Here is a 144,179-nt window from a genome sequence, read left to right as displayed (position 1 = left end):
TGCCATTAATACTATATTTATCCTTTATGTCACCTGAAATAGTGACTCCTAGATCCCTTTCCTCCTCAGTAGTTTCCAGTATAGTGTCATTAATACTATATTTATCCTTTATGTCACCTGAGATAGTGACTCCTAGATCCCTCTCCTCCTCAGTAGTTTCCAGTATAGTGCCATTATTACTATATTTATCCTTTATGTCACCTGAGATAGTGACTCCTAGATCCCTTTCCTCCTCAGTAGTTCCCAGTATAGTGCCATTAATACTATATTTATCCTTTATGTCACCTGAAATAGTGACTCCTAGATCCCTTTCCTCCTCAGTAGTTTCCAGTATAGTGCCATTAATACTATATTTATCCTTTATGTCACCTGAGATAGTGACTCCTAGATCCCTTTCCTCCTCAGTAGTTTCCAGTATAGTGCCATTAATACTATATTTATCCTTTATGTCACCTGAGATAGTGACTCCTAGATCCCTTTCCTCCTCAGTAGTTTCCAGTATAGTGCCATTAATACTATATTTATCCTTTATGTCACCTGAGATAGTGACTCCTAGATCCCTTTCCTCCTCAGTAGTCCCCAGTATAGTGCCATTATTACTATATTTATCCTTTATGTCACCTGAAATAGTGACTCCTAGATCCCTTTCCTCCTCAGTAGTTTCCAGTATAGTGCCATTAATACTATATTTATCCTTTATGTCACCTGAAATAGTGACTCCTAGATCCCTTTCCTCCTCAGTAGTTTCCAGTATAGTGTCATTAATACTATATTTATCCTTTATGTCACCTGAGATAGTGACTCCTAGATCCCTCTCCTCCTCAGTAGTTTCCAGTATAGTGCCATTATTACTATATTTATCCTTTATGTCCCCTGAAATAGTGACTCCTAGATCCCTTTCCTCCTCAGTAGTTCCCAGTATAGTGCCATTAATACTATATTTATCCTTTATGTCACCTGAAATAGTGACTCCTAGATCCCTTTCCTCCTCAGTAGTTTCCAGTATAGTGCCATTAATACTATATTTATCCTTTATGTCACCTGAGATAGTGACTCCTAGATCCCTTTCCTCCTCAGTAGTTTCCAGTATAGTGCCATTAATACTATATTTATCCTTTATGTCACCTGAAATAGTGACTCCTAGATCCCTTTCCTCCTCAGTAGTTTCCAGTATAGTGCCATTATTACTATATTTATCCTTTATGTCACCTGAAATAGTGACTCCTAGATCCCTTTCCTCCTCAGTAGTTTCCAGTATAGCGCCATTAATACTATTTTTATCCCTTATGTCACCTGAAATAGTGACTCCTAGATCCCTTTCCTCCTCAGTAGTTTCCAGTATAGTGCCATTATTACTATATTTATCCTTTATGTCACCTGAAATAGTGACTCCTAGATCCCTTTCCTCCTCAGTAGTTTCCAGTATAGTGCCATTATTACTATATTTATCCTTTATGTCACCTGAAATAGTGACTCCTAGATCCCTTTCCTCCTCAGTAGTTTCCAGTATAGCGCCATTAATACTATTTTTATCCCTTATGTCACCTGAAATAGTGACTCCTAGATCCCTTTCCTCCTCAGTAGTTTCCAGTATAGTGCCATTAATACTATATTTATCCTTTATGTCACCTGAAATAGTGACTCCTAGATCCCTTTCCTCCTCAGTAGTTTCCAGTATAGTGTCATTAATACTATATTTATCCTTTATGTCACCTGAGATAGTGACTCCTAGATCCCTCTCCTCCTCAGTAGTTTCCAGTATAGTGCCATTATTACTATATTTATCCTTTATGTCACCTGAGATAGTGACTCCTAGATCCCTTTCCTCCTCAGTAGTTCCCAGTATAGTGCCATTAATACTATATTTATCCTTTATGTCACCTGAAATAGTGACTCCTAGATCCCTTTCCTCCTCAGTAGTTTCCAGTATAGTGCCATTAATACTATATTTATCCTTTATGTCACCTGAGATAGTGACTCCTAGATCCCTTTCCTCCTCAGTAGTTTCCAGTATAGTGCCATTAATACTATATTTATCCTTTATGTCACCTGAAATAGTGACTCCTAGATCCCTTTCCTCCTCAGTAGTTTCCAGTATAGTGCCATTAATACTATATTTATCCTTTATGTCACCTGAAATAGTGACTCCTAGATCCCTTTCCTCCTCAGTAGTTTCCAGTATAGTGCCATTAATACTATATTTATCCTTTATGTCACCTGAGATAGTGACTCCTAGATCCCTTTCCTCCTCAGTAGTTTCCAGTATAGTGCCATTAATACTATATTTATCCTTTATTTATGTCACCTGAGATAGTGACTCCTAGATCCCTTTCCTCCTCAGTAGTCCCCAGTATAGTGCCATTAATACTATATTTATCCTTTATGTCACCTGAAATAGTGACTCCTAGATCCCTTTCCTCCTCAGTAGTTTCCAGTATAGTGTCATTAATACTATATTTATCCTTTATGTCACCTGAGATAGTGACTCCTAGATCCCTCTCCTCCTCAGTAGTTTCCAGTATAGTGCCATTATTACTATATTTATCCTTTATGTCACCTGAGATAGTGACTCCTAGATCCCTTTCCTCCTCAGTAGTTCCCAGTATAGTGCCATTAATACTATATTTATCCTTTATGTCACCTGAAATAGTGACTCCTAGATCCCTTTCCTCCTCAGTAGTTTCCAGTATAGTGCCATTAATACTATATTTATCCTTTATGTCACCTGAGATAGTGACTCCTAGATCCCTTTCCTCCTCAGTAGTTTCCAGTATAGTGCCATTAATACTATATTTATCCTTTATGTCACCTGAAATAGTGACTCCTAGATCCCTTTCCTCCTCAGTAGTTTCCAGTATAGTGCCATTAATACTATATTTATCCTTTATGTCACCTGAAATAGTGACTCCTAGATCCCTTTCCTCCTCAGTAGTTTCCAGTATAGTGCCATTAATACTATATTTATCCTTTATGTCACCTGAGGTAGTGACTCCTAGATCCCTTTCCTCCTCAGTAGTTTCCAGTATAGTGCCATTAATACTATATTTATCCTTTATTTATGTCACCTGAGATAGTGACTCCTAGATCCCTTTCCTCCTCCGTAGTTTCCAGTATAGTGCCATTATTACTATATTTATCCTTTATGTCACCTGTAATAGTGACTCCTAGATCCCTTTCCTCCTCAGTAGTTTCCAGTATAGCGCCATTAATACTATATGTATCCTTTGTCACCTGAAATAGTGACTCCTAGATCCCTTTCCTCCTCAGCAGTCCCCAGTATAGTGCCATTATTACTATATTTATCCTTTATGTCACCTGAGATAGTGACTCCTAGATCCCTTTCCTACTCAGTAGTTTCCAGTATAGTGCCATTAATACTATATTTACCCTTTGTCACCTGAAATAGTGACTCCTAGATCCCTTTCCTCCTCCGTAGTTTCCAGTATAGTGCCATTATTACTATATTTATCCTTTATGTCACCTGTAATAGTGACTCCTAGATCCCTTTCCTCCTCAGTAGTTTCCAGTATAGTGCCATTAATACTATATTTATCCTTTATGTCACCTGAGATAGTGACTCCTAGATCCCTTTCCTCCTCAGTAGTTTCCAGTATAGTGCCATTAATACTATATTTATCCTTTATGTCACCTGAGATAGTGACTCCTAGATCCCTTTCCTCCTCAGTAGTTTCCAGTATAGTGCCATTAATACTATATTTATCCTTTATGTCACCTGAAATAGTGACTCCTAGATCCCTTTCCTCCTCAGTAGTCCCCAGTATAGTGCCATTATTACTATATTTATCATTTATGTCACCTGAGATAGTGACTCCTAGATCCCTTTCCTCCTCAGTAGTTTCCAGTATAGTGCCATTAATACTATATTTATCCTTTATGTCACCTGAGATAGTGACTCCTAGATCCCTTTCCTCCTCAGTAGTTTCCAGTATAGTGCCATTAATACTATATTTATCCTTTATGTCACCTGAGATAGTGACTCCTAGATCCCTTTCCTCCTCAGTAGTCCCCAGTATAGTGCCATTATTACTATATTTATCCTTTATGTCACCTGAAATAGAGACTCCTAGATCCCTTTCCTCCTCAGTAGTTTCCAGTATAGTGCCATTAATACTATATTTATCCTTTATGTCACCTGAAATAGTGACTCCTAGATCCCTTTCCTCCTCAGTAGTCCCCAGTATAGTGCCATTATTACTATATTTATCATTTATGTCACCTGAGATAGTGACTCCTAGATCCCTTTCCTCCTCAGTAGTTTCCAGTATAGTGCCATTAATACTATATTTATCCTTTATGTCACCTGAGATAGTGACTCCTAGATCCCTTTCCTCCTCAGTAGTTTCCAGTATAGTGCCATTAATACTATATTTATCCTTTATGTCACCTGAGATAGTGACTCCTAGATCCCTTTCCTCCTCAGTAGTCCCCAGTATAGTGCCATTATTACTATATTTATCCTTTATGTCACCTGAAATAGTGACTCCTAGATCCCTTTCCTCCTCAGTAGTTTCCAGTATAGTGCCATTAATACTATATTTATCCTTTATGTCACCTGAAATAGTGACTCCTAGATCCCTTTCCTCCTCAGTAGTTTCCAGTATAGTGTCATTAATACTATATTTATCCTTTATGTCACCTGAGATAGTGACTCCTAGATCCCTTTCCTCCTCAGTAGTTTCCAGTATAGTGCCATTAATACTATTTTTATCCCTTATGTCACCTGAAATAGTGACTCCTAGATCCCTTTCCTCCTCAGTAGTTTCCAGTATAGTGCCATTAATACTATATTTATCCTTTATGTCACCTGAAATAGTGACTCCTAGATCCCTTTCCTCCTCAGTAGTTTCCAGTATAGTGTCATTAATACTATATTTATCCTTTATGTCACCTGAGATAGTGACTCCTAGATCCCTCTCCTCCTCAGTAGTTTCCAGTATAGTGCCATTATTACTATATTTATCCTTTATGTCACCTGAGATAGTGACTCCTAGATCCCTTTCCTCCTCAGTAGTTCCCAGTATAGTGCCATTAATACTATATTTATCCTTTATGTCACCTGAAATAGTGACTCCTAGATCCCTTTCCTCCTCAGTAGTTTCCAGTATAGTGCCATTAATACTATATTTATCCTTTATGTCACCTGAGATAGTGACTCCTAGATCCCTTTCCTCCTCAGTAGTCCCCAGTATAGTGCCATTATTACTATATTTATCCTTTATGTCACCTGAAATAGTGACTCCTAGATCCCTTTCCTCCTCAGTAGTTTCCAGTATAGTGCCATTAATACTATATTTATCCTTTATGTCACCTGAAATAGTGACTCCTAGATCCCTTTCCTCCTCAGTAGTTTCCAGTATAGTGCCATTAATACTATATTTATCCTTTATGTCACCTGAGATAGTGACTCCTAGATCCCTTTCCTCCTCAGTAGTTTCCAGTATAGTGCCATTAATACTATATTTATCCTTTATGTCACCTGAAATAGTGACTCCTAGATCCCTTTCCTCCTCAGTAGTTTCCAGTATAGTGCCATTATTACTATATTTATCCTTTATGTCAGCTGAAATAGTGACTCCTAGATCCCTTTCCTCCTCAGTAGTTTCCAGTATAGCGCCATTAATACTATTTTTATCCCTTATGTCACCTGAAATAGTGACTCCTAGATCCCTTTCCTCCTCAGTAGTTTCCAGTATAGTGCCATTATTACTATATTTATCCTTTATGTCACCTGAAATAGTGACTCCTAGATCCCTTTCCTCCTCAGTAGTTTCCAGTATAGTGCCATTATTACTATATTTATCCTTTATGTCACCTGAAATAGTGACTCCTAGATCCCTTTCCTCCTCAGTAGTTTCCAGTATAGCGCCATTAATACTATTTTTATCCCTTATGTCACCTGAAATAGTGACTCCTAGATCCCTTTCCTCCTCAGTAGTTTCCAGTATAGTGCCATTAATACTATATTTATCCTTTATGTCACCTGAAATAGTGACTCCTAGATCCCTTTCCTCCTCAGTAGTTTCCAGTATAGTGTCATTAATACTATATTTATCCTTTATGTCACCTGAGATAGTGACTCCTAGATCCCTCTCCTCCTCAGTAGTTTCCAGTATAGTGCCATTAATACTATATTTATCCTTTATGTCACCTGAAATAGTGACTCCTAGATCCCTTTCCTCCTCAGTAGTTTCCAGTATAGTGCCATTAATACTATATTTATCCTTTATGTCACCTGAAATAGTGACTCCTAGATCCCTTTCCTCCTCAGTAGTTTCCAGTATAGTGCCATTAATACTATATTTATCCTTTATGTCACCTGAGATAGTGACTCCTAGATCCCTTTCCTCCTCAGTAGTTTCCAGTATAGTGCCATTAATACTATATTTATCCTTTATTTATGTCACCTGAGATAGTGACTCCTAGATCCCTTTCCTCCTCAGTAGTCCCCAGTATAGTGCCATTAATACTATATTTATCCTTTATGTCACCTGAAATAGTGACTCCTAGATCCCTTTCCTCCTCAGTAGTTTCCAGTATAGTGTCATTAATACTATATTTATCCTTTATGTCACCTGAGATAGTGACTCCTAGATCCCTCTCCTCCTCAGTAGTTTCCAGTATAGTGCCATTATTACTATATTTATCCTTTATGTCACCTGAGATAGTGACTCCTAGATCCCTTTCCTCCTCAGTAGTTCCCAGTATAGTGCCATTAATACTATATTTATCCTTTATGTCACCTGAAATAGTGACTCCTAGATCCCTTTCCTCCTCAGTAGTTTCCAGTATAGTGCCATTAATACTATATTTATCCTTTATGTCACCTGAGATAGTGACTCCTAGATCCCTTTCCTCCTCAGTAGTTTCCAGTATAGTGCCATTAATACTATATTTATCCTTTATGTCACCTGAAATAGTGACTCCTAGATCCCTTTCCTCCTCAGTAGTTTCCAGTATAGTGCCATTAATACTATATTTATCCTTTATGTCACCTGAAATAGTGACTCCTAGATCCCTTTCCTCCTCAGTAGTTTCCAGTATAGTGCCATTAATACTATATTTATCCTTTATGTCACCTGAGATAGTGACTCCTAGATCCCTTTCCTCCTCAGTAGTTTCCAGTATAGTGCCATTAATACTATATTTATCCTTTATTTATGTCACCTGAGATAGTGACTCCTAGATCCCTTTCCTCCTCAGTAGTTCCAGTATAGTGACATTAATACTATATTTATCCTTTATGTCACCTGAAATAGTGACTCCTAGATCCCTTTCCTCCTCAGTAGTCTCCAGTATAGTGCCATTAATACTATATTTATCCTTTATGTCACCTGAAATAGTGACTCCTAGATCCCTTTCCTCCTCAGTAGTTTCCAGTATAGTGTCATTAATACTATATTTATCCTTTATGTCACCTGAGATAGTGACTCCTAGATCCCTCTCCTCCTCAGTAGTTTCCAGTATAGTGCCATTATTACTATATTTATCCTTTATGTCACCTGAGATAGTGACTCCTAGATCCCTTTCCTCCTCAGTAGTTCCCAGTATAGTGCCATTAATACTATATTTATCCTTTATGTCACCTGAAATAGTGACTCCTAGATCCCTTTCCTCCTCAGTAGTTTCCAGTATAGTGCCATTAATACTATATTTATCCTTTATGTCACCTGAGATAGTGACTCCTAGATCCCTTTCCTCCTCAGTAGTTTCCAGTATAGTGCCATTAATACTATATTTATCCTTTATGTCACCTGAAATAGTGACTCCTAGATCCCTTTCCTCCTCAGTAGTTTCCAGTATAGTGCCATTAATACTATATTTATCCTTTATGTCACCTGAAATAGTGACTCCTAGATCCCTTTCCTCCTCAGTAGTTTCCAGTATAGTGCCATTAATACTATATGTATCCTTTATGTCACCTGAGATAGTGACTCCTAGATCCCTTTCCTCCTCAGTAGTTTCCAGTATAGTGACATTAATACTATATTTATCCTTTATTTATGTCACCTGAGATAGTGACTCCTAGATCCCTTTCCTCCTCAGTAGTTCCAGTATAGTGACATTAATACTATATTTATCCTTTATGTCACCTGAAATAGTGACTCCTAGATCCCTTTCCTCCTCAGTAGTCTCCAGTATAGCGCCATTAATACTATATTTATCCTTTGTCACCTGAAATAGTGACTCCTAGATCCCTTTCCTCCTCAGTAGTTTCCAGTATAGTGCCATTAATACTATATTTATCCTTTATGTCACCTGAAATAGTGACTCCTAGATCCCTTTCCTCCTCAGTAGTTTCCAGTATAGTGCCATTAATACTATATTTATCCTTTATGTCACCTGAGATAGTGACTCCTAGATCCCTTTCCTCCTCAGTAGTTTCCAGTATAGTGCCATTAATACTATATTTATCCTTTATTTATGTCACCTGAGATAGTGACTCCTAGATCCCTTTCCTCCTCAGTAGTTCCAGTATAGTGACATTAATACTATATTTATCCTTTATGTCACCTGAAATAGTGACTCCTAGATCTCTTTCCTCCTCAGTAGTTTCCAGTATAGTGCCATTAGTACTATATTTATCCTTTATGTCACCTGAAATAGTGACTCCTAGATCCCTTTCCTCCTCAGTAGTTCCCAGTATAGTGCCATTAATACTATATTTATCCTTTATGTCACCTGAAATAGGGACTCCTAGATCCCTTTCCTCCTCAGTAGTTACCAGTATAGTGCCATTAATACTATATTTATCCTTTATGTCACCTGAAATAGTGACTCCTAGATCCCTTTCCTCCTCAGTAGTTACCAGTATAGTGCCATTAATACTATATTTATCCTTTATGTCACCTGAAATAGTGACTCCTAGATCTCTTTCCTCCTCAGTAGTTTCCAGTATAGTGTCATTAATACTATATTTATCCTTTATGTCACCTGAGATAGTGACTTCTAGATCCCTTTCCTCCTCAGTAGTTTCTAGTATAGCGCCATTAATACTATATTTATCCTTTATGTCACCTGAGATAGTGACTCCTAGATCCCTTTCCTCCTCAGTAGTTTCCAGTATAGTGCCATTAATACTATATTTATCCTTTATGTCACCTGAGATAGTGACTCCTAGATCCCTTTCCTCCTCAGTAGCTGCCAGTATAGTGCCATTATACTATATTTATCATTTATGTCACATGAAATAGTGACTCCTAGATCCCTTTCCTCCTCAGTAGTTTCCAGTATAGTGTCATTAATACTATATTTATCCTTTATGTCACCTGAAATAGTGACTCCTAGATCCCTTTCCTCCTCAGTGGTTTCCAGTATAGTGCCATTAATACTATATATTTATCCTTTATGTCACCTGAAATAGTGACTCCTAGATCCCTTTCCTCCTCAGTAGTCCCCAGTATAGTGCCATTAATACTATATTTATCCTTTATGTCACCTGAAATAGTGACTCCTAGATCCCTTTCCTCCTCAGTAGTTTCCAGTATAGTGTCATTAATACTATATTTATCCTTTATGTCACCTGAGATAGTGACTCCTAGATCCCTCTCCTCCTCAGTAGTTTCCAGTATAGTGCCATTATTACTATATTTATCCTTTATGTCACCTGAGATAGTGACTCCTAGATCCCTTTCCTCCTCAGTAGTTCCCAGTATAGTGCCATTAATACTATATTTATCCTTTATGTCACCTGAAATAGTGACTCCTAGATCCCTTTCCTCCTCAGTAGTTTCCAGTATAGTGCCATTAATACTATATTTATCCTTTATGTCACCTGAGATAGTGACTCCTAGATCCCTTTCCTCCTCAGTAGTTTCCAGTATAGTGCCATTAATACTATATTTATCCTTTATGTCACCTGAAATAGTGACTCCTAGATCCCTTTCCTCCTCAGTAGTTTCCAGTATAGTGCCATTAATACTATATTTATCCTTTATGTCACCTGAAATAGTGACTCCTAGATCCCTTTCCTCCTCAGTAGTTTCCAGTATAGTGCCATTAATACTATATTTATCCTTTATGTCACCTGAGATAGTGACTCCTAGATCCCTTTCCTCCTCAGTAGTTTCCAGTATAGTGCCATTAATACTATATTTATCCTTTATTTATGTCACCTGAGATAGTGACTCCTAGATCCCTTTCCTCCTCAGTAGTTCCAGTATAGTGACATTAATACTATATTTATCCTTTATGTCACCTGAAATAGTGACTCCTAGATCCCTTTCCTCCTCAGTAGTCTCCAGTATAGCGCCATTAATACTATATTTATCCTTTGTCACCTGAAATAGTGACTCCTAGATCCCTTTCCTCCTCAGTAGTTTCCAGTATAGTGCCATTAATACTATATTTATCCTTTATGTCACCTGAAATAGTGACTCCTAGATCCCTTTCCTCCTCAGTAGTTTCCAGTATAGTGCCATTAATACTATATTTATCCTTTATGTCACCTGAGATAGTGACTCCTAGATCCCTTTCCTCCTCAGTAGTTTCCAGTATAGTGCCATTAATACTATATTTATCCTTTATTTATGTCACCTGAGATAGTGACTCCTAGATCCCTTTCCTCCTCAGTAGTTCCAGTATAGTGACATTAATACTATATTTATCCTTTATGTCACCTGAAATAGTGACTCCTAGATCTCTTTCCTCCTCAGTAGTTTCCAGTATAGTGCCATTAGTACTATATTTATCCTTTATGTCACCTGAAATAGTGACTCCTAGATCCCTTTCCTCCTCAGTAGTTCCCAGTATAGCGCCATTAACACTATATTTATCCTTTATGTCACCTGAAATAGTGACTCCTAGATCCCTTTCCTCCTCAGTAGTCCCCAGTATAGCGCCATTAATACTATATTTATCCTTTATGTCATATGAAATAGTGACTCCTAGATCCCTTTCCTCCTCAGTAGTTTCCAGTATAGTGCAATTAATACTATATATTTATCCTTTATGTCACCTGAAATAGTGACTCCTAGATCCCTTTGCTCCTCAGTAGTTCCCAGCATAGCGCCATTTATACTATATTTATCCTATGTCACCTGAAATAGTGACTCCTAGATCCCTTTCCTCCTCAGTAGTTTCCAGTATAGTGCCATTATTACTATATTTATCCTTTATGTCACCTGAAATAGTGACTCCTAGATCCCTTTCCTCCTCAGTAGTTTCCAGTATAGTGCCATTAATACTATATTTATCCTTTGTGTCACCTGAAATAGTGACTCCTAGATCTCTTTCCTCCTCAGTAGTTTCCAATATAGTGCCATTAATGCTATATTTATCCTTTATGTCACCTGAAATAGTGACTCCTAGATCTCTTTCCTCCTCAGTAGTTTCCAGTATAGTGCCATTAATACTATATTTATCCTTTATGTCACCTGAGATAGTGACTCCTAGATCCCTTTCCTCCTCAGTAGTTTCCAGTATAGCGCCATTAATACTATATTTATCCTTTATGTCACCTGAAATAGTGACTCATAGATCCCTTTCCTCCTCAGTAGTTTCCAGTATAGTGCCATTAATACTATATTTATCCTTTATGTCACCTGAGATAGTGACTCCTAGATCCCTTTCCTCCTCAGTAGTTCCCAGTATAGTGCCATTAATACTATATTTATCCTTTATGTTGATAAAGCTAAATATTTATCGTATATAAAACACTTTAAGAGGTCTAAGAACACTGTACGCTATCTACGTAAGAAGTACCGTAAGGGTACGCAAGTTGTGTAGCGATCGCTCAACCGTAGTCGAGACGCTCAAGCGTCACGTTCGCTTACGGCCCAGTGATCACAGGCAGGGACGCTATTGGCTGCCGACTAACGTAATGATTCGCTATAGCGTAGCGTACGCTCGGGACCACGAGGAGATCACCAGCGGTGCAGACGCTTACAACGTTTAAACCTTTATATCTATACCTTTAACGATGAGATACACAGTATACCTTAGTGTAGAGACAGAGTGTAAGTGCAACCTGGTGTAACCTGATTAACTACAAAGCTGCTTGAGCGTCACCGACGCTCAGAGAATACTTAACACTATAAAGAATACACAGATACCTGGGCTTAGGGTCCGAAACCTATTATATGTATTATAACTATTATACTTGCAAAAAGAATCACAGTACAAAGCATACACTACAATATAACATAAACCAACTAACCAGATAAACTACACAGGAAATACAATACAATACAATTAAAGGAAAATACGATAGAAAGAGTAGAGAGAGAGAGAGATGGAGAGAGAGAGAGATGGCTCACAGTAAGACAATATGATTACGGAGAAAACTTACGCACAAGGGGAACGATCGCATGCGCCTCGATATCCAGCTCCCGATTATCAGCAATGAGAACCGTTGAAGAGAGAGAACTGGATACGGTCGGCCTGCCTATTTATGCCCCACACACAATACCATTCAATGGTCCCTACAATCTCATTGTTCATTGGACATAGGAATTCGGCTTCGTATTATAACAAAAGGTCATAGGTTGATTCATACAGGTGGGCTGTGACTATTTCCAACTGCTCAGGTGGGAGGGAAACTGGGTTTCCCGCCGCATGGGTAATAAAGTGCAAATAAAGTAAATGTTCATAAACTTCTTATGTCCATAACTATTCGCACGAGCGATTGATCTGCTTCAAACCAACACCGGAATATTTCTAATTAAATATTCTTCCGATGGATACTAAACACCACTGTATTACTCCTGTCTGACCCTTCGTATCAAACAAAGAGGGATTCCTCTGTTCATAAACATTCTATATTAACCAAACTTTCAGAATCTATCAAAGGGACCATGATCTACAAAATACATTATTAGTGAAAATATGTAATGATTGAGTCGCACGCTACGATCGCATAAACTCTACCGTAAATACGCATACCATGCGCCTGCGGGTGCCCGCGACTGTGAGTATGCGCACGTACGGGAGAGCGTACGCATGCGCAACACGGACCTGTGTGAGGTGCAAATATGGTAGTGTGCATAGAGATATTTTTCTGACTTTGACAGTCCACCCTTTGGCAGTCAATAATAACTGCCACTTCCTGAAAACATTTCAAAAGGAGAAAAATATATGTTAGGGGTTAATTCATTTACATGGTTGGGTAAGGGAGGAGAGAGGAGTAGGTGTGAAGAGGGTATGACCTAGTGAGATAGCAGAAGCATGTGTGTATGAATCCGTGTTTGGGGGGTCATGTATCATCGTGCCGTACGTGTTGTAAATCAAGCTTCGAGGTATTGCGAAGTATACATTTGAATTCCTTCTTATCCCGTGGTACGGGTCTGTGGATGGGCTGTCAAACTTTACCGAGCTCTTTTCGGATTTTGAACAAAATGGGGAGCACATTTTAGTTGATGATACATGAATGGGGGAATATGTGATTGCTGATATCTGTGCCTGTATTCCCTATACTATGTGTGTCATTACCTGAGGGTTGTAGAAATGAAGAAAAGACATAATTACGGTAAATACGGTGGTATTCTATGTCAGGTTAATGTACATCTGTCGGTTGAAGTTTTGTTCGGTATCAGTTGAAAGTCGTCTTCTTTGCGCTGTGTTGCCCATTAGGTGTGAGCAAAAAGCTTTGTCAATGCCATTAGATTTACAAAAAATGTTGGGCTAGCGTAAGTTTAAGAATTCTAGGGAAACTGGGGATCCATGGCAAAGTTCATCAAGTGTCCATATCTCAAGTGGTCAAAACTTCTTCTTTGGTCTATCTGTTGTCTGTATAGCGTCTCGTCGACTTCCTCGTCCAAGGGGGTCTTTTTATCTTGGAGAAAAGCAGAAAAACAGGAGAAAGAAACGGACCGTAGAAATCGCATTTTCATCACATCATTGTTTCTATCATTGGGTCATAAATCAAATCCAGGTTAATTACAGTTTCCTCACTCCTCAAACTCATTACCTTAGTACGACGATTGCACCTCATTAAAGCCTGACCGCATCTAAATATCAAACCGATCGTTATGATAACACCTAAGATACATAGGAGAAACTTCCCAACATCCATTATGACTCCTTGAGCCCAGTCTCCCAAACCGGAGAACCAATTTCGCGGGTTCAACCATGACACCCAACCAGTCAGCTCATTACCTACAGCAGCAAGAGTGAGATTGTGTTTTCGGCGAAATTCCCACTTCAATTGGAGAATATCGTCCATCTTTTGGTCTATGACCTCGACCGGATCCTCGGTGCTATTCGTGATATACGTGCAACACTTCACGCCGTACTGTGTTGCTAATGTAACACAATATCCGCCTGTCACTGCTGTGAGGTAATTAAGAACCATTCTATGCTGCACCAGTTCTGTTTTATAAGCTTGAAGTTCCCTTCCAGTATATCTAAACGTGTCATCATACATTTCAGTGATATTATCTAACAAATTTGCGAGCGCCGATATGTATTTATAATTTAGCACTCCTCTAGCGGTGCGGGTGAAATCTAACGCGATTAAGAATTGAATCCCGGTGGATTCACTTATCAGATCAGAGGCCGGATGCTCTGTCTTCTCTATCAGGTGCCTTTTAACGACGTGCTCGTAATGGGTGTGAGTATAAGGAGCTTGGGCACCACGATGTATGTCTTTCATTTTATCATGTGTTACAGTCATTACTTCAGGCAATACTTTTCCAATATAACACAATCCTTCAGAGTTTGGGGCAAGCCACTTGTACGCCTTTCTCCCGCATATGAAATATGCATCATCGGGGAGAACATATGGGACGGAGAAGGACATAACCATATTACACACCTTCCAGGTGAAATCTCCTAACCCTAATTCTTCCATCTGCTTAATACACGTATCAGGTTGTACGATATGTGCACAGTATCCTGGTGATACTTCTCCAACTCTCGTAATCCTATTTCCTAAGGTGTACCTATACCGGAAAGATTTTCCTCTACTGGCTATGTGGCGTACAAGCTCTGTATCTGTAGGCATTCTATCTGCTCTATGCGAAAAGGTCATGGTGTGGTTACTCCATGACACTTCCCAATTTCCCGGCTTTCTGGGATTGGAGATGTTGAAACATAATAGGGACCTATCCACATGGTATTGGTGGAGCTTCAAACTAGGAGGGCTGGAGATATTAAACCTCCTGTCCACCGGTCTCCCACCATTTAACTCAAGTACCTCCCCTATCGTTAAAGGAAATGGCACTAGCCCTGATTTGCTATGACCTTGAGGTACTTGAGAGCATACCCAACAATCTGTTTTGTTTAACACATTACCCACTAAGGAGTGATAGTCACTCAATGGATGCCGGTCCATATGGATATTAAAACTGGATTGGCATTTCTTAATGCACCCATCTTCAATGACATTGTTACAGAGCCTACAGATACAGTTTTCTTCAGCTAACAATCCGTCACAATTTCTTCTATGGTCAATGCTATCGGATCGTTTTCTGATACTCGCCTTTGCTTGTTGGTTAGGTTGATCTTGGAAAACTACGCCTCCATCTTTATCATCAGAACCCATTCCAGAACCTCTATCGACCTCCATGGTACTCTCGCCGGAACAGACTGCTCTGGTCAACATCATGGTCAACAGGAAAATCCGGATCACAGTCTCTTGGGGCAAGTCCATCTTATAGGAGGAAATGGAGAAGAATGAGAAGGAGGAAAAAGAAATTTGAGGGAGAGGGGATGGGAAGTGGAGAAAAACAATAAAAGGGAGTGGGGAGTCGACAACAGCTCTCGGTCTTCAAGGCTCAGGTGCCGCCTCAGTCCTCCTGGAACAGACACTCCAGTGATACAACCTCTACCGTCTGTTCCTTATCACGGGACTTCTCTGGATCAGCAACCTTCTTGCAGTGGGATGAATGGACCCAAGTCTCTCTCTCAGCAACCTTCAATGCCGTAGTGCTAGTCAATAAGACCTGGTATGGTCCTTCCCATCTGTCAATAAGGCAACCTGAGCGTAGAAAATTCCGTATCATTACATAATCCCCAGGTTCAATGTCATGACAATTACTATCAGGTAGATCAGGAATCACCAACTTCAGACTATCATTTTGATTCCTTAACTGTTTACTCATGTTAATCAAGTACTTTACAGTCACTTCATTGTTACATTTCAAATCATCTTGAGGGTTAATCATGACATGCGGTTGTCGACCAAACAAGATTTCAAAAGGGGACAGATTAAGAGGGGACCTGGGAGTGGTTCTGATACTGTACAGTACAATGGGTAAAGCTTCTGGCCATGTCAATCCTGTCTCTGCCATCACTTTACTCAATTTATTTTTAATAGTGCTGTTCACTCTTTCGACCTTCGCACTCGCCTGTGGACGGTACGGAGTGTGCAGCTTGCTATCAATTCCCATCAACTTACACATTCCTTGAAAGACATCACCTGTAAAATGGGTACCCCTATCACTTTCGATTATTCTAGGGATACCATATCTACATACAAATTCCTGCACAATTTTCTTAGCAGTAAACATAGCGGTATTTGTAGCTGCAGGAAATGCTTCGACCCAATTTGAGAAAACATCTATACAAACAAGTACATATTTCAAATTCCGACAAGGGGGTAATTGTATAAAATCAATTTGTATTACCTGGAAAGGGCCGCCGGCAGGTGGGATATGGGATGGTTCTGTAGGTATTGCCTTTCCAATATTCTTTCTCAAACAGGTAAGGCATGACATTGCTCTTTTACTCGCATGAGAGGAGAATCCTGGGGCGCACCAATAGGCTCTTACCAATTTGCACATCCCTTCCTTGCCTAGATGAGTCAGCCCGTGAGCTGCTTCAGCCAGACATGGAAGATATGCTCTGGGGGCCACTGGTTTACCATGTCCATCCGTCCAGAGTCCTGAGGACTCCTGGCCACATCCCTTTGCCTTCCAGACTGCCTTTTCCTGTGTGGAACACAAATTTTGCATTTCACACAACTTCTGTGTGTTAATGGTATTAAATACCATTAATTGTGTGGTGTCTGTCTGTATGGGGGTAGCAGCTGCTAACTTAGCAGCTTCGTCTGCTCGGCTGTTACCAAGTGATACCGGGTCTTGGCTATATGTGTGTGCTTTACATTTGATAACAGCCACTCTGTCGGGTTCCTGTATCGCTGTTAGAAGCCTTTTTATGTGAGCTGCATGCGCTACCGGTGTACCAGCTGCCGTCATGAAATTTCTGAGGCGCCATAGGGCTCCGAAATCATGGACTACCCCGAATGCGTATCTAGAATCGGTGTAGATATTGGCTGACTTACCCTTAGCCAATTCACATGCTCTGGTTAGGGCGACCAGTTCAGCAACCTGGGCTGAGTGAGGTGGGCCTAGCGGTTCCGCTTCTATGGTGTCTTGGTCATCTACGACTGCGTATCCAGTACACAAGTCTCCCGAGTCTGACTGTCTATGGCAACTACCGTCCGTGTAGAACGTGAGTTCTGCATCTTCCAGTGGGTTGTCACTGATGTCAGGCCTTGCGGTAAAATTTTGGGTCAAATATTCCATACAATCATGTGTATCTTCCTTTGTATTAAATCCTCCTTCCCCATCACTCTCACCTTCCACCCTTTGTGCCTGACCAGGCACACCTGGGAGATACGTTGCAGGATTTAATGCACTGCATCTCCTTATGGTGATGTTTACGGGGGCCATTAGTGCCAATTCCCATCTTGTAAATCTCGCTGATGAGACGTGTCTGGTTTGGGCAGAATTCAATAAGGCTGATACTGCATGTGGCGTATGGATTGTGAGGTTGTGGCCTAGCACGACGTCTTCGCTTTTTGTCACTAGCAATGCTATCGCGCAACGCTTCGCAAGCATGTGGGGAGGGATCGCGCTACCGTGTCTAGCTGAGCGCTGTAGTATGCAACTGGCCTGCTGGCATCACCGTGTTTTTGGGTTAGTACACCTGCCGCGCAACCAGCACTTTCTGTTCCGTATAGTTCAAAGGGTTTCCCATAGTCTGGCATACCTAGTGCTGGTGCCTGCGTTAGGCACTGTTTGAGTCTCTCAAATGCTGTTTCGGACTCGTCTGTATGCGAAATCCTATCAGGTTTGTTTGAGGAGACCATTTCCTGCAAAGGTAACGCCAAAATGGAAAACCCTGGGATCCAATTACGGCAATACCCACACATTCCTAAAAACGTTCTGATCTGTTGCTGGGTTTGTGGCAGAGTCATGTCTCTAATTGCTTGGATTCTATCAGCGGTCAGGTGTCTCAGTCCTTGTGTTAGACAGTGTCCCAAATATTTTACCTTAGTTTGGCATAATTGTAACTTGTCTTTGGACACCTTGTGTCCGGTGTCTGAAAGATGAAACAGGAGCTGTTTCGTATCCTTCAGAGATGCTTCCAGTGAATCTGAACACAGTAATAAATCGTCCACATACTGTATCAATACTGATCCACTGTCTGGTTGGAAAGACTGTAAACAATCATGCAAAGCCTGAGAAAATATACTTGGACTATCTATGAAACCTTGGGGTAATCGAGTCCACGTGTATTGGACTCCTCTGTATGTGAATGCAAACAAATATTGGCTGTCAGGGTGCAGAGGTACCGAAAAGAAAGCGGAGCAGAGGTCAATAACAGTGAAAAATTTGGCAGTGGGAGGGATTTGCATTAGGATGACAGCTGGATTTGGCACTACGGGGAACTGACTCTCAACTATTTTGTTAATCCCCCTTAGATCCTGCACTAGTCTGTAACCCCTCCCCCCACTCTTTTTAACAGGGAAGATGGGACTATTGGCAGTGCTGGACGTTCTTACCAGAATGCCCTGTTGTAGCAAGCGCTCTATTACTGGGTAAACTCCTAACTCCACCTCTGGCTTCAGAGGGTACTGTGGGATTTTTTGAGCTATCCTACCATCTTTTACTTGTACAACTACTGGAGCTACGTTTGCCATTAATCCAGTGTCTTGTCCGTCTTTTGTCCAAAGTGACTCTGGTATCTGAGATGTCATCTCTTCTATTTGGGATGGATTCCTATTTGTCATAATGGTATGTGACATTAATTTTGATGGGGAGTCTAACATGTCTCGCACTTCCTGAGCGTGTTTCTCAGGTATGTCCAAGAATACACCTTCAGGAGTACAATAAATGACGCACCCCATTTTACACAGTAAGTCTCTTCCCAGGAGATTAGTTGGTGCCGATGCAGCCAGCAAAAAGGAATGCTTGGTATGCAAAGGCCCTATTGTAATCTCGGCTGGTTTGCTAACAGGGTAGTGCTGGACTACTCCTGTTACTCCCATGGCTGGAATTGTCCTACCAGTGGTTCTCATGCCCACTGTCGAATTTATCACTGACTTGGCCGCCCTTGTGTCTACAAGAAAGTTTAAAGTTTTACCAGCTACATTAATTGCGATCTCGGGTTCACTTCCAAGATTGGCAATTAATTTTACTGGCTGCAGATTACAGGTATGGCCACACCCCTATTGGGTATGGTGACCTCCCTGAATCCCGCTGGCAGCAACTACTTGTGAGGGAGATAGTTGGGAACTACCAGAGGCATGCCAGTCTCTGTTTGGGGGATATCTTTTTGTTTCCCCTGTATGTGGCTCATAACTCCGTTTCTGCGGACCTTGCTCCCAATGTCGTGTGTCGTGTCGTTGTCTAGGGGTTTGGTATGAGTTTCGTAGATTCTTTACTCTACAATCTCGTGCCATGTGTCCCTGTTTGTGACAAGAATAACAAGTAACCATACTTGACTTACCCACAGGATTTGGTGATACAAACAAAGGCTGCCTTGTGGTCAGAGCCTGTATACTTACTGACATTAATTTGTCACCTTGTTGTTCCCTGTGTCTGGTGATGTTTCTGTCGTGATCAATAGCAGCCTCTCTCAAAGTAGCCACAGACAGACCTCGCCAACATGGTTGTGTGGTCTGTACCCTAGTCTTCAATGACTCTTTTAAACCATCCATCAGTACCGATACTGCTACTTCCCGATGGTTTGTGTCTGTTTTAATGTCCTCTATGCCTGTGTATTTTGCCATTTCTAATAATGCTCTGTGAAAATACTCTGCAGCTGTCTCTGACTCCTTCTGTTTAATGGAGAATATCTTATTCCATTTAGCTACTGCTGGGAAATACTCTTTTAGCTGCAAGTTTATTCTTTTCACATTATCTTGGTTGTACACATCTGTAAGAGGTACATCATGATCTAGTCCGCAATCAGCTAAAAATTGAGTTGCGTCGACATTTGAGGGTAAACATGCTCTCAGCAATATCTGCCAGTCTTTATTGTTGGGCTCTGTAGTGTTACCTAAGTCTCTGATGTATTTTTGACTGGCAACTAAGTCTTTTCTAGGGTCAGGAAATTCAGACACTATGGTCCTTAATTCCATTCGGGAAAATGGAGTGTACATGGCAATGTTCCTAATGGGAGTGGCTCCTGATGCGTCTGTTTTCCCATTTGGCACTGCTATTACTCTAACAGGTGTAATTCTAACAACCTCATTCTGTGTAGATTCTACAGGCTGTGGTGAAATAGTTTCAGCATAATGCATGGTGCCGTACTTACCAGTTGATACGACCTCACCTATCCCTCCGCTAGGGGCCTTTACTAATCTCGTGGGTGGAGCTGTGCCTACTGTGGTCTCTGCTATGGTGGCTGCTAGAGAGAGCGCTGAAATCGTTGCCGATTCGTCCTCTTGATCACACTCCTGAGGAAAGTTCAAAACAGGGTACAACTTGCACGGGTTAATACTTGCATGGGTTAATGGGTTAACATTATCATTAACATTTACACAATTACTAAGTGATTTTGTGTTACACCTTAGTGCGTCTTTCTCCGCAATCAACTTCTCTCCTGATATGTATGGTGGCGGCGGGGCCGTGGCAATCAGTTTTCTGTTAGAGCCAGATCCCGCCGCCTGAGCCAAACCTCTCTGTATCTCACCTTCCTGTTGCCACAACTGTAAATAATCATAATGCTGGATTCGTCTCTTTGTTGATTTTATGAGACATATCCTCCTCCTTAAATTTTGTAACACTTCTGAGCTGAAGCTCCCTATTCTTGGGAATTTCTCCCCGTCATGTACAGTCATTCTCTCCCATTCATCACATAAAGTTTCTGTGTGACTTCCATATTTCTCACACATTATATACCTGGCCGACCCAATTGGTCGGACCACTGAATCAACCCGAACCGAGGTTGATCGCCCCCTACCTGAACAAGTGGCCCCCATAGTTCGAAAGTGTTGCTTTATTTAGCCAACCCTTACGAAAAACCAAATGCCAACAATAGGCTGACGGTGGCGGTTTACCGAGTACCCCACTCACTCGCCCACGCCGACCAATACGACCTGATCACACCGATATGGTGCTGGCGTACTCGACCTAGGGCCCCTGCGACCTGAACCTCTATTTACTGGAACCTGCGAGGGTTATCCGAAGAACACTTACTCTTTCCAGTAACTATTGGTTGCTGGATAGATCCTGAGTGAGCAGCGAACTTCCCTTAAAATAAAAAAATTACACAAATCACGTTAGAGTGTACAGATAGCGTTTGTGACCCCTTTACTCTAATGGTATTAGGTCAGATTACTAACTACTGCACACACTTACGTGCGGTCCAGTCGTTCAGTACACAAACAACTAAGCTTATGTACGGAAAGACCAATGGAATCGAAACTTACGACTGCGAATTCCTTCAGCCAGAGCTTATATGGCCTATATGGGTGCTGCACCAACCCTTTTCGGTGTTGTGCCTGTGAACTGTATAGCGGACTTCCTTGTCGGCTGTACCTGGACCTCCTGGTCTGTTATGACCTCCTGGTCTTGTTACAGTATGACCTCCTGGTCTTGTTACAGTATGACCTCCTGGTCTGCTATACTCTAATGCTCAAAATTGTATATTTAACCAGAGATGCCTCCCTAGCCACCGTGCACGTCACTTACACGCATGTACCTCACGAGTACTCGACTTTTCTTGTGGTTCAACCTTTAAAAATTGTAAAAACACTCACTCATCACATGTACACTTTTGTTTCTATTTCTATTTCTGCGCAGAAATTTTTCTTCAGATCAGGTGTGTTACCAATTAGGAGCAGGATCTGTTAATTAAATTTCGGACACCCAAAAATAGACTTGCGTTATTTCTCGCCTCGCGTTATTTATCGCTTTGCGTTATTTATCGCTTTGCGTTAAAAATCAACTTATCGTGACTTGAGCTACGTGGGCGTAACCGGACGCTCCGTTGCGTAACGTACGCTGCGTGCGTCGGCCTTTGGATTGCGTACGCAAGTCTTTGTTAGAGACACGTATACGCAAAGCAAAGATCCACCGTAACACAAATTTATACTTTTATCAATGTAGATGATCCTTGATCATCTACCACACAACACACTGACTTCGCCTTATCTCTCAGGCAAAACTGTGTGTTTGTCTATCTTTTAACTATATTACCTTTAAACTATGAAATAACGGCAACTCTCTTTTAGCACTTCTATCAACTATAAAAACTGGCAGACAGGAGAGTGATATACGAAAATGAAAAAGAAAAAGAAATGCAGATATATATATGTGTGCGTGCGTGTGTACGCAAGACAGAAAAATAAACAGTTTTAAAAGACACTAGCGTTTTGTTCTTACCTCCGGTTCCCGGATTCCTTCAGCACTCTTTACTTAAGTGAAGCAGACGCTTATCCTGTCAGCACTACGAGGGATACAACCTCCCGCCCTTTGCTGAGGGATAATGTCTGCTGATCTACCTAGTGCAGATATGTGAAGGACGGGCGAGCCGCCAATTGATAAAGCTAAATATTTATCGTATATAAAACACTTTAAGAGGTCTAAGAACACTGTACGCTATCTACGTAAGAAGTACCGTAAGGGTACGCAAGTTGTGTAGCGATCGCTCAACCGTAGTCGAGACGCTCAAGCGTCACGTTCGCTTACGGCCCAGTGATCACAGGCAGGGACGCTATTGGCTGCCGACTAACGTAATGATTCGCTATAGCGTAGCGTACGCTCGGGACCACGAGGAGATCACCAGCGGTGCAGACGCTTACAACGTTTAAACCTTTATATCTATACCTTTAACGATGAGATACACAGTATACCTTAGTGTAGAGACAGAGTGTAAGTGCAACCTGGTGTAACCTGATTAACTACAAAGCTGCTTGAGCGTCACCGACGCTCAGAGAATACTTAACACTATAAAGAATACACAGATACCTGGGCTTAGGGTCCGAAACCTATTATATGTATTATAACTATTATACTTGCAAAAAGAATCACAGTACAAAGCATACACTACAATATAACATAAACCAACTAACCAGATAAACTACACAGGAAATACAATACAATACAATTAAAGGAAAATACGATAGAAAGAGTAGAGAGAGAGAGAGAGAGATGGAGAGAGAGAGAGATGGCTCACAGTAAGACAATATGATTACGGAGAAAACTTACGCACAAGGGGAACGATCGCATGCGCCTCGATATCCAGCTCCCGATTATCAGCAATGAGAACCGTTGAAGAGAGAGAACTGGATACGGTCGGCCTGCCTATTTATGCCCCACACACAATACCATTCAATGGTCCCTACAATCTCATTGTTCATTGGACATAGGAATTCGGCTTCGTATTATAACAAAAGGTCATAGGTTGATTCATACAGGTGGGCTGTGACTATTTCCAACTGCTCAGGTGGGAGGGAAACTGGGTTTCCCGCCGCATGGGTAATAAAGTGCAAATAAAGTAAATGTTCATAAACTTCTTATGTCCATAACTATTCGCACGAGCGATTGATCTGCTTCAAACCAACACCGGAATATTTCTAATTAAACATTCTTCCGATGGATACTAAACACCACTGTATTACTCCTGTCTGACCCTTCGTATCAAACAAAGAGGGATTCCTCTGTTCATAAACATTCTATATTAACCAAACTTTCAGAATCTATCAAAGGGACCATGATCTACAAAATACATTATTAGTGAAAATATGTAATGATTGAGTCGCACGCTACGATCGCATAAACTCTACCGTAAATACGCATACCATGCGCCTGCGGGTGCCCGCGACTGTGAGTATGCGCACGTACGGGAGAGCGTACGCATGCGCAACACGGACCTGTGTGAGGTGCAAATATGGTAGTGTGCATAGAGATATTTTTCTGACTTTGACAATGTCACCTGAGATAGTGACTCCTAGATCCCTTTCCTCCTCAGTAGTTTCCAGTATAGTGCCATTAATACTATATTTATCCTTTATGTCACCTGAAATAGTGACTCCTAGATCCCTTTCCTCCTCAGTAGTTTCCAGTATAGTGCCATTATTACTATATTTATCCTTTATGTCACCTGAAATAGTGACACCTAGATCCCTTTCCTCCTCAGTAGTTTCCAGTATAGTGCCATTAATACTATATTTATCCTTTATGTCACCTGAAATAGTGACTCCTAGATCCCTTTCCTCCTCAGTAGTTTCCAGTATAGTGCCATTAATACTATATTTATCCTTTATGTCACCTGAGATAGTGACTCCTAGATCCCTTTCCTCCTCAGTAGTTTCCAGTATAGTGCCATTAATACTATATTTATCCTTTGTCACCTGTAATAGTGACTCCTAGATCCCTTTCCTCCTCAGTAGTTTTTAGTATAGTGCCATTAATACTATATTTATCCTTTATGTCACCTGAGATAGTGACTCCTAGATCCCTTTCCTCCTCAGTAGTTCCCAGTATAGCGCATATATTTATCCTTTATGTCACCTGAAATAGTGACTCCTAGATCCCTTTCCTCCTCAATAGTTTCTAGTATAGTGCAATTAATACTATATTTTTCCTGTATGTCACCTGAAATAGTGACTCCTAGATCCCTTTCTTCCTCAGTAGTTTCTAGTATAGTGCCATTAATACTATATTTATCCTTTATGTCACCTGAGATAGTGACTCCTAGATCCCTTTCCTCCTCAGTAGTTCCCAGTATAGTGCCATTAATACTATATTTATCCTTTATGTCACCTGAGATAGTGACTCCTAGATCCCTTTCCTCCTCAGTAGTTTCCAGTATAGTGCCATTAATACTATATGTATCCTTTATGACACCTGAAATAGTGACTCCTAGATCCCTTTCCTCCTCAGTAGTTTCTAGTATAGTGCCATTAATACTATATTTATCCTTTATGTCACCTGAGATAGTGACTCCTAGATCCCTTTCCTCCTCAGTAGTTCCCAGTATAGCGCATATATTTATCCTTTATGTCACCTGAAATAGTGACTCCTAGATCCCTTTCCTCCTCCGTAGTTTCCAGTATAGTGCCATTATTACTATATTTATCCTTTATGTCACCTGAAATAGTGACTCCTAGATCCCTTTCCTCCTCAGTAGTTCCCAGTATAGTGCCATTAATACTATATTTATCCTTTATGTCACCTGAGATAGTGACTCCTAGATCCCTTTCCTCCTCAGTAGTTTCAGTATAGTACCATTAATACTATATTTATCCTTTGTCACCTGAAATAGTGACTCCTAGATCCCTTTCCTCCTCAGTAGTCTCCAGTATAGTGCCATTAATACTATATTTTTCCTGTATGTCACCTGAAATAGTGACTCCTAGATCCCTTTCCTCCTCAGTAGTTCCCAGTATAGCGCCATTAATACTATATTTATCCTTTATGTCACCTGAGATAGTGACTCCTAGATCCCTTTCCTCCTCAGTAGTTTCCAGTATAGTGCCATTAATACTATATTTATCCTTTATGTCACCTGAAATAGTGACTCCTAGATCCCTTTCCTCCTCAGTAGTTTCCAGTATAGTGCCATTAATACTATATTTATCCTTTATGTCACCTGAGATAGTGACTCCTAGATCCCTTTCCTCCTCAGTAGTTTCCAGTATAGTGCCATTAATGCTATAGTTATCCTTTAGGTCACCTGAAATAGTGACTCCTAGATCCCTTTCCTCCTCAGTAGTTTCCAGTATAGTGCCATTAATACTATATTTATCCTTTATGTCACCTGAAATAGTGACTCCTAGATCCCTTTCCTCCTCAGTAGTTTCCAGTATAGAGCCATTAATACTATATTTATCCTATGTCACCTGAAATAGTGACTCCTAGATCCCTTTCCTCCTCAGTAGTTTCCAGTATAGTGCCATTAATACTATATTTATCCTTTATGTCACCTGAGATAGTGACTCCTAGATCTCTTTCCTCCTCAGTAGTTCCCAGTATAGTGCCATTAATGCTATATTTATCCTTTATGTCACCTGAGATAGTGACTCCTAGATCCCTTTCCTCCTCAGTAGTTTCCAGTATAGTGCCATTAATACTATATTTATCCCTTATGTCACCTGAAATAGTGATTACTAGATCCCTTTCCTCCTCAGTAGTTTCCAGTATAGCGCCATTAATACTATATTTATCCTTTATGACACCTGAAATAGTGACTCCTAGATCCCTTTCCTCCTCAGTAGTTTCCAGTATAGTGCCATTAATACTATATTTTTCCTGTATGTCACCTGAAATAGTGACTCCTAGATCCCTTTCCTCCTCAGTAGTTTCCAGTATAGTGCCACTAATACTATATTTATCCTTTATGTCACCTGAAATAGTGACTCCTAGATCCCTTTCCTCCTCAGTAGTTTCCAGTATAGTGCCATTAATACTATATTTATCCTTTATGTCACCTGAGATAGTGACTCCTAGATCCCTTTCCTCCTCAGTAGTTTCCAGTATAGTGCCATTAATACTATATTTATCCTTTATGTCACCTGAAATAGTGACTCCTAGATCCCTTTACTCCTCAGTAGTTTCCAGTATAGTGCCATTAATACTATATTTTTCCTGTATGTCACCTGAAATAGTGACTCCTAGATCCCTTTCCTCCTCAGTAGTTTCCAGTATAGTGCCATTAATACTATATTTATCCTTTATGTCACCTGAGATAGTGACTCCTAGATCCCTTTCCTCCTCAGTAGTTTCCAGTATAGTGCCATTAATACTATATTTATCCTTTATGTCACCTGAAATAGTGACTCCTAGATCCCTTTCCTCCTCAGTAGTTTCCAGTATAGTGCCATTAATACTATATTTTTCCTGTATGTCACCTGAAATAGTGACTCCTAGATCCCTTTCCTCCTCAGTAGTTTCCAGTATAGTGCCATTAATACTATATTTATCCTTTATGTCACCTGAGATAGTGACTCCTAGATCCCTTTCCTCCTCAGTAGTTTCCAGTATAGCGCCATTAATACTATATTTATCCTTTATGTCACCTGAGATAGTGACTCCTAGATCCCTTTCCTCCTCAGTAGTTTCCAGTATAGTGCCATTAATACTATATTTATCCTTTATGTCACCTGAAATAGTGACTCCTACATCCCTTTCCTCCTCAGTAGTTTCCAGTATAGTGCCATTAATACTATATTTATCCTTTGTCACCTGAGATAGTGACTCCTAGATCCCTTTCCTCCTCAGTAGTTTCCAGTATAGTGCCATTAATACTATATTTATCCTTTATGTCACCTGAGATAGTGACTCCTAGATCCCTTTCCTCCTCAGTAGTTTCCAGTATAGTGCCATTAATACTATTTCTCTAACGTCCTAAGTGGATGCTGGGGACTCCGTAAGGACCATGGGGAATAGCGGCTCCGCAGGAGACTGGGCACATCTAAAGAAAGCTTTAGGACTATCTGGTGTGCACTGGCTCCTCCCCCTATGACCCTCCTCCAAGCCTCAGTTAGATCTCTGTGCCCGAACGAGAAGGGTGCACACTAGGGGCTCTCCTGAGCTTCTTAGTGAAAGTTTTAGTTTAGGTTTTTTATTTTCAGTGAGACCTGCTGGCAACAGGCTCACTGCATCGAGGGACTAAGGGGAGAAGAAGCGAACTCACCTGCGTGCAGAGTGGATTGGGCTTCTTAGGCTACTGGACATTAGCTCCAGAGGGACGATCACAGGCCCAGCTTGGATGGGTCCCAGAGCCGCGCCGCCGGCCCCCTTACAGAGCCAGAAGGCAGAAGAGGTCCGGAAAATCGACGGCAGAAGACGTCCTGTCTTCAACAAGGTAGCGCACAGCACTGCAGCTGTGTGCCATTGCTCTCAGCACACTTCACACTCCGGTCACTGAGGGTGCAGGGCGCTGGGGGGGGCGCCCTGAGACGCAATAATAAACACCTTGGATGGCAAAAAATGCATCACATATAGCTCCTGGGCTATATGGATGCATTTAACCCCTGCCAAAATACATAAAAAAACGGGAGATAAGGCCGCCGATAAGGGGGCGGAGCCTATCTCCTCAGCACACTGGCGCCATTTTCCCTCACAGCTCCGTTGGAGGGAAGCTCCCTGGCTCTCCCCTGCAGTCACTACACTACAGAATGGGTTAAAAAAGAGAGGGGGGCACAAATTAGGCGCAGTATTAACTATACAGCAGCTATAAGGGGAAAAACACTTATATAAGGTTATCCCTGTATATATATATAGCGCTCTGGTGTGTGCTGGCAAACTCTCCCTCTGTCTCCCCAAAGGGCTAGTGGGGTCCTGTCCTCTATCAGAGCATTCCCTGTGTGTGTGCTGTATGTCGGTACTTTTGTGTCGACATGTATGAGGAGAAAAATTATGTGGAGACGGAGCAGATTGCCTGTAATAGTGATGTCACCCCCTAGGGGGTCGACACCTGATTGGATGAACTGTTGGAAGGAATTACGTGACAGTGTCAGCTCTGTATAAAAGACAGTGGTTGACATGAGACAGCCGGCTACTCAGCTTGTGCCTGTCTAGACGTCTCATAGGCCGTCAGGGGCTCTAAAGCGCCCGTTACCTCAGATGGCAGATATAGACGCCGACACGGATACTGACTCCAGTGTCGACGGTGAAGAGACAAATGTGACTTCCAGTAGGGCCACACGTTACATGATTGAGGCAATGAAAAATGTTTTACACATTTCTGATAATACGAGTACCACCAAAAAGGGGTATTATGTTCGGTGAGGAAAAACTACCTGTAGTTTTCCTGAATCTGAGAAATTAAATGAGGTGTGTGATGATGCGTGGGTTTCCCCCGATAACAACTGATAATTTCTAAAATGTTATTGGCATTATATCCTTTCCCGCCAGAGGTTAGGGTGCGTTGGGAAACACCCCCTAGGGTGGATAAAGCGCTCACACGCTTGTAAGGGCTCTATCCTCTCCTGAGATGGCCGCCCTTAAGGATCCTGCTGATAGAAAGCAGGAGGGTATCCTAAAATGTATTTACACACATACTGGTGTTATACTGCGACCAGCAATCGCCTCAGCCTGGATGTGCAGTGCTGTGTTGGCGTGGTCGGATTCCCTGACTGAAAATATTGATACCCTAGATAGGGACAGTATATTTTTGCCTATAGAGCATTTGAAAGATGCATTTCTATATATGCGTGATGCACAGCGGAATATTTGCCGACTGGCATCAAGTCTAAGTGCGTTGTCCATTTCTACCAGTAGAGGGTTATGGACACGTCAGTGGTCAGGTGATGCGTATTCCAAACGGCAATTGGAAGTATTGCCTTATTAAGGGGAGGAGTTATTTGGGGTCGGTCTTTCAGACCTGGTGGCCACGGCAACAGCTGGGAAATCCACGTTTGTACCCCAGGTCGCCTCTCAACATGAGAAGACGCCGTATTATCAGGCGCAGTCTTTTCGTGGATAAGCGGGCAAAAGGTTTCTCATTTCTGCCCCGTGACAGAGGGAGAGGAAAAAGGCTGCAGAAATCAGCCAGTTCCCAGGAACAGAAACCCTCTCCCGCCTCTACCAAGCCCTCAGTATACGCTGGGGCTTTACAAGCAGAATCAGGCACGGTGGGGGGCCCGTCTCAATGAATTTCAGCGCGCAGTGGGCTCACTCGCAAGTAGACCCCTGGATCCTTCAGGTGATATCTCAGGGGTACAAATTAGAATTCGAGACGTCTCCCCCTCGCCGTTTTCCTAAAGTCGGCTTTACCGATGTCTCCTTCTGACAGGGAGACAGTTTTGGAAGCCATTCACAAGCTGTATTCCCAGCAGGTGATAATCAAGATACCCCTCCTGCAACAGGGAACGGGGTATTATTCCACACTGTTGTGGTACCGAAGCCGGACGGCTCGGTGAGACCGATTCTAAATCTAAAATCTTTGAACACTGTCTCGGGACATCAAGGATGCTTACCTTCATGTCAAAATTTACCCTTCTCACCAAGGGTACCTCAGGTTTATGGTACAGAACTGTCACTATCAGTTCAGACGCTGCCGTATGGATGGTCCACGGCACCCCGGGTCTTTACCAAGGTAATGGCCGAAATGATGATATTCCTTCAAAGGAAGGGAATTTTAGTTATCCCTTACTTGGACGATTCCCTGATAAGGGTAAGATCCAGGGAACAGTTGGAGGTCGGTGTAGCACTATCTCAGGTAGTGTTGCTGCAGCACGGTTGGATTCTCAATATTCCAAAATCGCAGCTGGTTCCGACGACTTGTCTTCTGTTCCTAGGGATGATCCTGGACACAGTCCAGAAAAAGGTGTTTCTCCCGGAGGAGAAAGCCAGGGAGTTATCCGAGCTAGTCAGGAACCTCCTAAAACCGAGCCAAGTCTCAGTGCATCAATGCACAAGGGTTCTGGGTAAAATGGTGGCTTCCTACGAAGCAATCCCATTCGGCAGATTCCACGCAAGAACTTTCCAGTGGGACCTGCTGGAAAAATGGTCCGGGTCGCATCTTCAGATGCATCAGCGGATAACCCTGTCACCAAGGACAAGGGTGTCCCTCCTGTGGTGGTTGCAGAGTGCTCATCTTCTAGAGGGCCGCAGATTCGGCATTCAGGACTGGGTCCTGGTAACCACGGATGCCAGCCTGCGAGGCTGGGGAGCAGTCACACAGGGAAGGAATATCCAGGACTTATGGTCAAGCCTGGAGACATCACTTCACATAAATATCCTGAAGCTAAGGGACATTTTCAATGCTCTAAGCTTAGCAAGACCTCTGCTTCGAGGTCAGCCGGTGTTGATCCAGTCGGACAACATCACGGCAGTCACCCACGTAAACAGACAGGGTGGCACAAGAAGCAGGAGGGCAATGGCAGAAGCTGCAAGGATTCTTCGCTGGGCGGAAAATCATGTGATAGCACTGTCAGCAGTATTCATTCCGGGAGTGGACAACTGGGAAGCAGACTTTCTCAGCACGACCTCCACCCGGGAGAGTGGGGACTTCACCCAGAAGTCTTCCACATGATTATAAACTGTTGGGAAAAACTCGACAGGTATTGCGCCAGGTCCAGGGACCCTCAGGCAATAGTTGTAGACGCTCTGGTAACACCGTGGGTGTACCAGTCAGGGTATGTGTTCCTTCCTCTGCCTCTCATACCCAAGGTACTGAGATTGATAAGATGGAGAGGAGTAAGCACTATATTCGTGGCTCCGGATTGGCCAAGAAGGATTTGGTAACCGGAACTTCAAGAGATGCTCACGGAGGATCCGTGGCCTCTACCTCTAAGAAGGGACCTGCTCCAGCAAGGACCCTGTCTGTTCCAAGACTTACCGCGGCTGCGTTTGACGGCATGGCGGTTGAACGCCGGATCCTGAAGGAAAAAAGGCATTCCGGATGAAGTCATCCCTATCCTGATCAAAGCCAGGAAGGATGTAACCGCAAAAACATTATCACCGCAATTGGCGAAAATATGTTGCGTGGTGCGAGGCCAGTAAGGCCCGACGGTGGAAATTCAACTGGGTCGATTCCTACATTTCCTGCAAACAGGAGTGTCTATGGGCCTGAAATTGGGGTCCATTAAGGTTCAAATTTCGGCCCTGTCAATTTTCTTCCAAAAAAGAACTAGCTTCAGTCCCTGAAGTTCAGACGTTTGTAAAAGGGGTACTGCATATACAGCCTCCTTTTGTGCCTCCAGTGGCACTTTGGGATCTCAATGTAGTTTTGGGTTCCAAAAGTCACATTGGTTTGAACCACTTAAATCTGTGGAGTTAAAATATCTCACATGGAAAGTGGTCATGCTGTTGGCCCTGGCCTGGGCCAGGCGCGTGTCAGAATTGGCGGCTTTATCCTGAAAAAGCCCTTATTTGATGTTCCATTCGGACGGGGCGGAATTGAGGACTCGTCCTCAGTTTCTCCCTAAGGTGGTTTCAGCGTTTCACCTGAACCAACCTATTTGTGGTGCCTGCGGCTACTAGGGACTTGGAGGACTCCAAGTTCCTAGACGTTGTCAGGGCCCTGAAAATATATGTTTCCAGGAGGGCTGGAGTCAGGAAATCTGACTCGCTGTTTATCCTGTATGCACGGCCGGTGCAAGGTATCTCGGCACCCTAGGCAAAACTTCAGCCCCCCCCACGAAAAAAAACACAAAACATTTGCTCTCCTTGGTGTCTGAATGCCTGTGTCTCTCACCTTTACTTACTCCTCGCATTTTGCCTGCTACCCATTCGGCTCCTTCTTCCCTCTCAACCCCTGCTCCCCCCTCCCCCCCTCATTCCCCGCACCTTTCATTGCTTGTTTCACTCCCTGCCTGCATCCTTGCCCCACTGCCTACCTGATTCCTTCTCTCAGCCCCACACCTCTCACTAGCTTTCTTTTCTTTAACCCCTAGCCCCTCTCCCCAATGCGATTTCTCATCCAATGCAGCTCCTTTCCCAACATAGACATCTCAAATCAGGAGCACCACGGCAGATATGGTGGCAATTTAAACTTAGCACAGTCACTCACACAGGAGTCGCCCACTGTCGCACACATTCACACACAGCAGTCACCCAATGTCACCCACACACAGCAGTCACACAATGTCACCCACACACAGCAGTCATTCACTGGCACCCATATACAGCATTCACTCAATGTAACCCACAATGTCACCCACACACAAACAATGCACCCAGTAGTGCTCACCTAGTGCCACCTTGCACTGCGCAGCTGGCTGGGAGGAACCCGGGAGGCAGCTGTCATCCGCAGCCGCTATGTGTTTAGCCAGATAACTGGAAAAGTGTGGTACAGTAGCTGCAGCTGGTGTGACAGCTGTTCAGCGGCTCAGGGCAGCTCAGCTCCGCTCAATGGGGGTAATTCCAAGTTGATCGCAGCAGGATTTTTGATAGCAATTGGGCAAAACCATGTGCACTGCAGGGGAGGCAGATATAACATGTGCAGAGAGAGTTAGATTTGGGTGGGTTATTTTATTTCTGTGCAGGGTAAATACTGGCTGCTTTATTTTTACACTGCAAATTAGATTGCAGATTGAATACACCCCACCCAAATCTAACTCTCTCTGCACATGTTATATCTGCCTCCCCTGCAGTGCACATGGTTTTGCCCAATTGCTAACAAAAATCCTGCTGCGATCAACTTGGAATTACCCCCAATGTCAGGATCAGCCACACAGCAGCAACAGGAAGGGCGCATGGTCATTGAGAATGTACCGGGTCCTAATGCTGTTGTGTTTTTAGTGCAAAGGGGAGGTCTTGACCCTCCTCAGCCTGGCAGCCCTGGATGGTAACAAGATGCAGGAGGTGGGGAGGCAGCGGGTAACATTTGGGAGCACAATCGCGGGAGGGGGGGGGGGGCTGGTAATGATGCGGAGAGGAGCAAGTAACATTCAGGAGCACAATTGCGCGGGGGGGGGGGGGGGGGGAGATCGCGGTGAGCGAAAAAAACTTGTGGGTCCCAGGGACCCATTACTTAAAAAAAATGGGGGTCCTATTCCACTGTTTCTGGGTCCCATCACACATTATAGGGGGTGAGGCAGGAGGAAGTTGGTTAGAGCTGGAGGTAGAGGGGCTAAGGACAGACAGTGCTGGGGTGGGAGTGGGTAAGTGCAGACAACAGTTGGGGCAGAACTAGGGGTAGGGAAGGGGGTAAGTGTAGACAGCAGTTGGGATTGTGCTGAGAGGGGAGGAAGGGGGTAAAGGCAGGCAGTGCTGGGGGTAGTGAGTGGCTAAGGGTAGATAGTTGGGATAGTACTGGGGTGTAAGGAGGGGGTTAGGGGCAGGCAGTACTAGGAGTAAGGGGGGGCAAGGGTGGGTAGCAGCTGGGGCAGTACTTGGGGGTAAGGAAGAGGAAAGGGTAGGTAGCCATACTATAACAGCACAAAGCTGTACAAATGAGGGGCAGCCTACATAGTGACGTGACGGGGAATGAATGTTATGTGTAACACCATCATAGCACTTAGTGGGTAACAGACAACTTGGATTGTCCTAACGCACTCCACTGACCACCAGACCAGCGCCACCGACACCGCTCGCAAGCACAGTATGCAGCACATTAACAAGAGGCAGCAGGGATCCCGGCACACTGTGCACAGAGTAAGCATGCAGCACTGAGCAGTGTGAGCACACGCAGCAGCACACCCTGATCCTGTCCCCAATCACGTCCCTGATCCTGTCCCCAATCACTTCCTGTTTGTTCCTGTCCCCAATCACTCCCTGATCCTGTCCCCAATCACTTCCATGATCCTGTCCCCAATCACTCCCTGATCCTGTCCCCAATCACTCCCTGCTCCTGTCCCCAATCACTCCCTGCTCCTGTCCCCAATCACTCCCTGCTCCTGTCCCCAATCACTCCCTGCTCCTGTCCCCAATCACTCCCTGCTCCTGTCCCCAATCACTCCCTGCTCCTGTCCCCAATCACTCCCTGCTCCTGTCCCCAATCACTCCCTGCTCCTGTCCCAATCACTCCCTGCTCCTGAGTCCATGCGCTCTAATCTTATTTTTACCACATTTTAGTATTGGTACATCGCTGTGTGTGTGTGCAGCCTACACGTCACACAGTTTAAGCAGGGGTAGTTTAAGAGAGGAGAGGGTCCGTAAGCATGCTCTGTGTGGGCCCCTTCCTCTTTGGTAGCACAGTTTCTCTGACATGCGGGGGGACGCCCAGCGCAGGGCTAGTCCTCCCCGCATGTCAGGTTCCCCCTCGCACGGGTACAAAAGCATCGTATGGCGGCAATGCTTTTGCACCAGCCAAGTAGCTCCCTACCTGCGCAGCCAGTGCGTTGTGGGTCACAGTGGCTGCGTGTGACGTCACGCAGTTGCCACGTCCCGCCCCTGCAACGGTACGGACCACGCCTGTGTTGTCCGGACTGTGCCCCACCAACTGCATTCTAAACGCCATTGGTACGCCCCCTCCTGCTCTGTGACCGCATCTCCCTGTCAATCAGGCAGAGGCGAACGCACCAGTGAGATGTTTTCGAACCTCACTGGGTGCGTACGCTGCGCGTGCACACAATCAAAAGGGCTTCAGGCTGCGATCGCTGTTGTAGCAGCGATCGGGTCTGAATTAGGCCCATTGCACCTACACCATCTCTATATACCGCACCTACACCATCTCTATATACCACACCTACACCATCTCTATATACCACACCTACACCATCTCTATTACCGCACCTACAACCATCTCTATATGCCGCACCTTCACCATCTCTATATACCACACCTACACCTTCTCTATATACCGCACCTACACCATCTCTATATACCACACCTACACCATCTCTATATACCACACCTACACCATCTCTATATGCCGCACCTACACCATCTCTATATACCACACCTACACCATCTCTATATACCACACCTACACCATCTCTATATACCGCACCTACACCATCTCTATATACCACACCTACACCATCTCTATATGCCGCACCTACACCATCTCTATATACCACACCTACACCATCTCTATATACCACACCTACACCATCTCTATATACCGCACCTACACCATCTCTATATACCGACACCTACACCATCTCTATATACACACCTACACCATCTCTATATACCGCACCTACACCATCTCTATATACCACACCTACACCATCTCTATATACCACACCTACACCATCTCTATATACCGCACCTACACCATCTCTATATACCGCACCTACACCATCTCTATATACCACACCTACACCATCTCTATATACCACACCTACACCATCTCTATATACCGCACCTACACCATCTCTATATACCACACCTACACCTTCTCTATATACCGCACCTACACCATCTCTATATACCGCACCTACACCTCTCTATACACACCTACACCATCTCTATCTACCACACCTACACCATCTCTATATGCCGCCACCTCACACCATCTCTATACCACACCTACACCATCTCTAATACCGCACCTACACCATCTCTATATACCGCACCTACACCATCTCTATATACCGCACCTACACCATCTCTATATACCGCACCTACACCATCTCTATATACCACACCTACACCTTCTCTATATACCGCACCTACACCATCTCTATATACCGCACCTACACCATCTCTATATACCACACCTACACCATCTCTATATACCGCACCTACACCATCTCTATATACCGCACCTACACCATCTCTATATACCGCACCTACACCATCTCTATATACCACACCTACACCATCTCTATATACCACACCTACACCATCTCTATATACCACACCTACACCATCTCTATATACCACACCTACACCATCTCTATATACCCACACCTACACCATCTCTATATACCACACCTACACCATCTCTATATACCACACCTACACCATCTCTATATACCACACCTACACCATCTCTATATACAACCTAACCATCTCTATTACACACCTACACCATCTCTATATACCACCACCTACACCATCTCTATATACCACACCTACACCATCTCTATATACCACACCTACACCATCTCTATATACCGCACCTACACCATCTCTATATACCGACCTACACCATCTCTATATACCGCACCTACACCATCTCTATATACCGCACCTACACCATCTCTATATACCACACCTACACCATCTCTATATACCACACCTACACCATCTCTATATACCACACCTACACCTTCTCTATATACCGCACCTACACCATCTCTATATACCGCACCTACACCATCTCTATATACCACCTACACCATTCTATATACCACACCTACACCATCTCTATATACCACACCTACACCATCTCTATATACCACACCTACACCATCTCTATATACCAGCACCTACACCATCTCTATATACCGCACCCTACACCATCTCTATATACCACACCTACACCATCTCTATATACCACCACACCATCTCTATATACCACCTACACCATCTCTATATACCGCACCTACACCATCTCTATATACCACACCTACACGATCTCTATATACACACTACACCATCTCTATATACCAGCACCGTACACCATCTCTATATACCACACCTACACCATCTCTATATACCACACCTACACCATCTCTATAACCACCCTACACCATCTCTATATACCACACCTACACCATCTCTATATACCACACCTACACCATCTCTATATACCACACCTACACCATCTCTATATACACACCTACACCATCTCTATATACCACACCTACACCATCTCTATATACCACACCTACACCATCTCTATATACCACACCTACACCATCTCTATATACCACCTACACCATCTCTATATACCACACCTACACCATCTCTAATATACCACACCTACACCATCTCTATATACACACCGTACACATCTCTATATACCACACCTCCACCACTCTATACCACACCTACACCATCTCTATATACCACACCTACACCATCTCTATATACCTCACGTACACCATCTCTATATACCACACCTACACCATCTCTATATACACACCTACACATTCTATATACCACACCTACACCATCTCTAATACCTCACCTACACCATCTCTATATACCACACCTACACCATCTCTACTATACCACACTACACATCTCTATATACCACACCTACACCATCTCTATATACCGCACCTACACCATCTCTATATACCGCACCTACACCATCTCTATATACCACACCTACACCATCTCTATATACCACACCTACACCATCTCTATATACCGCACCTACACCATCTCTATATACCGCACCTACACCATCTCTATATACCACACCTACACCATCTCTATATACCACACCTACACCATCTCTATATACCGCACGTACACCATCTCTATATACCACACCTACACCATCTCTATATACCACACCTACACCATCTCTATATACCACACCTACACCATCTCTATATACCACACCTACACCATCTCTATATACCACACCTACACCATCTCTATATACCACACCTACACCATCTCTATATACCACACCTACACCATCTCTATATACCACACCTACACCTTCTCTATATACCGCACCTACACCATCTCTATATACCGCACCTACACCATCTCTATATACCACACCTACACCATCTCTATATACCACACCTACACCATCTCTATATACCGCACCTACACCTTCTCTATATACCGCACCTACACCATCTCTATATACCGCACCTACACCATCTCTATATACCACACCTACACCATCTCTATATACCACACCTACACCATCTCTATATACCACACCTACACCATCTCTATATACCACACCTACACCATCTCTATATACCGCACCTACACCATCTCTATATACCGCACCTACACCATCTCTATATACCACACCTACACCATCTCTATATACCACACCTACACCATCTCTATATACCACACCTACACCATCTCTATATACCACACCTACACCATCTCTATATACCGCACGTACACCTTCTCTATATACCGCACCTACACCATCTCTATATACCACACCTACACCTTCTCTATATACCACACCTACACCATCTCTATATACCACACCTACACCATCTCTATATACCGCACCTACACCATCTCTATATACCGCACCTACACCATCTCTATATACCACACCTACACCATCTCTATATACCACACCTACACCATCTCTATATACCGCACGTACACCTTCTCTATATACCGCACCTACACCATCTCTATATACCACACCTACACCTTCTCTATATACCACACCTACACCATCTCTATATACCACACCTACACCTTCTCTATATACCGCACCTACACCATCTCTATATACCGCACCTACACCATCTCTATATACCACACCTACACCATCTCTATATACCACACCTACACCATCTCTATATACCGCACGTACACCTTCTCTATATACCACACCTACACCATCTCTATATACCACACCTACACCATCTCTATATACCACACCTACACCATCTCTATATACCACACCTACACCATCTCTATATACCGCACCTACACCTTCTCTATATACCACACCTACACCATCTCTATATACCACACCTACACCATCTCTATATACCACACCTACACCATCTCTATATACCACACCTACACCTTCTCTATATACCACACCTACACCATCTCTATATACCACACCTACACCTTCTCTATATACCGCACCTACACCATCTCTATATACCGCACCTACACCTTCTCTATATACCGCACCTACACCATCTCTATATACCGCACCTACACCATCTCTATATACCGCACCTACACCTTCTCTATATACCACACCTACACCTTCTCTATATACAGCACCTACACCATCTCTATATACCGCACCTACACCTTCTCTATATACCACACCTACACCATCTCTATATACCACACCTACACCATCTCTATATACCACACCTACACCTTCTCTATATACCACACCTACACCATCTCTATATACCACACCTACACCATCTCTATATACCGCACCTACACCTTCTCTATATACCACACCTACACCATCTCTATATACCACACCTACACCATCTCTATATACCACACCTACACCATCTCTATATGCCACACCTACACCTTCTCTATATACAGCACCTACACCATCTCTATATGCCGCACCTACACCTTCTCTATATACCGCACCTACACCTTCTCTATATACCGCACCTACACCATCTCTATATACCGCACCTACACCTTCTCTATATACCGCACCTACACCATCTCTATATGCCGCACCTTCACCATCTCTATATACCACACCTACACCTTCTCTATATACCACACCTACACCATCTCTATATACCACACCTACACCATCTCTATATACCGCACCTACACCATCTCTATATACCGCACCTACACCTTCTCTATATACCGCACCTACACCATCTCTATATACCACACCTACACCATCTCTATATACCGCACCTACACCATCTCTATATACCGCACCTACACCATCTCTATATACCGCACCTACACCTTCTCTATATACCACACCTACACCATCTCTATATACCACACCTACACCATCTCTATATACCACACCTACACCATCTCTATATGCCGCACCTACACCTTCTCTATATACCGCACCTACACCATCTCTATATGCCGCACCTACACCTTCTCTATATACCGCACCTACACCTTCTCTATATACCGCACCTACACCATCTCTATATACCGCACCTACACCTTCTCTATATACCGCACCTACACCATCTCTATATGCCGCACCTTCACCATCTCTATATACCACACCTACACCTTCTCTATATACCACACCTACACCATCTCTATATACCACACCTACACCATCTCTATATACCGCACCTACACCATCTCTATATACCGCACCTACACCTTCTCTATATACCGCACCTACACCATCTCTATATACCACACCTACACCATCTCTATATACCACACCTACACCATCTCTATATGCCGCACCTACACCTTCTCTATATACCGCACCTACACCATCTCTATATGCCGCACCTACACCTTCTCTATATACCGCACCTACACCTTCTCTATATACCGCACCTACACCATCTCTATATACCGCACCTACACCTTCTCTATATACCGCACCTACACCATCTCTATATGCCGCACCTTCACCATCTCTATATACCACACCTACACCTTCTCTATATACCACACCTACACCTTCTCTATATACAGCACCTACACCATCTCTATATACCACACCTACACCATCTCTATATACCGCACCTACACCATCTCTATATACCGCACCTACACCTTCTCTATATACCACACCTACACCATCTCTATATACCACACCTACACCATCTCTATATACCGCACCTACACCATCTCTATATACCGCACCTACACCTTCTCTATATACCACACCTACACCATCTCTATATACCACACCTACACCATCTCTATATACCACACCTACACCATCTCTATATGCCGCACCTACACCTTCTCTATATACCGCACCTACACCATCTCTATATGCCGCACCTACACCTTCTCTATATACCGCACCTACACCATCTCTATATACCGCACCTACACCTTCTCTATATACCGCACCTACACCATCTCTATATACCACACCTACACCATCTCTATATGCCGCACCTTCACCATCTCTATATACCACACCTACACCTTCTCTATATACCACACCTACACCTTCTCTATATACAGCACCTACACCATCTCTATATACCACACCTTCACCTTCTCTATATACCACACCTACACCATCTCTATATACCGCACCTACACCATCTCTATATGCCGCACCTTCACCATCTCTATATACCACACCTACACCTTCTCTATATACCGCACCTACACCTTCTCTATATACAGCACCTACACCATCTCTATATACCACACCTTCACCATCTCTATATACCGCACCTTCACCATCTCTATATACCACACCTACACCATCTCTATATGCCGCACCTACACCTTCTCTATATACCGCACCTACACCATCTCTATATGCCGCACCTACACCTTCTCTATATACCGCACCTACACCATCTCTATATACCGCACCTACACCTTCTCTATATACCGCACCTACACCATCTCTATATACCGCACCTACACCATCTCTATATACCACACCTACACCATCTCTATATGCCGCACCTACACCTTCTCTATATACCGCACCTACACCATCTCTATATACCACACCTACACCATCTCTATATACCACACCTTCACCATCTCTATATACCGCACCTTCACCATCTCTATATACCGCTCCTACACCATCTCTATATACCACACCTACACCATCTCTATATACCACACCTACACCATCTCTATATACCACACCTACACCATCTCTATATACCACACCTACACCATCTCTATATACCACACCTACACCATCTCTATATGCCGCACCTACACCTTCTCTATATACCGCACCTACACCATCTCTATATGCCGCACCTACACCTTCTCTATATACCGCACCTACACCTTCTCTATATACCGCACCTACACCATCTCTATATACCGCACCTACACCATCTCTATATACCGCACCTACACCATCTCTATATGCCGCACCTACACCTTCTCTATATACCGCACCTACACCATCTCTATATACCACACCTACACCATCTCTATATACCACACCTTCACCATCTCTATATACCGCACCTTCACCATCTCTATATACCGCTCCTACACCATCTCTATATACCACACCTACACCATCTCTATATACCACACCTACACCATCTCTATATACCACACCTACACCATCTCTATATGCCGCACCTACACCTTCTCTATATACCGCACCTACACCTTCTCTATATACCACACCTACACCATCTCTATATACCACACCTACACCATCTCTATATACCACACCTACACCATCTCTATATACCACACCTACACCATCTCTATATACCACACCTACACCATCTCTATATACCACACCTACACCATCTCTATATACCACACCTACACCATCTCTATATGCCGCACCTACACCTTCTCTATATACCGCACCTACACCATCTCTATATGCCGCACCTACACCTTCTCTATATACCGCACCTACACCTTCTCTATATACCACACCTACACCATCTCTATATACCGCACCTACACCATCTCTATATACCACACCTACACCATCTCTATATGCCGCACCTACACCTTCTCTATATACCGCACCTACACCATCTCTATATACCACACCTACACCATCTCTATATACCACACCTTCACCATCTCTATATACCGCACCTTCACCATCTCTATATACCGCTCCTACACCATCTCTATATACCACACCTACACCATCTCTATATACCACACCTACACCATCTCTATATACCACACCTACACCATCTCTATATGCCGCACCTACACCTTCTCTATATACCGCACCTACACCTTCTCTATATACCACACCTACACCATCTCTATATGCCGCACCTACACCTTCTCTATATACCGCACCTACACCATCTCTATATACCGCACCTACACCATCTCTATATACCACACCTACACCATCTCTATATGCCGCACCTACACCTTCTCTATATACCGCACCTACACCTTCTCTATATACCGCACCTACACCATCTCTATATACCGCACCTTCACCATCTCTATATACCGCACCTTCACCATCTCTATATACCGCTCCTACACCTTCTCTATATGCCGCACCTACACCTTCTCTATATACCGCACCTACACCTTCTCTATATACCGCACCTACACCATCTCTATATACCGCACCTACACCATCTCTATATACCGCTCCTACACCATCCCTATGTACCGCACCTACACCTTCTCTATATACCGCACCTACACCATCTCGATATGCCGCACCTACACCATCTCTATATACTACACCTACACCATCCCTATATACCGCACCTACACCATCCCTATATACCGCACCTACACCATCCCTATATACCGCACCTACACCATCTCTATATACCGCACCTACACCATCTCTATATACCGCACCTACACCTTCTCTATATACCGCTCCTACACCATCCCTATGTACCGCACCTACACCTTCTCTATATACCGCACCTACACCTTCTCTATATACCGCTCCTACACCATCCCTATGTACCGCACCTACACCTTCTCTATATACCGCTCCTACACCATCTCTATATACCGCACCTACACCTTCTCTATATACCGCACCTACACCATCCCTATATACCGCACCTACACCTTCTCTATATACCGCACCTACACCTTCTCTATATACAGCACCTACACCATCTCTATATACCACACCTATACCTTCTCTATATACCGCACCTACACCATCCCTATATACCGCACCTACACCATCTCTATATACCGCACGTACACCTTCTCTATATACCGCACGTACACCTTCTCTATATACCGCACCTACACCATCTCTATATACCGCACCTACACCATCTCTATATACCGCACCTACACCTTCTCTATATACCGCTCCTACACCATCCCTATGTACCGCACCTACACCTTCTCTATATACCGCACCTACACCTTCTCTATATACCGCTCCTACACCATCCCTATGTACCGCACCTACACCTTCTCTATATACCGCTCCTACACCATCTCTATATACCGCACCTACACCTTCTCTATATACCGCACCTACACCATCCCTATATACCGCACCTACACCTTCTCTATATACCGCACCTACACCTTCTCTATATACAGCACCTACACCATCTCTATATACCACACCTATACCTTCTCTATATACCGCACCTACACCATCCCTATATACCGCACCTACACCATCTCTATATACCGCACGTACACCTTCTCTATATACCGCACGTACACCATCTCTATATACCACACCTACACCATCTCTATATACCGCACCTACACCTTCTCTATATACCGCACCTACACCATCCCTATATACCGCACCTATACCTTCTCTATATACCGCACCTACACCTTCTCTATATACCGCACCTACACCATCCCTATATACCGCACCTACACCATCCCTATATACCGCACCTACACCTTCTCTATATACCGCACCTACACCTTCTCTATATACCGCACCTACACCATCTCTATATACCGCACCTACACCTTCTCTATATACCGCACCTACACCATCCCTATATACCGCACCTACACCATCCCTATATACCGCACCTATACCTTCTGTGCATGATGCTCCTGAAGAGAACTTTCTGTGTATTGTGATTGAACCTTTCTAAACCAATAGCAGAAACCAGAACTACATGGCTGAAGTTTCTCTGCAAATTGAGATTGTCCTGGGGGATAAGGAGTTAACAGTCACAGATTCCCATGTAGGGGTGGGGGGGCAGTGTAGCACATTCCAAGAAGCTGTGGCAGACACTAGTGTGTATGTATTGCTTCAGTCAGTGTTTCTGTGCACGTGCAGCAGGGAGCAGTGACCGGTCAGCCGGAGCTGGAGACAGAGCGCTGCAGTGCCTGGTGCTTCAGCCTGAATGTGTATGTCACAACAGAACAGACAGAGCCAGTGTGAGTTACCTTACATCGTTCTGCACTGCACATTTCCTCTGTGTGCTGTACTGGAACAGTATCGTAGGTAACCACTGTTGGAGGGTGATGTGAAAAACGTCGGCGCTGTTGTTCCTTAGTTCCGGGGGAGGAAGGAAGAGAGAGGGAGGGAGGGCTGTACAAACTCCCCTGGGACGCGCGGCACTGATATTGGTTTATTTTAATGATTGCTGTCCCCCTCGCAGGCTGGCTCCACCTCCACTTCTGCAGCCGGGCGAGGGGGACATCAATCATTAAAACAAACCAATATCTGTGCCAGGGGACCCAACCACCCTAGCGCGTATTTGCGAACACTGGAGGTAACATTCGGGGGGGGAGGGGGGCGGGGGGATGATGACCCACTCACGTTGAACTAATGTTGAACAATTGTCAGCAATTGGGCACCCACGATATCCATGGCTGCTCCTCGTCTCTTAAAGAAGAGAAGGAGCTTGGCTGAGCTGAGCTGAGGCGAGGTGAGGCAGGGTCAGGGCTAGGGTGTTCGGCGCCCTCCTGCAAACTATACATTTTGAGCCTTTCTACAAACACAGATGTGGCCGATCTCATCCTACCCGCAAGTGACCGCATCGCGTTTATGACTAGCTGTGGCCAGTTCGCGGGAGCGTACACACCATGCAATTGTATGGAATGGTGGGTGACAGGGAAGGGTGGCAGGAGAGAGAGGTGATGGGGAGAGGAGTGGGTGACAGGGAGAGGTGATGGGGAGAGAGGTGGGTGACAGGGAGAGGGTGGCAGGAGAGAGAGGTGATGGGGAGAGAAGTGGGTAACAGGCAGGGCCGGACCTAGCTTATTTTTTTGGTAAGCAAAAATCAATTTTGGTGCCTCTTGATGGTGGCGCACACCACAAAATGGGTGTGGTCTTACAAGAAGGGGTGTGGCTACACAATTGTACCCCCAGGGGTACAGGGCCGGGGTGACAGGGAGATGGGTATGACTGAGGCAGGGGTGACAGGGAAATAGCGAGTGACTGAGGCAGGGTTGACATGGACATAACGGGTGACTGAGGCAGGGGTGACAGGGATATAGCGGATGACTGAGGCAGGGTCGACAGGGAGATAGCGGGTGACAAGGAGATAGCGGGTGACTGAGGCAGGGTCGACAGGGAGATAGCGGGTTACAGGGAGATAGCGGGTGACTGAGGCATGGGTGACAGGGAGATAGCGTGTGACTGAGGCAGAGGTGACAGGAAGATAGTGGGTAACTGAGGCAGGGGTGACAGGGAGATATTGACAGGGAGCAGGGGCACACTGACACACACATACACACACATTGTGCAGGGACAGCTGGCAGCCATGCAGAGACACATACCTTTTCACCTCTGTCATGGGGCTGCTACAGCTCCCTGCTGTCACCACATGATGCACTGTTCCATCTCCCTGTTTCCGGGCATCAGGGGAGGGCTGGGTGCCGGGAGAGGGCTGCGGTGCATGGAGAACCGTGTACAGAAAGGGCGGGCGTCCACGGCGTTATAGAGAGTGAGTCACAATGACTCACTGTCTGCAGCAGCGTCCTCTACTGTCTGGCGCTCTATGCGGCTGCATAACCCGGGTATGCGTCGGGACGGCCCTGGTGACAGGGAGAGAGTGACAAGAGAGTATGAGAGTGAGTGGGTGACCAGAGAGAGAGGTGATGGCCAGGGAGAGGCAGCAGGTGATAGGCAATGTTCCAATAGCTTAGTCTTTAATGACTTACCTTCCGCAGTGCTGCCTCTCCTCCGATTCTATTTTTCTTCTACAGCGTCACAGAGAGATCTTCCAGGGACCGACTGGGCACAGGACAGGTACATACTACCCCTGCACCCCCTACCCCCATTGCCCTGATGATCCCTCCCCACACACTACACTACCGCCGCTACCCTGCACCCCACACACTACATTGCCGCTACCCTCCACCTCTCTCCCTACACAAACTACACTATAATACACTTGCCTTCTCTGGCTGGCTTCTTTCCCTTCTCTGGCTGGCTTCTTTCTTCACGCAGGAGGTGGACCAACGGTCAGAGGATGCAGCAGCCGGGAACAGATAACAGCAGACCACCGGAGCAGGTGAGTATTCCCTTTTATATTTTTTTGTGCTTGCACCACTGGGTTTTCAAAGCAGAATAGCCAGCGTGCAGAACATATTTTTAATATATGCCACGTACCCTCCCTCCCCAGTACACCTTGTTTATATGCCACTTTCACCCCTCCTCAGCACACATTAATATGACACTTCCCCCCCTTCCTCAGCGCACATTAAAATGACACCCCCCCTCCCCATAACAGACATGTCCCCCCTCTCCAGCACACATTACTATGACCCTCCTCCCCAGTCAGCACACATTAATATGAACCCCCCCCCCACCCAGCACACATTAATATGGCCCCCCTCCCCAGCCAGCACACATTAATATGACCCCCCCGTCCCCAGCCAGCACACATTAATATGACCGCCCCCCTCCCAAGCCAGCACACATTAATATGACCGCCCCCCTCCCCAGCCAGCACACATTAATATGACCCCCCCGTCCCCAGCCAGCACACATTAATATGACCACCCCCCTCCCCAGCCAGCACACATTAATATGACCCCCCCCTCCCCAGCCAGCACGCATTAATATGACCCCCCCAGCCAGCACACATTAATATGACCCCCCCTCCCCAGCCAGCACGCATTAATATGACCCCCCCAGCCAGCACACATTAATATGACCCCCCCTCCCCAGCCAGCACACATTAATATGACCCCCCCCTCCCCAGCCAGCACACATTAATATGACCCCCCCCCCTCCCCAGCCAGCACACATTAATATGACCCCCCCTCCCCAGCCAGCACATAATAAGAATTTACTTACCGATAATTCTATTTCTCGTAGTCCGTAGTGGATGCTGGGGACTCCGTCAGGACCATGGGGATTAGCGGCTCCGCAGGAGACAGGGCACAAAAGTAAAAGCTTTAGGATCAGGTGGTGTGCACTGGCTCCTCCCCCTATGACCCTCCTCCAAGCCTCAGTTAGGATACTGTGCCCGGACGAGCGTACACAATAAGGAAGGATTTTGAATCCCGGGTAAGACTCATACCAGCCACACCAATCACACTGTACAACCTGTGATCTGAACCCAGTTAACAGCATGATAACAGCGGAGCATCTGAAAAGATGGCTCACAACAATAATAACCCGATTTTTGTAACAATAACTATGTACAAGTATTGCAGACAATCCGCACTTGGGATGGGCGCCCAGCATCCACTACGGACTACGAGAAATAGAATTATCGGTAAGTAAATTCTTATTTTCTCTGACGTCCTAAGTGGATGCTGGGGACTCCGTCAGGACCATGGGGATTATACCAAAGCTCCCAAACGGGCGGGAGAGTGCGGATGACTCTGCAGCACCGAATGAGAGAACTCCAGGTCCTCCTCAGTCAGGGTGTGCCCCTGACCAAGTATCAGCTCGGCAAAGTTGTAAAGCCGAGACCCTCGGGCAGCCGCCCAAGATGAGCCCACCTTCCTTGTGGAATGGGCATTTACATATTTTGGCTGTGGCAGGCCTGCCACAGAATGTGCAAGCTGAATTGTACTACACATCCAACTAGCAATCGTCTGCTTAGAAGCAAGAGCACCCAGTTTGTTGGGTGCATACAGGATAACAGCAAGTCAGTTTTCCTGACTCCAGCCGTCCTGGAAACTATATTTTCAGGGCCCTGACAACATCTAGCAACTTGGAGTCCTCCAAGTCCCTAGTAGCCGCAGGTACCACAATAAGCTGGTTCGGGTGAAACACTGACACCACCTTAGGGAGAAACTGGGGATGAGTCCGCAGCTCTGCCCTGTCCGAATGGACAATCAGATATGGGCTTTTTTGAGACAAACGCCGCCAATTCTGACACTCGCCTGGCCGAGGCCAGGGCCAACAGCATGGTCACTTTCCCTGTGAGATATTTCAAATCCACAGATTTGAGCGGTTTAAACCAATGTGATTTTAGGAATCCCAGAACTACGTTGAGATCCCACAGTGCCACTGGAGGCACAAAAGGGGGTTGTATATGCAGTACTCCCTTGACAAACTTCTGGACTTCAGGAACTGAATCCAATTCTTTCTGGAAGAAAATCGACAGGGCCGAAATTTGAACCTTAATGGACCCCAATTTGAGGCCCATAGACACTCCTGTTTGCAGGAAAAGCAGGAAACGACCGAGTTGAAATTTCTTCATGGGGCCTTCCTGGCCTCACACCACGCAACATATTTTCGCCACATGTGGTGATAATGTTGTGCGGTCACCTCCTTCCTGGCTTTGACCAGGGTAGGAATGACCTCTTCCGGAATGCCTTTTTCCCTTAGGATCCGGCGTTCAACCGCCATGCCGTCAAACGCAGCCGCGGTAAGTCTTGGAACAGACATGGTACTTGCTGAAGCAAGTCCCTTCTTAGCGGCAGAGGCCATGAGTCCTCTGTGAGCATCTCTTGAAGTTCCGGGTACCAAGTCCTTCTTGGCCAATCCGGAGCCACGAGTATAGTTCTTACTCCTCTACGTCTTGTAATTCTCAAAACCTTGGGTATGAGAAGCAGAGGAGGGAAGACATACACCGACTGGTACACCCACGGTGTTACCAGAACGTCCACAGCTATTGCCTGAGGGTCTTTTGACCTGGCGCAATACTTGTCCAGTTTTCTGTTCAGGCGGGACGCCATCATGTCCACCTTTGGTCTTTTCCAACGGTGCACAATCATGTGGAAGACTTCCCGATGAAGTCCCCACTCTCCCGGGTGGAGGTTGTGCCTGCTGAGGAAGTCTGCTTCCCAGTTGTCCACTCCCGGAATGAACACTGCTGACAGTGCTATCACATGATTTTCCGCCCAGCGAAAAATCCTTGCAGTTTCTGCCATTGCCCTCCTGCTTCTTGTGCCGCCCTGTCTGTTTACGTGGGCGACTGCCGTGATGTTGTCCCACTGGATCAATACCGGCTGACCTTGAAGCAGAGGTCTTGCTAAGCTTAGAGCATTGTAAATTGCTCTTAGCTCCAGTATATTTATGTGGAGAAAAATCTCCAGACTTGATCACACTCCCTGGAAATTTTTTCCCTGTGTGACTGCTCCCCAGCCTCTCAGGCTGGCCTCCGTGGTCACCAGCATCCAATCCTGAATGCCGAATCTGCGGCCCTCTAGAAGATGAGCACTCTGTAACCACCACAGGAGAGACACCCTTGTCCTTGGAGATAGGGTTATCCGCTGATGCATCTGAAAATGCGATCCGGACCATTTGTCCAGCAGATCCCACTGAAAAGTTCTTGCGTGGAATCTGCCGAATGGAATCGCTTCGTAATAAGCCACCATTTTTCCCAGGACTCTTGTGCAATGATGCACTGACACTTTTCCTGGTTTTAGGAGGTTCCTGACTAGCTCGGATAACTCCCTGGCTTTCTCCTCCGGGAGAAACACCTTTTTCTGGACTGTGTCCAGAACCATCCCTAGGAACAGCAGACGTGTCGTCGGAAACGGCTGCGATTTTGGATATTTAGAATCCACCCGTGCTGTCGTAGAACTACTTGAGATAGTGCTACTCCGACTTCCAACTGTTCTCTGGACCTTGCCCTTATCAGGAGATCGTCCAAGTAAGGGATAATTAAGACGCCTTTTCTTTGAAGAAGAATCATCATTTCGGCCATTACTTTGGTAAAGACCCGGGGTGCCGTGGACAATCCAAACGGCAGCGTCTGAAACTGATAGTGACAGTTCCGTACCACGAACCTGAGGTACCCTTGGTGAGAAGGGCAATTTGGGACATGGAGGTAAGCATCCTTGATGTCCAGGGACACCATATAGTCCCCTTCTTCCTGGTTCGCTATCACTGCTCTGAGTGACTCCATCTTGATTTGAACCTTTGTATGTAAGTGTTCAAAGATTTCCCATTTAGAATAGGTCTCACCGAGCCGTCTGGCTTCAGTACCACAATATAGTGTGGAATAATACCCCTTTCCTTGTTGTAGGAGGGGTACTTTGATTATCACCTGCTGGGAATACAGCTTGTGAATTGTTTCCAATACTGCCTCCCTGTCGGAGGAAGACGTTGGTAAAGCAGACATCAGGAGCCTGCGAGGGGGAGACGTCTCGAATCTCCAGTCTGTACCCCTGGGATACTACTTGTAGGATCCAGGGGTCCACTTGCGAGTGAGCCCACTACGCGCTGAAACTCTTGAGACGACCCCCCACCGCACTTGAGTCCGCTTGTACGGCCCCAGCGTCATGCTGAGGACTTGGCAGAAGCTGTGGAGGGCTTCTGTTCCTGGGAATGGGCTGCCTGCTGCAGTCTTCTTCCCTTTCCTCTATCCCTGGGCAGATATGGCTGGCCTTTTGCCCGCTTGCCCTTATGGGGACGAAAGGACTGAGGCTGAAAAGACGGTGTCTTTTTCTGCTGAGATGTGATTTGGGGTAAAAAAGGTGGATTTTCCAGCTGTTGCCGAGGCCACCAGGTCCGATGGACCGACCCCAAATAACTCCTCCCCTTTATACGGCAATACTTCCATGTGCCGTTTGGAATCTGCATCACCTGACCACTGTCGTGTCCATAAACATCTTCTGGCAGATATGGACATCGCACTTCTCGCATATATAGAAATGCATCCTTTAAATGCTCTATAGTCAATAAAATACTGTCCCTGTCAAGGGTATCAATATTTTCAGTCAGGGAATCCGACCAAGCCACCCCAGCGCTGCACATCCAGGCTGAGGCGATCGCTGGTCGCAGTATAACACCAGTATGTGTGTATATACCTTTTAAGGATATTTTCCAGCCTCTCAGCTGGCTCCTTGAGGGCGGCCCTATCTGGAGACGGTACCGCCACTTGTTTTGATAAGCGTGTGAGCGCCTTATCCACCCTAAAGGGTGTTTCCCAACGCCTCCTTGGCGGGAAAGGGTATACCGCCAATAATTTTCTATCGGGGGAAACCCACGCATCATCACACACTTCATTTAATTTATCTGATTCAGGAAAAACTACAGGTAGTTTTTTCACACCCCACATAATACCCTTCTTGTGGTACTTGTAGTATCAGAAATATGTAACACCTCCTTCATTGCCCTTAACATGTAACGTGTGGCCCTAAAGGAAAATACGTTTGTTTCTTCACCGTCGACACTGAAGTCAGTGTCCGGTAAATGAGCGTTTTACAGCCCCTGACGGTGTTTGAGACGCCTGGACAGGTACTAATTTGTTTGCCAGCCGTCTCATGTCGTCAACCGACCTTGCAGCGTGTTGACATTATCACGTAATTCCTTAAATAAGCCATCCATTCCGGTGTCGACTCCCTAGAGAGTGACATCACCATTTCAGGCAATTGCTCCGCCTCCTCACCAACATCGTCCTCATACATGTCGACACACACGTACCGACACACAGCACACACACAGGGAATGCTCTGATAGAGGACAGGACCCCACTAGCCCTTTGGGGAGACAGAGGGAGAGTTTGCCAGCACACACCAAAAACGCTATAATTATACAGGGACAACCTTTATATAAGTGTTTTTCCCTTATAGCATTTTAATATATATATACATATCGCCAAATAAGTGCCCCCCCTCTCTGTTTTAACCCTGTTTCTGTAGTGCAGTGCAGGGGAGAGCCTGGGAGCCTTCCCACCAGCATTTCTGTGAGGGAAAATGGCGCTGTGTGCTGAGGAGAATAGGCCCCGCCCCCTTTTCAGCGGGCTTCTTCTCCCGTTTTTCTGAGACCTGGCAGGGGTTAAATACATCCATATAGCCCCCAGGGGCTATATGTGATGTATTTTTAGCCAGAATAAGGTACTATCATTGCTGCCCAGGGCGCCCCCCCCCCAGCGCCCTGCACCCTCAGTGACCGCTGCTATGAAGTGTGCTGACAACAATGGCGCACAGCTGCAGTGCTGTGCGCTACCTTATGAAGACTGAAGAGTCTTCTGCCGCCGTTTCTGGACCTTCACTTTTCGGCATCTGCAAGGGAGGTCGGCGGCGCGGCTCCGGGACGAACCCCAGGGTGAGACCTGTGTTCCGACTCCCTCTGGAGCTAATGGTGTCCAGTAGCCTAAGAAGCCAATCCATCCTGCACGCAGGTGAGTTCACTTCTCTCCCCTAAGTCCCTCGTAGCAGTGAGCCTGTTGCCAGCAGGACTCACTGAAAATAAAAAACCTAACAAACTTTTACTCTAAGCAGCTCTTTAGGAGAGCCACCTAGATTGCACCCTTCTCGGCCGGGCACAAAAATCTAACTGAGGCTTGGAGGAGGGTCATAGGGGGAGGAGCCAGTGCACACCACCTGATCCTAAAGCTTTTACTTTTGTGCCCTGTCTCCTTCGGAGCCGCTAATCCCCATGGTCCTGACGGAGTCCCCAGCATCCACTTAGGACGTCAGAGAAATTAATATGAAACCCCCCCTCTCCAGCCAGCACATATTAATATGAAACCCCCCCTCTCCAGCCAGCACACATTAACATGACAGTTTTTCTTCCCCTCCCCACCTCTCATCTGCAGCAAATTGTACCTGAGCCTCCTCTGTGTGCAGCCCTGTGGTGTGTGGCTGCTCCTCGTACTCTTGTGCAGGCTCCTCCACCACTGCACAGTGCACACAGGAAAGTGCACCACGTGACTTCCTGTGTTTTGGTGAATGAATCCACGGAGGGGAGAGGGGGTGGGTCTGAAGACTGCTGTCTGTGTCTTCAGAGTCAGGGGGCGGGAACAGGGGAGGATAGGGACGCTGCTGTCTGTCTCCAGCTCGACGTGCAATGGGAGGAGCAAGGAGGAGAGGGAAGGGTCCTGACACAGCAAATCTCCACACTGAAGAGCGGCTGCCGGCGCTGCTGCTGCCTGTCAGTGTGACAACACTGCGCATCAGCAAGTCTGCAGAGCGGGGAGAGCGCCTCTCTGGACCAGCGCCTCCCTGCTTTGCAGACCTTGCTGAGCGGGTAGCGCCGGCACTGGGCAGGGTGATAAAGATAGCGTTCTCTGATTCATTCAGTGTGCAGTGCCGCCCTCCAGTGGTCGCCGCCCATAGGCAGCTGCCTAAAGCTGCCTAGTGGTAGCGCCGGCCCTGCCTGTATGCACCCAACAAGCTGGGTGCTCCTGCTTCTAAGCAGACTATTGCTCGTTGGATTTGTAGTACAATTCAGCTTGCACATTCTGTGGCAGGCCTGCCACAGCCAAAAATCTGTAAATGCCCACTCCACAAGGAAGGTGGGCTCATCTTGGGCGGCTGCCCGAGGGGTCTCGGCTTTACAACTTTGCCGAGCAGCTACTTTGTCAGGAGCAAATACGTTTGTAAAATTATACAAAATTGATATCCTGGCTGAGGAGGACCTGGAGTTCTCTCATTCGGTGCTGCAGAGTCATCCGCACTCTCCCGCCCGTTTGGGAGCTTTGGTATAATCCCCATGGTCCTTACGGAGTCCCCAGCATCCACTTAGGACGTTAGAGAAAATAAGAATTTACTTACCGATAATTCTATTTCTCATAGTCCGTAGTGGATGCTGGGCGCCCATCCCAAGTGCGGATTGTCTGAAATACTTGTACATAGTTATTGTTACAAAAATCGGGTTATTATTGTTGTGAGCCATCTTTCAGAGGCTCCTCTGTTATCATGCTGTTAACTGGGTTCAGATCACAGGTTATACGGTGTGATTGGTGTGGCTGGTATGAGTCTTACCCGGGATTCAAAATCCTTCCTTATTGTGTACGCTCGTCCGGGCACAGTATCCTAACTGAGGCTTGGAGGAGGGTCATAGGGGGAGGAGCCAGTGCACACCAGATAGTCCTAAAGCTTTCTTTAGATGTGCCCAGTCTCCTGCGGAGCCGCTATTCCCCATGGTCCTTACGGAGTCCCCAGCATCCACTACGGACTATGAGAAATAGAATTATCGGTAAGTAAATTCTTATTATTTATCCTTTATGTCACCTGAAATAGTGACTCCTAGATCCCTTTCCTCCTCAGTAGTTTCCAGTATAGTGCCATTAATACTATATTTATCCTTTATGTCACCTGAGATAGTGACTCCTAGATCCCTTTCCTCCTCAGTAGTTTCCAGTATAGTGCCATTAATACTATATTTATCCCTTATGTCACCTGAAATAGTGACTCCTAGATCCCTTTCCTCCTCAGTAGTTCTCAGTATAGTGCCATTAATACTATATTTATCCTTTATGTCACCTGAAACAGTGACTCCTAGATCCCTTTCCTCCTCAATAGTTTCTAGTATAGTGCCATTAATACTATATTTTTCCTGTATGTCACCTGAAATAGTGACTCCTAGATCCCTTTCCTCCTCAGTAGTTCCCAGTATAGCGCCATTAATACTATATTTATCCTTTATGTCACCTGAGATAGGGACTCCTAGATCCCTTTCCTCCTCAGTAGTTTTCAGTATAGTGCCATTAATACTATATTTATCCTTTGTCACCTGAAATAGTGACTCCTAGATCCCTTTCCTCCTCAGTAGTTTCCAGTATAGTGCCATTAATACTATATTTATCCTTTATGTCACCTGAGATAGTGACTCCTAGATCTCTTTCCTCCTCAGTAGTTCCCAGTATAGTGCCATTAATGCTATATTTATCCTTTATGTCACCTGAGATAGTGACTCCTAGATCCCTTTCCTCCTCAGTAGTTTCCAGTATAGTGCCATTAATACTATATTTATCCCTTATGTCACCTGAAATAGTGACTCCTAGATCCCTTTCCTCCTCAGTAGTTTCCCGTATAGCGCCATTAATACTATATTTATCCTTTATGACACCTGAAATAGTGACTCCTAGATCCCTTTCCTCCTCAGTAGTTTCCAGTATAGTGCCATTAATACTATATTTTTCCTGTATGTCACCTGAAATAGTGACTCCTAGATCCCTTTCCTCCTCAGTAGTTTCCAGTATAGTGCCATTAATACTATATTTATTCTGTATGTCACCTGAGATAGTGACTCCTAGATCCCTTTCCTCCTCAGTAGTTTCCAGTATAGTGCCATTAATACTATATTTATCCTTTATGTCACCTGAAATAGTGACTCCTAGATCCCTTTCCTCCTCAGTAGTTTCCAGTATAGTGCCATTAATACTATATTTATCCTTTATGTCACCTGAGATAGTGACTCCTAGATCCCTTTCCTCCTCAGTAGTTTCCAGTATAGTGCCATTAATACTATATTTATCCTTTATGTCACCTGAGATAGTGACTCCTAGATCCCTTTCCTCCTCAGTAGTTTCCAGTATAGTGCCATTAATACTATATTTTTCCTGCATGTCACCTGATATAGTGACTCCTAGATCCCTTTCCTCCTCAGTAGTTTCCAGTATAGTGCCATTAATACTATATTTATCCTTTATGTCACCTGAGATAGTGACTCCTAGATCCCTTTCCTCCTCAGTAGTTCCCAGTATAGTGCCATTAATACTATATTTATCCTTTATGTCACCTGAGATAGTGACTCCTAGATCCCTTTCCTCCTCAGTAGTTTCCAGTATAGTGCCATTAATGCTATATTTGTCCTTTGTCACCTGAAATAGTGACTCCTAGATCCCTTTCCTCCTCAGTAGTTCCCAGTATAGTGCCATTAACACTAGATTTATCCTTTATGTCACCTGAAATAGTGACTCCTAGATCCCTTTCCTCCTCAGTAGTTCCCAGTATAGTGCCATTAATACTATATTTATCCTTTTATGTCACCTGAAATAGTGACTCCTAGATCCCTTTCCTCCTCTAGTTCCTAGTATAGTGCCATTAATACTATATTTATCCTTTATGTCACCTGAAATAGTGACTCCTAGATCCCTTTCCTCCTCAGTAGTTCCCAGTATAGTGCCATTAATACTATATTTATCCCTGTCACCTGAAATAGTGACTCCTAGATCCCTTTCCTCCTCAGTATTTTCCAGTATAGTGCCATTAATACTATATTTATCCTTTTTGTCACCTGAAATAGTGACTCCTAGATCCCTTTCCTCCTCAGTAGTTTCCAGTATAGTGTCATTAATACTATATTTATCCTTTATGTCACCTGAAATAGTGACACCTAGATCCCTTTCCTCCTCAGTAGTTCTCAGTATAGTGCCATTAATACTATATTTATCCTTTATGTCACCTGAAATAGTGACTCTTAGATCCCTTTCCTCCTTAGTAGTTTCCAGTATAGTGCCATTAATACTATATTTATCCTTTGTCACCTGATATAGTGACTCCTAGATCCCTTTCCTCCTCAGAAGTTCCCAGTATAGTGCCACTAATACTATATTTATCCTTTGTCACCTGAAATAGTGACTCCTAGATCCCTTTCCTCCTCAGTAGTTCCCAGTATAGTGCCATTAATACTATATATTTATCCTTTATGTCACCTGAAATAGTGACTCCTAGATCCCTTTCCTCCTCAGTAGTTTCCAGTATAGTGGCATTAATACTATATTTATCCTTTATGTCACCTGAAATAGTGACTCCTAGATCCCTTTCCTCCTCAGTAGTTTCCAGTATAGTGCCATTAATACTATATTTATCCTTTATGTCACCTGAAATAGTGACTCCTAGATCCTTTTCCTCCTCAGTAGTTTCTAGTATAGCGCCATTAATACTATTTTTATCCTTTATGTCACCCGAGATAGTGACTCCTAGATCCCTTTCCTCCTCAGTAGTTCCAGTATAGTGCCATTAATACTACATGTATCCTTTATATCACCTGAAATAGTGATTCCTAGATCCCTTTCCTCCTCAGTAGTTCCCAGTATAGTGCCATTAATACTATATTTATCCTTTTATGTCACCTGAAATAGTGACTCCTAAATCCTTTTCCTCCTCTAGTTCTCAGTATAGTGCCATTAATACTATATTTATCCTTTATGTCACCTGAAATAGTGACTCCTAGATCCCTTTCCTCCTCAGTTGTTTCCAGTATAGTGCCATTAATACTATATTTATCCTGTCACCTGAAAGAGTGACTCCTAGATCTCTTTCCTCCTCAATAGTTTCCAGTATAGTGCCATTAATACTATATTTATCCTTTTTGTCACCTGAAATAGTGACTCCTAGATCCCTTTCCTCCTCAGTAGTCCCCAGTATAGTGCCATTAATACTATATTTATCCTTTATATCACCTGAAATAGTGACTCCTAGATCCCTTTCCTCCTCAGTAGTTTCCAGTATAGTGCCATTAATACTATATTTATCCTTTATGTCACCTGAAATAGTGACTCCTAGATCCCTTTCCTCCTCAGTAGTTCTCAGTATAGTGCCATTAATACTATATTAATCCTTTATGTCACCTGAAATAGTGACTCTTAGATCCCTTTCCTCCTCAGTAGTTTCTAGTATAGCGCCATTAATACTATATTTATCCTTTGTCACCTGAGATAGTGACTCCTAGATCCCTTTCCTCCTCAGTAGTTTCTATTATAGTGCCATTAATACTATATTTATCCTTTATGTCACCTGAGATAGTGACTCCTAGATCCCTTTCCTCCTCAGTAGTTCCAGTATAGTGCCATTAATACTACATGTATCCTTTATATCACCTGAAATAGTGACTCCTAGATCCCTTTCCTCCTCAGTAGTTTCCAGTATAGTGTCATTAATACTATATTTATCCTTTATGTCACCTGAGATAGTGACTCCTAGATCCCTTTCCTCCTCAGTAGTTTCTAGTATAGCGCCATTAATACTATATTTATCCTTTATGTCACCTGAAATAGTGACTCCTAGATCCCTTTCCTCCTCAGTAGTTTCCAGTATAGCGCCATTAATACTATATTTATCCTTTATGTCACCTGAAATAGTGACTCCTAGATCCCTTTCCTCCTCAGTAGTCCCCAGTATAGAGCCATTAATGATATATTTATCCTTTGTCACCTGAAATAGTGACTCCTAGATCCCTTTCCTCCTCAGTAGTTTCCAGTATAGTGCCATTAATACTATATTTATCCTTTATGTCACCTGAAATAGTGACTCTTAGATCCCTTTCCTCCTCAGTAGTTTCCAGTATAGTGCCATTAATACTATATTTATCCTTTATGTCACCTGATATAGTGACTCCTAGATCCCTTTCCTCCTCAGTAGTTTCTAGTATAGCGCCATTAATACTATATTTATCCTTTATGTCACCTGAAATAGTGACTCCTAGATCCCTTTCCTCCTCAGTTGTTTCCAGTATACTGCCATTAATACTATATTTATCCTGTCACCTGAAATAGTGACTCCTAGATCCATTTCTTCCTCAGTAGTTTCCAGTATAGTGCCATTAATACTATATTTATCCTGTCACCTGAAACAGTGACTCCTAGATCCCTTTCCTCCTCAGTAGTTTCCAGTATAGTGCCATTAATACTATATTTATCCTTTATGTCACCTGAAATAGTGACTCCTAGATCCCTTTCCTCCTCAATAGTTCCCAGTATAGAGCCATTAATACTATATTTATCCTTTATGTCACCTGAAATAGTGACTCTTAGATCCCTTTCCTCCTCAGTTGTTTCCAGTATAGTGCCATTAATACTATATTTATCCTTTGTCACCTGAAATAGTGACTCCTAGATCCCTTTCCTCCTCAATAGTTCCCAGTATAGAGCCATTAATACTATATTTATCCTTTATGTCACCTGATATAGTGACTCCTAGATCCCTTTCCTCCTCAGTAGTTCCCAGTATAGTGCCATTAATACTATATATTTATCCTTTATGTCACCTGAGATAGTGACTCCTAGATCCCTTTCCTCCCAAGTATTTTCCAGTATAGTGCCATTAATACTATATATTTATCCTTTATGACACCTGAGATAGTGACTCCTAGATCCCTTTCCTCCTCAGTAGTTCCAGTATAGTGCCATTAATACTACATGTATCCTTTATATCACCTGAAATAGTGACTCCTAGATCCTTTTCATCCTCAGTAGTTTCCAGTATATTGCCATTAATGCTATATTTGTCCTTTGTCACCTGAAATAGTGACTCCTAGATCCCTTTCCTCCTCAGTAGTTCCCAGTATAGTGCCATTAACACTAGATTTATCCTTTATGTCACCTGAAATAGTGACTCCTAGATCCCTTTCCTCCTCAGTAGTTCCCAGTATAGTGCCATTAATACTATATTTATCCTTTGTCACCTTAGATAGTGACTCCTAGATCCCTTTCCACCTCAGTAGTTTCTAGTATAGCGCCATTAATACTATATTTATCCTTTATGTCACCTGAAATAGTGACTCCTAGATCCCTTTCCTCCTCAGTAGTCCCCAGTATAGTGCCATTAATACTATATTTATCCTTTATGTCACCTGAAATAGTGACTCTTAGATCCCTTTCCTCCTCAGTAGTCCCCAGTATAGAGCCATTAATGCTATATTTATCCTTTATGTCACCTGATATAGTGACTCCTAGATCCCTTTCCTCCTCAGTAGTTCCCAGTATAGTGCCATTAATGCTATATTTATCCTTTGTCACCTGAAATAGTGACTCCTAGATCCCTTTCCTCCTCAGTAGTTCCCAGTATAGTGCCATTAATACTATATTTATCCTTTATGTCACCTGAAATAGTGACTCCTAGATCCCTTTCCTCCTCAATAGTTCCCAGTATAGAGCCATTAATACTATATTTATCCTTTATGTCACCTGATATAGTGACTCCTAGATCCCTTTCCTCCTCAGTAGTTCCCAGTATAGTGCCATTAATACTATATATTTATCCTTTATGTCACCTGAGATAGTGACTCCTAGATCCCTTTCCTCCCAAGTATTTTCCAGTATAGTGCCATTAATACTATATATTTATCCTTTATGACACCTGAGATAGTGACTCCTAGATCCCTTTCCTCCTCAGTATTTTCCAGTATAGTGCCATTAATACTATATTTATCCTTTATGTCACCTGAAATAGTGACTCCTAGATCTCTTTCCTCCTCAGTAGTTTCCAGTATAGTGTCATTAATACTATATTTATCCTTTATGTCACCCGAGATAGTGACTCCTAGATCCCTTTCCTCCTCAGTAGTTCCCAGTATAGCACCATTAATACTATATTTATCCTTTATGTCACCTGAAATAGTGACTCCTAGATCCCTTTCCTCCTCAGTAGTTTCCAGTATAGTGCCATTAATGCTATATTTGTCCTTTGTCACCTGAAATAGTGACTCCTAGATCCCTTTCCTCCTCAGTAGTTTCCAGTATAGTGCCATTAATACTATATTTATCCTTTTATGTCACCTGAAATAGTGACTCCTAGATCCCTTTCCTCCTCTAGTTCCCAGTATAGTGCCATTAATACTATATTTATCCTTTGTCACCTGAAATAGTGACTCCTAGATCTCTTTCCTCCTCAGTAGTTTCCAGTATAGTGTCATTAATACTATATTTATCCTGTCACCTGAGATAGTGACTCCTAGATCCCTTTCCTCTTCAGTAGTTTCTAGTATAGCGCCATTAATACTATATTTATCCTTTATGTCACCTGAAATAGTGACTCCTAGATCCCTTTCCTCCTCAGTAGTTTCCAGTATAGTGCCATTAATACTATATTTATCCTGTCACCTGAAATAGTGACTCCTAGATCCCTTTCCTCCTCAGTATTTTCCAGTATAGTGCCATTAATACTCTATTTATCCATTTTATCACCTGAAATAGAGACTCCTAGATCCCTTTCCTCCTCAGTAGTTCCCAGTATAGTGCCATTAATACTATATTTATCCTTTATGTCACCTGAAATAGTGACTCCTAGATCCCTTTCCTCCTCAATAGTTCCCAGTATAGAGCCATTAATACTATATTTATCCTTTATGTCACCTGATATAGTGACTCCTAGATCCCTTTCCTCCTCAGTAGTTCCCAGTATAGTGCCATTAATACTATATTTATCCTTTGTCACCTGAGATAGTGACTCCTAGATCCCTTTCCTCCTCAGTAGTTCCCAGTATAGTGCCATTAATACTATATTTATCCTGTCACCTGAAAGAGTGACTCCTAGATCTCTTTCCTCCTCAATAGTTTCCAGTATAGTGCCATTAATACTATATTTATCCTTTTTGTCACCTGAAATAGTGACTCCTAGATCCCTTTCCTCCTCAGTAGTCCCCAGTATAGTGCCATTAATACTATATTTATCCTTTATATCACCTGAAATAGTGACTCCTAGATCCCTTTCCTCCTCAGTAGTTTCCAGTATAGTGCCATTAATACTATATTTATCCTTTATGTCACCTGAAATAGTGACTCCTAGATCCCTTTCCTCCTCAGTAGTTCTCAGTATAGTGCCATTAATACTATATTAATCCTTTATGTCACCTGAAATAGAGACTCTTAGATCCCTTTCCTCCTCAGTAGTTTCTAGTATAGCGCCATTAATACTATATTTATCCTTTGTCACCTGAGATAGTGACTCCTAGATCCCTTTCCTCCTCAGTAGTTTCTACTATATTGCCATTAATACTATATTTATCCTTTATGTCACCTGAGATAGTGACTCCTAGATCCCTTTCCTCCTCAGTAGTTCCAGTATAGTGCCATTAATACGACATGTATCCTTTTATATCACCTGAAATAGTGACTCCTAGATCCCTTTCCTCCTCAGTAGTTTCCAGTATAGTGTCATTAATACTATATTTATCCTTTATGTCACCTGAGATAGTGACTCCTAGATCCCTTTCCTCCTCAGTAGTTTCTAGTATAGCGCCATTAATACTATATTTATCCTTTATGTCACCTGAAATAGTGACTCCTAGATCCCTTTCCTCCTCAGTAGTTTCCAGTATAGTGCCATTAATACTATATTTATCCTTTATGTCACCTGAAATAGTGACTCTTAGATCCCTTTCCTCCTCAGTAGTTTCCAGTATAGTGCCATTAATACTATATTTATCCTTTGTCACCTGATATAGTGACTCCTAGATCCCTTTCCTCCTCAGTAGTTTCTAGTATAGCGCCATTAATACTATATTTATCCTTTGTCACCTGAAATAGTGACTCCTAGATCCCTTTCCTCCTCAGTTGTTTCCAGTATACTGCCATTAATACTATATTTATCCTGTCACCTGAAATAGTGACTCCTAGATCCATTTCTTCCTCAGTAGTTTCCAGTATAGTGCCATTAATACTATATTTATCCTGTCACCTGAAACAGTGACTCCTAGATCCCTTTCCTCCTCAGTAGTTTCCAGTATAGTGCCATTAATACTATATTTATCCTTTATGTCACCTGAAATAGTGACTCCTAGATCCCTTTCCTCCTCAATAGTTCCCAGTATAGAGCCATTAATACTATATTTATCCTTTATGTCACCTGAAATAGTGACTCTTAGATCCCTTTCCTCCTCAGTTGTTTCCAGTATAGTGCCATTAATACTATATTTATCCTTTGTCACCTGAAATAGTGACTCCTAGATCCCTTTCCTCCTCAATAGTTCCCAGTATAGAGCCATTAATACTATATTTATCCTTTATGTCACCTGATATAGTGACTCCTAGATCCCTTTCCTCCTCAGTAGTTCCCAGTATAGTGCCATTAATACTATATATTTATCCTTTATGTCACCTGAGATAGTGACTCCTAGATCCCTTTCCTCCCAAGTATTTTCCAGTATAGTGCCATTAATACTATATATTTATCCTTTATGACACCTGAGATAGTGACTCCTAGATCCCTTTCCTCCTCAGTAGTTCCAGTATAGTGCCATTAATACTACATGTATCCTTTATATCACCTGAAATAGTGACTCCTAGATCCTTTTCCTCCTCAGTAGTTTCCAGTATATTGCCATTAATGCTATATTTGTCCTTTGTCACCTGAAATAGTGACTCCTAGATCCCTTTCCTCCTCAGTAGTTCCCAGTATAGTGCCATTAACACTAGATTTATCCTTTATGTCACCTGAAATAGTGACTCCTAGATCCCTTTCCTCCTCAGTAGTTCCCAGTATAGTGCCATTAATACTATATTTATCCTTTGTCACCTGAGATAGTGACTCCTAGATCCCTTTCCACCTCAGTAGTTTCTAGTATAGCGCCATTAATACTATATTTATCCTTTATGTCACCTGAAATAGTGACTCCTAGATCCCTTTCCTCCTCAGTAGTCCCCAGTATAGTGCCATTAATACTATATTTATCCTTTATGTCACCTGAAATAGTGACTCTTAGATCCCTTTCCTCCTCAGTAGTCCCCAGTATAGAGCCATTAATGCTATATTTATCCTTTATGTCACCTGATATAGTGACTCCTAGATCCCTTTCCTCCTCAGTAGTTCCCAGTATAGTGCCATTAATGCTATATTTATCCTTTATGTCACCTGAAATAGTGACTCCTAGATCCCTTTCCTCCTCAGTAGTTCCCAGTATAGTGCCATTAATACTATATTTATCCTTTATGTCACCTGAATTAGTGACTCCTAGATCCCTTTCCTCCTCAATAGTTCCCAGTATAGAGCCATTAATACTATATTTATCCTTTATGTCACCTGATATAGTGACTCCTAGATCCCTTTCCTCCTCAGTAGTTCCCAGTATAGTGCCATTAATACTATATATTTATCCTTTATGTCACCTGAGATAGTGACTCCTAGATCCCTTTCCTCCCAAGTATTTTCCAGTATAGTGCCATTAATACTATATATTTATCCTTTATGACACCTGAGATAGTGACTCCTAGATCCCTTTCCTCCTCAGTATTTTCCAGTATAGTGCCATTAATACTATATTTATCCTTTATGTCACCTGAAATAGTGACTCCTAGATCTCTTTCCTCCTCAGTAGTTTCCAGTATAGTGTCATTAATACTATATTTATCCTTTATGTCACCCGAGATAGTGACTCCTAGATCCCTTTCCTCCTCAGTAGTTCCCAGTATAGCACCATTAATACTATATTTATCCTTTATGTCACCTGAAATAGTGACTCCTAGATCCCTTTCCTCCTCAGTAGTTTCCAGTATAGTGCCATTAATGCTATATTTGTCCTTTGTCACCTGAAATAGTGACTCCTAGATCCCTTTCCTCCTCAGTAGTTTCCAGTATAGTGCCATTAATACTATATTTATCCTTTTATGTCACCTGAAATAGTGACTCCTAGATCCCTTTCCTCCTCTAGTTCCCAGTATAGTGCCATTAATACTATATTTATCCTTTGTCACCTGAAATAGTGACTCCTAGATCTCTTTCCTCCTCAGTAGTTTCCAGTATAGTGTCATTAATACTATATTTATCCTGTCACCTGAGATAGTGACTCCTAGATCCCTTTCCTCTTCAGTAGTTTCTAGTATAGCGCCATTAATACTATATTTATCCTTTATGTCACCTGAAATAGTGACTCCTAGATCCCTTTCCTCCTCAGTAGTTTCCAGTATAGTGCCATTAATACTATATTTATCCTGTCACCTGAAATAGTGACTCCTAGATCCCTTTCCTCCTCAGTATTTTCCAGTATAGTGCCATTAATACTCTATTTATCCATTTTATCACCTGAAATAGAGACTCCTAGATCCCTTTCCTCCTCAGTAGTTCCCAGTATAGTGCCATTAATACTAAATTTATCCTTTATGTCACCTGAAATAGTGACTCCTAGATCCCTTTCCTCCTCAATAGTTCCCAGTATAGAGCCATTAATACTATATTTATCCTTTATGTCACCTGATATAGTGACTCCTAGATCCCTTTCCTCCTCAGTAGTTCCCAGTATAGTGCCATTAATACTATATTTATCCTTTGTCACCTGAGATAGTGACTCCTAGATCCCTTTCCTCCCCAGTATTTTCCAGTATAGTGCCATTAATACTATATATTTATCCTTTATGTCACCTGAGATAGTGACTCCTAGATCCCTTTCCTCAGTAGTTTCCAGTATAGTGCCATTAATAATATATTTATCCTTTATGTCACCTGAAATAGTGACTCCTAGATCTCTTTCCTCCTCAGTAGTTTCCAGTATAGTGTCATTAATACTATATTTATCCTTTATGTCACCCGAGATAGTGACTCCTAGATCCCTTTCCTCCTCAGTAGTTCCCAGTATAGCACCATTAATACTATATTTATCCTTTGTCACCTGAAATAGTGACTCCTAGATCCCTTTCCTCCTCAGTAGTTTCCAGTATAGTGCCATTAATGCTATATTTGTCCTTTGTCACCTGAAATAGTGACTCCTAGATCCCTTTCCTCCTCAGTAGTTCCCAGTATAGTGCCATTAACACTAGATTTATCCTTTATGTCACCTGAAATAGTGACTCCTAGATCCCTTTCCTCCTCAGTAGTTCCCAGTATAGTGCCATTAATGCTATATTTATCCTTTTATGTCACCTGAAATAGTGACTCCTAGATCCCTTTCCTCCTCTAGTTCCCAGTATAGTGCCATTAATACTATATTTATCCTGTCACCTGAAATAGTGACTCCTAGATCTCTTTCCTCCTCAGTAGTTTCCAGTATAGTGTCATTAATACTATATTTATCCTTTGTCACCTGAAATAGTGACTACTAGATCCCTTTCCTCCTCAGTTGTTTCCAGTATACTGCCATTAATACTATATTTATCCTGTCACCTGAAATAGTGACTCCTAGATCCCTTTCCTCCTCAGTATTTTCCAGTATAGTGCCATTAATACTATATTTATCCTTTTTGTCACTTGAAATAGTGACACCTAGATCCCTTTCCTCCTCAGTAGTTCTCAGTATAGTGCCATTAATACTATATTTATCCTTTATGTCACCTAAAACAGTGACTCCTAGATCCCTTTCCTCCTCAGTAGTTTCCAGTATAGTGCCATTAATACTATATTTATCCTTTATGTCACCTGAAATAGTGACTCCTAGATCCCTTTCCTCCTCAGTAGTTCCCAGTATAGTGCCATTAATACTATATTTATCCTTTATGTCACCTGAGATAGTGACTCCTAGATCCCTTTCCTCCTCAGTAGTTTCTAGTATAGTGCCATTAATACTATATTTATCCTTTATGTCACCTGAAATAGTAACTCCTAGATCCCTTTCCTCTTCAGTAGTTTCCAGTATAGTGCCATTAATACTATATTTATCCTTTATGTCACCTGAAATAGTGACTCCTAGATCTCTTTCCTCCTCAGTAGTTTCCAGTATAGTGTCATTAATACTATATTTATCCTTTATGTCACCTGAGATAGTGACTTCTAGATCCCTTTCCTCCTCAGTAGTTTCTAGTATAGCGCCATTAATACTATATTTATCCTTTATGTCACCTGAGATATTGACTCCTAGATCCCTTTCCTCCTCAGTAGTTTCCAGTATAGTGCCATTAATACTATATTTATCCTTTATGTCACCTGAAATAGTGACTCCTAGATCCTTTTCCTCCTCAGTAGTTTCTAGTATAGCGCCATTAATACTATATTTATCCTTTATGTCACCCGAGATAGTGACTCCTAGATCCATTTCCTCCTCAGTAGTTCCAGTATAGTGCCATTAATACTACATGTATCCTTTATATCACCTGAAATAGTGACTCCTAGATCCCTTTCCTCCTCAGTAGTTCCCAGTATAGTGCCATTAATACTATATTTATCCTTTTATGTCACCTGAAATAGTGACTCCTAGATCCCTTTCCTGCTCTAGTTCCCAGTATAGTGCCATTAATACTATATTTATCCTTTGTCACCTGAAATAGTGACTCCTAGATCCCTTTCCTCCTCAGTAGTTTCCAGTATAGTGCCATTAATATTATATTTATCCTTTATGTCACCTGAAATAGTGACACCTAGATCCCTTTCCTCCTCAGTAGTTCTCAGTATAGTGCCATTAATACTATATTTATCCTTTATGTCACCTGAAATAGTGACTACTAGATCCCTTTCCTCCTCAGTTGTTTCCAGTATACTGCCATTAATACTATATTTATCCTGTCACCTGAAATAGTGACTCCTAGATCCATTTCCTCCTCAGTAGTTTCCAGTATAGTGCCATTAATACTATATTTATCCTGTCACCTGAAATAGTGACTCCTAGATCCCTTTCCTCCTCAGTATTTTCCAGTATAGTGCCATTAATACTATATTTATCCTTTTTGTCACCTGAAATAGTGACACCTAGATCCCTTTCCTCCTCAGTAGTTCTCAGTATAGTGCCATTAATACTATATTTATCCTTTATGTCACCTGAAACAGTGACTCCTAGATCCCTTTCCTCCTCAGTAGTTTCCAGTATAGTGCCATTAATACTATATTTATCCTTTGTCACCTGAAATAGTGACTCCTAGATCCCTTTCCTCCTCAGTAGTTCCCAGTATAGTGCCACTAATACTATATTTATCCTTTATGTCACCTGAAACAGTGACTCCTAGATCCCTTTCCTCCACAGTAGTTCCCAGTATAGTGCCATTAATACTATATATTTATCCTTTATGTCACCTGAGATAGTGACTCCTAGATCCCTTTCCTCCCAAGTATTTTCCAGTATAGTGCCATTAATACTATATATTTATCCTTTATGACACCTGAGATAGTGACTCCTAGATCCCTTTCCTCCTCAGTATTTTCCAGTATAGTGCCATTAATACTATATTTATCCTTTATGTCACCTGAAATAGTGACTCCTAGATCCCTTTCCTCCTCAGTAGTTCCCAGTATAGCACCATTAATACTATATTTATCCTTTATGTCACCTGAAATAGTGACTCCTAGATCCCTTTCCTCCTCAGTAGTTTCCAGTATAGTGCCATTAATACTACATGTATCCTTTATATCACCTGAAATAGTGACACCTAGATCCCTTTCCTCCTCAGTAGTTCTCAGTATAGTGCCATTAATACTATATTTATCCTTTATGTCACCTGAAACAGTGACTCCTAGATCCCTTTCCTCCTCAGTAGTTTCCAGTATAGTGCCATTAATACTATATTTATCCTTTGTCACCTGAAATAGTGACTCCTAGATCCCTTTCCTCCTCAGTAGTTCCCAGTATAGTGCCACTAATACTATATTTATCCTTTATGTCACCTGAAACAGTGACTCCTAGATCCCTTTCCTCCACAGTAGTTCCCAGTATAGTGCCATTAATACTATATATTTATCCTTTGTCACCTGAGATAGTGACTCCTAGATCCCTTTCCTCCCCTGTATTTTCCAGTATAGTGCCATTAATACTATATTTATCCTTTGTCACCTGAGATAGTGACTCCTAGATACCTTTCCTCCTCAGTAGTTTCTAGTATAGTGCCATTAATACTATATTTATCCTTTTATGTCACCTGAAATAGTGACTCCTAGATCTCTTTCCTCCTCAGTAGTTTCCAGTATAGTGCCATTAATACTATATTTCTCTATCGTCCTAGTGGATGCTGGGGTTCCTGAAAGGACCATGGGGAATAGCGGCTCCGCAGGAGACAGGGCACAAAAAGTAAAGCTTTATGATCAGGTGGTGTGTACTGGCTCCTCCCCCCATGACCCTCCTCCAAGCCTCAGTTAGGTTTTTGTGCCCGTCCGAGAAGGGTGCAATCTAGGTGGCTCTCCTAAAGAGCTGCTTAGAAAAGTTTAGCTTAGGTTTTTTATTTTACAGTGAGTCCTGCTGGCAACAGGATCACTGCAACGAGGGACTTAGGGGAGAAGAAGTGAACTCACCTGCGTGCAGGATGGATTGGCTTCTTTGGCTACTGGACATTAGCTCCAGAGTGACGATCACAGGTACAGCCTGGATGGTCACCGGAGCCTCGCCGCCGGCCCCCTTGCAGATGCTGAAAAGAGAAGAAGGTCCAGAATCGGCGGCAGAAGACTCCTCAGTCTTCTTAAGGTAGCGCACAGCACTGCAGCTGTGCGCCATTGCTCTCAGCACACTTCATACGGCAGTCACTGAGGGTGCAGGGCGCTGGGGGGGGGGCGCCCTGGGAAGCAATGTAAACCTATTTTTTGGCATAAAATACCTCACATATAGCCTCCGGGGGCTATATGGAGATATTTAACCCCTGCCAGAATCCGTTAAAGAGCGGGAGACGAGCCCGCCGAAAAAGGGGCGGGGCCTATCTCCTCGGCACACAGCGCCATTTTCCTCACACAGCTCCGCTGGTCAGGAAGGCTCCCAGGCTCTCCCCTGCACTGCACTACAGAAACAGGGTAAAACAAGAGAGGGGGGGCAAAATTGTGGCAAAATTATATATATTAAAGCAGCTATATAGGGAGCACTTATTATAAGGCTATCCCTGTCATATATAGCGCTTTTGGTGTGTGCTGGCAAACTCTCCCTCTGTCTCCCCAAAGGGCTAGTGGGGTACTGTCTTCTTTAAGAGCATTCCCTGTGTGTCTGCTGTGTGTCGGTACGTGTGTGTCGACATGTATGAGGACGATATTGGTGTGGAGGCGGAGCAATTGCCAAATATGGGGATGTCACCCCCTAGGGAGTCGACACCAGAATGGATGGCTTTATTTATGGAATTACGGGAAAGTGTCAACACGCTAAAGCAGTCGTTTGACGACATGAGACGGCCGGACAATCAATCAGCACCTATCCAGGCGCCTCAAACACCGTCAGGGGCTGTAAAACGCCCGTTACCTCAGTCGGTCGACACGGACCCAGACACAGGCACTGATTCCAGTGGCGACGGTGACGAATCAACCGTATTTTCCAGTAGGGCCACACGTTATATGATTATTGGCAATGAAGGAGGCGTTACATATTGCTGATACTACAGGTACCACAAAACAGGGTATTATGTGGGGTGTGAAAAAACTACCTATAGTTTTTCCTGAATCAGATGAATTAAATGAGGTGTGTGATGAAGCGTGGGTTGCCCCCGATAAAAAACTGCTAATTTCAAAGAAGTTATTGGCTTTATACCCTTTCCCGCCAGAGGTTAGGGCGCGCTGGGAAACACCTCCTAGGGTGGACAAGGCGCTCACACGCTTATCAAAACAAGTGGCGTTACCCTCTCCTGAGACGGCCGCACTTAAAGATCCAGCAGATAGGAGGATGGAAAATATCCAAAAAAGTATATACACACATACAGGTGTTATACTACGACCAGCTATAGCGACAGCCTGGATGTGCAGTGCTGGGGTAGCTTGGTCAGAGTCCCTGATTGAAAATATTGATACCCTGGATAGGGACAATGTTTTACTGTCTTTAGAGCAAATAAAGGATGCGTTTCTTTATATGCGTGATGCACAGAGGGATATTTGCACACTGGCATCACGGGTAAGTGCTATGTCCATTTCGGCCAGAAGAAATTTATGGACGCGACAGTGGTCAGGTGATGCGGACTCAAAACGGCATATGGAAGTTTTGCCGTATAAAGGGGAGGAGTTATTTGGTGTTGGTCTATCGGATTTGGTGGCCACGGCTACAGCCGGGAAATCCACCTTTTTACCTCAAGTCACTCCCCAACAGAAAAAGACACCGACTTTTCAGCCGCAGCCCTTTCGTTCCTTTAAAAACAAGAGAGCAAAGGGATATTCATATCTGCCACGAGGCAGAGGAAAGGGGAAGAGACTGCAACAGGCAGCTCCTTCCCAGGAACAGAAGCCCTCCCCCGCTTCTACAAAAGCCTCAGCATGACGCTGGGGCTTCTCAAGCGGACTCGGGGGCGGTGGGGGGTCGTCTCAAGAATTTCAGCGCGCAGTGGGCTCACTCGCAGGTGGATCCCTGGATCCTGCAGATAATATCTCAGGGTTACAGGTTGGAACTAGAGACGTCTCCACCTCGCCGTTTCCTGAAGTCTGCTTTACCAACGTCCCCCTCCGACAGGGTGACGGTCTTGGAAGCCATTCACAAGCTGTACTCTCAGCAGGTGATAGTCAAGGTACCCCTTTTACAACAAGGAAAGGGGTATTATTCCACTCTATTTGTGGTACCGAAGCCGGATGGCTCGGTAAGACCTATTCTAAATCTGAAATCCTTGAACCTGTACATAAAAAAGTTCAAGTTCAAGATGGAGTCACTCAGAGCGGTGATAGCGAACCTGGAAGAAGGGGACTTTATGGTATCCTTGGACATCAAGGATGCGTATCTCCACGTTCCAATTTACCCCTCACACCAGGGGTACCTCAGGTTCGTCGTACAGAACTGTCACTATCAGTTTCAGACGCTGCCGTTTGGATTGTCCACGGCACCTCGGGTCTTTACCAAGGTAATGGCCGAGATGATGATTCTTCTTCGAAGAAACGGCGTATTAATTATCCCATACTTGGACGATCTCCTAATAAGGGCAAGGTCCAGAGAACAGCTAGAGATGGGACTAGCACTGTCTCAAGAAGTGCTAAAGCAGCACGGGTGGATTCTGAATATTCCAAAATCCCAGTTAATTCCGACAACACGTCTGCTGTTCTTAGGGATGATTCTGGACACGGTTCAGAAAAAGGTTTTTCTCCCGGAGGAAAAAGCCAAGGAGTTATCCGAACTTGTCAGGAACCTCCTAAAACCAGGAAAGGTGTCTGTACATCAATGCACAAGAGTCCTGGGAAAAATGGTGGCTTCTTACGAAGCAATTCCATTCGGCAGATTCCACGCAAGAGTTTTCCAGAGGGATCTGCTGGACAAATGGTCAGGGTCGCATCTTCAGATGCACCAGCGGATAACCCTGTCTCCAAGGACAAGGGTATCTCTTCTGTGGTGGTTGCAGAGTGCTCATCTATTGGAGGGCCGCAGATTCGGCATACAGGATTGGATCCTGGTGACCACGGACGCCAGCCTGAGAGGCTGGGGAGCAGTCACACAAGGAAGAAACTTCCAGGGCGTGTGGTCGAGCCTGGAAACGTCTCTTCACATAAACATTCTGGAACTAAGAGCAATCTACAATGCTCTAAGCCAGGCAGAACCTCTGCTTCAAGGAAAACCGGTGTTGATCCAGTCGGACAACATCACGGCAGTCGCCCATGTAAACAGACAGGGCGGCACAAGAAGCAGGAGTGCAATGGCACAAGCTGCAAGGATTCTTCGCTGGGCGGAGAATCATGTGATAGCACTGTCAGCAGTGTTCATCCCGGGAGTGGACAACTGGGAAGCAGACTTCCTCAGCAGACACGACCTTCACCCGGGAGAGTGGGGACTTCATCCAGAAGTTTTCCACATGCTTGTAACCCGTTGGGAAAGACCAATGGTGGACATGATGGCGTCTCGCCTCAACAAAAAACTGGACAGGTATTGCGCCAGGTCAAGAGATCCGCAGGCAATAGCTGTGGACGCGCTGGTAACGCCTTGGGTGTACCAGTCGGTGTATGTGTTTCCTCCTCTGCCTCTCATACCAAAAGTATTGAGAATTATACGGCAAAGAGGCGTAAGAACGATACTAGTGGCTCCGGATTGGCCAAGAAGGACTTGGTACCCGGAACTTCAAGAGATGATCACGGAGGATCCGTGGCCTCTACCTCTGAGAAGGGACCTGCTTCAGCAGGGTCCCTGTCTGTTTCAAGACTTACCGCGGCTGCGTTTGACGGCATGGCGGTTGAACGCCGGATCCTAAAGGGAAAAGGCATTCCGGAAGAAGTCATTCCTACCTTGATTAAAGCAAGGAAGGAAGTAACCGCGCAACATTATCACCGCATTTGGCGAAAATATGTTGCGTGGTGCGAGGATCGGAGTGCTCCGACGGAGGAATTTCAACTGGGTCGATTCCTACATTTCCTGCAATCAGGATTGTCTATGGGTCTCAAATTGGGATCTATTAAGGTTCAAATTTCGGCCCTGTCGATTTTCTTCCAGAAAGAATTGGCTTCAGTTCCTGAAGTCCAGACCTTTGTTAAGGGAGTACTGCATATACAGCCCCCTGTGGTGCCTCCAGTGGCACCGTGGGATCTCAATGTTGTTTTGGACTTTCTCAAATCTCATTGGTTTGAACCACTAAAAAATGTGGATTTGAAATATCTCACATGGAAAGTGACCATGCTACTAGCCCTGGCTTCGGCCAGGAGAGTGTCAGAACTGGCAGCTTTATCTTACAAAAGCCCATATCTGATTTTCCATTCGGACAGGGCAGAACTGCGGACTCGTCCGCATTTTCTCCCTAAGGTGGTGTCAGCATTTCATCTGAACCAGCCTTTTGTAGTGCCTGCGGCTACAAGCGACTTGGAGGACTCCAAGTTGTTGGACGTTGTCAGAGCTTTAAAAATATACATTTCAAGGACAGATGGAGTCAGGAAATCTGACTCACTGTTTATACTATATGCTCCCAACAAGTTGGGCGCTCCTGCGTCTAAGCAGACTATTGCGCGCTGGATTTGTAGTACGATTCAGCTTGCACATTCTGTGGCAGGCCTGCCACAGCCAAAATCGGTAAATGCCCACTCCACAAGGAAGGTGGGTTCTTCTTGGGCGGCTGCCCGAGGGGTCTCGGCATTACAACTCTGCCGAGCGGCTACGTGGTCGGGGGAGAACACGTTTGTAAAATCTACAAATTTGATACCCTGGCTAAGGAGGACCTGGAGTTCTCTCATTCGGTGCTGCAGAGTCATCCGCACTCTCCCGCCCGTTTGGGAGCTTTGGTATAATCCCCATGGTCCTTTCAGGAACCCCAGCATCCACTAGGACGATAGAGAAAATAAGAATTTACTTACCGATAATTCTATTTCTCGGAGTCCGTAGTGGATGCTGGGCGCCCATCCCAAGTGCGGATTATCTGCAATAATTGTACATAATTATTGTTACCTAAATCGGGTTATTGTTGCAGGGAGCCATCTTTCAGAGGCTCCTCTGTTATCATACTGTTAACGGGGTTTAGATCACAGGTTGTACGGTGTGATTGGTGTGGCTGGTATGAGTCTTACCCGGGATTCATAAATCCTTCCTTATTGTGTACGCTCGTCCGGGCACAGTATCCTAACTGAGGCTTGGAGGAGGGTCATGGGGGGAGGAGCCAGTACACACCACCTGATCATAAAGCTTTACTTTTTGTGCCCTGTCTCCTGCGGAGCCGCTATTCCCCATGGTCCTTTCAGGAACCCCAGCATCCACTACGGACTCCGAGAAATAGAATTATCGGTAAGTAAATTCTTATTTTATCCTTTATGTCACCTGAAATAGTGACTCCTAGATCTCTTTCCTCCTCAGTAGTTTCCAGTATAGTGTCATTAATACTATATTTATCCTTTATGTCACCTGAGATAGTGACTTCTAGATCCCTTTTCTCCTCAGTAGTTTCTAGTATAGCGCCATTAATACTATATTTATCCTTTATGTCACCTGAGATAGTGACTCCTAGATCCCTTTCCTCCTCAGTAGTTTCCAGTATAGTGCCATTAATACTATATTTATCCTTTATGTCACCTGAAATAGTGACTCCTAGATCCTTTTCCTCCTCAGTAGTTTCTAGTATAGCGCCATTAATACTATATTTATCCTTTATGTCACCCGAGATAGTGACTCCTAGATCCATTTCCTCCTCAGTAGTTCCCAGTATAGTGCCATTAATACTACATGTATCCTTTATATCACCTGAAATAGTGACTCCTAGATCCCTTTCCTCCTCAGTAGTTTCCAGTATAGTGCCATTAATACTACATGTATCCTTTATATCACCTGAAATAGTGACTCCTAGATCCCTTTCCTCCTCAGTAGTTCCCAGTATAGTGCCATTAATACTATATTTATCCTTTTATGTCACCTGAAATAGTGACTCCTAGATCCCTTTCCTGCTCTAGTTCCCAGTATAGTGCCATTAATACTATATTTCTCTGACGTCCTAGTGGATGCTGGGACTCCGTAAGGACCATGGGGATATAGCGGCTCCGCAGGAGACAGGGCATAATAATAAAAGCTTTAGGATCAGGTGGTGTGCACTGGCTCCTCCCCCTATGACCCTCCTCCAAGCCTCAGTTAGATTTTTGTGCCCGACGAGAAGGGTGCAATCTAGGTGGCTCTCCTGAGCTGCTTAGAATAAAAGTTTAAGTTAGGTTTTTTATTTTCAGTGAGTCCTGCTGGCAACAGGCTCACTGCTACGAGGGACTTAGGGGAGAGAAGTAAACTCACCTGCGTGCAGGATGGATTTGCTTCTTAGGCTACTGGACACCATTAGCTCCAGAGGGATCGAACACAGGTCCAGCCATGGAGTCCGGTCCCGGAGCCGTGCCGCCGACCCCCCTTGCAGATGCCGAAGTTGAAGAGGTCCAGAGGTCCAGAAACAGGCGGCAGAAGACTTTCAGTCTTCATAAGGTAGCGCACAGCACTGCAGCTGTGCGCCATTGTTGTCAGCACACTTCACCAACAGTCACCAACTGTCACTGAGGGTGCAGGGCGCTGGGGGGGGCGCCCTGGGCAGCAATGTATAATACCTTTTTATGGCTAAAATACATCACATATAGCCCTTGAGGCTATATGGATGTATTTAACCCCTACCAGATCTCACAAACTCCGGGAGAAGAGCCCGCCGAAAAGGGGGCGGGGCCTATTCTCCTCAGCACACGGCGCCATTTTCCTGCTCAGCTCTGCTGTGAGGAAGGCTCCCAGGCTCTCCCCTGCACTGCACTACAGAAACAGGGTTAAAACAGAGAGGGGGGGCACTTATTTGGCGATATGATTACATATATAAAAATGCTATAAGGGAAAACACTTGTATAAGGGGTTGTCCCTGTATAATTATAGCGTTTTTGGTGTGTGCTGGCAAACTCTCCCTCTGTCTCCCCAAAGGGCTAGTGGGGTCCTGTCCTCTATCAGAGCATTCCCTGTGTGTGTGATGTGTGTCGGTACGTGTGTGTCGACATGTAGGAGGACGATGTTGGTGAGGAGGCGGAGCAAATTGCCTGTATTGGTGATGTCACTCTCTAGGGAGTCGACACTGGAATGGATGGCTTATTTAGGAATTACGTGATAATGTCAACACGCTGCAAGGTCGGTTGACGACATGAGACGGCCGGCAAACAAATTAGTACCTGTCCAGGCGTCTCAGACACCGTCAGGGGCTTGTAAAAACGCCCATTTACCTCAGTCGGTCGACACAGACACGGACACTGACTCCAGTGTCGACGGTGAAGAAACAAACGTATTTTCCTTTAGGGCCACACGTTTCATGTTAAGGGCAATGAAGGAGGTGTTACATATTTCTGATACTACAAGTACCACAAATAAGGGTATTATGTAGGGTGTGAATAAACTACTTGTAGTTTTTCCTGAATCAGATAAATTAAATGAAGTGTGTGATGATACGTGGGTTTCCTCCGATAGAAAATTATTGGCGGTATACCCTTTCCCGCCAGAAGTTAGGGCGAGTTGGGAAACACACCTTAGGGTGGATAAGGCGCTCACACGCTTATAAAAACAAGGGGCGTTACCGTCTCCAGATACGGCAGCCCTCAAGGAGCCAGCTGATAGGAAGCTGAAAAATATCCTAAAAGTATATACACACATACTGGTGTTATACTACGACCAGCAATCGCCTCAGCCTGGATGTGCAGCGCTGAGGGGGCTTGGTCGTATTTCCTGACTGAAAATATTGATATCCTTGACAGGGACAAGATTTTATTGACTATAGATGCATTTCTATATATGCGAGATGCGCAGAGGGATATTTGCATTCTGGCATCAAGAGTAAATGTGATGTCCATATCTGCCAGACGAAGACACGACAGTGGTCAGGTGATGCAGATTCCAGACGGCACATGGAAGTATTGCCGTATAAAGGGGCGGTCCATCGGACCTGGTGGCCATGGCAACTGCTGAAAAATCCACCTTTTGTTACCCCAAGTCACATCTCAGCAGAAAAGGACACAGTCTTTTCAGTCTCAGTCCTTTCGTCCCCATAAGGGCAGGCGGGCAAAAGGGCCAGTCATATCTGCCCAGGGGTAGAGGAAAGGGAAGAAGACTGCAGCAGGCAGCCCATTCCCAGGAACAGAAGCCCTCCACAGCTTCTGCCAAGTCCGCAGCATGACGCTGGGGCCGTACAAGCGGACTCAGGTGCGGTAGGGGGTCATCTCAAGAGTTTCAGCAAGGTCGGAGTAGCACTATCTTAAGTAGTTCTACGACAGCACGAGTGGATTCTAAATATTCCAAAATCACAGTTTTTTCCGACGACACGTCTACTGTTCCTAGGGATGATTCTGGACACAGTCCAGAAAAGGATGTTTTCTCCCGGAGAAGAAAGCCAGGGAGTTATCCGAGCTAGTCAGGAACCTCCTAAAACCAGGAAAAGTATCAGTGCATCATTGCACAAGGATCCTGTGAAAAATGGTGGTTTCTTACAAAGCGATCCCATTCGGTAGATTTCACGCAAGAACCTTTCCGTGGGATCTGCTGGAAAAATGGTCCGGATCGCATCTTCAGATGCATCAGCGGATAACCCTGTCTCCAAGGACAAGGGTGTTTCTTCTGCGGTGGCTGCAGAGTGCTCATCTATGAAAGGGCCGCAGATTCGGCATTCAGGACTGGGTCCTGGTGACCACGGATGCCAGCCTGAGTGGCTGGGGAGCAGTCACACAAGGAAAAAAATTTCCAGAGAGTGTGATCAAGTCTGGAGACTTCTCTCCACATAAATATACTGGAGCTAAGGGCAATTTACAATGCTCTAAGCTTAGCAAGACCTCTGCTTCAAGGTCAGCCGGTATTGATCCAGTGGGACAACATCACGGCAGTCGCCCACGTAAACAGACAGGGCGGCACAAGAAGCAGGAGGGAAATGGCAGAAACTACAAGGATTCTTCGCTGGGCGAAAAATCATGTGATAACACTCTCAGCAGTGTTCATTCCGGGAGTGGAAAACTGGGAAGCAGACTTCCTCAGCAGGCATGACCTCCACCCGGGAGAGTGGGGACTTCATCGGGAAGTCTTCCACATGATTGTAAACCGTTGGGAAAAACCAAAGGTGGACATGATGGCGTCCCGCCTGAACAAAAAACTGGACAGATATTGCGCCAGGTCAAGGGACCCTCAGGCGATAGCGGTGGACGCTCTGGTAACACTGTGGGTGTACCAGTCAGAGTATGTGTTCCCTCCTATGCCTCTCATACCAAAAGTACTGAGAATCATAAGAGGGAGATGAGTAAGAACGATACTCGTGGTTCCGGATTGGCCAAGAAGGACTTGGTACCCGAAACTTCAAGAGATGTTCACGGAAGACCCGTGGCCTCTACCTTTAAGAAAGGACCTGCTCCAGCAGGGGCCTTGTCTGTTCCAAGACTTACCGCGGCCGCGTTTGACGGCATGGCGGTTGAACGCCGGATCCTGAAAGGGCATTCCAGATGAAGTCATCCCTACCCTGGTCGAAGACAGGAAGGATGTAACCGCAAAACATTTTCACCGCATTTGGTGAAGATATGTTGCGTGGTGTGAGGCCAAGAAGGCCCCTACAGAGGAATTCCAACTGGGTCGTTTCCTACATTTCCTGAAAACAGGACTGTCTATGGGCCTAAAATTAGGGTCCATTAAGGTTCAAATTTCGGCCCTGTCGAATTTCTTCCAGAAAGAACTGGCTTTAGTGCCTGACGTTCAGATGTTTGTAAAAGGGGTACTGCATATACAGCCTCCTTTTGTGCCCCAGTGGCACCTTGGGATCTCAATGTTGTTTTGAGTTTTCTAAAGTCACATTGGTTTGAACCACTCACCACTGTGGACTTAGCATCGTCACCTTCCATGTGAGATATTTTATTAGCCCTGGCTTCAGCCAGGCGTGTGTCAGAATTGGCGGCTTTATCATATATAAAGCCCTTACTTAATTTTTCATTCTGACAGGGCAGATTTGAGGACTCGTCCTCAATTTCTCCTTAAGGTGTTTTCTGTTTTTCACATGAACCAACCTATTGTGGTACCTGCGGGTACTAGGGACTTGGAGGACTCCAAGTTACTTGACGTTGTCAGGGCCCTGAAAAATATGTTTCCAGGACGGCTGGAGTCAGAAAATCTGACTCGCTGTTTAGCCTGTATGCACCCAACAAGATGGGTGCTCCTGCTTCTAAGCAGACGATTGCTCGCTGGATTTGTAATACAATTCAGTTTACACATTCTGTGGCAGGCCTGCCACAGCCAAAATCTGTAAAAGCCCATTCCAAAAGGAAGGGGCTCATCTTGGGCGACTGCCCGAGGGGTCTCGGCTTTACAACTTTGCCGAGCAGTTACTTGGTCAGGGGCAAACACGTTTGCTAAATTCTACAAATTTGATACCCTGGCTGAGGAGGACATGGAGTTCTCTCATTCGGTGCTGCAGGGTCATCCGCACTCTCCCGCCCGTTTGGGAGCTTTGGTATAATCCCCATGGTCCTTACGGAGTCCCAGCATCCACTAGGACGTCAGAGAAAATAAGATTTTACTTACCGATAAATCTATTTCTCGTAGTCCGTAGTGGATGCTGGGCGCCCATCCCAAGTGCGGATTGTCTGCAATACTTGTACATAGTTATTGTTACAAAAATCGGGTTATTCTTGTTGTGAGCCGTCTTTTCAGAGGCTCCTTCGTTGTTATCATACTGTTAACTGGGTTCAGATCACAGGTTGTACGGTGTGATTGGTGTGGCTGGTATGAGTCTTACCCGGGATTCAATATCCTTCCTTATTATGCACGCTCGTCCGGGCACAGTATCCTAACTGAGGCTTGGAGGAGGGTCATAGGGGGAGGAGCCAGTGCACACCACCTGATCCTAAAGCTTTTATTATTGTGCCCTGTCTCCTGCGGAGCCGCTATATCCCCATGGTCCTTACGGAGTCCCAGCATCCACTACGGACTACGAGAAATAGATTTATCGGTAAGTAAAATCTTATTTTATCCTTTGTCACCTGAAATAGTGACTCCTAGATCCCTTTCCTCCTCAGTAGTTTCCAGTATAGTGCCATTAATATTATATTTATCCTTTGTCACCTGAAATAGTGACACCTAGATCCCTTTCCTCCTCAGTAGTTCTCAGTATAGTGCCATTAATACTATATTTATCCTTTATGTCACCTGAAATAGTGACGCCTAGATCCCTTTCCTCCTCAGTAGTTCCCAGTATAGTGCCATTAATACTATATATTTATCCTTTGTCACCTGAGATAGTGACTCCTAGATCCCTTTCCTCCCCTGTATTTTCCAGTATAGTGCCATTAATACTATATTTATCCTTTGTCACCTGAGATAGTGACTCCTAGATCCCTTTCCTCCTCAGTAGTTTCCAGTATAGTGCCATTAATACTATATTTATCCTTTATGTCACCTGAGATAGTGACTCCTAGATCCCTTTCCTCCTCAGTAGTTTCTAGTATAGCGCCATTAATACTATATTTATCCTTTGTCACCTGAAATAGTGACTCCTAGATCCCTTTCCTCCTCAGTAGTTTCCAGTATAGAGCCATTAATGCTATATTTATCCTTTATGTCACCTGATATAGTGACTCCTAGATCCCTTTTCTCCTCAGTAGTTTCCAGTATAGTGCCATTAATACTATATTTATCCTTTGTCACCTGAAATAGTGACTCCTAGATCCCTTTCCTCCTCAGTAGTTTCCAGTATAGAGCCATTAATGCTATATTTATCCTTTATGTCACCTGATATAGTGACTCCTAGATCCCTTTCCTCCTCAGCAGTCCCCAGTATAGTGCCATTAATACTATATTTATCCTTTATGTCACCTGATATAGTGACTCCTAGATCCCTTTCCTCCTCAGTAGTTTCCAGTATAGTGCCATTAATACTATATTTATCCTTTATGTCACCTGAAATAGTGACTCCTAGATCTCTTTCCTCCTCAGTAGTTTCCAGTATAGTGTCATTAATACTATATTTATCCTTTATGTCACCTGAGATAGTGACTTCTAGATCCCTTTCCTCCTCAGTAGTTTCTAGTATAGCGCCATTAATACTATATTTATCCTTTATGTCACCTGAGATAGTGACTCCTAGATCCCTTTCCTCCTCAGTAGTTTCCAGTATAGTTCCATTAATACTATATTTATCCTTTATGTCACCTGAAATAGTGACTCCTAGATCCTTTTCCTCCTCAGTAGTTTCTAGTATAGCGCCATTAATACTATATTTATCCTTTATGTCACCCGAGATAGTGACTCCTAGATCCATTTCCTCCTCAGTAGTTCCAGTATAGTGCCATTAATACTACATGTATCCTTTATATCACCTGAAATAGTGACTCCTAGATCCCTTTCCTCCTCAGTAGTTCCCAGTATAGTGCCATTAATACTATATTTATCCTTTTATGTCACCTGAAATAGTGACTCCTAGATCCCTTTCCTGCTCTAGTTCCCAGTATAGTGCCATTAATACTATATTTATCCTTTGTCACCTGAAATAGTGACTCCTAGATCCCTTTCCTCCTCAGTAGTTTCCAGTATAGTGCCATTAATATTATATTTATCCTTTATGTCACCTGAAATAGTGACACCTAGATCCCTTTCCTCCTCAGTAGTTCTCAGTATTGTGCCATTAATACTATATTTATCCTTTGTCACCTGAGATAGTGACTCCTAGATCCCTTTCCTCCCCTGTATTTTCCAGTATAGTGCCATTAATACTATATTTATCCTTTGTCACCTGAGATAGTGACTCCTAGATCCCTTTCCTCCTCAGTAGTTTCCAGTATAGTGCCATTAATACTATATTTATCCTTTATGTCACCTGAGATAGTTACTCCTAGATCCCTTTCCTCCTCAGTAGTTTCTAGTATAGCGCCATTAATACTATATTTATCCTTTATGTCACCTGAAATAGTGACTCCTAGATCCCTTTCCTCCTCAGTAGTTTCCAGTATAGAGCCATTAATGCTATATTTATCCTTTATGTCACCTGATATAGTGACTCCTAGATCCCTTTTCTCCTCAGTAGTTTCCAGTATAGTGCCATTAATACTATATTTATCCTTTATGTCACCTGATATAGTGACTCCTAGATCCCTTTCCTCCTCAGCAGTCCCCAGTATAGTGCCATTAATACTATATTTATCCTTTATGTCACCTGATATAGTGACTCCTAGATCCCTTTTCTCCTCAGTAGTTTCCAGTATAGTGCCATTAATACTATATTTATCCTTTATGTCACCTGAGATAGTGACTTCTAGATCCCTTTCCTCCTCAGTAGTTTCTAGTATAGCGCCATTAATACTATATTTATCATTTATGTCACCTGAGATAGTGACTCCTAGATCCCTTTCCTCCTCAGTAGTTTCCAGTATAGTGCCATTAATACTATATTTATCCTTTATGTCACCTGAAATAGTGACTCCTAGATCCTTTTCCTCCTCAGTAGTTTCTAGTATAGCGCCATTAATACTATATTTATCCTTTATGTCACCCGAGATAGTGACTCCTAGATCCCTTTCCTCCTCAGTAGTTCCAGTATAGTGCCATTAATACTACATGTATCCTTTATATCACCTGAAATAGTGACTCCTAGATCCCTTTCCTCCTCAGTAGTTCCCAGTATAGTGCCATTAATACTATATTTATCCTTTTATGTCACCTGAAATAGTGACTCCTAGATCCCTTTCCTGCTCTAGTTCCCAGTATAGTGCCATTAATACTATATTTATCCTTTGTCACCTGAAATAGTGACACCTAGATCCCTTTCCTCCTCAGTAGTTCTCAGTATAGTGCCATTAATACTATATTTATCCTTTATGTCACCTGAAATAGTGACTCTTAGATCCCTTTCCTCCTCAGTAGTTTCCAGTATAGTGCCATTAATACTATATTTATCCTTTATGTCACCTGATATAGTGGCTCCTAGATCCCTTTCCTCCTCAGTAGTTCCCAGTATAGTGCCACTAATACTATATTTATCCTTTATGTCACCTGAAATAGTGACTCCTAGATCCCTTTCCTCCTCAGTATTTCCCAGTATAGTGCCATTAATACTATATATTTATCCTTTGTCACCTGAGATAGTGACTCCTAGATCCCTTTCCTCCCCTGTATTTTCCAGTATAGTGCCATTAATACTATATTTATCCTTTGTCACCTGAGATAGTGACTGCTAGATCCCTTTCCTCCTCAGTAGTTTCCAGTATAGTGCCATTAATACTATATTTATCCTTTATGTCACCTGAGATAGTGACTCCTAGATCCCTTTCCTCCTCAGTAGTTTCTAGTATAGCACCATTAATACTATATTTATCCTTTATGTCACCTGAAATAGTGACTCCTAGATCCCTTTCCTCCTCAGTAGTTTCCAGTATAGAGCCATTAATGCTATATTTATCCTTTATGTCACCTGATATAGTGACTCCTAGATCCCTTTTCTCCTCAGTAGTTTCCAGTATAGTGCCATTAATACTATATTTATCCTTTATGTCACCTGATATAGTGACTCCTAGATCCCTTTCCTCCTCAGTAGTCCCCAGTATAGTGCCATTAATACTATATTTATCCTTTGTCACCTGATATAATGACTCCTAGATCCCTTTCCTCCTCAGTAGTTCCCAGTATAGTGCCATTAATACTATATATTTATTTATCCTTTATGTCACCTGAAATAGTGACTCCTAGATCCCTTTCCTCCTCAGTAGTTCCCAGTATAGTGCCATTAATACTATATATTTATCCTTTATGTCACCTGAGATAGTGACTCCTAGATCCCTTTCCTCCCCAGTATTTTCCAGTATAGTGCCATTAATACTATATATTTATCCTTTATGTCACCTGAGATAGTGACTCCTAGATCCCTTTCCTCCTCAGTAGTTTCCAGTATAGTGCCATTAATACTATATTTATCCTTTATGTCACCTGAAATAGTGACTCCTAGATCCCTTTCCTCCTCAGTAGTTTCCAGTATAGTGTCATTAATACTATATTTATCCTTTATGTCACCCGAGATAGTGACTCCTAGATCCCTTTCCTCCTCAGTAGTTTCCAGTATAGTGTCATTAATACTATATTTATCCTTTGTCACCCGAGATAGTGACTCCTAGATCCCTTTCCTCCTCAGTAGTTCCCAGTATAGCACCATTAATACTATATTTATCCTTTATGTCACCTGCAATAGTGACTCCTAGATCCCTTTCCTCCTTAGTAGTTTCCAGTATAGTGCCATTAATGCTATATTTGTCCTTTGTCACCTGAAATAGTGACTCCTAGATCGCTTTCCTCCTCAGTAGTTTCCAGTATAGTGCCATTAACACTAGATTTATCCTTTATGTCACCTGAAATAGTGACTCCTAGATCCCTTTCCTCCTCAGTAGTATCCAGTATAGTGCCATTAATACTATATTTATCCTTTATGTCACCTGAGATAGTGACTTCTAGATCCCTTTCCTCCTCAGTAGTTTCTAGTATAGCGCCATTAATACTATATTTATCCTTTGTCACCTGAGATAGTGACTCCTAGATCCCTTTCCTCCTCAGTAGTTTCCAGTATAGTGCCATTAATACTATATTTATCCTTTATGTCACCTGAAATAGTGACTCCTAGATCTCTTTCCTCCTCAGTAGTTTCCAGTATAGTGTCATTAATACTATATTTATCCTTTATGTCACCTGAGATAGTGACTTCTAGATCCCTTTCCTCCTCAGTAGTTTCTAGTATAGCGCCATTAATACTATATTTATCCTTTATGTCACCTGAGATAGTGACTCCTAGATCCCTTTCCTCCTCAGTAGTTTCCAGTATAGTGCCATTAATACTATATTTATCCTTTATGTCACCTGAAATAGTGACTCCTAGATCCTTTTCCTCCTCTGTAGTTTCTAGTATAGCGCCATTAATACTATATTTATCCTTTATGTCACCCGAGATAGTGACTCCTAGATCCATTTCCTCCTCAGTAGTTCCAGTATAGTGCCATTAATACTACATGTATCCTTTATATCACCTGAAATAGTGACTCCTAGATCCCTTTCCTCCTCAGTAGTTCCCAGTATAGTGCCATTAATACTATATTTATCCTTTTATGTCACCTGAAATAGTGACTCCTAGATCCCTTTCCTGCTCTAGTTCCCAGTATAGTGCCATTAATACTATATTTATCCTTTGTCACCTGAAATAGTGACTCCTAGATCCCTTTCCTCCTCAGTAGTTTCCAATAATAGTGCCATTAATATTATATTTATCCTTTATGTCACCTGAAATAGTGACACCTAGATCCCTTTCCTCCTCAGTAGTTCTCAGTATAGTGCCATTAATACTATATTTATCCTTTGTCACCTGAAATAGTGACTACTAGATCCCTTTCCTCCTCAGTTGTTTCCAGTATACTGCCATTAATACTATATTTATCCTGTCACCTGAAATAGTGACTCCTAGATCCATTTCCTCCTCAGTAGTTTCCAGTATAGTGCCATTAATACTATATTTATCCTGTCACCTGAAATAGTGACTCCTAGATCCCTTTCCTCCTCAGTATTTTCCAGTATAGTGCCATTAATACTATATTTATCCTTTTTGTCACCTGAAATAGTGACACCTAGATCCCTTTCCTCCTCAGTAGTTCTCAGTATAGTGCCATTAATACTATATTTATCCTTTATGTCACCTGAAACAGTGACTCCTAGATCCCTTTCCGCCTCAGTAGTTTCCAGTATAGTGCCATTAATACTATATTTATCCTTTATGTCACCTGAAATAGTGACTCCTAGATCCCTTTCCTCCTCAGTAGTTCCCAGTATAGTGCCACTAATACTATATTTATCCTTTATGTCACCTGAAACAGTGACTCCTAGATCCCTTTCCTCCACAGTAGTTCCCAGTATAGTGCCATTAATACTATATATTTATCCTTTGTCACCTGAGATAGTGACTCCTAGATCCCTTTCCTCCCCTGTATTTTCCAGTATAGTGCCATTAATACTATATTTATCCTTTATGTCACCTGAGATAGTGACTCCTAGATACCTTTCCTCCTCAGTAGTTTCTAGTATAGTGCCATTAATACTATATTTATCCTTTATGTCACCTGAAATAGTGACTCCTAGATCCCTTTCCTCCTCAGTAGTTTCCAGTATAGTGCCATTAATACTATATTTATCCTTTGTCACCTGAAATAGTGACTCCTAGATCCTTTTCCTCCTCAGTAGTTTCTAGTATAGCGCCATTAATACTATATTTATTCTTTATGTCACCCGAGATAGTGACTCCTAGATCCATTTCCTCCTCAGTAGTTCCAGTATAGTGCCATTAATACTACATGTATCCTTTATATCACCTGAAATAGTGACTCCTAGATCCCTTTCCTCCTCAGTAGTTCCCAGTATAGTGCCATTAATACTATATTTATCCTTTTATGTCACCTGAAATAGTGACTCCTAGATCCCTTTCCTGCTCTAGTTCCCAGTATAGTGCCATTAATACTATATTTATCCTTTGTCACCTGAAATAGTGACTCCTAGATCCCTTTCCTCCTCAGTAGTTTCCAGTATAGTGCCATTAATATTATATTTATCCTTTGTCACCTGAAATAGTGACACCTAGATCCCTTTCCTCCTCAGTAGTTCTCAGTATAGTGCCATTAATACTATATTTATCCTTTATGTCACCTGAAATAGTGACGCCTAGATCCCTTTCCTCCTCAGTAGTTCCCAGTATAGTGCCATTAATACTATATATTTATCCTTTGTCACCTGAGATAGTGACTCCTAGATCCCTTTCCTCCCCTGTATTTTCCAGTATAGTGCCATTAATACTATATTTATCCTTTGTCACCTGAGATAGTGACTCCTAGATCCCTTTCCTCCTCAGTAGTTTCCAGTATAGTGCCATTAATACTATATTTATCCTTTATGTCACCTGAAATAGTGACGCCTAGATCCCTTTCCTCCTCAGTAGTTCCCAGTATAGTGCCATTAATACTATATATTTATCCTTTGTCACCTGAGATAGTGACTCCTAGATCCCTTTCCTCCCCTGTATTTTCCAGTATAGTGCCATTAATACTATATTTATCCTTTGTCACCTGAGATAGTGACTCCTAGATCCCTTTCCTCCTCAGTAGTTTCCAGTATAGTGCCATTAATACTATATTTATCCTTTATGTCACCTGAAATAGTGACTCCTAGATCTCTTTCCTCCTCAGTAGTTTCCAGTATAGTGTCATTAATACTATATTTATCCTTTATGTCACCTGAGATAGTGACTTCTAGATCCCTTTCCTCCTCAGTAGTTTCTAGTATAGCGCCATTAATACTATATTTATCCTTTATGTCACCTGAGATAGTGACTCCTAGATCCCTTTCCTCCTCAGTAGTTTCCAGTATAGTTCCATTAATACTATATTTATCCTTTATGTCACCTGAAATAGTGACTCCTAGATCCTTTTCCTCCTCAGTAGTTTCTAGTATAGCGCCATTAATACTATATTTATCCTTTATGTCACCCGAGATAGTGACTCCTAGATCCATTTTCTCCTCAGTAGTTCCAGTATAGTGCCATTAATACTACATGTATCCTTTATATCACCTGAAATAGTGACTCCTAGATCCCTTTCCTCCTCAGTAGTTCCCAGTATAGTGCCATTAATACTATATTTATCCTTTTATGTCACCTGAAATAGTGACTCCTAGATCCCTTTCCTGCTCTAGTTCCCAGTATAGTGCCATTAATACTATATTTATCCTTTGTCACCTGAAATAGTGAATCCTAGATCCCTTTCCTCCTCAGTAGTTTCCAGTATAGTGCCATTAATATTATATTTATCCTTTATGTCACCTGAAATAGTGACACCTAGATCCCTTTCCTCCTCAGTAGTTCTCAGTATTGTGCCATTAATACTATATTTATCCTTTGTCACCTGAGATAGTGACTCCTAGATCCCTTTCCTCCCCTGTATTTTCCAGTATAGTGCCATTAATACTATATTTATCCTTTATGTCACCTGAAATAGTGACTCCTAGATCCCTTTCCTCCTCAGTAGTTTCCAGTATAGAGCCATTAATGCTATATTTATCCTTTATGTCACCTGATATAGTGACTCCTAGATCCCTTTCCTCCTCAGTAGTTTCTAGTATAGCGCCATTAATACTATATTTATCCTTTATGTCACCTGAGATAGTGACTCCTAGATCCCTTTCCTCCTCAGTAGTTTCCAGTATAGTGCCATTAATACTATATTTATCCTTTATGTCACCTGAGATAGTTACTCCTAGATCCCTTTCCTCCTCAGTAGTTTCTAGTATAGCGCCATTAATACTATATTTATCCTTTATGTCACCTGAAATAGTGACTCCTAGATCCCTTTCCTCCTCAGTAGTTTCCAGTATAGAGCCATTAATGCTATATTTATCCTTTATGTCACCTGATATAGTGACTCCTAGATCCCTTTTCTCCTCAGTAGTTTCCAGTATAGTGCCATTAATACTATATTTATCCTTTATGTCACCTGATATAGTGACTCCTAGATCCCTTTCCTCCTCAGCAGTCCCCAGTATAGTGCCATTAATACTATATTTATCCTTTATGTCACCTGATATAGTGACTCCTAGATCCCTTTCCTCCTCAGTAGTCCCCAGTATAGTGCCATTAATACTATATTTATCCTTTGTCACCTGATATAATGACTCCTAGATCCCTTTCCTCCTCAGTAGTTCCCAGTATAGTGCCATTAATACTATATATTTATTTATCCTTTATGTCACCTGAAATAGTGACTCCTAGATCCCTTTCCTCCTCAGTAGTTCCCAGTATAGTGCCATTAATACTATATATTTATCCTTTATGTCACCTGAGATAGTGACTCCTAGATCCCTTTCCTCCCCAGTATTTTCCAGTATAGTGCCATTAATACTATATATTTATCCTTTATGTCACCTGAGATAGTGACTCCTAGATCCCTTTCCTCCTCAGTAGTTTCCAGTATAGTGCCATTAATACTATATTTATCCTTTATGTCACCTGAAATAGTGACTCCTAGATCCCTTTCCTCCTCAGTAGTTTCCAGTATAGTGTCATTAATACTATATTTATCCTTTATGTCACCCGAGATAGTGACTCCTAGATCCCTTTCCTCCTCAGTAGTTTCCAGTATAGTGTCATTAATACTATATTTATCCTTTGTCACCCGAGATAGTGACTCCTAGATCCCTTTCCTCCTCAGTAGTTCCCAGTATAGCACCATTAATACTATATTTATCCTTTATGTCACCTGCAATAGTGACTCCTAGATCCCTTTCCTCCTTAGTAGTTTCCAGTATAGTGCCATTAATGCTATATTTGTCCTTTGTCACCTGAAATAGTGACTCCTAGATCGCTTTCCTCCTCAGTAGTTTCCAGTATAGTGCCATTAACACTAGATTTATCCTTTATGTCACCTGAAATAGTGACTCCTAGATCCCTTTCCTCCTCAGTAGTATCCAGTATAGTGCCATTAATACTATATTTATCCTTTATGTCACCTGAGATAGTGACTTCTAGATCCCTTTCCTCCTCAGTAGTTTCTAGTATAGCGCCATTAATACTATATTTATCCTTTGTCACCTGAGATAGTGACTCCTAGATCCCTTTCCTCCTCAGTAGTTTCCAGTATAGTGCCATTAATACTATATTTATCCTTTATGTCACCTGAAATAGTGACTCCTAGATCTCTTTCCTCCTCAGTAGTTTCCAGTATAGTGTCATTAATACTATATTTATCCTTTATGTCACCTGAGATAGTGACTTCTAGATCCCTTTCCTCCTCAGTAGTTTCTAGTATAGCGCCATTAATACTATATTTATCCTTTATGTCACCTGAGATAGTGACTCCTAGATCCCTTTCCTCCTCAGTAGTTTCCAGTATAGTGCCATTAATACTATATTTATCCTTTATGTCACCTGAAATAGTGACTCCTAGATCCTTTTCCTCCTCTGTAGTTTCTAGTATAGCGCCATTAATACTATATTTATCCTTTATGTCACCCGAGATAGTGACTCCTAGATCCATTTCCTCCTCAGTAGTTCCAGTATAGTGCCATTAATACTACATGTATCCTTTATATCACCTGAAATAGTGACTCCTAGATCCCTTTCCTCCTCAGTAGTTCCCAGTATAGTGCCATTAATACTATATTTATCCTTTTATGTCACCTGAAATAGTGACTCCTAGATCCCTTTCCTGCTCTAGTTCCCAGTATAGTGCCATTAATACTATATTTATCCTTTGTCACCTGAAATAGTGACTCCTAGATCCCTTTCCTCCTCAGTAGTTTCCAATAATAGTGCCATTAATATTATATTTATCCTTTATGTCACCTGAAATAGTGACACCTAGATCCCTTTCCTCCTCAGTAGTTCTCAGTATAGTGCCATTAATACTATATTTATCCTTTGTCACCTGAAATAGTGACTACTAGATCCCTTTCCTCCTCAGTTGTTTCCAGTATACTGCCATTAATACTATATTTATCCTGTCACCTGAAATAGTGACTCCTAGATCCATTTCCTCCTCAGTAGTTTCCAGTATAGTGCCATTAATACTATATTTATCCTGTCACCTGAAATAGTGACTCCTAGATCCCTTTCCTCCTCAGTATTTTCCAGTATAGTGCCATTAATACTATATTTATCCTTTTTGTCACCTGAAATAGTGACACCTAGATCCCTTTCCTCCTCAGTAGTTCTCAGTATAGTGCCATTAATACTATATTTATCCTTTATGTCACCTGAAACAGTGACTCCTAGATCCCTTTCCGCCTCAGTAGTTTCCAGTATAGTGCCATTAATACTATATTTATCCTTTATGTCACCTGAAATAGTGACTCCTAGATCCCTTTCCTCCTCAGTAGTTCCCAGTATAGTGCCACTAATACTATATTTATCCTTTATGTCACCTGAAACAGTGACTCCTAGATCCCTTTCCTCCACAGTAGTTCCCAGTATAGTGCCATTAATACTATATATTTATCCTTTGTCACCTGAGATAGTGACTCCTAGATCCCTTTCCTCCCCTGTATTTTCCAGTATAGTGCCATTAATACTATATTTATCCTTTATGTCACCTGAGATAGTGACTCCTAGATACCTTTCCTCCTCAGTAGTTTCTAGTATAGTGCCATTAATACTATATTTATCCTTTATGTCACCTGAAATAGTGACTCCTAGATCCCTTTCCTCCTCAGTAGTTTCCAGTATAGTGCCATTAATACTATATTTATCCTTTGTCACCTGAAATAGTGACTCCTAGATCCTTTTCCTCCTCAGTAGTTTCTAGTATAGCGCCATTAATACTATATTTATTCTTTATGTCACCCGAGATAGTGACTCCTAGATCCATTTCCTCCTCAGTAGTTCCAGTATAGTGCCATTAATACTACATGTATCCTTTATATCACCTGAAATAGTGACTCCTAGATCCCTTTCCTCCTCAGTAGTTCCCAGTATAGTGCCATTAATACTATATTTATCCTTTTATGTCACCTGAAATAGTGACTCCTAGATCCCTTTCCTGCTCTAGTTCCCAGTATAGTGCCATTAATACTATATTTATCCTTTGTCACCTGAAATAGTGACTCCTAGATCCCTTTCCTCCTCAGTAGTTTCCAGTATAGTGCCATTAATATTATATTTATCCTTTGTCACCTGAAATAGTGACACCTAGATCCCTTTCCTCCTCAGTAGTTCTCAGTATAGTGCCATTAATACTATATTTATCCTTTATGTCACCTGAAATAGTGACGCCTAGATCCCTTTCCTCCTCAGTAGTTCCCAGTATAGTGCCATTAATACTATATATTTATCCTTTGTCACCTGAGATAGTGACTCCTAGATCCCTTTCCTCCCCTGTATTTTCCAGTATAGTGCCATTAATACTATATTTATCCTTTGTCACCTGAGATAGTGACTCCTAGATCCCTTTCCTCCTCAGTAGTTTCCAGTATAGTGCCATTAATACTATATTTATCCTTTATGTCACCTGAAATAGTGACGCCTAGATCCCTTTCCTCCTCAGTAGTTCCCAGTATAGTGCCATTAATACTATATATTTATCCTTTGTCACCTGAGATAGTGACTCCTAGATCCCTTTCCTCCCCTGTATTTTCCAGTATAGTGCCATTAATACTATATTTATCCTTTGTCACCTGAGATAGTGACTCCTAGATCCCTTTCCTCCTCAGTAGTTTCCAGTATAGTGCCATTAATACTATATTTATCCTTTATGTCACCTGAAATAGTGACTCCTAGATCTCTTTCCTCCTCAGTAGTTTCCAGTATAGTGTCATTAATACTATATTTATCCTTTATGTCACCTGAGATAGTGACTTCTAGATCCCTTTCCTCCTCAGTAGTTTCTAGTATAGCGCCATTAATACTATATTTATCCTTTATGTCACCTGAGATAGTGACTCCTAGATCCCTTTCCTCCTCAGTAGTTTCCAGTATAGTTCCATTAATACTATATTTATCCTTTATGTCACCTGAAATAGTGACTCCTAGATCCTTTTCCTCCTCAGTAGTTTCTAGTATAGCGCCATTAATACTATATTTATCCTTTATGTCACCCGAGATAGTGACTCCTAGATCCATTTTCTCCTCAGTAGTTCCAGTATAGTGCCATTAATACTACATGTATCCTTTATATCACCTGAAATAGTGACTCCTAGATCCCTTTCCTCCTCAGTAGTTCCCAGTATAGTGCCATTAATACTATATTTATCCTTTTATGTCACCTGAAATAGTGACTCCTAGATCCCTTTCCTGCTCTAGTTCCCAGTATAGTGCCATTAATACTATATTTATCCTTTGTCACCTGAAATAGTGAATCCTAGATCCCTTTCCTCCTCAGTAGTTTCCAGTATAGTGCCATTAATATTATATTTATCCTTTATGTCACCTGAAATAGTGACACCTAGATCCCTTTCCTCCTCAGTAGTTCTCAGTATTGTGCCATTAATACTATATTTATCCTTTGTCACCTGAGATAGTGACTCCTAGATCCCTTTCCTCCCCTGTATTTTCCAGTATAGTGCCATTAATACTATATTTATCCTTTATGTCACCTGAAATAGTGACTCCTAGATCCCTTTCCTCCTCAGTAGTTTCCAGTATAGAGCCATTAATGCTATATTTATCCTTTATGTCACCTGATATAGTGACTCCTAGATCCCTTTCCTCCTCAGTAGTTTCTAGTATAGCGCCATTAATACTATATTTATCCTTTATGTCACCTGAGATAGTGACTCCTAGATCCCTTTCCTCCTCAGTAGTTTCCAGTATAGTGCCATTAATACTATATTTATCCTTTATGTCACCTGAGATAGTTACTCCTAGATCCCTTTCCTCCTCAGTAGTTTCTAGTATAGCGCCATTAATACTATATTTATCCTTTATGTCACCTGAAATAGTGACTCCTAGATCCCTTTCCTCCTCAGTAGTTTCCAGTATAGAGCCATTAATGCTATATTTATCCTTTATGTCACCTGATATAGTGACTCCTAGATCCCTTTTCTCCTCAGTAGTTTCCAGTATAGTGCCATTAATACTATATTTATCCTTTATGTCACCTGATATAGTGACTCCTAGATCCCTTTCCTCCTCAGCAGTCCCCAGTATAGTGCCATTAATACTATATTTATCCTTTATGTCACCTGATATAGTGACTCCTAGATCCCTTTTCTCCTCAGCAGTCCCCAGTATAGTGCCATTAATACTATATTTATCCTTTATGTCACCTGATATAGTGACTCCTAGATCCCTTTTCTCCTCAGTAGTTTCCAGTATAGTGCCATTAATACTATATTTATCCTTTATGTCACCTGAGATAGTGACTCCTAGATCCCTTTCCTCCTCAGTAGTTTCCAGTATAGTGCCATTAATACTATATTTATCCTTTATGTCACCTGAAATAGTGACTCCTAGATCCTTTTCCTCCTCAGTAGTTTCTAGTATAGCGCCATTAATACTATATTTATCCTTTATGTCACCCGAGATAGTGACTCCTAGATCCCTTTCCTCCTCAGTAGTTCCAGTATAGTGCCATTAATACTACATGTATCCTTTATATCACCTGAAATAGTGACTCCTAGATCCCTTTCCTCCTCAGTAGTTCCCAGTATAATGCCATTAATACTATATTTATCCTTTTATGTCACCTGAAATAGTGACTCCTAGATCCCTTTCCTGCTCTAGTTCCCAGTATAGTGCCATTAATACTATATTTATCCTTTGTCACCTGAAATAGTGACTCCTAGATCCCTTTCCTCCTCAGTAGTTTCCAGTATAGTGCCATTAATATTATATTTATCCTTTGTCACCTGAAATAGTGACACCTAGATCCCTTTCCTCCTCAGTAGTTCTCAGTATAGTGCCATTAATTCTATATTTATCCTTTATGTCACCTGAAATAGTGACTCTTAGATCCCTTTCCTCCTCAGTAGTTTCCAGTATAGTGCCATTAATACTATATTTATCCTTTATGTCACCTGATATAGTGGCTCCTAGATCCCTTTCCTCCTCAGTAGTTCCCAGTATAGTGCCACTAATACTATATTTATCCTTTATGTCACCTGAAATAGTGACTCCTAGATCCCTTTCCTCCTCAGTATTTCCCAGTATAGTGCCATTAATACTATATATTTATCCTTTGTCACCTGAGATAGTGACTCCTAGATCCCTTTCCTCCCCTGTATTTTCCAGTATAGTGCCATTAATACTATATTTATCCTTTGTCACCTGAGATAGTGACTGCTAGATCCCTTTCCTCCTCAGTAGTTTCCAGTATAGTGCCATTAATACTATATTTATCCTTTATGTCACCTGAGATAGTGACTCCTAGATCCCTTTCCTCCTCAGTAGTTTCTAGTATAGCACCATTAATACTATATTTATCCTTTATGTCACCTGAAATAGTGACTCCTAGATCCCTTTCCTCCTCAGTAGTTTCCAGTATAGAGCCATTAATGCTATATTTATCCTTTATGTCACCTGATATAGTGACACCTAGATCCCTTTTCTCCTCAGTAGTTTCCAGTATAGTGCCATTAATACTATATATTTATTTATCCTTTATGTCACCTGAGATAGTGACTCCTAGATCCCTTTCCTCCTCAGTAGTTCCCAGTATAGTGCCATTAATACTATATATTTATCCTTTATGTCACCTGAGATAGTGACTCCTAGATCCCTTTCCTCCCCAGTATTTTCCAGTATAGTGCCATTAATACTATATATTTATCCTTTATGTCACCTGAGATAGTGACTCCTAGATCCCTTTCCTCCTCAGTAGTTTCCAGTATAGTGCCATTAATACTATATTTATCCTTTATGTCACCCGAGATAGTGACTCCTAGATCCCTTTCCTCCTCAGTAGTTTCCAGTATAGTGTCATTAATACTATATTTATCCTTTGTCACCCGATATAGTGACTCCTAGATCCCTTTCCTCCTCAGTAGTTCCCAGTATAGCACCATTAATACTATATTTATCCTTTATGTCACCTGAAATAGTGACTCCTAGATCCCTTTCCTCCTCAGTAGTTTCCAGTATAGTGCCATTAATGCTATATTTGTCCTTTGTCACCTGAAATAGTGACTCCTAGATCCCTTTCCTCCTCAGTAGTTCCCAGTATAGTGCCATTAATACTATATTTATCCTGTCACCTGAAATAGTGACTCCTAGATCTCTTTCCTCCTCAGTAGTTTCCAGTATAGTGTCATTAATACTATATTTATCCTTTATGTCACCTGAGATAGTGACTCCTAGATCCCTTTCCTCCTCAGTAGTTTATAGTATAGCGCCATTAATACTATATTTATCCTTTATGTCACCTGAAATAGTGACTCCTAGATCCCTTTCCTCCTCAGTTGTTTCCAGTATACTGCCATTAATACTATATTTATCCTGTCACCTGAAATAGTGACTCCTAGATCCCTTTCCTCCTCAGTAGTCCCCAGTATAGTGCCATTAATACTATATTTATCCTTTGTCACCTGAAATAGTGACTCTTAGATCCCTTTCCTCCTCAGTAGTTTCCAGTATAGTGCCATTAATACTATATTTATCCTTTATGTCACCTGATATAGTGACTCCTAGATCCCTTTCCTCCTCAGTAGTCCCCAGTATAGAGCCATTAATGCTATATTTATCCTTTGTCACCTGATATAGTGACTCCTAGATCCCTTTCCTCCTCAGTAGTTCCCAGTATAGTGCCATTAATGCTATATTTATCCTTTATGTCACCTGAAATAGTGACTCCTAGATCCCTTTCCTCCTCTGTAGTTCCCAGTATAGTGCCATTAATACTATATTTATCCTTTATGTCACCTGAGATAGTGACTCCTAGATCCCTTTCCTCCTCAGTAGTTCCCAGTATAGTGCCATTAATACTATATATTTATCCTTTATGTCACCTGAGATAGTGACTCCTAGATCCCTTTCCTCCTCAGTAGTTTCCAGTATAGTGCCATTAATACTATATTTCTCTATCGTCCTAAGTGGATGCTGGGGTTCCTGAAAGGACCATGGGGAATAGCGGCTCCGCAGGAGACAGGGCACAAAAGTAAAGCTTTTACAGGTCAGGTGGTGTGTACTGGCTCCTCCCCCCATGACCCTCCTCCAGACTCCAGTTAGATTTTTGTGCCCGGCCGAGAAGGGTGCAATTCTAGGTGGCTCTCATAAAGAGCTGCTTAGAGAGTTTAGCTTAGGTTTTTTATTTTACAGTGATTCCTGCTGGCAACAGGATCACTGCAACGAGGGACAGAGGGGAGAAGAAGTGAACTCACCTGCGTGCAGGATGGATTGGCTTCTTGGCTACTGGACATGAAGCTCCAGAGGGACGATCACAGGTACAGCCTGGATGGTCACCGGAGCCACGCCGCCGGCCCCCTCACAGATGCTGAAGCAAGAAGAGGTCCAGAATCGGCGGCTGAAGACTCCTGCAGTCTTCTTAAGGTAGCGCACAGCACTGCAGCTGTGCGCCATTTTCCTCTCAGCACACTTCACACGGCAGTCACTGAGGGTGCAGGGCGCTGGGGGGGGGGGGCGCCCTGGGAGGCAAATGAAAACCTTTAAAAAGGCTAAAAATACCTCACATATAGCCCCAGAGGCTATATGGAGATATTTACCCCTGCCTAAATGTACTAAATAGCGGGAGACGAGCCCGCCGGAAAAGGGGCGGGGCCTATCTCCTCAGCACACGGCGCCATTTTCTGTCACAGCTCCGCTGGTCAGGAAGGCTCCCAGGTCTCTCCCCTGCACTGCACTACAGAAACAGGGTATAACAGAGAGGGGGGGCAAAATAAATGGCAATATATTAATATAAAAGCAGCTATAAGGGAGCACTTAATCATAAGGCTATCCCTGTCATATATAGCGCTTTTTGGTGTGTGCTGGCAGACTCTCCCTCTGTCTCCCCAAAGGGCTAGTGGGTCCTGTCTTCGTATAGAGCATTCCCTGTGTGTCTGCTGTGTGTCGGTACGTGTGTGTCGACATGTATGAGGACGTTATTGGTGTGGAGGCGGAGCAATTGCCAAATATGAGGATGTCACCTTCTAGGGGGTCGACACCAGAATGGATGCCTTTATTTGTGGAATTACGGGATAGCGTCAACTCGCTTAAGCAGTCGTTTGCCGACATGAGGCGGCCGGACACTCAATTAGTGCCTGTCCAGGCGCCTCAAACACCGTCAGGGGCTGTAAAACGCCCCTTGCCTCAGTCGGTCGACACAGACCCAGACACAGGCACTGATTCCGGTGGTGAAGGTGACGAATCAACCGTATTTTCCAGTAGGGCCACACGTTATATGATTTTGGCAATAAAGGAGATGTTACATTTAGCTGATACTACAGGTACCACTAAACAGGGTATTATGTGGGGTGTGAAAAAACTACCAGTAGTTTTTACCGAATCAGAAGAATTAAATGACGTGTGTGATGAAGCGTGGGGTGCCTCGATAAAAAACTGCTAATTTCAAAGAAGTTATTGGCTTTATACCCTTTCCCGCCAGAGGTTAGGGAGCGCTGGGAAACACCTCCTAGGGTGGACAAAGCGCTAACACGCTCATCAAAACAAGTGGCGTTACCCTCTCCTGAGACGGCCGCACTTAAAGATCCATCAGATTGGAGGATGGAAAATATCCAAAAAGGTGTATACACACATGCAGGTGTTATACTACGACCAGCTATTGCGACTGCCTGGATGTGCAGTGCTGGGGTAGTTTGGTCAGAGTCCCTGATCGAAAATATTGATACCCTGGACAGGGACAATATTTTACTGTCGTTAGAACAAATAAAGGATGCTTTTCTTTATATGCGTGATGCACAGAGAGATATCTGCACACTGGCATCACGGGTAAGTGCTATGTCCATTTCGGCCAGAAGAGCTTTATGGACACGACAGTGGACAGGCGATGCGTAGAGGAGTTATTTGGGGTCGGTCTATCGGATTTGGTGGCCACGGCTACGGCCGGGAAATCCACCTTTCTACCTCAAGTCACTCCCCAACTGAAAAAGGCACCGACCTTTCAACCGCAGCCCTTTCGTTCCTTTAAAAATAAGAGAGCAAAGGGCTATTCATATCTGCCACGAGGCAGAGGACGAGGGAAGAGACAGCAACAGGCAGCTCCTTCCCAGGAACAGAAGCCCTACCCGGCTTCTACAAAAGCCTCAGCATGACGCTGGGGCTTCGCAAGCGGACTCGGGGGCGGTAGGCGGTCGTCTCAAGAATTACAGCGCGCAGTGGGCTCACTCGCAGGTAAATCCCTGGATCCTGCAGATAATATCTCAGGGGTACAGGTTGAAATTAGAGACAGAGCCACCTCGCCGTTTCCTGAAGTCTGCTTTACCAACGTCCCCCTCAGAAAGGGAGACGGTTTTGGAAGCCATTCACAAGCTGTATTCTCAGCAGGTGATAGTCAAGGTACCTCTTCTACAACAAGGGAAGGGGTATTATTCCACTCTTTTTGTGGTACCGAAGCCGGATGGCTCGGTAAGGCCTATTCTAAATCTGAAGTCCTTGAACCTGTACATAAAGAAGTTCAAGTTCAAGATGGAGTCACTCAGAGCAGTGATAGCGAACCTGGAAGAAGGGGACTTTATGGTATCCTTGGACATCAAGGATGCGTATTTCCACGTTCCAATTACCCCTCACACCAGGGGTACCTCAGGTTCGTTGTACAAAACTGTCACTATCAGTTTCAGACGCTGCCGTTTGGTTTGTCCACGGCACCTCGGGTCTTTACAAAGGTAATGGCCGAGATAATATTTCTTCTTCGAAGAAAAGGCGTATTAATTATCCCATACTTGGACGATCTCCTAATAAGGGCAAGGTCCAGAGAACAGCTAGAGATGGGTTTAGCACTATCTCAAGAGGTGCTAAAGCAGCACGGATGGATTCTGAATATTCCAAAATCCCAATTAATGCCGACAACTCGTCTGCTGTTCCTGGGGATGATTCTGGACACAGTTCAGAAAAAGGTTTTTCTTCCCGAAGAAAAAGCCAAGGAGTTATCTGACCTGGTCAGGAACCTCCTAAAACCAGGAAAGGTGTCCGTACATCAATGCACAAGAGTCCTGGGAAAAAATGGTAGCTTCTTACGAAGCAATCCCTTTCGGCAGATTCCATGCAAAGGGATCTGTTGGACAAATGGTCAGGGTCGCATCTTCAGATGCACCTGCGGATAACCCTGTCGCCGAGGACAAGGGTATCCCTTCTGTGGTGGTTGCAGGAGGCTCATCTATTGGAGGGCCGCAGATTCGGCATGCAGGATTGGATCCTGGTGACCACGGAGGCCAGCCTGAGAGGCTGGGGAGCAGTCACACAGGGAAGAAATTTCCAGGGAGTGTGGTCGAGCCTGAAAAAGTCTCTTCACATAAGCATTCTGGAACTAAGAGCAATCTACAATGCTCTAAGCCAGGCGGAACCTCTGCTTCAAGGAAGACCGGTGTTGATCCAGTCGGACAACATCACGGCAGTCGCCCATGTAAACAGACAGGGCGGCACAAGAAGCAGGAGGGCAATGGCAGAAGCTGCCAGGATCCTTCGCTGGGCGGAGAATCACGTGATAGCACTGTCAGCAGTATTCATCCCGGGCGTGGACAACTGGGAAGCAGACTTCCTCAGCAGACACGACCTTCACCCGGGAGAGTGGGGACTTCATCCAGAAGTTTTCCACATGCTATTAAACCGTTGGGTAAAACCAATGGTGGACATGATGGCGTCTCGCCTCAACAAAACACTGGACAGGTATTGCGCCAGGTCAAGAGATCCGCAGGCAATAGCTGTGGACGCGCTGGTAACACCTTGGGTGTACCAGTCGGTATATGTGTTTCCTCCTCTGCCTCTCATACCAAAGGTATTGAGGATTATACGGCAAAGAGGAGTAAGACTAGTGGCTCCGGATTGGCCAAGAAGGACTTGGTACCCGGAACTTCAAGAGATGGTCACGGACGATCCGTGGCCTCTACTTCTGAGAAGGGACCTGCTTCAGCAGGGTACTTGTTTTTTTTCAAGACTTACCGCGGCTGCGTTTGACGGCATGGCGTTGAATGCCAGATCCTAAAAGGAAAAGGCATTCCAGAAGAAGTCATTCCTACCTTGATAAAGGCAAGGAAGGAAGTCACCGCGAAGCATTATCGCCGTATTTGGCGAAAATATGTTGCGTGGTGCGAGCAGCGGAGTGCTCCGATGGAGGAATTTCAACTGGGTCGTTTTCCTACATTTCCTGCAATCAGGATTGTCTATGGGTCTCAAATTGGGATCTATTAAGGTTCAAATTTCGGCCCTATCAATATTCTTCCAAAAAGAATTGGCCTCAGTCCCTGAGGTCCAGATTTTTATCAAAGGAGTACTGCATATACAGCCTCCTGTGGTGCCTAAGGTGGCACCGTGGGATCTAAATGTAGTTTTAGATTTCCTCAAATCCAATTGGTTTGAACCACTAAAGAATGTGGATTTGAAATATCTCACATGGAAAGTGACTATGTTACTGGCCCTGGCTTCGGCCGGGAGAGTATCTGAACTGGCGGCTTTGTTTTATAAAAGCCCTTATTTAATTTTCCATTCGACATAGGGCAGAGCTGCGGACGCGTCCGCATTTTCTCCCTAAGGTGGTATCAGCGTTTCACCTGAACCAGCCTATTGTAGTGCCTGCGGCTACAGACGACTTGAAGGACTCCAAGTTGTTGGACGTTGTCAGAGCCTTAAAAATATACATTTAAAGGACGGCTGGAGTCAGAAAATCTGACTCGCTGTTTATACTGTATGCACCCAACAAGTTGGGTGCACCTGCTTCTAAGCAGTCGATTGCTCGTTGGATTTGTAACAAAATTCAACTTGTACATTCTGTGGCAGGCCTGCCACAGCCTAAATCTGTTAAGGCCCATTCCGCAAGGAAGGTGGGCTCATCTTGGGCGGCTGGCCGAGGGGTCTCGGCATTACAACTCTGCCGAGCAGCTACGTGGTCAGGGGAGAACACGTTTGTAAATTTTTACAAATTTGATACCCTGGCAAAGGAGGACCTGGAGTTCTCTCATTCGGTGCTGCAGAGTCATCCGCACTCTCCCGCCCGTTTGGGAGCTTTGGTATAATCCCCATGGTCCTTTCAGGAACCCCAGCATCCACTTAGGACGATAGAGAAAATAAGAATTTACTTACCGATAATTCTATTTCTCGGAGTCCGTAGTGGATGCTGGGCGCCCATCCCAAGTGCGGATTGTCTGCAATACTTGTACATAGTTATTGTTAACTAATTCGGGTTATTGTTTAGGAAGCCATCTTTCAGAGGCTCCTCTGTTATCATACTGTTAACTGGGTTTAGATCACAAGTTGTACGGTGTGATTGGTGTGGCTGGTATGAGTCTTACCCGGGATTCAAAATCCTCCCTTATTGTGTACGCTCGTCCGGGCACAGTACCTAACTGGAGTCTGGAGGAGGGTCATGGGGGGAGGAGCCAGTACACACCACCTGACCTGTAAAAGCTTTACTTTTGTGCCCTGTCTCCTGCGGAGCCGCTATTCCCCATGGTCCTTTCAGGAACCCCAGCATCCACTACGGACTCCGAGAAATAGAATTATCGGTAAGTAAATTCTTATTTTATCCTTTATGTCACCTGAAATAGTGACTCCTAGATCCCTTTCCTCCTCAGTAGTTTCCAGTATAGTGCCATTAATGCTATATTTGTCCTTTGTCACCTGAAATAGTGACTCCTAGATCCCTTTCCTCCTCAGTAGTTCCCAGTATAGTACCATTAACACTAGATTTATCCTTTATGTCACCTGAAATAGTGACTCCTAGATCCCTTTCCTCCTCAGTAGTTCCCAGTATAGTGCCATTAATACTATATTTATCCTTTTATGTCACCTGAAATAGTGACTCCTAGATCCCTTTCCTCCTCTAGTTCCCAGTATAGTGCCATTAATACTATATTTATCCTTTGTCACCTGAAATAGTGACTCCTAGATCCCTTTCCTCCTCAGTAGTTCCCAGTATAGTGCCATTAATACTATATTTATCCTGTCACCTGAAATAGTGACTCCTAGATCTCTTTCCTCCTCAGTAGTTTCCAGTATAGTGTCATTAATACTATATTTATCCTTTGTCACCTGAGATAGTGACTCCTAGATCCCTTTCCTCCTCAGTAGTTTCTAGTATAGCGCCATTAATACTATATTTATCCTGTCACCTGAAATAGTGACTCCTAGATCCATTTCCTCCTCAGTAGTTTCCAGTATAGTGCCATTAATACTATATTTATCCTGTCACCTGAAATAGTGACTCCTAGATCCCTTTCCTCCTCAGTATTTTCCAGTATAGTGCCATTAATACTATATTTATCCTTTTTGTCACCTGAAATAGTGACTCCTAGATCCCTTTTCTCCTCAGTAGTTCCCAGTATAGTGCCATTAATACTATATTTATCCTTTATGTCACCTGAAATAGTGACTCCTAGATCCCTTTCCTCCTCAGTAGTTCCCAGTATAGTGCCATTAATACTATATTTATCCTTTATGTCACCTGAGATAGTGACTCCTAGATCCCTTTCCTCCTCAGTAGTTCCCAGTATAGTGCCATTAATACTATATATTTATCCTTTATGTCACCTGAGATAGTGACTCCTAGATCCCTTTCCTCCCCAGTATTTTCCAGTATAGTGCCATTAATACTATATATTTATCCTTTATGTCACCTGAAATAGTGACTCCTAGATCCCTTTCCTCCTCAGTAGTTTCCAGTATAGTGTCATTAATACTATATTTATCCTTTGTCACCCGAGATAGTGACTCCTAGATCCCATTTCGTCCTCAGTAGTTCCCAGTATAGCACCATTAATAATAAGAATTTACTTACCGATAATTCTATTTCTCATAGTCCGTAGTGGATGCTGGGAACTCCGAAAGGACCATGGGGAATAGCGGCTCCGCAGGAGACTGGGCACAAAAGTAAAAGCTTTAGGACTACCTGGTGTGCACTTGCTCCTCCCCCTATGACCCTCCTCCAAGCCTCAGTTAGGATACTGTGCCCGGATGAGCGTACACAATAAGGAAGGATTTTGAATCCCGGGTAATACTCATACCAGCCACACCAATCACACCGTACAACTTGTGATCTGAACCCAGTTAACAGCATGATAACAGAGGAGCCTCTGAAAAGATGGCTCACAACAACAATAACCCGATTTTTGTAACAATAACTATGTACAAGTATTGCAGACAATCCGCACTTGGGATGGGCGCCCAGCATCCACTACGGACTATGAGAAATAGAATTATCAGTAAGTAAATTCTTATTTTCTCTGACGTCCTAGTGGATGCTGGGAACTCCGAAAGGACCATGGGGATTATACCAAAGCTCCCAAACGGGCGGGAGAGTGCGGATGACTCTGCAGCACCGAATGAGAGAACTCCAGGTCCTCCTCAGCCAGGGTATCAAATTTGTAGAATTTAGCAAACGTGTTTGCCCCTGACCAAGTAGCTGCTCGGCAAAGTTGCAAAGCCGAGACCCCTCGGGCAGCCGCCCAAGATGAGCCCACTTTCCGTGTGGAATGGGCTTTTACAGATTTTGGCTGTGGCAGGCCTGCCACAGAATGTGCAAGCTGAATTGTACTACAAATCCAACGAGCAATAGTCTGCTTAAAAGCAGGAGCACACAGCTTGTTGGGTGCATACAGGATAAACAGCGAGTCAGATTTTCTGACTCCAGCCGTCCTGGAAACATATATTTTCAGGGCCCTGACTACGTCCAGCAACTTGGAATCCTCCAAGTCCCTAGTAGCCGCAGGTACCACAATAGGCTGGTTTAAGTGAAACGCTGAAACCACCTTAGGGAGAAATTGAGGACGAGTCCTCAATTCTGCCCTGTCCGTATGAAAAATTAGGTAAGGGCTTTTATAGGATAAAGCCGCCAATTCTGAGACACGCCTGGCTGAAGCCAGGGCTAACAGCATTACCACTTTCCATGTGAGATATTTTAAGTCCACAGTGGTGAGTGGTTCAAACCAATGTGATTTTAGGAACCCCAAAACTACACTGAGATCCCAAGGTGCCACTGGAGGCACAAAAGGAGGCTGTATATGCAGTACCCCCTTGACAAACGTCTGAACTTCAGGAACTGAAGCTAGTTCTTTCTGGAAGAATATCGACAGGGCCGAAATTTGAACCTTAATGGACCCTAATTTTAGGCCCATAGACAGTCCTGTTTGCAGGAAATGCAGGAAACGACCCAGTTGAAATTCCTCTGTAGGGGCCTTCCTGGCCTCACACCACGCAACATATTTACGCCAAATACGGTGATAATGTTGCATAGTTACATCCTTCCTGGCTTTGATCAGGGTAGGGATGACTTCATCCGGAATGCCTTTTTCCTTCAGGATCTGGCGTTCAACCGCCATGCCGTCAAACGCAGCCGCGGTAAGTCTTGGAACAGACAGGGTCCCTGCTGGAGCAGGTCCTTTCTTAGAGGTAGAGGCCACGGGTCCTCCGTGAGCATCTCTTGAAGTTCCGGGTACCAAGTCCTTCTTGGCCAATCCGGAGCCACGAGTATAGTCCTTACTCCTCTCCTTCTTATGATTCTCAGTACCTTGGGTATGAGAGGCAGAGGAGGGAACACATACACTGACTGGTACACCCACGGTGTTACCAGAGCGTCCACAGCTATTGCCTGAGGGTCCCTTGACCTGGCGCAATATCTGTCCAGTTTTTTGTTGAGGCGGGACGTTATCATGTCCACCTTTGGTTTTTCCCAACGGTTCACAATCATGTGGAAGACTTCTGGGTGAAGTCCCCACTCCCCCGGGTGGAGGTCGTGTCTGCTGAGGAAGTCTGCTTCCCAGTTGTCCACTCCCGGAATGAACACTGCTGACAGTGCTATCACATGATTTTCCGCCCAGCGAAGAATCCTTGCAACTTCCGTCATTGCCCTCCTGCTTCTTGTGCCGCCCTGTCTGTTTACGTGGGCGACTGCCGTGATGTTGTCCGACTGGATCAACACCGGCTGACCCTGAAGCAGAGGCCTTGCCTGACTTAGGGCATTGTAAATGGCCCTTAGTTCCAGGATATTTATGTGAAGTGACGTTTCCATGCTTGACCACAAGCCCTGGAAATTTCTTCCCTGTGTGACTGCTCCCCAGCCTCTCAGGCTGGCATCCGTGGTCACCAGGACCCAGTCCTGAATGCCGAATCTGCGGCCCTCTAGAAGATGAGCACTCTGCAACCACCACAGGAGAGACACCCTTGTCCTTGGAGACAGGGTTATCCGCTGATGCATTTGAAGATGCGATCCGGACCATTTGTCCAGCAGATCCCACTGAAAAGTTCTTGCGTGAAATCTGCCGAATGGAATCGCTTCGTAAGAAGCCACCATTTTTCCCAGGACCCTTGTGCATTGATGTACTGACACTTGGCCTGGTTTTAGGAGGTTCCTGACTAGGTCGGATAACTCCCTGGCTTTCTCCTCCGGGAGAAACACCTTTTTCTGGACTGTGTCCAGAATCATCCCTAGGAACAGCAGACGTGTCATCGGAATCAGCTGCGACTTTGGAATATTTAGAATCCACCCGTGCTGTCGTAGTACTACTTGAGATAGTGCTACTCCGACCTCTAACTGTTCTCTGGACCTTGCCCTTATCAGGAGATCGTCCAAGTAAGGGATAATTAAGACGCCTTTTCTTCGAAGAAGAATCATCATTTCGGCCATTACCTTGGTAAAGACCCGGGGTGCCGTGGACAATCCAAACGGCAGCGTCTGAAACTGATAGTGACAGTTCTGTACCACAAACCTGAGGTACCCTTGGTGAGAAGGGCAAATTGGGACATGGAGGTAAGCATCCTTGATGTCCAGAGACACCATATAGTCCCCTTCTTCCAGGTTCGCTATCACTGCTCTGAGTGACTCCATCTTGAATTTGAACCTTTGAATGTAAGTGTTCAAGGATTTCAGATTTAAAATAGGTCTCACCGAGCCGTCCGGCTTCGGTACCACAAACAGCGTGGAATAATACCCCTTTCCCTGTTATAGGAGGGGTACCTGAGGTAACGGGCGCTTTAGAGCCCCTGACGGTGTTTGAGACGCCTGTACAGGTAATAACTGATTTGCCGGCTGTCTCATTTCGTCAACAGTCTTTTGTAAAGTGCTGACACTATCACGTAATTCCTTCCATAAGACCATCCAGTCAGGTGTCGACTCCCTAGGGGGTGACATCACTATTACAGGCAATTGCTCCGCCTCCATACCATTTTCCTCCTCATACATGTCGACACAACGTACCGACACACAGCACACACACAGGGAATGCTCTGATAGAGGACAGGACCCCACTAGCCCTTTGGGGAGACAGAGGGAGAGTTTGCCAGCACACACCAGAGCGCTATATATATACAGGGATAACCTTATATAAGTGTTTTTCCCTTATATAGCTGCTGTATAGAATTATCTGCCAAATTAGTGCCCCCCCTCTCTTGTTTTACCCTGTTTCTGTAGTGCAGGACTGCAGGGGAGAGTCAGGGAGCTTCCCTCCAACGGAGCTGTGAGGGAAAATGGCGCCAGTGTGCTGAGGAGATAGGCTCCGCCCCCTTCTCGGCGGCCTTTCTCCGCTTTTTTAAGGAAAAATTGGCAGGGGTTAAATGCGTCCATATAGCCCAGGAGCTATATGTGATGTATTTTTTGCCATCTAAGGTGTTTTTATTGCGTCTCAGGGCGCCCCCCCCCAGTGCCCTGCACCCTCAGTGACCGGAGTGTGAAGTGTGCTGAGAGCAATGGCGCACAGCTGCGGTGCTGTGCGCTACCTTATTGAAGACAGGACGTCTTCTGCCGCCGATTTTCCGGACCTCTTCAGTCTTCTGGCTCTGTAAGGGGGCCGGCGGCGCGGCTCTGGGACCCATCCATGGCTGGGCCTGTGATCGTCCCTCTGGAGCTAATGTCCAGTAGCCTAAGAAGCCCAATCCACTCTGCACGCAGGTGAGTTCGCTTCTTCTCCCCTTAGTCCCTTCAATATTTTCAGTCAGGGAATCCGACCAAGCCACCCCAGCACTGCACATCCAGGCTGAGGCGATTGCTGGTCGCAGTATAATACCAGTATGTGTGTATATACTTTTTAGGATATTTTCCAGCTTCATATCAGCTGGTTCCTTGAGGGCGGCCGTATCAGGAGACGGTAACGCCACTTGTTTTGATAAGCGTGTGAGCGCCTTATCTACCCTAGGGGGTGTTTCCCAACGCGCCCTAACCTCTGGCGGGAAAGGGTATAATGCCAATATTTTTTTAGAAATTAGCAGTTTTTTATCGGGGGAAACCCATGCTTCATCACACACTTAAACTTTTTCACTAAGCAGCTCAGGAGAGCCACCTAGTGTGCACCCTTCTCGTTCGGGCACAAAAATCTAACTGAGGCTTGGAGGAGGGTCATAGGGGGAGGAGCCAGTGCACACCAGGTAGTCCTAAAGCTTTTACTTTTGTGCCCAGTCTCCTGCGGAGCCGCTATTCCCCATGGTCCTTTCGGAGTTCCCAGCATCCACTAGGACGTCAGAGAAACTATATTTATCCTTTATGTCACCTGAAATAGTGACTCCTAGATCCCTTTCCTCCTCAGTAGTTCCCAGTATAGTGCCATTAATACTATATTTATCCTTTTATGTCACCTGAAATAGTGACTCCTAGATCCCTTTCCTCCTCTAGTTCCCAGTATAGTGCCATTAATACTATATTTATCCTGTCACCTGAAATAGTGACTCCTAGATCTCTTTCCTCCTCAGTAGTTTCCAGTATAGTGTCATTAATACTATATTTATCCTTTATGTCACCTGAGATAGTGACTCCTAGATCCCTTTCCTCTTCAGTAGTTTCTAGTATAGCGCCATTAATACTATATTTATCCTTTATGTCACCTGAAATAGTGACTCCTAGATCCCTTTCCTCCTCAGTTGTTTCCAGTATACTGCCATTAATACTATATTTATCCTGTCACCTGAAATAGTGACTCCTAGATCCATTTCCTCCTCAGTAGTTTCCAGTATAGTGCCATTAATACTATATTTATCCTGTCACCTGAAATAGTGACTCCTAGATCCCTTTCCTCCTCAGTATTTTCCAGTATAGTGCCATTAATACTATATTTATCCTTTTTGTCACCTGAAATAGTGACACCTAGATCCCTTTCCTCCTCAGTAGTTTCCAGTATAGTGCCATTAATGCTATATTTATCCTTTGTCACCTAATATAGTGACTCCTAGATCCCTTTCCTCCTCAGTAGTTCCCAGTATAGTGCCACTAATAATATATTTATCCTTTATGTCACCTGAAATAGTGACTCTTAGATCCCTTTCCTCCTCAGTAGTTTCCAGTATAGTGCCATTAATGCTATATTTATCCTTTATGTCACCTAATATAGTGACTCCTAGATCCCTTTCCTCCTCAGTAGTTCCCAGTATAGTGCCATTAATGCTATATTTATCCTTTATGTCACCTGATATAGTGACTCCTAGATCCCTTTCCTCCTCAGTAGTTCCCAGTATAGTGCCACTAATAATATATTTATCCTTTATGTCACCTGAAATAGTGACTCCTAGATCCTTTTCCTCCTCAGTAGTTTCTAGTATAGCGCCATTAATACTATATTTATCCTTTATGTCACCCGAGATAGTGACTCCTAGATCCCTTTCCTCCTCAGTAGTTCCAGTATAGTGCCATTAATACTACATGTATCCTTTATATCACCTGAAATAGTGACTCCTAGATCCCTTACCTCCTCAGTAGTTCCCAGTATAGTGCCATTAATACTATATTTATCCTTTGTCACCTGAAATAGTGACTCCTAGATCCCTTTCCTCCTCAGTAGTTTCCAGTATAGTGCCATTAATACTATATTTATCCTGTCACCTGAAATAGTGACTCCTAGATCCCTTTCCTCCTCAGTAGTTCCCAGTATAGTGCCATTAATACTATATTTATCCTTTATGTCACCTGAAATAGTGACTCCTAGATCTCTTTCCTCCTCAGTAGTTTCCAGTATAGTGTCATTAATACTATATTTATCCTTTATGTCACCCGAGATAGTGACTCCTAGATCCCTTTCCTCCTCAGTAGTTCCCAGTATAGCACCATTAATCCTATATTTATCCTTTATGTCACCTAAAATAGTGACTCCTAGATCCCTTTCCTCCTCAGTAGTTTCCGGTAGAGTGCCATTAATGCTATATTTGTCCTTTGTCACCTGAAATAGTGACTTCTAGATCCCTTTCCTCCTCAGTAGTTCCCAGTATAGTGCCATTAACACTAGATTTATCCTTTATGTCACCTGAGAAAGTGACTCCTAGATCCCTTTCCTCCTGAAGGGTTACCTCTTCTGTCTTTGTACATATTACTTTTTATATGATCAGTTTCCTTATAATAATTACAGTGTAAAAGTGAATATTTCTATTTCCCTAGTGAAGGGTTAAAACATGCTTTATGAACTCTTATGTGTTTGCAATGGATGCTGCTGCCCTGTGTTAGATGCCTTTGTCTCTCATACAGATACCAGGCTTGTGTGGGTCTGGCATCCAAGGTCAGCTCTCTACTAGATGAAACCTGCTTTTTCTACTTCTGTGTGTTACTAAAAGATCCTTTGTTAAGTTTCGCCTGATGTAACATATATAACATCTGCCTGGCAACTGCTATATCCAATTATGTTATGTCAAGTATTAACCACCCCTACGTACCCCACCCAGGCACCTACCCCTAAGCCAATGAGCCCTTTTACACTTGTCAGTTCCACCCATATGCATTGTCTTATATACTCTTGTTAACTTTATAATAAACAGTGTGAATTTTAACTGCTTGTCTGTGCATGTACCTTGTGGTTAAAAGTTTACACTCCAGACGTCTGTAAGGCCATCACATCGAGGGTTAAAGAAAATAAGGTCAAATCCTTTCAGCTGGGGGTTATGTCCGGGATTCAGTGATCGTCCCCGAATAATAAAGATAGAAGATTTATTGTCTGTCTTTGCTATGCGGGATTGCGGTCATACACTGAAGCTGAATCCGTGTCAGTGTTCCGGGAACACGTGACAAGGTAATATTTAAGTCCGGGACTTAATATTACGAAGTTTTTAAAACAGGTATCAGGGATACCATAGAATCTTTAATGTCTGGGACTTAAAGATACGTCTGAGAAGGGACCAGGGGTCCGAGCGCACTTCTCCAAAGACGTTAGTATCTGGGATACTTAAAATAGACCTGGGAGTCTATACGTAACGTAGAGAATACCCCGATTTGATCGCCTATATATTTTTGTATGTTTGTAGTGAGATAAGTTCTTATATTTGGTCCAGACGGCTGGTAAGTTTTCGTCTGCCAGATATCTTTACTCAAACACTTTTCTTGCTTCCTGTCTAAAACGCTGTATTTTTTCTGACATCTTGTACGAAGGTAAGCGTACCCGTCAAAAGATTTCATGTTCTCATTATACAGATAATATTGTGATATTGTCAATGACTAATTAACTGGTGTTAGCTAATGCATGCATAGAAAGTTTTTGTAAATTGCATTTTTTTTGTTGTGAAATTTCATAGAAAGTCTTTTTGTTGTGAAATTGCATAGAAGGTTTTTTTTGTAAACTGCATTTTTGTTGTGATATTGCATAGACAGTTGTTGTGGGTTGTTGTGGAAATTGCGTAGAAAGCTGGTGTAGATTGCATTTTTACTATGGGAGGGACCTATGTATAAGTAGAGTGTCGTATATTTTAGATAATTTTCTTTTAAAAGTTGTACTGTTGATTTATATTACTGTCTGACAATGGGCTCTAGTCAGAGTAAAAAAACTGCATATCCCCCGCCCCTCCCTGGTGAGACATGCAGGATGTATGTTGCCCGTAACTCTACCTCAGAGTATTATTTAGTTAACCCATGGGTGGATAATTTAGCGGGATGGACAGAGAAAGCAGGACGGGACCCATTCCTACGGGAAGGCAGTAATTACCTTTTCTATATGGAGATTTAAGAAAAAATGTCAGTTTCCAATAGCACAGAAGCGAAGCTGCAGAGGAATTGTAAGTCTTTGAAATCCCTCTCGCCCCCCCCCCCCCCTTTTTTGCATTCCAATGTATCCTGCGCTCAGAGACACAAATCTCTTGGCAGCAGTAACCCTTTCACACTAAATGGGATCGCTTCCAACTTCACTGCTGGAGGGTGCGTCCACTAGCTCTATCCCTAACGCACCAATAACCCAGAGTTTAGATAATAGTAAAACACTGTCCCAAGCCCACCATTACCCTCGATGGCTGTATATCTTATTTACGCAAAACTTGCAAAGGACGCAGCTATACACATATGAAGGAAGTTTTTTTTTTTTTTTGCCTGTGTTTTTTTGCCTGTCGCTGTAGCTTGTAAAAAGAAACCTGCGCCCACTCATAACTATCAGAGCTCCAGACGCTTTGACAGACAGAACCAACCCCGCAGTCAGGGAACATTCCAAAGACCCCGCGCACTGACGGGGCCCGGAGGAGGGTATCCCAGCCTTTATTCAACTCTCCCGTCATAGTGAGATTCACCTCTGCTGCCACTTATTATAAATGGAAGTAAAATTCCCTTTTTAGTGGACAGCGGTGCAGCAGCCAGTGTTTTGTGTTCTGACTTATGCAATACCCCCTCTCACCAGAAAAGATAGAAGGTCTCCGCCCCATGATACAGCAATTCTTACAACAGGGTATCTCAGACATATTGTATCACCATACTGTACTCCTGTGAACCCTGTTGCCAAAGCTGATGGTAGTATGGGATTTGTACAGGATCTCAGAGCGATCAATCAGTTAATTGTCCCAATTGCACCAATTGTTCCAGATGTAAACTCACTCATTTCTGCAATCCCTACAGATGCTGCGTTCTTCTCTTACAGATTTTCTGAGTGTTGAAGAATGCCTTTTTTTCAGCATACCTGTAGATTCACAGACACAATTACTTTTGCCTTTTCTTTTGAGGGTGAACAACTTACCTGGTGCAGATTATTGGCGCACCTGTTGTCTCCAGGCCACATTGAGGCCCTGGCAACCTCACCATGGTTCAGTCCTGCTACAGTATGCAGATGATCTGCTGCTCTGTAGTAAAACTGAGGAGGCCTGCCGAGAGGATGGTGTTTCATTACTAAACTGGCTTTGTGAATGTGGACACAAGGTGTCCAAAATAAAAATGCAATGGTGTAAAAAGCATGTTGATTACTTGGGTTTTGTGCTCACTCAGGGAGAGAGAAAAGTCAGTCCACAATGCATGCAGTCTGTATTGGGCCTGGTCACCCCAACTACCCAGAAGGAACTACTGTCCTTCCTGGGTATGGTAAATTACTGCAGACAGTGGATATCTGATTGCTCTTATTGTGATAACATTTTGAGACAAGCCACACTGAAGGACAAACCTAAAACTGTACAATGGTCACAAGAAATGTTAACTGCATATGAAAGTTTAAAATGTATGTTGATGAAAAGTCCGGCACTTGGCCTCCCCAGTTATGTACTACCTTTCCATCTATATGCAAGGGACAATTGTAAAACCATGGCGGGGGTGCTCACACAGTTTCATGGAGGGAAGTTGCGCCCCGTGGCATTTTTTTCCCAAAGTCATGCCAGTGTCTGTGCAAGGTATGCCTGCCTGCCTCAGGGCTTTGGCAGCCTGTGCAATGGTTGCAGAAATGGCCACTACCCTCACTTTAGGCCACATCACAGTACTCCACACCACACATGATGTCCTGGCAATACTTAAAGGCTTACACACACAGTACATGTCAGCACAACGCCTTAGTGGATATGAAGTACTCCTTTTGAGTAACCCTACCCTTACCATTAAGTACACTGCTGGTTCTTCTGGCCCTGCACCCATTCTCAATGCCCTTTTAGGCTTGAAAGGTCCCGAGGATGAACCACCCGACCTACATGACTGTGCTGCTTCCATTGAAGCTGAAACTTCTCCCAGACTTGACATGTCTCCCGTTCCCATACCAGGCACAGACATTGTTTTTGTTGACGACTCCTGTAGTAGGCCCAATGACAATACATACCAGGCTGGCTATGCCATTGTCACCCTCCCTGATACTGTGTTGGAAACCCTACCAATACCTTATCAGTCCGCGCAAGCTGCAGAACTCATTGCACTCACTAGAGCATGTCCCTCCCTTGACAACGTCCATCTGCTCACTCAACTTCAAGCTGCTGCGACTAATACTGATCTCTCCGACTGGACTTACCCAATTCTGCAGAAAAAATCCTAAATCAGGATTAATCTGCAAAGAGGGGAAACCCTGTATACCCCAGTCCAGTGCCCCTTTGCTCGTTGCCCAGTGCCGTGGTGTTGGTCACCGTGGTGAAGCCACAACACTCCTCCTACTAACCAGTGATTTTTATGTTACTAATGCCAAATCACTTGTGGACCAGTATGTTAGCAGATGCATCACTTGCCTCAGGAACAACCCTAATAAAGCTAAACACCAGCATCTTGAATACCCCACAGAAAACTCAAGGTTACTCCCCATTTAAAATACTAATGGGCAGGCCTTTTCCCACACCTTGGGCTAAGAAACCATTAGTAATACAGGAGGGAGATCTAGAACTTATCAGAGAAGAGTATGTCAGGTCCCTGATAACAAAACTGAATGAAATTGAACATGAGGTTGTTTGTAAAAACCCTTTTGAATCCACAGGAACCTACACACCCCTTTAAAGTCGGAGACAGAGTCGTGGTGAAGGTGCTCCCCAGGAACAAGAGCCCAGGAGACTTCACCTATGGTCCAGAGACAGAGGTCGTAGCAGTTACCCGAACAGCAGTCCTGACAGAGGAAAGTCCTACCTGGATCCATGCATCCCGAGTAAAAAAAAAGGTTCCTAGACCAGACCTAGAGAGGGAAGCAAGTGATTCCAGTGAGGTACGAACCGGGGCAGACAGCCCTGACCTCCCACCTAGCGAAGAAAGAAGAACAGAAGAAGATGAGGAACCTGTCCCCTATCTTTATCCTGGGGACTACCTTGATAGCCCTACTGGCCCTCACTCACCACACTTACTAACCCTACCTTTGAAGACACCCTAGCTATTGAAACTGGTTTCTCTGACATTAATTTTTGGTTGGAATGGATGAAGTATAGTGCTAACAAACACAATAAAAGCAACTGTTATGTCTGTGGCAAATCTAGGCCCCACCTAGGTACAGTGCCCCTTAATATACCCCTAGAACAAGAAAATTGTTTTTTTTTTCAGCCTTTTTAATGACACCAAAACAAATGACAGTCAGTGCGAAATGTGGAAAAGGGAATATCCCATATTGTCAAAAAATCCCAACCCAGGAAGCACCATAACCATATATCCTGGAAACTACACTTGTTATACATCTAACACCACAACAGGGAGAAATTTAAAAACCTTCCCACCAGGGTATTGTGCAAATAAAAGAACAACTGTTTTAGTCAACCAAACTAGATCATTAGGCGACATTTATTACATATGTGGGAAACTGTAAATAAAAACGTAGCCTGGATTAATTATATATATTATAATCAACAAAGATTTGTTAATGATACCAAAGATGCTCTTAAAGGTATAGCTGAACAGCTAGAAGCCACTTCCCAAATGACATTCCAAAATAGAATGGCCCTTGACATGATCCTAGCAGAAAAAGGCGGTACATGTGTTTACATTAGTAAGGTGGAAGGCTGTTGTACATATATTCCTGACAACACTGGTCCCAATGGTAAGGTTACTTTAGCCATAAACAAGTTAGAAACCTTATCCATAGAACTTAAGAAAAATTCAGGTATTGATAACCCATGGAGCCAATATTTTGGGTGGTTTGAAAATTGGAAACAGGCTCTTGTGCAAATAAGCATATTTAAACTCATAACTTTAATTCTTTTAGGCATTATAGTTTATTGTGTAATTCCCTGTGGAAAGAAACTTACCTCCAAAGGCATTGATAAGGCCCTGATGTATTATGACATAACCACCAGTCCTGTCACCTCCTCTGATAGTAAGGGACCCGACGATTATGTCCAATATCTCAAGAACTGGAGGAACAAGAAAGGAGCCTCACTCAAGAATCATGTCATATAATAATCATGATTCTAAGAGGGGATTGAAGGGTTACCTCTTCTGTCTTTGTACATATTACTTTTTATATGATCAGTTTCCTTATAATAATTACAGTGTAAAAGTGAATATTTCTATTTCCCTAGTGAAGGGTTAAAACATGCTTTATGAACTCTTATGTGTTTGCAATGGATGCTGCTGCCCTGTGTTAGATGCCTTTGTCTCTCATACAGATACCAGGCTTGTGTGGGTCTGGCATCCAAGGTCAGCTCTCTACTAGATGAAACCTGCTTTTTCTACTTCTGTGTGTTACTAAAAGATCCTTTGTTAAGTTTCGCCTGATGTAACATATATAACATCTGCCTGGCAACTGCTATATCCAATTATGTTATGTCAAGTATTAACCACCCCTACGTACCCCACCCAGGCACCTACCCCTAAGCCAATGAGCCCTTTTACACTTGTCAGTTCCACCCATATGCATTGTCTTATATACTCTTGTTAACTTTATAATAAACAGTGTGAATTTTAACTGCTTGTCTGTGCATGTACCTTGTGGTTAAAAGTTTACACTCCAGACGTCTGTAAGGCCATCACATCGAGGGTTAAAGAAAATAAGGTCAAATCCTTTCACCTCCCCAGTATTTTCCAGTATAGTACCATTAATACTATATATTTATCCTTTATGTCACCTGAGATAGTGACTCCTAGATCCCTTTCCTCCTCAGTAGTTTCCAGTATAGTGCCATTAATACTATATTTATCCTTTATGTCACCTGAAATAGTGACTCCTAGATCTCTTTCCTCCTCAGTAGTTTCCAGTATAGTGTAATTAATACTATATTTATCCTTTATGTCACCCGAGATAGTGACTCCTAGATCCCTTTCCTCCTCAGTAGTTCCCAGTATAGCACCATTAATACTATATTTATCCTTTGTCACCTGAAATAGTGACTCCTAGATCCCTTTCCTCCTCAGTAGTTTCCAGTATAGTGCCATTAATGCTATATTTGTCCTTTGTCACCTGAAATAGTGACTCCTAGATCCCTTTCCTCCTCAGTAGTTCCCAGTATAGTGCCATTAATACTAGATTTATCCTTTTATGTCACCTGAAATAGTGACTCCTAGATCCCTTTCCTCCTCTAGTTCCCAGTATAGTGCCATTAATACTATATTTATCCTTTGTCACCTGAAATAGTGACTCCTAGATCCCTTTCCTCCTCAGTAGTTCCCAGTATAGTGCCATTAATACTATATTTATCCTGTCACCTGAAATAGTGACTCCTAGATCTCTTTCCTCCTCAGTAGTTTCCAGTATAGTGTCATTAATACTATATTTATCCTTTATGTCACCTGAGATAGTGACTCCTAGATCCCTTTCCTCCTCAGTAGTTTCTAGTATAGCGCCATTAATACTATATTTATCCTTTATGTCACCTGAAATAGTGACTCCTAGATCCCTTTCCTCCTCAGTTGTTTCCAGTATACTGCCATTAATACTATATTTATCCTGTCACCTGAAATAGTGACTCCTAGATCCATTTCTTCCTCAGTAGTTTCCAGTATAGTGCCATTAATAATATATTTATCCTGTCACCTGAAATAGTGACTCCTAGATCCCTTTCCTCCTCAGTATTTTCCAGTATAGTGCCATTAATACTCTATTTATCCTTTTTGTCACCTGAAATAGTGACTCCTAGATCCCTTTCCTCCTCAGTAGTTCCCAGTATAGTGCCATTAATACTATATTTATCCTTTTATGTCACCTGAAATAGTGACTCCTAGATCCCTTTCCTCCTCTAGTTCCCAGTATAGTGCCATTAATACTATATTTATCCTTTATGTCACCTGAAATAGTGACTCCTAGATCCCTTTCCTCCTCAGTAGTTCCCAGTATTGTGCCATTAATACTATATTTATCCTGTCACCTGAAATAGTGACTCCTAGATCTTTCCTCCTCAGTAGTTTCCAGTATAGTGTCATTAATACTATATTTATCCTTTGTCACCTGAGATAGTGACTCCTAGATCCCTTTCCTCCTCCGTAGTTTCTAGTATAGCGCCATTAATACTATATTTATCCTGTCACCTGAAATAGTGACTCCTAGATCCATTTCCTCCTCAGTAGTTTCCAGTATAGTGCCATTAATACTATATTTATCCTTTTTGTCACCTGAAATAGTGACTCCTAGATCCCTTTCCTCCTCAGTAGTTCCCAGTATAGTGCCATTAATACTATATTTATCCTTTATGTCACCTGAAATAGTGACTCCTAGATCCCTTTCCTCCTCAATAGTTCCCAGTATAGAGCCATTAATACTATATTTATCCTTTGTCACCTGATATAGTGACTCCTAGATCCCTTTCCTCCTCAGTAGTTCCCAGTATAGTGCCATTAATACTATATTTATCCTTTGTCACCTGAGATAGTGACTCCTAGATCCCTTTCCTCCTCAGTAGTTCCCAGTATAGTGCCATTAATACTATATATTTATCCTTTGTCACGTGAGATAGTGACTCCTAGATCCCTTTCCTCCCCAGTATTTTCCAGTATAGTGCCATTAATACTATATATTTATCCTTTGTCACCTGAGATAGTGACTCCTAGATCTCTTTCCTCCTCAGTAGTTTCCAGTATAGTATCATTAATACTATATTTATCCTTTATGTCACCCGAGATAGTGACTCCTAGATCCCTTTCCTCCTCAGTAGTTCCCAGTATAGCACCATTAATACTATATTTATCCTTTATGTCACCTGAAATAGTGACTCCTAGATCCCTTTCCTCCTCAGTAGTTTCCAGTATAGTGCCATTAATGCTATATTTGTCCTTTGTCCCCTGAAATAGTGACTCCTAGATCCCTTTCCTCCTCAGTAGTTTCCGGTATAGTGCCATTAATGCTATATTTGTCCTTTGTCACCTGAAATAGTAACTTCTAGATCCCTTTCCTCCTCAGTAGTTCCCAGTATAGTGCCATTAACACTAGATTTATCCTTTATGTCACCTGAGAAAGTGACTCCTAGATCCCTTTCCTCCCCAGTATTTTCCAGTATAGTGCCATTAATACTATATATTTATCCTTTATGTCACCTGAGATAGTGACTCCTAGATCCCTTTCCTCCTCAGTAGTTTCCAGTATAGTGCCATTAATACTATATTTATCCTTTATGTCACCTGAAATAGTGACTCCTAGATCTCTTTCCTCCTCAGTTGTTTCCAGTATAGTGTCATTAATACTATATTTATCCTTTATGTCACCCGAGATAGTGACTCCTAGATCCCTTTCCTCCTCAGTAGTTCCCAGTATAGCACCATTAATACTATATTTATCCTTTATGTCACCTGAAATAGTGACTCCTAGATCCCTTTCCTCCTCAGTAGTTTCCAGTATAGTGCCATTAATGCTATATTTGTCATTTGTCACCTGAAATAGTGACTCCTAGATCCCTTTCCTCCTCAGTAGTTCCCAGTATAGTGCCATTAACACTAGATTTATCCTTTGTCACCTGAAATAGTGACTCCTAGATCCCTTTCCTCCTCAGTAGTTCCCAGTATAGTGCCATTAATACTATATTTATCCTTTTATGTCACCTGAAATAGTGACTCCTAGATCCCTTTCCTCCTCTAGTTCCCAGTATAGTGCCATTAATACTATATTTATCCTTTGTCACCTGAAATAGTGACTCCTAGATCCCTTTCCTCCTCAGTAGTTCCCAGTATAGTGCCATTAATACTATATTTATCCTGTCACCTGAAATAGTGACTCCTAGATCTCTTTCCTCCTCAGTAGTTTCCAGTATAGTGTCATTAATACTATATTTATCCTTTATGTCACCTGAGATAGTGACTCCTAGATCCCTTTCCTCCTCAGTAGTTTCTAGTATAGCGCCATTAATACTATATTTATCCTTTATGTCACCTGAAATAGTGACTCCTAGATCCCTTTCCTCCTCAGTTGTTTCCAGTATACTGCCATTAATACTATATTTATCCTGTCACCTGAAATAGTGACTCCTAGATCCATTTCTTCCTCAGTAGTTTCCAGTATAGTGCCATTAATAATATATTTATCCTGTCACCTGAAATAGTGACTCCTAGATCCCTTTCCTACTCAGTATTTTCCAGTATAGTGCCATTAATACTCTATTTATCCTTTTTGTCACCTGAAATAGTGACTCCTAGATCCCTTTCCTCCTCAGTAGTTCCCAGTATAGTGCCATTAATACTATATTTATCCTGTCACCTGAAATAGTGACTCCTAGATCTTTCCTCCTCAGTAGTTTCCAGTATAGTGTCATTAATACTATATTTATCCTTTGTCACCTGAGATAGTGACTCCTAGATCCCTTTCCTCCTCAGTAGTTTCTAGTATAGCGCCATTAATACTATATTTATCCTGTCACCTGAAATAGTGACTCCTAGATCCATTTCCTCCTCAGTAGTTTCCAGTATAGTGCCATTAGTACTATATTTATCCTGTCACCTGAAATAGTGACTCCTAGATCCCTTTCCTCCTCAGTATTTTCCAGTATAGTGCCATTAATACTATATTTATCCTTTTTGTCACCTGAAATAGTGACTCCTAGATCCCTTTCCTCCTCAGTAGTTCCCAGTATAGTGCCATTAATACTATATTTATCCTTTATGTCACCTGAAATAGTGACTCCTAGATCCCTTTCCTCCTCAATAGTTCCCAGTATAGAGCCATTAATACTATATTTATCCTTTGTCACCTGATATAGTGACTCCTAGATCCCTTTCCTCCTCAGTAGTTCCCAGTATAGTGCCATTAATACTATATTTATCCTTTGTCACCTGAGATAGTGACTCCTAGATCCCTTTCCTCCTCAGTAGTTCCCAGTATAGTGCCATTAATACTATATATTTATCCTTTATGTCACCTGAGATAGTGACTCCTAGATCCCTTTCCTCCCCAGTATTTTCCAGTATAGTGCCATTAATACTATATATTTATCCTTTGTCACCTGAGATAGTGACTCCTAGATCTCTTTCCTCCTCAGTAGTTTCCAGTATAGTATAATTAATACTATATTTATCCTTTATGTCACCCGAGATAGTGACTCCTAGATCCCTTTCCTCCTCAGTAGTTCCCAGTATAGCACCATTAATACTATATTTATCCTTTATGTCACCTGAAATAGTGACTCCTAGATCCCTTTCCTCCTCAGTAGTTTCCAGTATAGTGCCATTAATGCTATATTTGTCCTTTGTCACCTGAAATAGTGACTCCTAGATCCCTTTCCTCCTCAGTAGTTCCCAGTATAGTGCCATTAACACTAGATTTATCCTTTTATGTCACCTGAAATAGTGACTCCTAGATCCCTTTCCTCCTCAGTAGTTCCCAGTATAGTGCCATTAATACTATATTTCATCCTTTTATGTCACCTGAAATAGTGACTCCTAGATCCCTTTCCTGCTCTAGTTCCCAGTATAGTGCCATTAATACTATATTTATCTTGTCACCTGAAATAGTGACTCCTAGATCTCTTTCCTCCTCAGTAGTTTCCAGTATAGTGTCATTAATACTATATTTATCCTTTATGTCACCTGAGATAGTGACTCCTAGATCCCTTTCCTCCTCAGTAGTTTCTAGTATAGCGCCATTAATACTATATTTATCCTTTGTCACCTGAAATAGTGACTCCTAGATCCCTTTCCTCCTCAGTTGTTTCCAGTATACTGCCATTAATACTATATTTATCCTGTCACCTGAAATAGTGACTCCTAGATCCATTTCCTCCTCAAAAGTTTCCAGTATAGTGCCATTAATACTATATTTATCCTGTCACCTGAAATAGTGACTCCTAGATCCTTTTCCTCCTCAGTATTTTCCAGTATAGTGCCATTAATACTATATTTATCCTTTATGTCACCTGAAATAGTGACTCCTAGATCTCTTTCCTCCTCAGTAGTTTCCAGTATAGTGTCATTAATACTATATTTATCCTTTATGTCACCTGAAATAGTGACTCCTAGATCTCTTTCCTCCTCAGTAGTTTCCAGTATAGTGTCATTAATACTATATTTATCCTTTATGTCACCTGAGATAGTGACTTCTAGATCCCTTTCCTCCTCAGTAGTTTCTAGTATAGCGCCATTAATACTATATTTATCCTTTATGTCACCTGAAATAGTGACTCCTAGATCTCTTTCCTCCTCAGTAGTTTCCAGTATAGTGTCATTAATACTATATTTATCCTTTATGTCACCTGAGATAGTGACTTCTAGATCCCTTTCCTCCTCAGTAGTTTCTAGTATAGCGCCATTAATACTATATTTATCCTTTATGTCACCTGAGATAGTGACTCCTAGATCCCTTTCCTCCTCAGTAGTTTCCAGTATAGTGCCATTAATACTATATTTCTCTGACGTCCTAAGTGGATGCTGGGGACTCCGTCAGGACCATGGGGAATAGCGGCTCCGCAGGAGACAGGGCACAAAAGTAAAAGCTTTAGGATCAGGTGGTGTGCACTGGCTCCTCCCCCTATGACCCTCCTCCAAGCCTCAGTTAGATTTTTGTGCCCGGCCGAGAAGGGTGCAATCTAGGTGGCTCTCCTAAAGAGCTGCTTAGAGTAAAAGTTTTGTTAGGTTTTTTTATTTTCAGTGAGTCCTGCTGGCAACAGGCTCACTGCATCGAGGGACTTAGGGGAGAGAAGTGAACTCACCTGCGTGCAGGATGGATTGGCTTCTTAGGCTACTGGACACCATTAGCTCCAGAGGGAGTCGGAACACAGGTCTCACCCTGGGGTTCGTCCCGGAGCCGCGCCGCCGACCCCCTTGCAGATGCCGAAAAGTGAAGAGGTCCAGAAACCGGCGGCAGAAGACTTTTCAGTCTTCATAAGGTAGCGCACAGCACTGCAGCTGTGCGCCATTGTTGTCAGCACACTTCATAGCAGCGGTCACTGAGGGTGCAGGGCGCTGGGGGGGGCGCCCTGGGCAGCAATGATAGTACCTTATTCTGGCTAAAAATACATCACATATAGCCCCTGGGGGCTATATGGATGTATTTAACCCCTGCCAGGTCTCAGAAAAACGGGAGAAGAAGCCCGCCGAAAAGGGGGCGGGGCCTATTCTCCTCAGCACACAGCGCCATTTTCCCTCACAGAAATGCTGGTGGGAAGGCTCCCAGGCTCTCCCCTGCACTGCACTACAGAAACAGGGTTAAAACAGAGAGGGGGGGCACTTATTTGGCGATATGTATATATATATATTAAAATGCTATAAGGGAAAAACACTTATATAAAGGTTGTCCCTGTATAATTATAGCGTTTTTGGTGTGTGCTGGCAAACTCTCCCTCTGTCTCCCCAAAGGGCTAGTGGGGTCCTGTCCTCTATCAGAGCATTCCCTGTGTGTGTGCTGTGTGTCGGTACGTGTGTGTCGACATGTATGAGGACGATGTTGGTGAGGAGGCGGAGCAATTGCCTGTAATGGTGATGTCACTCTCTAGGGAGTCGACACCGGAATGGATGGCTTATTTAAGGAATTACGTGATAATGTCAACACGCTGCAAGGTCGGTTGACGACATGAGACGGCCGGCAAACCAATTAGTACCTGTCCAGGCGTCTCAAACACCGTCAGGGGCGTTAAAACGTCCTTTTACCTCAGTCGGTCGACACAGACACGGACACTGACTCCAGTGTCGACGGTGAAGAAACAAACGTATTTTCCTTTAGGGCCACACGTTACTTGTTAAGGGCAATGAAGGAGATGTTACATATTTCTGATACTACAAGTACCACAAAAAAGGGTATTATGTGGAGTGTGAAAAAACTACATGTGGTTTTTCCTGAATCAGATAAATTAAATGAAGTGTGTGATGATGCGTGGGTTTCCCCCGATAGAAAATTATTGGCGGTATACCCTTTCCCGCCAGAAGTTATGGCGCGTTGGGAAACACCCCTTAGGGTGGATAAGGCGCTCACACGCTTATCAAAACAAGTGGCGTTACCGTCTCCAGATACGGCCGCCCTCAAGGAGCCAACTGATAGGAGGCTGGAAAATATCCTAAAAAGTATATACACACATACTGGTGTTATACTGCGACCAGCGATCGCCTCAGCCTGGATGGGCAGCGCTGGGGTGGCTTGGTCGGATTCCCTGACTGGAAATATTGATACCCTTGACAGGGACAGTATTTTATTGACTATAGAGCATTTAAAGGATGCATTTCTATATATGCGAGATGCACAGAGGGATATTTGCACTCTGGCATCAAGAGTAAGTGCGATGTCCATATCTGCCAGAAGATGTTTATGGACACGATAGTGGTCAGGTGATGCAGATTCCAAACGGCACATGGAAGTATTGCCGTATAAAGGGGAGGAGTTATTTGGGGTCGGTCCATCGGATCTGGTGGCCACGGCAACAGCTGGAAAATCCACCTTTTTACCCCAAGTCACATCTCAGCAGAAAAAGACATCGTCTTTTCAGCCTCAGTCCTTTCGTCCCCATAAGGGAAGAAGACTGCAGCAGGCAGCCCATTCCCAGGAACAGAAGCCTTCCACCGCTTCTGCCAAGTCCTCAGCATGACGCTGGGGTCGTACAAACAGGTGCGGTGGGGGGTCGTCTCAAGAGTTTCAGCACGCAGTGGGCTTACTCGCAAGTGGACCCCTGGATCCTACAAGTAGTATCCCAGGGGTACAGATTGGAAATTCGCGACGTCTCCCCCTCGCAGGTTCCTGAAGTTTGCTTTACCAACGTCTCCCTCCGACAGGGAGGCAGTATTGGAAACAATTCACAAGCTGTATTCCCAGCAGGTGATAATCAAAGTACCCCTCCTACAACAAGGAAAGGGGTATTATTCCACACTATATTGTGGTACTGAAGCCAGACGGCTCGGTGAGACCTATTCTAAATCTGAAATATTTGAACACTTACATACAAAGGTTCAAATCAAGATGGAGTCACTCAGAGCAGTGATAGCGAACCAGGAAGAAGGGGACTATATGGTGTCCCTGGACATCAAGGATGCTTACCTCCATGTCCCAATTTGCCCTTCTCACCAAGGGTACCTCAGGTTCGTGGTACAAAACTGTCACTATCAGTTTCAGACGCTGCCGTTTGGATTGTCCACGGCACCCCGGGGTCTTTACCAAGGTAATGGCCGAAATGATGATTCTTCTTCAAAGAAAAGGCGTCTTAATTATCCCTTACTTGGACGATCTCCTGATAAGGGCAAGGTCCAGAGAACAGTTGGAGGTCGGAGTAGCACTATCTCAAGTAGTTCTACGACAGCACGGGTGGATTCTAAATATTCCAAAATCGCAGCTGTCTCCGACGACACGTCTGCTGTTCCTAGGGATGATTCTGGACACAGTCCAGAAAAAGGTGTTTCTCCCGGAGGAGAAAGCCAGGGAGTTATCCGAGCTAGTCAGGAACCTCCTAAAACCAGGCCAAGTGTCAGTGCATCAATGCACAAGGGTCCTGGGAAAAATGGTGGCTTCTTACGAAGCGATTCCATTCGGCAGATTCCACGCAAGAACTTTTCAGTGGGATCTGCTGGGAAAATGGTCCGGATCGCATCTTCAGATGCATCAGCGGATAACCCTGTCTCCAAGGACAAGGGTGTCTCTTCTGTGGTGGCTGCAGAGTGCTCATCTACTAAAGGGCCACAGATTCGGCATTCAGGACTGGGTCCTGGTGACCACGGATGCCAGCCTGAAAGGCTGGGGAGCAGTCACACAAGGAAAAAATTTCCAGGGAGTGTGATCAAGTCTGGAGACTTCTCTCCACATAAATATACTGGAGCTAAGAGCAATTTACAATGCTCTAAGCTTAGCAAGACCTCTGCTTCAAGGTCAGCCGGTATTGATCCAGTGGGACAACATCACGGCAGTCGCCCACGTAAACAGACAGGGCGGCACAAGAAGCTGGAGGACAATGGCAGAAACTGCAAGGATTCTTCGCTGGGCGGAAAATCATGTGATAGCACTGTCAGCAGTGTTCATTCCGGGAGTGGACAACTGGGAAGCAGACTTCCTCAGCACGACCTCCACCCGGGAGAGTGGGGACTTCATCGGGAAGTCTTCCACATGATTGTGAACCGTTGGGAAAGACCAAAGGTGGACATGATGGCGTCCCGCCTGAACAAAAAACTGGACAGGTATTGCGCCAGGTCAAGAGACCCTCAGGCAATAGCTGTGGACGTTCTGGTAACACCGTGGGTGTACCAGTCGGTGTATGTGTTCCCTCCTCTGCTTCTCATACCTAAGGTACTGAGAATTATAAGACGTAGAGGAGTAAGAACTATACTCGTGGCTCCGGATTGGCCAAGAAGGACTTGGTACCCGGAACTTCAAGAGATGCTCACAGAGGACTCATGGCCTCTGCCGCTAAGAAGGGACTTGCTTCAGCAAGTACCATGTCTGTTCCAAGACTTACCTTACTTTGACGGCATGGCGGTTGAACGCCGGATCCTAAGGGAAAAAGGCATTCCGGAAGAGGTCATTCTTACCCTGGTCAAAGCCAGGAAGGAGGTGACCGCACAACATTATCACCACATGTGGCGAAAATATGTTGCGTGGTGTAAGGCCAGGAAGGCCCCACGAAGAAATTTCAACTCGGTCGATTCCTGCATTTCCTGCAAACAGGAGTGTCTATGGGCCTCAAATTGGGGTCCATTAAGGTTCAAATTTCGGCCCTGTCGATTTTCTTCCAGAAAGAATTGGCTTCAGTTCCTGAAATCCAGAAGTTTGTCAAGGGAGTACTGCATATACAACCCCCTTTTGTGCCTCCAGTGGCACTGTGGGATCTCAACGTAGTTCTGGGATTCCTCAAATCACATTGGTTAAACCGCTCAAATCTGTGGATTTGAAATATCTCACATGGAAAGTGACCATGATGTTGGCCCTGGCCTCGACCAGGCGAGTGTCAGAATTGGCGGCTTTGTCTCACAAAAGCCCATATCTGATTGTCCATTCGGACAGGGCAGAGCTGCGGACTCGTCCCCATTTTCTCCCTAAGGTGGTGTCAGCGTTTCACCTGAACCAGCTTATTGTGGTACCTGCGGCTACTAGGGACTTGGAGGACTCCAAGTTGCTAGATGTTGTCAGGGCCCTGAAAATATAGGTTTCCAGGACGGCTGGAGTCAGGAAAACTGACTTGCTGTTATCCTGTATGCACCCAACAAACTGGGTGCTCTTGCTTCTAAGCAGACGATTGCTAGTTGGATGTGTAGTACAATTCAGCTTGCACATTCTGTGGCAGGCCTGCCACAGCCAAAATATGTAAATGCCCATTCCACAAGGAAGGTGGGCTCATCTTGGGCGGCTGCCCGAGGGGTCTCGGCTTTACAACTTTGCCGAGCTGCTACTTGGTCAGGGGCACACCCTGGCTGAGGAGGACCTGGAGTTCTCTCACTCGGTGCTGCAGAGTCATCCGCACTCTCCCGCCCGTTTGGGAGCTTTGGTATAATCCCCATGGTCCTGACGGAGTCCCCAGCATCCACTTAGGACGTCAGAGAAAATAAGAATTTACTTACCGATAATTCTATTTCTCGTAGTCCGTAGTGGATGCTGGGCGCCCATCCCAAGTGCGGATTGTCTGCAATACTTGTACATAGTTATTGTTACAAAAATCGGGTTATTATTGTTGTGAGCCATCTTTTCACAGGCTCCGCTGTTATCATGCTGTTAACTGGGTTCAGATCACAGGTTGTACAGTGTGATTGGTGTGGCTGGTATGAGTCTTACCCGGGATTCAAAATCCTTCCTTATTGTGTACGCTCGTCCGGGCACAGTATCCTAACTGAGGCTTGGAGGAGGGTCATAGGGGGAGGAGCCAGTGCACACCACCTGATCCTAAAGCTTTTACTTTTGTGCCCTGTCTCCTGCGGAGCCGCTATTCCCCATGGTCCTGACGGAGTCCCCAGCATCCACTACGGACTACGAGAAATAGAATTATCGGTAAGTAAATTCTTATTTTATCCTTTATGTCACCTGAAATAGTGACTCCTAGATCCTTTTCCTCCTCAGTAGTTTCTAGTATAGCGCCATTAATACTATATTTATCCTTTATGTCACCCGAGATAGTGACTCCTAGATCCCTTTCCTCCTCAGTAGTTCCAGTATAGTGCCATTAACACTACATGTATCCTTTATATCACCTGAAATAGTGACTCCTAGATCCCTTTCCTGCTCTAGTTCCCAGTATAGTGCCATTAATACTATATTTATCCTTTGTCACCTGAAATAGTGACTCCTAGATCCCTTTCCTCCTCAGTAGTTTCCAGTATAGTGCCATTAATATTATATTTATCCTTTATGTCACCTGATATAGTGGCTCCTAGATCCCTTTCCTCCTCAGTAGTTCCCAGTATAGTGCCACTAATACTATATTTATCCTTTATGTCACCTGAAATAGTGACTCCTAGATCCCTTTCCTCCTCAGTAGTTCCCAGTATAGTGCCATTAATACTATATATTTATCCTTTGTCACCTGAGATAGTGACTCCTAGATCCCTTTCCTCCCCTGTATTTTCCAGTATAGTGCCATTAATACTATATTTATCCTTTGTCACCTGAGTTAGTGACTCCTAGATCCCTTTCCTCCTCAGTAGTTTCCAGTATAGCGCCATTAATACTATATTTATCCTTTATGTCACCTGAAATAGTGACTCCTAGATCCCTTTCCTCCTCAGTAGTTTCCAGTATAGCGCCATTAATACTATATTTATCCTTTATGTCACCTGATATAGTGACTCCTAGATCCCTTTCCTCCTCAGTAGTCCCCAGTATAGTGCCATTAATACTATTTCTCTGACGTCCTAGTGGATGCTGGGAACTCCGTAAGGACCATGGGGAATAGCGGCTCCGCAGGAGACTGGGCACAAAAGTAAAGCTTTAGGACTACCTGGTGTGCACTGGCTCCTCCCCCTATGACCCTCCTCCAAGCCTCAGTTAGATTTTTGTGCCCGGCCGAGAAGGGTGCACACTAGGGGCTCTCCTGAGCTTCTTAGTGAAAGTTTAGTTTTAGTTTTTTTATTTTCAGTGAGACCTGCTGGCAACAGGCTCACTGCATCGAGGGACTAAGGGGAGAAGAAGCGAACCTGCCTGCTTGCAGCCAGCTTGGGCTTCTTAGGCTACTGGACACCATTAGCTCCAGAGGGACCGAACACAGGCCCAGCCTCGGAGCTCGGTCCCAGAGCCGCGCCGCCGGCCCCCTTACAGAGCCAGAAGCAAGAAGAGGTCCGGAAAAATCGGCGGCAGAAGACATCAGTCTTCAACAATGTAGCGCACAGCACTGCAGCTGTGCGCCATTGTTACTCAGGCACACTTCACACTTCGGTCACTGAGGGTGCAGGGCGCTAGGGGGGGGGCGCCCTGAGCAGCAATGTAAACACCTTGGCTGGCATAAATACACCACATATAACCCCCAGGGCTATATGGATGTATTTTAACCCCTGCCAGAACTCACCAAAAAGCGGGAGAAAAGGCCGCCGAGAAGGGGGCGGAGCCTATCTCCTCAGCACACTGGCGCCATTTTCCATCACAGCTCCGCTGGAAGGACGTCTCCCTGACTCTCCCCTGCAGTCCTGCACTACAGAAAAGGGTAAAAAAGAGAGGGGGGCACTAATTTGGCGCAGTTTTAATACTAACAGCAGCTATAAAGGGAAAAGCACATTTTATAGTGGTATTCCTGTCTATATATAGCGCTCTGGTGTGTGCTGGCATACTCTCCCTCTGTCTCCCCAAAGGGCTAGTGGGGTCCTGTCCTCTATCAGAGCATTCCCTGTGTGTGTGCGGTGTGTCGGTACGATTGTGTCGACATGTTTGAGGAGGAAAATGAGATGGAGGCGGAGCAATTGCCTATTATAGAGTTGTCACCCCCTAGGGAGTCGACACCTGAGTGGATGAGCTTATGGAAGGAATTGCGTGACAGTGTCAGCTCTTTACGACAGACAGTTGACGACATGAGACAGCCGGCTACTCAGCTTGTGCCTGTCCAGGGGTCTCAAACGCCATCAGGGGCTTTAAAACGCCCGTTACCTCAAATGGCAGACACAGACACGGATACTGACTCCAGTGTCGATGATGAGGAGACAAACGTGACTTCCACTAGGGCCACACGTTACATGATTGAAGCAATGAAAAATGTATTGCATATCTCTGATAATACAAGTACCACTAAAAAGGGTATTATGTTTGGTGAGAAAAAACTGCCTGTAGTTTTTCCTGTATCCGAGGAATTAAATGAAGTGTGTGATGAGGCGTGGGTTTCCCCCGATAAAAAACTGATAATTCCTAAAAGGTTATTGGCATCGTACCCTTTCCCGCCAGAGGATAGGGCACGTTGGGAAACACCCCCTAGGGTGGATAAAGCGCTCACACGCTTGTCTAAACAGGTAGCACTACCCTCTCCTGATACGGCCGCCCTAAAGGAACCTGCCGATAGAAAGCTGGAGAATATCCTAAAATGTATATACACTCACACGGGTGTTATACTGCGACCAGCAATCGCCTCAGCCTGGATGTGCAGTGCGGGCCTGGCGTGGTCGGATTCCCTGACTGAAAATATTGATACCCTAGATAGGGACAGTATATTACTGACTATAGAGCATTTGAAGGATGCATTTCTATATATGCGTGATGCACAGAGGGATATTTGCCGACTGGCATCAAGAGTTAGCGCGCTGTCCATTTCTGCAAGAAGAGGTTTATGGACGCGGCAGTGGTCAGGTGATGCGGATTCTAAAAGGCACATGGAAGTATTGCCTTATAAGGGGGAGGAGTTATTTGGGGTAGGTCTATCAGACCTGGTAGCCACGGCAACTGCTGGAAAATCCACATTTTTACCCCAGGTAGCTTCTCAACCTAAGAAGACGCCGTATTATCAGGCGCAGTCCTTTCGGCCCCATAAGGGCAAGCGGGCAAAAGGCGCCTCATTTCTGCCCCGTGGCAGAGGGAGAGGAAAAAGGCTGCAACAAACAGCCAGTTCCCAGGAACAAAAGCCCTCTCCCGCCTCCGCAAAGTCCTCAGCATGACGCTGGGGCTTTACAAGCGGACTCAGGCACGGTGGGGGCCCGTCTCAAGAAGTTCAGGGCGCAGTGGGCCCACTCGCAAGTGGACCCCTGGATCCTTCAGGTGGTATCTCAGGGGTACAAATTGGAATTCGAGACGTCTCCCCTTCGCCGTTTTTCTAAAGTCTGCTTTACCGACGTCTACCTCAGACAGGGAGGCAGTATTGGAAGCCATTCACAAGCTATATTCCCAGCAGGTGATAATCAAGGTACCCCTCCTACAACAGGGAAAGGGGTACTATTCCACACTGTGGTACCGAAGCCGGACGGCTCGGTGAGACCAATTTTAAATCTAAAATCCTTGAACACTTACATACAAAGGTTCAAATTCAAGATGGAGTCACTCAGAGCAGTGATTGCAAACCTGGAAGAAGGGGACTATATGGTCTCTCTGGGCATCAAAGATGCTTACCTACATGTCCCAATTTACCCTTCTCACCAAGGGTACCTCAGGTTTGTGGTACAGAACTGTCACTATCAGTTTCAGACGCTGCCGTTTGGATTGTCCATGGCACCCCGGGTCTTTACCAAGGTAATGGCCGAAATTATGTTACTCCTTCGAAAGAAGGGAGTTTTAGTTATCCCTTACTTGGACGATCTCCTGATAAGGGCAAGATCCAGGGAACAGTTGGAAGTCGGGGTAGCACTATCTCAGATAGTGCTGCGGCAGCACGGTTGGATTCTCAATATTCCAAAATCGCAGCTGATCCCGACGACACGCCTTCTATTCCTAGGGATGATCCTGGACACAGTCCAGAAAACGGTGTTTCTCCCGGAGGAGAAAGCCAGGGAGTTATCCGAGCTAGTCAGAAATCTCCTAAAACCAGGCCAAGTCTAAGTGCATCAATGCACAAGGGTCCTGGGAAAGATGGTGGCTTCTTACGAAGCAATCCCATTCGGCAGATTCCACACAAGAACCTTCCAGTGGGATCTGCTAGACAAATGGTCCGGGTCGCATCTTCAGATGCATCAGCGGATAATCTTGTCACCAAAGACAAGGGTGTCTCTCCTGTGGTGGTTGCAGAGTGCTCATCTTCTAGAGGGCCGCAGATTCGGCATTCAGGACTGGGTCCTGGTGACCACGGATGCCAGCCTGAGAGGCTGGGGAGCAGTCACACAGGGAAGAAATTTCCAGGGCTTGTGGTCAAGCCTGGAGACATCACTTCACATAAATATCCTGGAGCTAAGGGCCATCTACAATGCTCTAAGCCTAGCAAGACCTCTCCTTCAAGGTCAGCCGGTGCTGATCCAGTCAGACAACATCACGGCAGTCGCCCACGTAAACAGACAGGGAGGCACAAGAAGCAGGAGGGAAATGGCAGAAGCTGCAAGGATTCTTCGCTGGGCGGAAAATCATGTGATAGCACTGTCAATGATGGCGTCCCGCCTCAACAAAAAACTAGACAGGTATTGCGCCAGGTCAAGGGACCCTCAGGCAATAGCTGTGGACGCTCTGGTAACACCGTGGGTGTACCAGTCAGTGTATGTGTTCCCTCCTCTGCCTCTCATACCAAAGGTACTGAGAATCATAAGAAGGAGAGGAGTAAGGACTATACTCATGGCTCCGGATTGGCCAAGAAGGACTTGGTACCCGGAACTTCAAGAGATGCTCGCAGAGGACCCGTGGCCTCTACCTCTAAGAAGGGATCTGCTCCAGCAGGGACCCTGTCTGTTCCAAGACTTACCGCGGCTGCGTTTGACGGCATGGCGGTTGAACGCCGGATCCTGAAGGAAAAAGGCATTCCGGATGAAGTCATCCCTACCCTGATCAAAGCCAGGAAAGAAGTAACCGCACAACATTATCACCGTATTTGGCGTAAATATGTTGCGTGGTGCGAGGCCAGGAAGGCCCCTACAGAGGAATTTCAACTGGGTCGTTTCCTGCATTTCCTGCAAACAGGACTGTCTATGGGCCTAAAATTAGGGTCCATTAAGGTTCAAATTTCGGCCCTGTCGATTTTCTTCCAGAAAGAACTGGCTTCAGTTCCTGAAGTTCAGACGTTTGTCAAGGGGGTACTGCATATTCAGCCTCCTTTTGTGCCTCCAGTGGCACCTTGGGATCTCAATGTAGTTTTGGGGTTCCTAAAATCACATTGGTTTGAACCACTCACCACTGTGGACTTAAAATATCTCACATGGAAAGTGGTAATGCTGTTGGCCCTGGCTTCAGCCAGGCGTGTCTCAGAATTGGCGGCTTTATCCTATAAAAGCCCTTACCTAATTTTTCATACGGACAGGGCAGAATTGAGGACTCGTCCTCAATTTCTCCCTAAGGTGGTTTCAGCGTTCCACCTGAACCAGCCTATTGTGGTACCTGCGGCTACTAGGGACTTGGAGGACTCCAAGTTGCTGGACGTAGTCAGGGCCCTGAAAATATATGTTTCCAGGACGGCTGGAGTCAGGAAATCTGACTCGCTGTTTATCCTGTATGCACCCAACAAGCTGGGTGCTCCTGCTTCTAAGCAGACGTTTGCTCGTTGGATTTGTAGTACAATTCAGCTTGCACATTCTGTGGCAGGCCTGCCACAGCCAAAATCTGTAAAAGCCCATTCCACAAGGAAGGTGGGCTCATCTTGGGCGGCTGCCCGAGGGGTCTCGGCGTTACAACTTTGCCGAGCAGCTACTTGGTCAGGGGCAAACACGTTTGCTAAATTCTACAAATTTGATACCCTGGCTGAGGAGGACATGGAGTTCTCTCATTCGGTGCTGCAGAGTCATCCGCACTCTCCCGCCCGTTTGGGAGCTTTGGTATAATCCCCATGGTCCTTACGGAGTTCCCAGCATCCACTAGGACGTCAGAGAAAATAAGAATTTACTTACCGATAATTCTATTTCTCGTAGTCCGTAGTGGATGCTGGGTGCCCATCCCAAGTGCGGATTGTCTGCAATACTTGTACATAGTTATTGTTACAAAAATCGGGTTATTATTGTTGTGAGCCATCTTTCCAGAGGCTCCTCTGTTATCATGCTGTTAACTGGGTTCAGATCACAGGTTATACGGTGTGATTGGTGTGGCTGGTATGAGTCTTACCCGGGATTCAAAATCCTTCCTTATTGTGTACGCTCGTCCGGGCACAGTATCCTAACTGAGGCTTGGAGGAGGGTCATAGGGGGAGGAGCCAGTGCACACCAGGTAGTCCTAAAGCTTTACTTTTGTGCCCAGTCTCCTGCGGAGCCGCTATTCCCCATGGTCCTTACGGAGTTCCCAGCATCCACTACGGACTACGAGAAATAGAATTATCGGTAAGTAAATTCTTATTATTTATCCTTTATGTCACCTGAAATAGTGACTCTTAGATCCCTTTCCTCCTCAGTAGTTTCCAGTATAGTGCCATTAATGCTATATTTATCCTTTATGTCACCTGATATAGTGACTCCTAGATCCCTTTCCTCCTCAGTAGTTCCCAGTATAGTGCCATTAATACTATATTTATCCTTTATGTCACCTGAGATAGTGACTCCTAGATCCCTTTCCTCCTCAGTAGTTCCCAGTATAGTGCCATTAATACTATATATTTATCCTTTATGTCACCTGAGATAGTGACTCCTAGATCCCTTTCCTCCTCAGTAGTTCCCAGTGTAGTGCCATTAATACTATATATTTATCCTTTGTCACCTGAGATAGTGACTCCTAGATCCCTTTCCTCCCCAGTATTTTCCAGTATAGTGCAATTAATACTATATATTTATCCTTTATGTCACCTGAGATAGTGACTCCTAGATCCCTTTCCTCCCCTGTATTTTCCAGTATAGTGCCATTAATACTATATTTATCCTTTATGTCACCTGAAATAGTGACTCCTAGATCCCTTTCCTCCTCAGTAGTTCCCAGTATAGTGCCATTAATACTATATTTATCCTTTTATGTCACCTGAAATAGTGACTCCTAGATCCCTTTCCTCCTCTAGTTCCCAGTATAGTGCCATTAATACTATATTTATCCTTTATGTCACCTGAAATAGTGACTCCTAGATCCCTTTCCTCCTCAGTAGTTCCCAGTATAGTGCCATTAATACTATATTTATCCTTTATGTCACCTGAGATAGTGACTCCTAGATCCCTTTCCTCCTCAGTAGTTTCTAGTATAGCGCCATTAATACTATATTTATCCTTTATGTCACCTGAAATAGTGACTCCTAGATCCCTTTCCTCCTCAGTTGTTTCCAGTATACTGCCATTAATACTATATTTATCCTGTCACCTGAAATAGTGACTCCTAGATCCATTTCTTCCTCAGTAGTTTCCAGTATAGTGCCATTAATACTATATTTATCCTGTCACCTGAAATAGTGACTCCTAGATCCCTTTCCTCCTCAGTATTTTCCAGTATAGTGCCATTAATACTATATTTATCCTTTATGTCACCTGAAATAGTGACTCCTAGATCCCTTTCCTCCTCAGTAGTTTCCAGTATAGTGCCATTAATACTATATTTATCCTTTATGTCACCTGAAATAGTGACTCCTAGATCCCTTTCCTCCTCAGTTGTTTCCAGTATACTGCCATTAATACTATATTTATCCTGTCACCTGAAATAGTGACTCCTAGATCCATTTCTTCCTCAGTAGTTTCCAGTATAGTGCCATTAATACTATATTTATCCTGTCACCTGAAATAGTGACTCCTAGATCCCTTTCCTCCTCAGTATTTTCCAGTATAGTGCCATTAATACTATATTTATCCTTTTTGTCACCTGAAATAGTGACTCCTAGATCCCTTTCCTCCTCAGTAGTTTCCAGTATAGTGCCATTAATACTATATTTATCCTTTATGTCATCTGAGATAGTGACTCCTAGATCCCTTTCCTCCTCAGTAGTTTCCAGTATAGTGCCATTAATACTATATTTATCCTTTATGTCATCTGAGATAGTGACTCCTAGATCCCTTTCCTCCTCAGTATTTCCCTGTATAGCGCCATTAATACTATATTTGTCCTTTATGTCATCTGAGATAGTGACTCCTAGATCCCTTTCCTCCTCAGTATTTCCCAGTATAGTGCCATTAATACTATATTTATCCTTTATGTCATCTGAGATAGTGACTCCTAGATCCCTTTCCTCCTCAGTTGTTTCCAGTATAGTGCCATTAATACTATATTTATCCTTTATGTCATCTGAGATAGTGACTCCTAGATCCCTTTCCTCCTCAGTAGTTTCCAGTATAGTGCCATTAATACTATATTTATCCTTTATGTCATCTGAGATAGTGACTCCTAGATCCCTTTCCTCCTCAGTTGTTTCCAGTATAGTGCCATTAATACTATATTTAGCCTGTGGGTTTTGGAGACCCATGTGCATAATTTTGCATTTTTTGGCATTTAACTGTAGTTACCAGGTTCTTGACCATTCCTCTGGATGAGATGCTTTTGGCATCCTGGCGGTCGGGATCCTGATTGTGCTCAGGAGAGTGGCACCGGGACTTTAACAGCCGGCATCCTGAAGGTCAAAGGTAAGTATAGTAAGTATCAGGGTGGATATTGGGCTTACCTGCCAGCAAGCGGGGGTGTTGGTAGGTATTAGGATAAGGCATTGTGGGTTATGTTTAGGCACTAGGGTGGTGGTTAGCCGTAGCCACCACCACCCCCAAATTTAGCCCCAGCCACCACCCTCCTAGATTTAGCCCTAGCTGCCACCTAATAGGTTTAGGGTAGTGGGGGGGTTTAGGGTACTTAACCCCCAAACCTTTCAGCATTCTCTGATTCGGGATGCCTCAGTCATGTCATGTGACCACCTGGCTTCCTCCTCCACTTTCTAGTCTACCATATCCTCAGTCATGTCATATGACCACCTGGCTTCCTCCTCCACTTTCTAGTCTACCATATCCTCAGTCATGTCATGTGACCACCTGGCTTCCTCCTCCACTTTCTAGTCTACCATATCCTCAGTCATGTCATGTGACCACCTGGCTTCCTCCTCCACTTTCTAGTCTACCATATCCTCAGTCATACCCGTGTGTCATCTGCAAACACGCATACTTTCTCTCCAATACAAAGATATTATAGGGCAAATAGATCGACTGATGATGCTGCCCTAACTTTATTCCACCATGTGCTCACTCATTCCTCTGTAAGAATTGTATTTTTAGATTATAGTTCGGCCTTTAATACGGTTATTCCCACTTCCCTAGTTAATACATTGATTCAGATAGGTCTGGACAGTTTTGTCTGTAGATGGATTTTTTACTTTTTAACTATAGACCTCATGCAGTTAGGAACAATAACAAAATGACAAATGATGTCATGATTAGTACAGGCGTTCCCCAGGGATGTGTGCTGAGTCCGTTACTTTATTCCCTGTTCATTTATGATTGTGCCTCCAAATCCGATACAGTGCATATAATTAAATTTGCAGATGACATTTCCATCGTAGGTCTTATCTGTGGTAATGACGACTCTGAAGTTATATCTGAGGTGTGTAGGTTCGAGAATTGGAGCCAAGAAAATCACCTGATCCTTAACGTTAAAAAGTCTAAGGAGAGGATCATGGATTTTAGGACAACACATAGGTATATCTACAGTCCCCTAGTCTTAGATAAACAGGATGTGGAGATAGTAACATCTTTTAGATTCTTGGGCATGAGACTATGGGGGTCATTCCGAGTTGATCGCGCGCTATGATTTTCGCAGCGATCATGGCAGAACGGGGCTAATCTGCACATGCGTATGCTCTGCAATGCGCAGGCGCGTCGTACGAGTATACAGTGGTTCGTTACCCAGCGATGGCTTCTACGACGATTCCATTCGCACAGCAGGTCGCAACGAGATTGACAGGAAGAGGGCGTTTGTGGGTGTCAACTGACCGTTTTCTGGGAGTGTTTGGCAAAATGCAGGTGTGTCCAGGCGTTTGCAGGGCGGGTGTTTGACGTCAATTTAGGGAACAAAAACACTAAAGTGATCGCAAGGGCTGAGTAAGTCCAGACCTGCTCTGAAACTGCACAAAATGTTTTTGCAGAGCTCCGCTGCATAGGCGTTTGCAAAGCGAAAATACACTCCCCCATGGGCGGCGACTATGCGTTTGCACGGCTGCTAAAAGTAGCTAGCGAGCGATCAACTCGGAATGAGGGCCCATTTCCAATGATTTTTCATGGAATTCTCACACTGATATTGTCATAAAGAAAGCCCAACAGCCATTATATTTCCTTAGGAAAATGCGATCAGCAGGAATAAATGAGATAATTTTAGTTCATTTTTATTCATGTATTATTGAGAGTGTTCTCACTTACGGTGTCTCAGTTTGGTTTGGAAATTGTAATATAGCAGAGTGTAAGTCACTTGAAAGAACTGTAAAAACTGCTGGTAGGATAATCGTCTTCCATCTCCCCAGCATCCAGTCTACTTATGAGAAGAGGCTCCTTCTGAAGACTGGGTGATTTATTTATTTATTTATTTATTTATTTATTAAGTTTCTTATATAGCACAGCAAATTCCGTTGCGCTTTACAATTTGAAATAACAATAACAAACTGGGTGATAACAGTCATAGAGGTAGGAAGGCCCTGCTCGCAAGCTTACAATCTATAGGGAAATAGGCATATGTACACAAGGAAAGGTGCTATCTATTGCATAGAATGAGAAGACATGTGAGGATATGTGTGGACTGTACAGAGTGGATGTAATTTGATAGGAAGGTTTATGAAAGTTATGTGGGCGGTTCAGGAATTTGATACGCTTGCCTAAAGAGGTGAGTTTTGAGGGAACGCTTGAAGGTTTGGAGACTAGAGGAGAGTCTTATTGTGCGTGGTAGGGCATTCCACAGAGTGGGTGCAGCCCGATGAAAGTCCTGCAGTCGTGAGTGGGAGCGAGTAATGAGTGTGGATGAGAGACGCAGGTCTTGTGAAGAGCGAAGAGGTCGGGTTGGGAGATATTTTGTGATAAGCGAAGTGATGTACGTTGGTGTAGTTTGGTTAATGGCCTTGTGTGTGAGTAAAAGTATTTTATATTGAATTCGGTAGAGTACAGGTAACCAATGGAGGGACTGACAGAGTGGATCTGCAGACGATGAACGTCTAGCGAGGAAGATAGGCCTCGCCGCTGCATTCAGAATGGATTGTAGTAGTGAGAGTCTTGTTTTGGGAAGACCAGTAAGGAGACTATTGCAATAATCAATGCGGGAGATAATGAGAGCGTGGATTAGAGTTTTAGCAGTGTCTTGTGTAAGGTATGGTCGTATTTTGGATATGTTTTTTAGATGCATGTAACATGATCTTGAGACAGATTGAATGTGGGGAACAAAGGACAGATCAGAGTCAAGGATGACACCTAGGCAGCGAGCTTGTGGGGTAGGGTAGATAGTCGAGTTTTCAACAGGGATAGAGATATCAGGTTGGTACCTACTATTGGCCGGTGGAAATATAATTAACTCTGTCTTTGAAATATTAAGTTTGAGGTGGCGAGATGTCATCCAGGATGAGATGGCAGAAAGGCATTCAGTGACACGGTCCAGTACAGATAGGGACAAGTCAGGGGAGGATAGGTGGATTTGAGTATCATCTGCGTACAGATGGTACTGAAAACCAAAAGAGCTGATTAGTTTACCAAGAGATGAGGAATAGATAGAGAAAAGCAGAGGACCCAAGACTGAGCCTTGCGGTACTCCAACTGAAAGAGGTAGCGAAGAGGAGGTAGATTCAGAGAAGCGAACACTGAAGGAGCGATTAGATAGGTACGATAGGAGCCAAGAAAGGGCTGTGTCTTTAAGACCTAGGGATTGTAGTGTCTGTATGAGAAGAGAGTGGTCTACAGTGTCAAATGCAGCAGATAGGTCTAGAAGAATAAGTAGTGAGTAGTGGCCTTTAGACTTCGTAGTGACCAAATCATTAACCACTTTAGTCAGTGCCGTCTCTGTGGAATGTTGGGAACGGAAGCCTGACTGAAGTGGGTCCAACAAAGTGTATGAGTTAAGAAAGTGTGTGAGTCGAGTGTAGGCAAGTCTCTCAAGTAGCTTAGAGAGACAAGGGAGCTGAGAGATAGGGCGGTAGTTTGAGAAAGCATTAGGGTCAGAATTTTGTTTTTTTTAAATGGGAGTAATCACTGCATGCTTAAAGAGAGAAGGAAAAATACCAGTAGAGAGAGAGAGATTACAGATGTTAGTTAAGGTAGGGATGAGCACCAGAGACAGAGCTTTACTTATTTGTGAGGGTAAAGGATCAAGAGGAGAGGTAGTAGAGAAGCAGGATGAGAAGAGTGATGATACTTCATCTTCATTTGTGGGATCAAATGAAGAAAGAGTGCCAGAGGGTTCAGGTACAGAACGGAGCAGGTCACTGGCTGCCGAAGAGCATACCATTTCATCTCGGATCTTAGCAATCTTCTCCTTGAAGTAGGAAGCAAGATCCTGTGCCTTGATAGTGGCTGGTGGGGTAGGTGCGGGAGGATTCAGAAGTGATTTAAATGTATTAAAGAGTCGTTTGGGGTTAGAGGCTTGAGCAGAGATAAGAGTTTGGGAAATATGTTTGTTTGGCAGTGTCCAGGGCATTTTTATAAGAATGGTAGACTGCCTTATATGTGAGGAAGTCACTTGAAATACGAGATTTACGCCACTGACGTTCAAGTTTTCGTGTGAGTTTTTGTAGTTGTCTTGTTAATTTGGAGTGCCATGGTTGACATCTAGGCCTACGTGGAGTGTGATGGGTAGCTGGAGCCACTTCATCAAGGGCTAGTTCTAGAGTCTCATTAAGGTGTGATACAGCCATCTCAGGAGAGGTGAATGCAGAAATAGGTGAAAGCAGTTGTTGGAGTGAAGTGGAAAGTTCTTGAAGATTAATTGTGTTAATATTTCTGCGAGTTTGAGGAAGATTGGAGAACTTCCGCAACACAGGGTTTGAATTAACAGAGGAAAGCATGCAGGTGATAAGGTTGTGATCTGAGAGGGGGAAAGGAGTGTTAGTGAGTTCAGCGATGGAGCATAGTCTGGTGAATACTAGATCAAGGCAGTGGCCCGCCTGATGAGTAGAGGAGTCAGTCCATTGGGAGAGGCCAAGAGAGGAGGTTAGAGAGAGTAGTTTGGAGGCATGCGCAGCAGATTTTGGACAATCAATAGCAATATTGAAATCACCCATGATAATGGTGGAGATGTCAGAGGATAGGAAGTGAGGGAGCCAGGCAGAAAAATCTTCCAAAAATTGTTTTGGATGCCCAGGTGGGCAGTAGATAGCTGCAACACGCAGAGAGAAAGGAGAGTAAACCCTAATGGAATGTACTTCAAATGATGTAAATGTGAGTGATGGAACCTGTGGTAGAACAGTATATGCAAAAGATTGGGAAAGTAAAAGTCCAATTCCTCCTCCTTTATGGTTATCGGGTCTGGAGGTGTGTGTAAAGTGGAGACCACCATGTGCCAGTGCTGCAGGGGAGGCTGTGTCAGATTGTGTGAGCCAGGTTTCTGTTATAGCCAGCAGATTGATGTTGTTAGATATGAAGAGGTCATGGATGGATGTTAATTTGTTACAAACAGAGCGTGCATTCCATAAGGCACATTTTAGTGATCTGGAGGGTGATGGAAGACATGTGATGTTTATGAGGTTAGCTGGATTTCTATGTTGCTGTGAATCAGGTGAATGCGAGTGATGCAAGTGGCTGGGTCCTGGATTTGGTGAAATGTCACCAGCTATCAGAAGCAGAAGAGAGAGATAAATGTGGGTGTCAGAGGTTTGTGAAAGTTTTTTATGGTGAGAGGTTGTAGATGTTATTGTCAGTGAGTATAGGGAAGTAAAAAGCTCATGAGTGCTAATAAGAGGGGAGTGTAGAATTGAGGGGGCAACATGTACAGAGGGGTGAGTTGCTGGGAGACTGAATGATGCAATGGCCTTTATGAATACTCCATGAAGAGCAATGCAGAAAATCAATTTGTGGAACATAGTTAGTTTGAGATGAAATCAGTGTTTTCTAGGCTGACAGTGTAAGGTTTTACTTGTTCAAGTTAAAAGTGCAGGTGACTACTGGTGTTGTTCTGGTGTATGTTAACTGTGCATTATAGAGCAAAGTGACAAACAGGTATGTACAATCGCATGTAAATCACAAAGTATATAGTTGTCTACCAAATTGGTTGCATTTTGTTCTTAGAGGTCATGAGGATTTTAGTTGGTAAAATATTTACATACGCTGAAATACACAGATGCTTGGGAATGTAAGGAAGGGACGATGTTTTCTGTTTTGTTGGTGGGTTGTTTCCGTCTGTTTTCGTCCTGGTAAGTCCTGGGTAAGTCTATATTGTAATATTTTCATAACCCTTTTAAATAAGCCCTTCTAATAAAGCCCTGTTCAGCTGGCTGTTGTTCAGCCAGGCATCTATCCTTATGAATGGTAAGTATCCATGTGTCTCTAGTAATTGCAATCAAGGCCTAACAACCCACCCCCGTTTACTGAGCATGCCATAAAACTCAACTAAAACCAATACTAAAATAGCAGTTACCAACTATATAAAGCTGCAAAACAGTTTCATCCTAGAATACAATATAGCTTATGATATACAAATTGACAGTGTAGATTACCTAGTTATAATAACACTATCACTGATGCATATATATTCTGAGCAGATCCAAAATGCAAAGGAGTGTAGATTACCTAGTTATAATTAGAGATGAGCGGGTTCGGTTCCTCGGAATCCGAACCCCCCCGAACTTCAGCCTTTTTACACGGGTCCGAGGTAGACTCGGATCTTCCCGCCTTGCTCGGTTAACCCGAGCGCGCCCGAACGTCATCATCCCGCTGTCGGATTCTCGCGAGGCTCGTATTCTATCGCGAGACTCGGATTCTATATAAGGAGCCGCGCGTCGCCGCCATTTTCACACGTGCATTGAGATTGATAGGGAGAGGACGTGGCTGGCGTCCTCTCCGTTAGAATAGATAGAGACACTTGAGTTGATTTCTTAGTAATTTTGGGGAGCATTAGGAGTACTCAGAGTGCAGAGTTTTGCTGATAGTTACTAGTGACTGACAACCACCAGTTTTATTTATTATTTAATATAATCCGTTCTCTGCCTGAAAAAAAACGATACACAGTCACATACCATATCTGTGCTCAGCCTCAGTGTGCTGCATGATAATATCATCTATGTATATCTGACTGTGCTGAGTGCTCACTGCTCACACAGCTGAATTGTGGGGGAGACTGGGGTGCAGTTATAGCAGGAGTACAGTGCACACTTTTGCTGCCAGTGTGACTGACCAGTGACCACCAGTATATTGTCTGCCTGAAAAAGTTAAACACTCCTGTGGTGTTTTTTTTTTTTTATTCTATAAACGCATTCTGCTGACAGTGTCCAGCAGGTCCGTCATTCATTATATTATATAAATATTTACCTGCAGTAGTGTTATATTTTTTTTGTTCATCTCTATCATCTTTATCATCTCTATATTAGCAGACGCAGTACGGTAGTCCACGGCTGTGGCTACCTCTGTGTCGTCAGTGCTCGTCCATAATTGTATACCTACCTGTGGTGGGGTTTATTTTTCTATCTTTTTCATACTAGTAGTTTAGGAGTCTGCTGACAGTGTCCAGCAGGTCCGTCATTATATTATATATACCTGCAGTAGTGATATATATAGATTTTTTATATCATTATCATCTCTATACTAGCAGACGCAGTACGGTAGTCCACGGCTGTAGCTACCTCTGTGTCGTTAGTGCTCGTCCATAATTGTATACCTACCTGTGGTGGGGTTTTTTTTTCTATCTTCTTCATACTAGTAGTTTAGGAGTCTGCTGACAGTGTCCAGCAGGTCCGTCATTATATTATATATACCTGC

At 43.7% G+C, this 144,179-nt stretch overlaps 1 long non-coding RNA gene across 1 annotated transcript; it reads left to right on the top strand.

Moving 5' to 3' along the window:
- Positions 1–47,211: 47,211 nt before the first annotated feature.
- Positions 47,212–116,928, top strand: LOC134970273 (uncharacterized). Its single transcript, XR_010189751.1, has 2 exons — positions 47,212–47,281; positions 115,021–116,928. It is a non-coding gene; the product is annotated as an uncharacterized LOC134970273 (long non-coding RNA).
- The last annotated feature ends 27,251 nt before the right edge of the window (positions 116,929–144,179 follow it).

The sequence above is a fragment of the Pseudophryne corroboree genome, chromosome 11, assembly GCF_028390025.1.
Source record: "Pseudophryne corroboree isolate aPseCor3 chromosome 11, aPseCor3.hap2, whole genome shotgun sequence".
NCBI lineage: Eukaryota > Metazoa > Chordata > Amphibia > Anura > Myobatrachidae > Pseudophryne > Pseudophryne corroboree.
This window is presented reverse-complemented; position numbering and strand designations above follow the sequence as displayed.